Source organism: Sceloporus occidentalis, unplaced genomic scaffold (assembly GCF_023333645.1).
Source record: "Sceloporus occidentalis isolate IW3139 unplaced genomic scaffold, rSceOcc1.0.p SCAF_1, whole genome shotgun sequence".
NCBI classification, from domain to species: Eukaryota; Metazoa; Chordata; class Lepidosauria; order Squamata; family Phrynosomatidae; genus Sceloporus; species Sceloporus occidentalis.
This window is the reverse complement of record NW_028316981.1, coordinates 89,120,456-89,258,519: the sequence shown is the minus strand read 5'-3', so window position 1 is coordinate 89,258,519 and position 138,064 is coordinate 89,120,456. Positions and strand designations below refer to the sequence as shown.

The 138,064-nt window shown below is 42.4% G+C and overlaps 2 protein-coding genes, 1 long non-coding RNA gene and 1 other non-coding gene across 17 annotated transcripts; 2 read left to right on the top strand and 2 right to left on the bottom strand.

Moving 5' to 3' along the window:
* Positions 1-36,088: 36,088 nt before the first annotated feature.
* GPX3 (glutathione peroxidase 3) lies at positions 36,089-49,528 on the top strand. Of its 2 annotated transcripts, none has more exons than XM_089528438.1 (5): positions 36,089-36,285; positions 43,833-43,986; positions 44,661-44,778; positions 46,688-46,787; positions 48,094-49,528. In XM_089528438.1, exons 1-5 carry the CDS (start codon positions 36,199-36,201, stop codon positions 48,304-48,306), a joined length of 672 nt encoding a protein of 223 aa, XP_089384564.1. In that variant the 5' UTR covers positions 36,089-36,198; the 3' UTR covers positions 48,307-49,528. The 2 variants fall into 2 exon arrangements, with proteins under 2 accessions (XP_089384564.1, XP_089384558.1); XM_089528432.1 differs by lacking the exon at positions 36,089-36,285 and adding an exon at positions 42,079-43,413.
* Positions 49,529-50,270: 742 nt separating this feature from the next.
* TNIP1 (TNFAIP3 interacting protein 1) lies at positions 50,271-133,410 on the bottom strand. Of its 13 annotated transcripts, none has more exons than XM_089528352.1 (18): positions 133,280-133,410; positions 104,630-104,803; positions 101,260-101,382; positions 98,840-98,928; positions 97,030-97,101; positions 79,667-79,879; positions 77,754-77,848; positions 72,987-73,077; positions 72,385-72,474; positions 71,670-71,735; positions 69,987-70,118; positions 65,515-65,643; positions 65,207-65,329; positions 61,457-61,582; positions 58,087-58,167; positions 56,216-56,416; positions 55,625-55,718; positions 50,271-53,869 (listed from the first exon to the last, which is right to left on the bottom strand). In XM_089528352.1, the coding sequence occupies exons 2-18, from the start codon at positions 104,766-104,768 to the stop codon at positions 53,826-53,828; spliced, it is 1,908 nt and encodes a 635-aa protein (XP_089384478.1). In that variant the 5' UTR covers positions 104,769-104,803; positions 133,280-133,410; the 3' UTR covers positions 50,271-53,825. The 13 variants fall into 13 exon arrangements, with proteins under 13 accessions (XP_089384478.1, XP_089384503.1, XP_089384513.1 ...); XM_089528377.1 differs by having other exon boundaries at positions 79,673-79,879; XM_089528387.1 differs by having other exon boundaries at positions 79,688-79,879.
* Positions 93,368-94,984, top strand: LOC149321782 (uncharacterized). Its single transcript, XR_016281606.1, has 3 exons — positions 93,368-93,708; positions 93,934-94,021; positions 94,928-94,984. It is a non-coding gene; the product is annotated as an uncharacterized LOC149321782 (long non-coding RNA).
* Positions 133,411-135,307: 1,897 nt separating the features above from the next.
* Positions 135,308-135,410, bottom strand: LOC149321780 (U6 spliceosomal RNA). The gene has a single exon (XR_016279634.1). It is a non-coding gene; the product is annotated as a U6 spliceosomal RNA (small nuclear RNA).
* Between the last annotated feature and the right edge of the window lie 2,654 nt (positions 135,411-138,064).

Genomic DNA, 138,064 nt, shown 5'->3' with positions numbered 1-138,064 from the left:
GCAACATTCCAGATTGTATTGGATTTCAGCTCCCAGCCTTCATCTGGGTGGCTATTCTAGCTAGAGCTGCTGGAAGTTGCAGTTCAATAGTGACTTGGGGAAGGGTTCCACTTTGCCTGCCTTTGAAATATACGACTTAATGGTCTGACTGTAAGGCAGCTTTCTATGTTGATAGATATGATATAATTATGAAGAATGGACCCCACTTAAGATTGCAGGTAGGAGGTTGTTGATTATTTTAATGCTCCTCTCTCTCTATACACACACACACACACACACACACACACACACACACACACACACACGTACATGTATATATGTATATATATATCCCCTTCAAATAGAAAACCAACATAACCTGAAAAAGAGGCAAAAACCTGGGCTAGAACATTGTTGCCTGATCTGTCATTTTGTTATTTTTAGGTTTTATTGGGGAGAAGTATTAATCTTGTACCTCCACTTCACTTTCAACTGTTCATCACCCCAGTGGTGTCTTAGAGGAAGTCCAGAGACAGGATATAAATCTAATAGTAAATTAAATAAAGATGGAAGCAAGCAAGGTGCATGCCAGAGAAAACTACCCCTCCAAGTTTTTTTCAGGAAGAGGACAGAACCTAAATGAAGTGGATTTTAGCCCTGGAGGTATTAACTACTTCCACTGAGGCCTGTGAGCAATGTCGTGACTAGGGCTGGTGTCACCGGGTGGAGTAACTCATGCTATTCCCCCTCATTGACCTCCTCCCATACCACACCATACAGTATCCTTAGTAATATTTTTTTCTACTAATGTTACTCATAAATTGTAATTCCTATATATCACTGAATGTAATAGTAATGGTTGTGACATAAACAACTAGCAAAATTAAAATTATACCTTTAAATTACAATATCATACACACAGCCTAAATATATTTACATATACATAGTTTTGTGTGGTTAAAGTGAAATTTAGGTACGATGTGGGTTTTTTAAAGAAAAATTTAAAAGAATAATAAAAAATGGAAAAAAATTACATTAGAAAGTAAAATTTATTTTTTATAAAAAAAAGAAGTGGGGCCCCTCCTTTCTCCTACCCACTGATCCTTGCCGAACTCACACCATCTCTTCAGCATTTTAAAGGGATGTAGGTGAATGCCAAAAGGCAGATGTTAGGGGAGGAGTGGTATCACACCCCCCCCCCCCGTTTGGATGTCACCTGGTGCGGGTTGTACCCACACACACTCTGAGTGACGCCCTTGTATGTGATGCTTTCTTGGAGATTTTGATGGTTCTGCTTTACTCATTAAGCCTTCTTGTCAAGATCACAGGGCCAGTCCCTTTTGCTGCCTGAGGCAGAGCAAATTATGGTATCCCCTTCTCTATAATCATGATACATAGTCCCCAAGTTAACCAAGTTATTCTGGCACCTGAGGAAGAATAACCTACAAACACCTCTCTCTGACTCAGTGATAAAATCACAATGCTGATGATTAGAAAAACCAGTAACTAACAATTTCTGGACTTTAGATGATACCCCAACCCTATTGCATCAGTATGCCCAATGGTAGGGCTCACCCTGCTAGGTTAGGCCATGAAAGGAAAGGACAGAGATGGAACTGCTTATAAAAATGCTTGGGACGTATCCAAGATCTGCAAATTTTGCATAATTCTTCACTATTTTACTTTGGTGGACATATGTTTACATATCTACAGTATACCAGTGAACTGCTTTGTCTTCATCCTTGCCATAACTACATAGCTAAATGACAAAACGTTGTTGAATATAATTTTAGCTATTCTTTAATAAGCATATCCAAATTAAATACTGAGATGAAATATTCTCATAGACATTTGTCCATGTTTCAAAGAGGGCACTTTTACAAAGGCTAGTATTTTGTTTAAACAGCGAGGACAGGGAGAACTACTGCAGAATGATCCAAACCTCCAACAGAGAAAATACTTCAGAAAAATGTAAAGGGGCAGCAGGAAGGTTCAGGCAGTGATCCCCTTGCATAAGAGCAGTGTGAAATGTTATATGGCTTATCCCAGTCATTCCCCTTCCAAATCCACATATTTTTCACTTTAGTGTTGCATAATGAAATTTCAGCTCAAAGAACTGCCAGTTCTAAGGAAGAAGTCATATGCTTACATAACAAAGCAGTCATTGGCCACAAGAGTCAAATATATTCCCAAACATTGGCTGACTAGCTGGCCCACTCTCAGATGACCAGAGGGATGGCACATGATTGTTGTCTAGAACTATGTGCATTTATTCATTTTTATTTTTCTTACACTGTTTTTCAAGAATACCCTTTTGAGATTGATTGGAAGAGAGGCTATAATTTCAGGACTTTTAACACTGAACAATCTGGAAGGATTTTTTTTCTGTTTGCTACAGTCTTTAATATTGTACCATCCTTCCCCCATCCCACCCCCAAGAAAGGAAGAAAAGGAGAAACTAAAGAGAAGAGCACAGAATACTCCACAGGGGAAAAACAGATTCAGTACAAACAATAAACTTCAGAAATTACTACCCTGCAGTGATAAAAGTGAAGAAAATTTTGAAGACATTGGAGGTGTTTGGGATTGGGACATGGTTCTTGGCTAAAGAGCCAGAAATCTAAATAAGCTCAAGGACTGGGGAGGGAATAAAGTGTGGTAGGGAAGTAAAGCACATTTGCTTTCCATTTGTACCAGTAAAAGGCAGGTGGAGATTCTTGACAATTTTTTCAGCATTCCAAGGCTGGTACTTTCCACTTCGGTGACAAATTTGTTGTTATTATGTGCCTTCAAGCTGACTCTGGCCTATTTTGACCCTATCCAAGGGTTTTCTTGGCAAGATTTTTTTCAGACATGGTTTGCTATTGCGTTCCTCTAATTGTTCTTGCTTAGGTCATCCAACAGGTTTCTACAACCAAGTGGGGGTTTGAACCCTGGTCTCACAGGATCCTAATCCAACATTCAAACCACTATACCACACTGATCCTGTGGATGGTATGCTAACAAATACAAGCTTTAAAAGCTATTAAACAAACAATGGAAATGTCACACAGGCAGTGGAAAAACTTATTTTTCCATGGCTGACAAGAAAATAAATCTCCCTCTCGAGAGTTGCAAAGAGGCCCGAGGAAAGGCAAGTGATCCCAGCAATTCTTCTTGCTTTCAGCTGAAAGATATATAGAAAACTGCTTGCAATTCCTGTGTGTGTGTTTTTGTTCTTCTGCATAGTATTAAAGAAATAACTAGAGCAGCCTGTAGAGTGTAGAATTCACACTGGGCTGCCACACACACAATTAGTCACACTCAGTGAAGCAATGAAAATTAAAACAATAGAAACCAAACATATATTTGAGGTATAGCTTATAGTCTTAGTTGCTGAATTAAATAAAATGTTGCCAGCACCTGTATGGTAGCATTTTATTTTAAACATGAAAGAACAATGAAAAGGAGGTAGAGTGGGAAATTCAGCCTGTGGCCCTCAGATGCTGTTGCTACAGTTCCCATCATCCCTCACCATTGTCTGTACTGGCTATGGCTGATAGGAAATGGGGTTCAAGAACATCTAGAGCACTACAAGTTGTCCACCCTTGGACAGAGTACAGAAATACAACTGAGTGTTCTGGAAAACAGTTAAAACATGTGCCTATGCTAATGGAACTGTAAATTTGGGTTTTCACTGACAGCAAATATCTGTGCACTCTCTGAACACATGGGTCCCATTCCAAATATCTTCTTTGATTTGCAAATGGACATTAAATTTCCTTGACTTTGAAAATTTCCCAGTGACCGTATGGCCAAAGGGGGAGGTGCCAGCCTGCAGATAGCCCTCCCTACCACCTGAACTAAGACCAGATACAGAAAATGCAGGCCTAGGACTAATATCTTCAATTTTTTTCTCCTGTTTGCCTGATAAAGAAGCCAGTGTGACTTCGAAAGTTTGTAACATGTAATTGTGCATTTTGGTTGGTCCCATAAAGGTATCATTGTTTGAATGTTATTGAATTTGCTATATGGCCAACACAGCTACCCCTAGGTGTTATTTCGATATAGAGTTTAGGCACCAAAAAAAGGCACACAAAATTACCAAGGGAATGGTAAGAGATACAAGTTCCCAAGTCCCAAGGGAATACTAAATGTTCTAGGTATGAACAATTTTCAGTCTCTGAAATGCTAGAAATTTGCTGCCTCAAGGAAAATTTCAGTTGGAGGGGGGGCAGAATTCTCACCGGAAGGGCAATGCTTTCATTTTGACACTCCCCCATAAATATACCCCTCCAGGTTTTGAAATAGCCATCTGATAGGCAAGATGTGCAAAATCTGTCTTTGGGTAGCATCATAGTATAACATCTGACCTAGGCTGCCACCTAATGGATATTCTGTTTATAAGCACCAGAAAAAAGAGACTTTCCACAAAATCAAAACACCGAGGTCCAATCAAATATGATCAACTTTTATAATATTCCTGTACTCTAAATTTCAGTATCATCCCTATATCAGACCTTGGAAAGGTTACTTGTTTGAACTTGGTTAAAAAAGTAATATTTCATACTTCTGTAACCGGACCACCCAAATTTCATCTACTGGACACTTATCTTGCAGCAAGGGATAGGTGTAGGGTTGCCAGATCTCAAGGCCTGAGCCTTCTTCTCCGTAAATCAAAGGTATATACAGTGCACCCACGGAAGGTTAAGCTGCTGGGAATATAATGGTGCGTGTGCCATGGCACACATAGGAATGCTCCCCCATTAAAACAAATGCGGTTTGAGCATACACGTTTTTCTCCATACGCGGAGGAGGGGGAACGGATCTCCCGTGTATGAGGAGGTCCCACTGTATATCTATATATTCTTCTCTGGTCTGTGTTCTTTAGACTAGAAAGCTGGGCCAAAGTTAACAAAATGAAATTCAACACGGAGAAATGTAAGGTAGCTTGAGGCCTGCCATCAACACAGAACAATACACATGCAAATCACTCCTGCATTCCCAGGCTCACAAAGTATATATAAACCCACTTTTTCCAGGCAAGCATTATCTGAAGATGCCAGCCACAGATGCTGGCGAAACGTCAGGTAGAAAATCTTCTAGAACATGGCCACATAGCCCGAAAAACCCACAAAAAACCAATTACAACCCAGTTAGTCTGACATCAATACCAGGAAAGATTCTAGAGCAGATAATTAAACAGAGTCTGTGAACATTTAGAAGGGAATGCCATAATCACAGAAAGCCAACATGGATTGCCAAGAAGCAAGTCATGTCAGACTAATCTGATCTCTTTTTCTGATAAAATTTGCAGCTTGGTAGATGAAAGGAATGCATATCTTGATTTCAGTAAAGCCTTTGACAAGGTCCCCCATGATAAGTATACCCACAATTCTGTCATCCAAGTCATTGATAAAGATGTTGAACAGCACTGGGCCCAGGACAGAGCCCTGTGGGACCCCACTGGTCATTTCTCTCCAGGATGAAAAGGAGCCATTGTTGAGCACCCTTTGGGTTCGGTCAGTCAAGCGATTACAAATCCATGTAACAGTTACATTGTCTAGCCCACATTTCACTAGCTTGTTTGCAAGAATGTCATGGGGAAACCTGTGAAAAACCTTACTGAAATCAAGATACACTATATCCACAGTATTCCCTTCATCTAACAAGCTGGTAATTATATATATATATATATATATATATATATATATATATATGAGAATAGATTTGTCTGACATGACTTCTTTCTATGAAAACCATGTTGACGTTTTGTGATTATGGCATTGTTTTCTAGATGTTCACAGACTCTCTGTTTAATGATCTTCTCTAGAATCTTTCCTGGTATTGATGTCAGACTAACTGGATGATAATTGTTGGGATCCTCTTTTCCCCCCTTTTTGAAGACAGGGACAACGTTTGCCCTCCTCCAGTCTGCTGGCACTTCTCCTGTTCTCCAGGAGTTCTCAAAGATTATTGCCAATGGCTCCGATATTACATTTCCCAGTTCTTTTAATACCCTTGGATGTAGTTTGTCTGGTCCTGGAGATTTATATTCGTTTAGATTAACCAGATATGATTAGAAAGCTGGGCTAGAACTAACAAAATGAATATCAACATGGAGAAATGTAAGGTACTGCACTTAGGCAGAAAAAATGAAATGCATAGTTATAGGATGAGAGACACTCGGCTTAACAAGACTACATGTGAAAGGTATCTAGGAGTCCTAGTAGACCACAAATTGAACATGAGCCAACAGTGTGATGCGGCATAGTGTGGTGGTTTCTTGTTCTTTGGAGGTCTTTAAACAGAAACTGGGTGGCCATCTGCCAGGGGTGGTTTGGTTGTGCTTTCCTGCATGGCAGGGGTTAAACTGGATGACCCTTGTGGTCTCTTCCAACTCTATGATTCTATGATTCATCCATGGAAACCCAGTGGGTGATTGACCATGGGCACGTCACACAGGCGCAGTCCAGACTGCCCCTTTGGGGAGGCCTGAACGCACTCCTTTTCGCTCTGGATTGGGGCCAGGGCAGCCTCACCGGCAGCCCTGCACCCCAATCCAAAGTTTCTCCAGGCCACAGAGAAGTGGCAAAATGCCACTTCTCCCTGGTGCAGAAAAGGGTGTCCTTGGGGATACATGACCCTGGACACCTGGACAGCCAGAGCCATGGGAGATACCCCCTTCTCCTTGGCATTGTTCCCGTGGCCGTTTGGTTGCCACGGGAATGATACGCACAGTGAAAAGGACCTACGTTTTGGAGCTCCTTTCTGCACTGCAGCCAGGCCACCCATAAGCGGCCTGGGGCAGCGTGGAGACATCACACTGTTTGAACGCGCCGCATGTTTGACATAGTCATCATGCACCCCATGTGGAAGGTGCCATGTAATGACCGCACCATCCACACGAAATAAGATTAGGGAGCGTGTGATTGCCGTGCACTCCCTAACCCTAGAATTGGCAAAGGTATACCGCTTAATGGCAGTCTGTACCATGCTACACTCTCTCTGCCTAAGAAGTAAGCAATGGCAAACCCCCTCTGAACAAATCTTCTCAAGAAACCCTCATGGATTGGTCACCATAAGTCAGAAATGACATGAGGGCAGACAACAAACATGCCGCTAACAGGATGTCAACCTCTGTATACATATGTTTCCACTTTTGGTATTATGAAAAAAAAGATCTGTGTTGCTTAGAAAAGCCTGAATTGTTATACTGTACAAGAGCCACTGGTTTTCTTCCTCCCTTTCATCAGGCAATAAGAGGAAGAAACAAAAAGATTTTTCTGTTACTACTGATAACCTTCAGATATGAGATAAGAACAGTAGCCAGTGGCCCTTAACCCATCAGGGCTGTTAGGTTTGTACCTCTGGTCACGTAACTAGAACAGAAGGTTGGAGGTTAAATGGATAAAAATTGCCAGTTTCACATTGTTCCCTGAGTGATGTTCTCCTACGTTCTGCTGTTTTACTTTTCCTTCGTTTTAGCAAGGTCATAAAGTCAAAATGCCAGTTTCTGTTATAACGACCCAGTTCTCCCCCAATACACACCCCTCCACCCACACACCATAGATATATGAAAATTAATAGTAAGACCCATCTTCAAAGGGGCCTCCATATAGGCTCTAACTCACCTATATTTTATGGCACTTAGGAAGCATGCTACTAGAAATGGAAAGAATATTTGAAAATATTCAAAGAATGGTTAAAAAACACCCCGTGTTTTCAAGTGTCAGAAACCCTAATAAGAAGAATCCTGGACTGATGACAATCTGCACCTCACAACTTATTCTGAGCAAAATTCACACACAGTTGTTTTGTATAGAAAATTGCCTGTTTTTGCACAAGAACCAGACTTTTCTGCACAGAAAATAATATTTCTGCATGGAAACATTACTTTCTACATGGAAAAAGCTATTTCCTGAACAGAAAATGCAGAATAGCCATATGTTAATTTTGTAAAGAGTAAGTCCCAAATTGTGAATAAAACATTACAGATGCCTGATGGATCAACCAAATAAGTGGGGAGGCCCCAGAGCAAAGACTACTCATAAAGGTATCATGAAACACATCTTGAAATCAGTGGGTATAGGGTGAATTCACACTTTATGGAGTAAGCAGAGCTGCAGATGCATTGGTTCTGTACTATCATCCACAGTCCTGCCACTGCTCAGCAGCCAAGGCAGCAAGGGTGTGTTGGGAATAGCCATTCTCTCTCCCTTCCACCCCTTAACAACAACACCCCCATTTTTCTCCCTCCAGTGGAGGGAATGTACTATTCCAGCTCTTGAGGCTTGTATAGATTTTCTTTCTGTTTGGTGCCATGTTGGGGAAACAGGAACTTAGAAACCTACTGACCATTGGCTGCTTTCACTCACAATTTTGCCCATTTTGGCTCTTTTGCCAACTGACCACTGTTACTGGAACAGCCACAGGGACAGATTTTCCCAATCTTATAAATGGAGGCCTCTTTGTGGGCAGATCTCCTTCACCTTAGCCAGCAACATTGGTAAGACTGGATTCCTCCCTTCATACAATTCTACATATTTCATTTTTCTTGTCTTTACAGATACAAGCTGACATTCAGAATAAAGATAGGGCATATTTTCTGTAGCTAGATGTTTTTCTGTGCAGCTGTTTCTAACACATGAAGAATCAGGCTGTCATTCAGTGTTAAGAGCTGCTGGCCTTGAAAATCTGAGCTGTGCAGACAGACCTTAAGTATAAAGGCAGATTCAGCTGTGTCTGTGACACTTCCATGCACATACACTTCAGAATCTTTAAAAAGCACAGACTTTTAAAATGCCAAAGCTGCAACATACTTGGAGAGGGACAGAGAAATTAGGTTTAAGGAGGAATGTTAGCTTAAGTAGATTATATTTATCAATATTTACTTTAAAAGCAGGCCCTGTTACTCCAATTGAGACAAATCAGCTCTGGTGTTTGCTTTTCCCTGGGATGGGCCTCCCCTCATCTGATGTCATTGACACATGATAGCAGGGACTGGAAGGATTTTATGCAAAGAGACCTGGTATTTTTCATAACAAAAAAGGAATGACATATTGCCTTGGCTTTTTTGCTTTTATAGTCTGAGAAAGACAACTCTATAGGATTATCTGATGTTATTCCTCTTTGACATTTTCCTAAACAGACTGACATAGGTTCTGCTTGGTTGAAGATACTATAATACTAGCTTGAGCATTTCAGCAGTCTCTAGATCACTGTCGACTCGGGTTTTTTTCCATCTCCAAGAGCCTCTTTGCTCTGATCCCACCAAGTACGCAAATCTGTCCTTCGGAAGCTTCTAGTAGATTAGATACCATTTTGTTTCAACAACAACAACAATAATAGATTAACATTTGTGGTTTTGCTGGGAGAAGATGGCATGACCCATGGAGGGGGGGTCCAAAGCAGGCGAAAGTGGACACCTGACAGTCCAAAGTTGCTCATGCCTGCCTTAAAGAGTAAAAGTACAGCCTGTTGTTAGCCAGAGCATTTATAGAAATTGGCCTCTGGAGACTCCAGATTTCTGCTTTGCAGTGATTTGAGCAACTTGCAGTTTTAGCACTGCTGTCGGCGTCATGTATGTTTCAGATAAGTTTAAAACGCGTTCCAAAAAAGATCAGGTTTAGGTCTCTGCAAGAGCAATCTGTCCTTTCCCTAGTTTGCTGTTAGATGGGAAAAAGAAAAAGTCAATGGTGGGGGGTGGGGGAGCAGAGAAAGAAATATGTGGGGATGATGAGAAAAGGGAAGGGCTTGCCTATTTTTGGTTCTGGCTCAATCTTCTACTAATATGCATTTCTTGAAAGATTATTTCAGAGGGAATGTGACCCATAAAAAATAAGGGTTATCTACTCCATCTTCCAGCCTGCTGCCTTTGAGTGCAAATGATTTAAAATTAATGGAAAACTTAACAGCCTGGCTGAAGAAGATCTGCGTTCTTTTAGGTCAATGATTTTGAGTGGTTTTTTAATGGAGAGCAAATATCTGAAAGAAATATCTTCTGCACTTCACCCGCTCTGCTATGGAACATGATAATTCAGTTTGTAAATAAGTAAATAGATTCATAGAGTTGGAAGACTTATTTTACACTGTTATAAGAGGGATGTACACTGGATTTGACACTGAACAATCCAGACTCTTCACACCTGACTCAGGGACTGGGTACTGCATCATTCAGACTTCCCACCCTGAGGATTAGGGAAGACCAGTTTATTTGGTCTGTGCAGACAGTGCCTTGGGTGATTTGGAATTCTGGATGCATCTTTAGGGTGCAAGAGCCCCTAGAAAGCTAAGTGGGAGGGGGGACTAGTTAATGCTCTGATTTTCAACTTATGATCAGCTTGTAAATATGAATAATTAAATTATCTATTAGAGCCAGTTGAGTGTTGGATTAGGACTTCAGGAGACCAGGGTTCGAATTCCCACTCAGCCATGGAAAGCCACAGGGTGACCTTGGGCAAGTCACACTCTCTCAGGCTCAGAGGAAGGAAATGGCAAATCTCCTCTGAATAAATCTTGCCAAGAATATCCCTTGCAGATTTGCCTTAGGGTCATCATACATTGAAATGACTTGAAGGTAAACAACACCACAAAATTATGCACCACAAATATACTATTGGCTTCCAAAAACCTAATTCCAGGGTAACAAAACCCAGGCTAACGCTTGCCTTCTTGTCAGTGCTTGAACTGGAACATGAAGACACAATACTTTCTTCTCTCAGAGGCAACACTGTAGGTGAGTATGCCTTTTGCTTCTGTTGTTATTTAATACTTCATCTTACTGCCTATAATGAAATGGACATTCATGCTTTTTTCTCTTTGTTTTATTTTAAATAGTTTGGCACTGCTGCTTCAAGGCCCAAGATCACTTAAAATTGAAGATCATAAGTCACCTTAAAATATAGATTCTTAAAACCTATGAACCCCCCCCCCCAAAAAAAACCTTTTAAAAAAACCTAGGGGGGGGGGAACAAGCTCAAAATAAACCCAAGGCAATAAGCCCTTTCTCAAATGAAAACAGCCAGTAGTTTTACTCTTGTTGTTAAACATCCTTTAAACAATTCACAGTCTCTCAGCTTCTGCTTTCTTGAGAAGAATGGTTATATGACCATCTGTAGTCATCCTTTCAACAGAATTTGCTGCTTAAAATGGGATAAGATATGCACTTGTCTGAATGTGTAATATCAATAACTGCTCCCACTCTGGGCTGACTCATTTGGTTTCGGTATAGTTTGTAAGCTTGGAGCCCACAGATTTGAAGAGAAGTTACACAATGGCAGTAATTGGAGTTCACATCCAGTAAACAGCTCACTCTCTGTCTGAAAAAGAAATTAAATTTCCCAGTGCAGCTGTTGAAACTGTTGAAACTTCACAGAACATATTGTCCATGTATTTCTTTCTAAACTAAAGTCATAAACACAAAAGGAAGGAGCTGTGTCCATATCTCAACTTGAGGGCAGAAGTTTAATTTGGTGTACTTCATGTGGAGCTCTAGATTAATTACCACCTTCAGGTCTCCCAGCTTTACCCCTGCTGTGTTGTTTTCTGGTAATACATTCCATTTGGGTTCATTAACACATGCCACTTTCAAACATAAGACATCTAAAACAAAACACTAATAAAAGTGTACAGTTAGGTTTATCGGAGATGACTGCAATCCTCTGTGTATATACTTGGGAGTAAACATCATTTAATTCTATAGTACTTATCTCAAACTGCATTGATTCAACTTGTACAAAACACTCTGAGATTTAAGAAAAGAAGATCTTGCACATAGAAAGAAAACATGACATCCAGAATAGCAAGATATTCATTCATTTCTGCGTCATGCTCACCGCCATCAAACATCTCCATCACTGTTGTGCAACACTGCATCAAGTTCTCTATAAGCATGCATATTAACACAAACATCTGCTCCAGGTGCAGGTGAGGGTCCATGATTGTAGGTAAGAAAAGCACTACTGGCAAAAGAAAGAGGGACTGGAAATTGGAGGACTCTTAAAAGCTTGGGCGCTTATGACACATAAGCGCTTAAGCGCCTTCTCATTGGTCCGTTTTTAAAAAAGCGCCAAATAAAAAACGAATTAAAAACGGTCAATAAATGGAAACACAGGAAAAAGTTAAACCGGTGTATGTTACTCCGGTTTATTGTGACGTTATGATGATGTCGTTTTGATTGACAGCCGAAAAAAGTGAATGTGAACAAAAAAACGTTAAAACCAGTTTAAATATACACCAATTCATTCATGAATAGAAACGAAAGCGGATCATTTACAGTGAATCAATTTGATAAATGAGAACAAAAAAAAGTGATTTGGAACACGGGATAACACCCTGTGTATTTTGAGTCGGTTTAACCGAAACCGGTGTATTTTAAAACGTTGTAAATCGCAAGTGAGAACACTCCTTCAGATATAACTTTTAGCTCCCCCAAAGGGGTGATTGCCTTTGGTGTCACCCTTTCAGCAGTGGGTGCGCCATCCAGGCAGGCAAACTCATAACTCAGTACAGGATGCCAGCCCATGTAAACATGATAATAATATGTCACAAATATGGTACTGATTATACAGCAGAAAGGGGAAGCCACCTGTAGTCAGACATGCATTCTAGGCTTTAAGAAAGCTGATTTCTGCACACTTCAGGAATACTAGTAGAGAAGGGAGGGGGGGTCATAAGGGATGGGAGTTTTTTTTTTTAATTTTATTTATTACAAATAAAGTACACATACATAACATGTAACATATAACATATAACATAAACCAATAACATTCATCTCTATCGTCCCCTTCCCTCCCCCCTCCCCCTCCCCTAGACTTAAAATTCCTTCCATACTCCTCTTCATACATTCCCTAGACTAGACAACACAAAACTGACTTCCTTGGTCTGAACCCTTACCGTTTATTTTATTGACTCTAATTGTCTATCTTTTTGTTAGTAGTAACTGATTTTGTTAAGGGATGGGAGTTTCTTGAAAGTGAGGTAGTGAAGACACAATTTCAAATAGTTCCAACAAGGAAGAAAAACTGCAGATATCTAAAAAACTGGGATGGATGTCTAAAGATCTTTCAACTGACCTAAGTTTTAAATGGGACATATATAAGAAATGGAAAAAGGGGGAAATCATCAAAGAAGAATTTAAAGGAAAAGCTAGCTCATGTAGGGAGCCAGAAAAGCTAAAGGACAGAAGGAGCTCAGAGTTACTAGAGACGCTAACAATAAAAATAGCTTTTTTGATTATGTCCTTAGCAAAAGGAAGAACAAGGAAATGGTAGGGCTCCTGTATGGAGAAGATAGTGAAATGCAGGAAACAGAGAAAAGGATGAACTACTCAACACTTTCTTTGCCTTGGTCTTCTCTGAAAAGGAGAACAGGGCTCAACCTGGGGGAAATGGAGCAGATGATGCAGTAGGGGAAAATGCAGTACAGAATAAAGAAATAGTACAATGTGACTGTTAGCCGGATTTGTAATTGGTTGACTGACCAAATCCTAAGGGTACCCAGCAATGGCTCCTCCTCATCCTGGAGAGAAGTAACTAGTGAGGTGCCACAGGGTTCTGTCCTTGCTATTTAACATCTTTTAGGGCATGTTTATCAAATTTGCAGATTACACCAAATTATAAACTAATACCCCAGAGGACAGGATCAAATTTTAAAATATTCTTAACAGATTAGAAAGCTGGGCCAGAACTAACAAAATAAATTTCATCATGGAGAAATGGAAAATACAGACAATCCTCCATATCTACATATTTTTTAATAAATGAATTCAAGCATCCACAGTTTCAAAATATTTTTAAAATATTTACATTTCAAAAAAGAAACCTTTATTTTGCAATTTTATGTAATGGACACCATTTTACTATGCCATTGTATTTAATAAGACTTGATCATCCACCGATTTTGATATCCATTGGGTCCTGGAACCAAATCCCAGTGGATACTAAGAGCCCACTGTACTACACTTGGGAGGTAAAAATGAAAGGCACAGATATAGGATGGGTGATACCTGGCTTGACAGCATTACATACAAAAGGGATCTAAGAATCTTAGTGGATCACAATCTGAACATGAATCAGCAATGTGATGCGGCAGCTAAGAAAGTCTATGTATTTTTAGGCTGCATCAATAGACTTATAGTGTTTAGATCAAGGAATGTACTGTATATATTCAACCATAAGTCAACCTCATGTATAAGTCAAGGGCAGGTTTTGAGGCCAAAATTATGGATTTTATGCAGCCCAGATCCCAGCCGTGCTTATTCAGTGCCCTTTCAAAAATGGCAAAATCTTGTTTTTGAAAAGCTGCTGGATAAGCGTGGCTGGGATCCGGGCTGCATATGGATTGCATTAACCTGGCTACTGGTGAGTGCAATAACACCCAATTTTAAAATTAAACGCATCTTTATCCCATCGGGGATAAGCGCTTTAAAAGCAATGCAATAATCTCCCAAAATGGTAAAGGGTCTGGAAACCATGCCATATGAGGAGTGGATTATGGGACTGGGTATGTTTAGCCTAGAAAAGGAAACGTTAAGCGAGAAAAGGTTTTTAAAAAATGTAAATTTTAAATGTTTAACATTCTTTTAAAAATTTCTTTAAAATATCACATTTTAACCAAATCTTCACTATGTATATGCAAATACATTTAGGTTGTGCATATGATATTGTAATCTGAAGGTATACTTTTAATTTTGCTAGTTGTTTATGTCACAACTATTAGCATTACATTCAGTGGTATATGGGAATTACAATTTTTTTGAGTAACATTACTGCAAAAAAGCATTACTAAGGATTCTGTATGGTGTGAATTGGGAGGAGGTCAATGGGGGGTGACACCATGAGTTACCACACTGGCTGAGATGCCACTGCAGGGTTGGTTTGATTGTGAAGTCCTACATAGCAGAGGATTGGACTGGATGTCCCTTGTGGTCTCTTCCAGTTCTATGATTCTATGATCCTTGTGAAAAAAATCCTGGTCTAACATATCAAATAATTTTTGAAACACTTTTTACTTTATTCTTCTTTTATCTTGCCTGTTTTGGTACCTTAAATTATTACAGCAAACAAATTCTCCTCCCTTAGAGGGCACCATTTTACATTTTAGATCGATAGATCTTAGATATAACCTACAGCATTAGAAGAAAAACCCTTATAATTGACTGTAACAGCTCTGCATTTCTCTGTAGTTCTTTGTACTTTTAAAAAAAGGTTTCCAAAGGGAATAAAATCCAGCTTCTCCCCTGGGCCTCAAACACAGTTTTACAGAAGAGTTTATTTAATTCGTTTATGGCAGGGGTTGGCAACTTCCCTATCCACCCACTTTTGCCTCCCTTCCCACTTACTCATCCCTTTCTCAGATTCCTAGATCCCCTTGTTGTTATTGTTGTTGTTGTTGTTGTTGTTGTGTGTCTTCAAGTCCTTTCTGCCTCCTGGCCACCCTCTCATGGGATTTCCTTGGCAAGGTTTGTTCAGAGGAGGCTCACCATGGCCTTCCTCTGAGGCTGAGAGAGTGTGATGCCTTCACCCAGTGGGTTTTCATAGCCGAGCTGGAATTTGAACCCAGAGTCATAGTTCAGTGCTCAAACAACTAGTCCACACTGGCTCCAACAATCCACTTTAAAAGCTTGGTCTTCTTCCCAGATGTCTTCACCACAAAGGAAGGCACCACAAAATGGAAGACATTCAAGAAAAAGGGAGGAAAAGGCTCAAGAAAAGCTCCAAACACTCCTAGAAATGTAAATGCATGCTTCTTAGTCATGCTCAAAATGGAGGATGTTTTAGAAAACCTCCTGAACAGAAGGTTGGAATGGAGGACATGTCCTGGAAGAGGAGGAGGTCTGCCCTGCCCTGAGGCAAACCTAGCATGGAGTTTTCTTGGCAATATAAGTTCAGAGAAGCTTTGCCACGGCCTTCCTCTGAGGCTGAGAGAGTGTGGCTTGCTCACTCTTGGTGTTGTTGTTGTTATTATTATTATTATTATTATTATAGTTTATTTCTAAAGTGCTGTAAATGGTGTGCCTACTATGTGTCTTTTCTTTCTCGCCCTGGAGCCATTCCCATCCTTGTTTCATAGGCTGCATCTACACTGCAGAAATAATGCAATTTGACACCACTTTAACTGCCCTGGCTCCATGCTATGGAATCCTGGGATTTGGATTTTTGGAGGAGAATTCACCTTCTCAGTCAGAGAGCAGTGGAGCCACAACAAACTACAAATCCCAGAGCTCCATAGCATGAAACCCGCAGGATGACCAGATGTCCTCTTTTTCCGGGTTATATCTTATATTTCAGTCTTCGGTCCAGGAGGAATTCCAAAAATGTCCTCCTTTTTGAGCATCACTAAGATGCATTAATTTATATTTATATGAGGGGTTTTAGCTTTTACTTAGTCATGTCCTCCATTTTACTTGAAAGACCTACATTTTGTAGTGCCTTGTCCTCCTTTGCAGTTAGGACAACCGGTCACTGTGGGAGCCAAGGGCAGCTAAAGGGGTGTCAAACTGCATTAATTCTTCTTATGACATCCTTTTCTGCCCCTTGGGTGAAGATTTTTAGCTTTTAGGGGTCATAGATAGACCACTACTACCCCACAAATTCATGGGGATGGGATCCAGATTTTTCCACAATATTAGAAGGAATTATGCTTTCAGCTTGCAAAAGGAATATGTGTGCATTAATCTCCATTCCAAATATCTCAGCAATAAAAAAGTCTTTAACCTGTAAAAAACCAATTGGCTTTTTGACTCAATACTCAATACTGTGACGAGAGATTGGAACCTAAGTTTTATGTCATGTTTAGCTTTAACAAACGAAACAGCGGAAATCAAGGGGTGAAAATAATTATGACAGGCAACAGGGGTGCCAAAATATTTCTCGCCTAGGGTGGCAAAACACCTAGAGCCGGCCCTGTTGCCAGGCTTCCCTTATCTCTCCTCCAGATAAAATTCTCAGTTATAATAAACAGGATAAAGACCCTGCTTTTTCATCAGTCTTTCACATAGATTAAATTATTTTTTATAACCATATCATACAATATTCTCAGTGGCTTTGGCAGCTTTAAGGTTTGCTTCTAGCAACAATAATCAATTTTTCAGCTGTCAGTAAAGGAATTCAACCACAGAGGCAATTTACTGTACATACTCAAGTATAAGTCAGCCTCATGTATAAGTCTAAGACAGGTTCGGAGGCCAAAATTATGGATTTTGATATGACCCATGGATACATCAAGGGTAAAACTTTGGGGCTCAGCATGGGGCTCCTTTTGTCAGTCTACTCAGAGAAGGGGGTGGTTCCTTTTTTAAATATAAAAACTAAGGTACAGCATCAATTCAAGTCAAATTCCCTTCTCTGCATAGAGTGGCAAAAGGTGAGAACTCAGTTTAATTTCAAGTAATATTTTTGTCATCACAACTAAGATAGTAATAAGGTACCTAGAACCCTCCAGGGCTATCCTGCCTAGTTGCTTCAATGCCTCATTCTGATGAAGGGTATTATGCTACAAGATAAAGCCCTTGCCTTGGAGCAAGGATGGAGAAAGTGGGGTCCATAAGGCCATTTTTGTGACATTCAATGCTTCATAATTTAATCCCGAAAATGTCCCTGGGCAGGATGGGGGATAATTTTGCTATATTTATGCCACTGGTCTATTTTATACTCAAGAGTCTATCCTTAGTCTGTGATGCCCCAGAGAGGGCCAAACACATAAATATCATATTATACTGTTATAGCACTATTATTTCACATTTATTCCAGGATTCCTCTGGAATCCTGGGACTTTCATTTTAGGGAGGGCCATTTACAGGGTGGCCAGATATCATAACAGTAAAGGAGGACAAGACACTGCAAAATGTAAGATAGTCAAGAGAAATGTGGGACAGTATAAAATAAAAGCTGAAAACAATAATATAAAAAAGTAGATCCATACTTCTTGACATCTTGAACTATCCTTAGAATAGGAGTGAAAATTGTGAGATCCTCCAGAGGTTGTTGGACTGCAGTTCCTAGCAGCAAGCCAGCATAGCTCATGGCAGGGCTGCAGGGAGTTACATTCCAACAACCTTTAAAGGGTAACATGATTTCCACATCCACTTTGGATGGTGGTTGTCTTTTGAGAGTGTCCTATTGGATATGCCTTTGGCTGTTCTAATTACATGGCTGCTTATTACATAGTTTGGAATTCATTTTAATGGTGAGGCTACCAATTCCACTATATGTACGATCATTCTTCAGTCAATAGTCTTTAAAGGAAGGCAATAGTGAAATGTTATTGTGAAAATTCCATCATTTCCTCTCATTCCAGTCTGAGAGCCTCCTTCTTTTCCATCCTGCCAACACTGCAGATGCCAGATTTGTATAATCCTAGTTCCTCAACAGGAGTTATTGAGGAGAAAAAGGATTAGAAGAGCAAGCCTACTTATACAACACAGCTGCCTTAATTATGCCAACAGTACCTGCCAAGAACACAGCTAGACTCCTTCACCTGGTGCCATTCTGATTAGATTCCACTTTGGGAAATTACATGTTCTGGGAGGCCAGCTTGCTTTTGTTATCATGGTGGAAGATTTGTGTTGGCGCATTAGATTACCTCAAAAAGCTGCTTAGAGTCTGATTCAGAACTCATCACAGAACAGGACTTGTTATCCCATTTGTATCTGAATTGGTTAAAACTTGCTGGCATTGACATAAAGATTATTTTCTTATACTTTCAAGTGATAGCGTAGACTAGCCTCACTCATTTCTGTAATCCAAAGGGAAATTTTATTTAATAGTACAAATTTGTTGACATGCTTCAGCAACAAAGCATGATTCATATGCATGTACTACAGAAAGGTTTGCTATTTTACCTTGAAGAAAATGTGGCCATAAAAGATCAAGTACATCTGTAGCGGGTATTTTTTTCAGGGGGGGGGTGTCATTTGCCACATTTATGCAAGATATCCCTCTAACTAGTTGCATATGTGAAATCATTTAAATATTAAATTCTTCATTGAATCTCTGAGCTAAAATGTCTAGGCTTTTGGACATTTCTCATACATTGGATCCTCATAAATTGAAGCTGACTAGACAGCAAATAACAAGAAGCTGAAATGAGGGTAGCTATCTTTGATGGGTCCTTGAATAAATCAAGCCTGAAATCTCCCAGGAAATTACAGCCCGGTATACATGGGTGGGAAGCAGTGTGCTGGTGCCGATTCTGGGGTTCGGGAGCGTACAGCAACTGCATGCTCCTGAACCCTAGCACTTAACAGCAGTGCCATCTTTACACAGTACTGTCTAATGGCACATGCACCAATGATGTTGCACATGCACTGTGTCCAAATGGGGCACACGTGATGTCGCCACAACACCCCAGGGCACTAATGGCACTTTGGCAGTGTCGCTGAAAGGAGCTGCCTTTCCCTCTATTAGGGAGGTCACAGATATGAATTTTGAGGACCTGAAGCAAAGGGAAAAAATGCAGCAGGCATTACAGTTTGTGCTCACATTAAAGGCTGAATGGAAAATGGGGGGGAGGGGTAGTGCTTCCAGGACAAATTATGCCTGTGATGGTGAACCTTCTAGGGGCCAAGTGCCCAAACTAAAAGATCTTCCGGCACTGGGTGTTACCTGGTGCCAGGGGCAGGACTCCCACCCTCTGGAGGTAGTACTTCTGGGACAGAACTTCTCCCCCCTGCTCAGGCCTTCAGCTGCCTCCCAAGAGGTAACTGGAGGCTGGGAGGGTCAGGAAGGAGGAAGAAGAGGTGCATGTCCCTCCTCCCCCCATGCTGTCCATGGCCTTCAGCTGCTTCCTGAGAGGCAACTGCAGGCTGGGGATGGTCAGGAAGGAGGAACAGGTGCGTACCTCTTCCTACCTCTGCCACATGCCAGGGGAAATGGTGTCATGTGCCAGCTCTGGCATGCGTTCCATAGGTTTGCCATCACGGGATTACACTTATGTCTTTCACCAAGGGATGGTGCCGCCCCCTTGTTTTTTTTAAAAAAGTACAGTATTTACTGTATTTTCTGGTGTATAAGACTACTTTTTAACCCAGGAAAATCTTCTCAAAAGTCGGAGGTCGTCTTATACACCGGGTGTCATCTTATAGGGCAGGTGCTGAAACTTCCAAGCCAGACTGGAGAATCTGCAATCGTCGCATATGTAACTGAAGGGCGGAGCAAGCTGCAGGCGTCTGGGACGCCCGGGGTATGAAAAAAAGAGCTGCGTTTGCACTACCACTCTGATAGTCTTGGAGACAGGGAGGGCTGGGCAGGCAGAGAGAGCTGACCAATCCAAGCAGGCTTTGTATACAACAAGTTTTCCTGCTAAGTACCTGCATGTCATAAGCATTTGAATTAAAATTACCATATTGAAATCAAATCTGTTGTTTTTTAAATTTTTATTTGGTGTGCGTTGGAAGAGGGGTAGTCTTATACGGCGAGTATATCCCAAACTCTATATTTTAACTGGAAAAGTTGGGGGTCGTCTTATTTGCCCAGTTGTTTTATACGCCAGAAAATACAGGGACATTGACCCATGGATAAGTCAACTCGGGTTTTTTGGGTCAAATTTTTGACATAATTTTTTAGACTTATACATGAGTATCTACAGTAATTTGAAATAATGCTAATCGTACTTTGACTGTGAAGTGAGGATGAATATGTGTGACAAACCTTGTCCTGGGTTGTTTTTTAAACCCTTGTTTACTTTTGCATTTAGATTCAGCGTACCCTTTGTTCAAACATCTGGACTCAGCTGAAAGGAGCTGGGTGGTCTGTGTTGATATTCCAGCAATTGCTGTAATGGTCAGCATTAGAGCATTGAGTCATCTGACTGTCTTGCTGGCTTACTTTGATTCCCTGACAGCCTTTTATCTATCTAACATCCCCTCTGGAAATCCCCACATTATCTTGGGATTCATACATTTCCACACCATCTCATTATCACTTGCCTGTGGTCTCTAGATATGAACAGAAGGAGATATACAAACAGACACACTTTCTCCTCCCTGAAGATTCTCCAAAGCATTCCTCTTTTTCTTTCAGCAGCCAGCAGGCCTTTGTCCTGTGTATCTCAGCAGTTTAGTTTGAGCTAGATGTGCAGTTTCATGAATTCTTTCTCTTGCACTGCTGTTCATAAGGCCAGTTTTATCTCTTTGATTTTGCAATTTGGCTCTTGGGCAAGATAAAGGGTTTGCATCACCTTCAGGCTCAGAACCCTGGGAGTGGAAGCATGTTCAGTCCATGGCTGGATGAAGAGTAATGAGTCCCCAAGGCCACTTGGCAAAAATGGTTGACTATTTTGTTTGTGTTGCCTGCTTACCTGGCCTGCCAAATATGATTTAAGACAAAATTATTTGCAGTACAGTAGAACATGCAGTGCAGTGAAACACACAGACTGTAACATTGCCTTTAACAAATAATTGCAGGACTTTAGAATGTGGTAGAACCATGTTCTGCTTCTTGCTTTCCTTCCATTGCTATCAATAATCTTTATCTGCAAAACTTGAAACCTTACTTATTTAGATTACAACTCCCAAAATCCCCCATACAACCTGGGCAGTGGCTATGTTGACCAAAAATTCTAAGAGCTGTTATCCAAAAGATGAAATGTTTCCAAACTTGGATTCATCTCCCTCTATTCCAATTGTGATTCCTTCTAATAGTGTACTATAAGAAGGTGAGGGCTGACAAAAACTTACTCTCCAACATTTCAGAGATGAAATCTGGTACACATGTGGCCAAGCAACATCAGAATGTGGTGAAAATGGCAAAAGTTATTCATAAATTGAAGCTGACTAGACAGCAAAGAGAGGCTTCAACAGTATGATTTTGCATGAATCTAATAGGAACTTAGCATGGAGCAACAGAAGTAAGACATGGGCAAAGGAGGAAAGTGAGAAGAGGAGAACGAAACAGGGACATTTTAAAGGTAGCTGAATAGTGGACAGCAGAGGAATAATCAGGGATGCCACTGCAAAATGGGGAGAGTTGGAACTAAGGTGTGCAATACCCATCCACCCATAGTGCCCCCCTGGAAACAAGATTTGAGTTGAATCAACCTGCTTGATGGAACTCTGAATTTGCAGAAGTACAAAGGGGAAAAACTACAGATGCTGGTGAAACATCAAGAATAAACTCTTCTCGAACATGGCCACATAGCCCGAAAAATCCATGGATGATGGCCATGAAAGCCTTTGACTTCATACAGAATAATTCCTAAAAGGACACAATGACCACTGTTCTTGGGGTGCTTAATAGAGTGGTCATCCTAATGACTGATGACAGATGGAGAAGAAAAGCACAAAGCAGGAGTGCAGTGATGGGGAGGGTGAAGGAAGAGAAAGAGAGTGGAGCACCAAAGTGTCTCGAACCCTGAGCAGATGTACTCTTGTTAAGTAGGGAAGATTCACTGCAACATGTAATTTCAATGTTCTACATGGGTGATAGGTAACTGTGGCAAGAAAGGAGGGTGATTTTCATCCTGTCCCAACCTGTGCCCCTTGCATCATTTGTGCATTTTTGCACATTGGCCAAAAATGTGACTTGGAAATGACTGGAAATCTCTTCTCTTTTGCTGAGAGTTCACTGAGATTCAGATAGCACTGAATCCACATTCCATAATAAGAAACCTACTAGAGATTGCTTTGCTAAATCCAAGGCCTGGGAACATAAGTCTTTTGGCTCCAACGAACAGAATACCCCAGCTAGTATGGCAAATACTCATACTGATTTGTGGTTAGTTTGGGAGCTATTTTCCAAAAAGTAACTTTCAAACCTCTGTGTATATCAGGCTAAGAATGTCTCTCTCCTCCCCTCTCTTTCTAGTCCAGTGCTCTGCCTTCCAGATGCCTAAAGTTCATAAGGAGGCCTAGTGAATGTAAATGTCTTCTCCCCACAGTGACATACACAGTAGAAATCTGCTACACAAGGTCTTACATAAGAATGATGAGGATTCGGGTGCAGTTAATGGTTATAAATATATCTTGCATGCTGGTACCATCTACATCTGGCCATGTGGCTACTGGGAGACTCTCAAAGTTCAGGAAGTGTGCTGTTTAAATGATGTGTGCGTCCAAAGAGGCTGAAAGGCATGCCAAAACCACACTCCAGTTCTAAGGACTGGAGCACAGCTTTGGCGTAGCTTCTGGCCTCTAAAGATTTTCATTACACCTCCACCTGTTCCCCTCTGCTCTTGTTACACCTGCGGGAGAAAGCACGCCAACTCTCTCCCTCAAAGAACAAAGAAGTTGTGTAAACAGGCTTCCAAACCTCCACCTGTTCCCTCTTTGCTCTTGGTTCCAAACTTTTTGTTACAACTGCGGGAAGAAGCACGCCAACTTCCTCCCTCAAAGAACAAAGAAGTTGTGTAAACAGGCTTCCAAACCTCCACCTGTTCCCTCTTTGCCCCTTGTTCCCAGCAAGGGCGTCCCCTTGCAGCAAGTCTCAAGATCCATCCCCCCAGCTATGAGAGTCCCCAGAAAGAAAGAGTCTCACCATGCCCTAGGATCCCACTTCTGACACCAATTATGTTATGCCCAAGATTGTAAGGGCAACCTGTTTATCCTGAGAGCATGTAATGAAAACCGAGGCGAGGAAAGTCTGAAAACTTGGAAGCTGAAGCGGGGTGCCGTCCAGGTGTGACGAACTATGACCTGGAAGAACCTTATCTCCTGAGTCGCTATGATGAGGAACTGACAGGACAATGGAGGACTTTGAACAGAACGAGTTGCTTTGAACACGGACTGATCTGAACAACCTGTCTGTCCTCCCAAAAGAAGAAGTTGAGTAATGGGCTGCAATATTGCAAGACTTCAGCAGCCAAAAGTCAGAGAGAAGAAAAAGTATAAAGACCCTGGACTTTCACCTCCATTTTGTGTCATCCCCAGCCATCGAGAACAACTGATCAATGTTCGGCGGAAGGAAAGTGTGTGTGAGTATTGTATGAATGTGTGAGTGAAAGAGCTCTTGATAATCAATGGTTGTATTACTTTGTGATTCAATAAATGTTACATGCATGGTGTTTAAAACCAAATTTGGTGTCTCAGTGTCTGTGGCAGCCCTACTGTGAATAAGTTCACGGAGAGGAAGATTCTCATTACACGCTCTCAGGATAAACAGGTTGCCCTTACAATCTTGGGCATAACAACCTCACCAAAGCCTTCGACACTGTGAGTAGAAAAGGTCTGTGGCAGATCCTGGAACGACTAGGATGCCCCCCCCCCCCAATTCCTTAGGATGAAGGACCATCGCCTCCCACAAATAGTATTCTACGGTGAACTCGCCACTGTTCAGCGTAAGAGGGGCGCCCCAAAGAAGAGATACAAGGACTCCCTTAAACAACATCTCAGGCTTGGCCAAATTGATCACCAACAATGGTCTGCCCTGGCCTCGCATCGGGAGGCATGGAGATGCACTGTTCACCATGCTGCAGCCTTTTTCGAAAGCTCACGGCGAACAAGTCTCGAAGAGAAACAACAACACAGAAAGAACCACAACCCGGAAACATCACCCAAGGAGACTTTCCGCTGTGCATTCTGCAACTGGACCTGTTTGTCCCGGATTGGCCTTTTTAGTCACCAACGTGCTTGTACAAAGCACGGGATGCGTCCTTCCTGAATCTTCGTTCACGAAGCAAAGCCAGAGAAAGAGAGTATGTAAATGTACTGAGGCCATGTGTATGATAGTGTAAAAGGTCTAATTTTTTATTATTCTTTATTGAAATTATGTACAAATTAAAAAACACATGATTTCTTCTTAGTCATACAATTCCAGCTTATTGTAAAAGGTCTAATTTTAATTGTGCTAGTTGCTTTATGTGACAGCTCCTGTCATGATATTCAGTGAGATGGAGGAATTAGGATTTACAAGTAATATTAGTACAAAAAACATGAGTAAGGATTCTGTATGGTGTGGAATGGAAGGAGGTCAATGTGGAGGTGACACCATGAGTTACTGCACTAGGTGATGCCACTGGGTCTTCATTTTCTTGGTCTTTTGTTCAACATTAACAAAGCTGGATTTCACATTTTTACAAAAGCTATATTGCCACTAGAGAGTCAGTGTGTTATATTGATTGAACATTGGACTATGACTCTAGAGACCAGGGTTTGAATCCCTGCTTGGCCATGGTGATCTTGGGTGAGTCACACACTCTCGGCTCCAGAAAACCCAGTGACAGGTTCGCTTTAGGATTGCCATAAGTTGGAACTGACTTGAGGCAATAACAGCAGCATATTACCACTTCCTCAGCAGTTGCTGTGGTTTGAATCAAGAAAATCTAGAGGTGGTGGGAAGGAAAACAATATGTCATTCTCTGTAATGTGATCTACATGGCACTGGTGCAAATGGATGTGCACCTGCTAGTATGTTTCTTAAGTAGCACATCTCACCAGTTTTCCAGCAGACAACTGTACCTATTTGTCATATGTTCGGTGGGCATAATCACTTCACAGTGGGCTACTGTGTCTGCAAATTTGATCCAGGTGACAATCAGGAAAAACAAGTTATAGCCTTTGGTTGATTTCCAATGCTAGTTCTTGGAAGTACAAAGCTTTGGACATCTAAACTGACATTTGGATTCGAAACTAAATTGAACTGGGTGGCCTGCCACTCAGTATGAGCTGAATTGGACTATTTTCTGAATTAACAAACAGGAGCCTGACTTGAATCTTGTTATCAGTGTACAATCCTCATAATTAAACCATTTATCCTTTCAGTTCTCTCTAGATTTATAGAATTAAACATTTGTTCCTAGGATTTGATTTCAGAACCCCAGGGGAATGTTTCCTGTCAGGTCCAGTGGAATGTAGCCAAGTACAGTGGGTACTTAAGATAAGATTATGTTTGCGTTTATATGGAAAGCTGATAATTGTGTAGGACTTGCTACCTGATAACATATGAGATAAGAACAATGAATTTTACAATTGTTTTTAAGGGGGAAACAATCAATATCTTAGGTGTGTTACAGACCGCCGCTTTGCGGCGGTCTGCTGGTGCTGCTGTTTGCTCTGCGAGGGAGCCGCAGCAGCCAAACCGCGCGACTCCCACGCGGAGCAAAAAAGAAGCTCCAAAATGGAGCTTCTTCCTGCGGTGCAGTTATGACGCCTCGAGGTGCCAATGGCGCACTCGTGACGTCATAAGCGCCACACGATGTGCGGACACACAGCGTCCGCTACGTCAATATGGCAGCGGCCGAGTGGAACGGCCACTGCCATATTGTACGTATTCACTATGTACTAGGGTTAGGGGGGTGCGGAAGCACCGCCCCTTCCTAACCCTAATACGTAGTGAATACGTACAAAATGGTGGTTTGTAACCCGCCTTACTTTTCCATGCACTCCATCCAATACATAATTTTCCTCTTAAAAGAAGACACTTTGACGTTTTCATTAAAAACTGTGGTAGTTTTACCTTGCAGTGATAAATTCGTGTTCATTTTGCTAAAACTATCGGCCAAATACACCTGTTTGCACACTCAGTATTCATCATTTAAAACCATCACCAATGGAGTATTATGGTCCATCAAAAATGCTGCTACCTCTGCATACAGTTCCATCAAATGTGTCAGCACTTTTCCTTGAGACAACCACCTTACTGGAGGGACTGATGGTGACTTCCCATATCTTCACACATTCGTTGGAAGCGCCTACTTTTAAAAGGTCACAATTTTATATAATTTAATATTTTTATGGTATCATTCAACACTGTCATAAGCTCAGAAGGCATTTGTCTTGAGACTAGCATGGGTCTATGAAGAATGCAATGGCGGCTGCTACAGTTCTTTGATTTTTCTTTCATTTTGGCAATGGCTCCAGCATTGTGACCCATCATTGCCTTTGGACCATCAGTGCATACATCTACACAGTTTTCCCATGGTATTTCATTTGATGAGAAGAAATCATCCAAAAGATTAAATATTTCACCCCTTGATGTGTTGGTTTGTAGTGGTCTGCAAAGAAGAAGGTCCTTCTTGATAGCTTTGTAAGCAAATATAATGAACAAATACTGTTAAAACCTCCAACCCTGTGATGTCAATCGATTCATCCATTTGCAGTATGAATTTGGTACACTTGATGTGACTGATAAGTGTCTCTTTCACATCATCAGCCGTATTGCTGATTTTTCAAACGTAACATCTTTGTTCTTCAAAGTACCTGTTTTAAGCCAGCAATCCATGCCTTAAAAAAATCAGACAGGAACATGAGAATAACCGACTTTTATCTTTTATAAACCCGAATACAAAATAAAGAAAATAAAGGGTTTTTAGATAAAAATGAGCTTTTCTTCATTAAAATGAGCTCTTTTTCATTTAACAATGAGCTCTTAGTTAAAAAAAAATTAACTATATCTTATTAAAATATATTAAAATTATATTAAATGTTATTACAAATATTAACTTAAAACTTAACTATAATATTATTACAAATTTTAAATTTTTTAACTACCAGCTTGCTTAAATCATCAAGAAATAATTGATGAATGTGCAGTTCAAAGAAATCACTATGACACTCATTTCCAGGAAGTGATTGTGGCAGGCCAGCATGGCACCCCACTCCAAAGTGGAGTTGAAGGCCCTTCATCAAAAAACAAAAAAAGGTTTTATACAGTATTATAAAACTATGTTGGGGAAAAAAATTGTGTGTTTCAATGCACGTACACACGTTTTTTTAAATGCATAAAAAAGTGGTTGGTAACTAATCCTGGGTGGAAAGTAACAATGAATGCATGCTATTTTTTAAAAAGGGTCAGTGCTAGTACTGATCCTGAGCTTTCTCATCACTTAACACGGACCTCTAGGCTGGCATAGTATATTATGAATGCATCTGAAGTACCTTGAGTCTGTCTCTTCAGCAATACCTCAACCTTCCTCAACAATGTCCAAATGATAGTACAGCTCAAAAGGTCCTTCACCCCTGAATGTGTTTCATCACACTATGCATTTGTTTTCCATCTATGGCAGACATAGTGAAAGCAGAATGTGTTTCAGGTACAGAGTGTATATTTCTAAGAGTACAGTCAGCTTAAACCCACAGCTATCCTGGCTTATGAAGTGTTTTGGGGAAACAGGTTAAAGATTTTAAGTTTATCAGCCTCCTAGTTTCTTGTTTTTAAAGTTTTGAAAGATTGCTATGGCACAATATAATCCAAAACACCACCTTCCCAGATATACAATGGTACATAAAGTAACATTTAGTTTTAAAGTACATAATTATAATATAAACATTAAAAATGTCTCAAGTCTTTCTTCCCACCTTTAAGTCCAACAGCTTCCCATATATTCAATAAAGCAATTCAAAATAATTGCAAAATTTCTTTCTTTCTTTCTTTCAGCCATTTGAAAATAGTTCTTGTTACCAGACTTCTTGCTTTGGGAATTTAACCCATGGTCTACTTTGTTTTCATTTGATCCATGTTAAGCAGTGGTGGGGAAAGTGTTCCCCCAAAGCTTCCCCCCATATTTAAAATGTACAGATTTTTAGTATTTCTTTTGGCCCAAAGCCACCAAAACTGGCTGTAAATGTGGTGGCATGGGTCTCTAATCACAAACCCTTCAACTCCCCCAAATATTTGGGGACATATCCATGCTAGTCTGGAATATCAGTATGGAAAGAGGTCTTGTAGCACCTTTGAGATTAACTGGGTGAATGTTGTCCACTAATTACTTAGTTCAAAATCCAGGCTTCAGTAGCAAAATTCAGAAAAGCTTCTTTTAAGCAGCCAAAGGTGTACAGTCTCCCCTTGAAACTCGTGGGGGATCCGTTCTGGACACCCCCCCCCCATGAGTTCCAAATCTCACGCATATTCAAGCCCCATAGGCTTGAATGGGGTGCATGCATGCGGGGCATGTGCCGTGGGCACGTGCCTCATTAAGTTTAATGACAGTCGCCCATCTGTGGATTTTCAAGTCCGTGGATTTTAAGTCTGCGGACATGGAGAGGCAACTGTACACGAGATGTTTGTGGTCACAATGAACCAACAACCATTAGGAAGGCATAATTAAGGCATATACCATTTTGAACCCTTGGTGGACTAGTTGCTCATCCGTTACAAAAACAAAACATTTTTTACTCTCTCTTTCCTCATGGAGCCTTCCTCTTGTTCACAAGAGAATGACTTTCGTATCTTTCTGAGGCAGTGTCAGTAACCTTCCATTTGCTTCTTAACTACAATGCAATGTGGTCAGCTGTTTTCTAGCAAATAACACGTCATTGTATATCCAATCACTTCCCGCAGTATGGTGTTACACACTAGTACCAGCAAATATCAAGCAAGTAAAACTAGATTCTCTTAGGTTAACATTTTACACCATGGCAGGCAGGCTGGACGACTTAGCTCCTGACACTGAAACATGTTGTAGCTTAAACTTTTGTAGACTTGGAGGCAAAACAGATGGCCCCAAAGGAGCAGCTTCTGGCCACCCCTTTGCTCACCAGGTTGGGGCTGCGGCAACCACACACCACACCCCCAACCGGGCCTTTTCCTGGCACAAAAAGGAGCAGCAGAAAACTGCTCCTTTTTGCGTTGGGGAAAGGGCGCATTTGCCACAGAGGCGGCATTTCTTCAGTGTTTCTTCAGCACAGTGAGTGTAAACAATGTGCTGCTGAAACAATGTAGACCCTCTGCATGCGTGGTCAGCCATAAAGCTTCCTGGTGGACTGGGGGCATACTGCTATCTGAATGCCATGCCCCCAGTCTGCTGGGAAGCCAGCTCTTTTTGACCGCCTGTTTTGCCTGTTAGTCTGCTTCCTCAAAAGCATGGAGTCACCCGAGGAAGTAAACCAAATCTACAAAAGCTTATGCTACAATGTCTTTCACTCAGTTAGCTTCAAAGGTGTTACAAGATCCCTTTGCATACTGACACCCTAAAATATGAACAGGAAAAACACATTCCAAAATTAGCCAAGATGATGGTTGAATGTGATGTCACTTCACTTCCGGTGTATCTGAAAATGATGGCATGGCATGTGAGGGGAGAGGGCAGCACAGGGCCAAAATCCCCCCCCCCCCATATGCATTTGCCATCCCTGATCTAAGGCAATTCAGCTCTTAACTGAAGTTTCTTAAATTTGGACCATTATGAAAAGACATCTTTTTTCTAGAACTAAGCAGAAATTTATTTTCATAAAATAAATAACCAAAGTCCTATTGTTAATATTAACTAGAGGAGATGCACTGAATCAATGGTAAGTTGGTAAATCAGTATTTTTATATCAAAGTTCCTTTGATTCAATGAATCTAATGTAGTTGGGGTTAACAGAAAGTTTCAGGTTTTTATTTACATGCACCAAAATTCTGTTGGTGACATACACAGGTATGGGTAACCAGGAGTATGTTGCTTTTGATATGTTGTGGAAGGAGGCATTCAGTGCCTCCTTTTGCAATTTCCCCTTGAAGGCAATGCCTCAGTGCTGGAATGTCCTTCCACAGTCATTTAACGGTCAGAAGAAGGTAGGGTTACTAACAGCATCTGGCTGAAGTCCTAAAGTTGGGAGAAAAAGAAAGACATCACAAGGGAGAGCCAGTGGCATCCCTAAGATGGGTGTCACCCAGTGTGTGTGTGTGTGGGGGAAACTGCCTGCTTCCCCGCCCCCCACTTGGCTAGACCACTGCAGGCTCCCCCCCTTCAGAGTCTCACTTGGCTCTTCCTTTGCAGGACTCTGAAGGCTCCTCTACCACCACCACCCCAAAGCCTTCAGGGTCTCACATGGCCCTCTGGAGTGTCACCTGGTGTGGTCCTCACCCCTGCACCTGCCTTATGATGCCAATGGGGAGAGCAGATGTCACCCAGTAGGCAACATTTGCTCTCTTCTCCCAGCTGTAGAATCTCTGGTAAGTGATGCCTTCTTGTCAATAACTTTTTCATTGTGGCCAAATTGCAATTGGATGCTGTCTGGGCACCCTACTCCCACCCTAACTACTAAATCCTTTGGTGGTACAGTGAGAAAAAGACACAGAATGCTCGCAGAATAATGCTTGTGGGAATTGCACTCTCTGAGCATAATGTACAATTATAATGTGCTGCCGGGCGGCTCTCTCTGGGGTGTCGGAGGTGCGCATCTGCGCACCGCCCCAGGGAGGCCGCCCACGGACTGTTTGGAGGACTCCTCTGTGCTTTCGGCTGCGGCTCCGAGGCGGCTCCGGAGGACCAGACTCGGGACACCTGGGGGGAAGGTGGAGCGAGGGGCGTGTCGGTGGCAGCGACACGTTGAAAACCACCTCCTTGGACTCCTCCTCACCACGCCTCCCTCTCCTCCTGGACTTTGGGCCAGGGGCCAAGCTGCTGCTGCCGGGCGGCTCTCTCTGGGGTGTCGGAGGTGCGCATCTGCGCACCGCCCCAGGGAGGCCGCCCACGGACTGTTTGGAGGACTCCTCTGTGCTTTCGGCTGCGGCTCCGAGGCGGCTCCGGAGGACCAGACTCGGGACACCTGGGGGGAAGGTGGAGCGAGGGGCGTGTCGGTGGCAGCGACACGTTGAAAACCACCTCCTTGGACTCCTCCTCACCACGCCTCCCTCTCCTCCCGGACTTTGGGCCAGGGGCCAAGCTACTGCTGCCGGGCGGCTCTCTCTGGGGTGTCGGAGGTGCGCATCTGCGCACCGCCCCAGGGAGGCCGCCCACGGACTGTTTGGAGGACTCCTCTGTGCTTTCGGCTGCGGCTCCGAGGCGGCTCCGGAGGACCAGACTCGGGACACCTGGGGGGAAGGTGGAGCGAGGGGCGTGTCGGTGGCAGCGACACGTTGAAAACCACCTCCTTGGACTCCTCCTCACCACGCCTCCCTCTCCTCCCGGACTTTGGGCCAGGGGCCAAGCTGCTGCTGCCGGGCGGCTCTCTCTGGGGTGTCGGAGGTGCGCATCTGCGCACCGCCCCAGGGAGGCCGCCCACGAACTGTTTGGAGGACTCCAGCTGCGCAATTGTGCAGCGGTGCAGTTTTAGCGGCGCAAGAGCCAGAAGAGGCTGTGCGGATGTCAGCCTTAGAGCAGGGGATGCCTGAAGTGGCTAACCTCTGCTCTCTTTATTGCTGGGTAAGGGGGGGGGAGGAGGTTATGGACGCGGGGGATGTGCGGGCTGGGGAGGAGGGGGATAACATCGGCATGAGCGGAGCTCCTATTGAGGTAGTGCTGGGCAAGGGGAGATATGGCGGTGGGAGAAGGGACTTGCGTTGCAGAGGAAGGCGGGATCGATGCGTCATATCTATCTCTCCTTCCTGTCCCCCTCCCAACCAAAGGGACCTGAGGGTCACTCCAACCGTGCCACAAACCCTGTCGTTGCTCCTGTGCAACGCCAGGTCGATTAATAACAAGACCCACATCCTCCACGATTTGTTGGAGGACACAAATTGCGACCTGGCTTGCATTACCGAGACCTGGTTTGGGCCTGAGGGTGACGCTGTGTGGGCACAGGCCCTTCCTGCTGGGTTCTCGGTGAAGGGCCAGCCAAGGTTAGGTGGGCGGGGGTGTGTGTGGCCTTGATACATAGGAACACCTTGTCTCTCACCAGGAACCACATCCGGCAGACGTCCTTTATCGAGTGCATTTACCTGACCCTAAAGGCTAAGGACAGTCTAGGGATTCTGTTGGTGTACCGACCACCCCGTGCACTAGCGGACTCCCTTAACGAGCTGACACAGCTGGTCGCGGAGCTGATGCTGGAGACGCCCAGGCTCTTAGCCCTGGGCGACTTCAACATCGCCCTCACGGCCAGCTATGTTCCACCCGGTGCGGCTCGGGAATTCATGGATACCATGACAGCCATGGGCCTGTCCCAGCTGATTGCGGGTCCAACGCATTTCGCGGGTAATACACTTGATATGGTCTTCTGCTCGGATGTGGAAAATCCGTGGGCGGAAATAACTAATATTTCCCCCCTGTCATGGACGGATCATTTCCTCGTGGAGGCAAAAATCAAGGCCACTACCCAGATCCCCTCCGGGGGTGGTGGACCTATTAGGATGGTCCACCCTCGAAGGCTGATGGAACCCAATAGGTTCCAGGAAGCCTTAGAGGGATACATGGTTGGAAGTGACGGCGACTCTGTTGATGCCCTGACTGGTATCTGGAATACCAGTCTCTCTAGGGCTATACACAGTATCGCTCCCAAGCGCCCTCTCAGACCCGCTTCCAAGCGTAAGCCCTGGTATACGGAAGATCTCCGGGCAAGGAAGCGGGTTCTGCGACGGCTAGAGCACCGCTGGCAGAAACACCTACGCTTAGCCGACAAGACTCTCCTAGACCGCCTTTTGGAGGACTACGGAGAGGCGATACGAGCAGCTAAGAATTCGTTCTATGCTGCTCGTGTCGCGTCCGCGGAGTCGCGTCCAGCAGAGTTGTTCAGGGTGGTCAGGGAGCTAACTCAGCTCCCTCCCGCCCCGAACCAGATCCTTGAACCTTCTAAGGCCTGCTGTGACCAATTTAACAACTTCTTCGCGGATAAAATCTCTCGGATAAGCGAAGGTCTTAACGCTGGCATTGGAGCAGAACCTAGGGTAGAGGCATCCAGAGCCTCCGTGGACTCCATTAAACTGGATCAGTTTGAGTTGGTCAGTACCGATGATGTGGACAAGATCCTCGGAAGTGTTCGGAAGACAACCTGCTCTCTCGATCCCTGTCCCTCATGGCTAGCAGCGCAGGGGGGACCGGCAGTAACTTTGTTACTGCGACGGATTATTAACACATCTCTGAGGGAAGGGCAATTTCCATCTGAGTTAAAATTGGCCATTGTAAAACCTTTATTAAAAAAGCCCTCCCTCGACCCCCTGGTGTATAACAATTATCGGCCAGTTTCGCTGCTGCCATTTTTGGGGAAGGTGATCGAGAGGGCGGTTGCAATCCAGCTTCAGTCGGTCTTGGATGAAACGGATTATCTGGCCCCATTTCAAACTGGCTTTCGGGCGGGTTACGGGGTTGAGACGGCCATGGTCGCCTTGGTCAATGATCTCCGTCTGGGCATCGACAGGGGAAGCGTGTCCCTGTTGGTGCTCTTGGACATCTCAGCGGCTTTCGATACCATAGACCATGGTATCCTTCTGGAACGCCTGGCAGAGGTGGGAATCGGGGGCACTGCGCTCCAGTGGTTCCGGTCCTACCTCTCTGGGAGGTTCCAGATGGTGTAGCTGGGAGACGAGTGCTCCGATAAGAGGGCCCTCACAACTGGGGTCCCTCAAGGAGCCATTCTGTCTCCCATGCTATTTAACATTTACATGAAACCGCTGGGAGAGATCATCCGGAGACATGGGGCGCGGGGTTATCAGTACGCTGATGACACCCAGATAGTTTTCTCTATGTCTCCGACTGATGCAGTGACCGAGGATGGCGTCTCTCCTCTCGTGGCATGCCTGGAGTCCGTAATGGGCTGGATGAGGAAAAACCGACTCAGCCTGAATCCAGAGAAAACGGAGGTACTCGTGATAGGTTCCCCTGGTCCAGGAATGGCGGTGGTTCCACCTGTCTTGAACGGGATCACGCTTCCTGTGAAGGACTCCGTACGCAGTCTGGGGGTGCTTCTTGATTCGTCGCTTCACCTAACATCTCAGGTGAATGCGACAGTCAGGAACACCTGTTATCAGCTTCAGCTCATTCGCCAGCTGCGCCCATACCTGGCCCAGAGGGACCTTGAAATGGTGGTACATGCTCTGGTAACCTCTAGATTGGATTTCTGCAATGCGCTCTACATGGGGCAACCCTTGTATCACACTCGGAAGCTACAGTTGGTACAGAATATGGCGGCCAGGCTGGTCACTGGTACTTCCAGGACCAGCCATATTACACCAGTGCTTAAAGAGCTGCACTGGCTGCCTATTCGCTTCCGGGCACAGTACAAGGTGTTGGTGATTACCTATAAAGCCCTACATGGCTTGGGCCCAGGATACCTGAAGGACCGCCTCTCCCCATACATTCTGCCCCGCACCCTCAGAACTTCTGGGCGGCAATTACTTAGGGTCCCTGGGACTAAACTCTCCTCTACTATGAGGAGGACATACTCCATTGTTGCCCTGACCCTTTGGAACACGCTGCCCACAGAGCTCCGCTCGGCCACCTCCCTGGCCCAGTTTAGAAGGGATCTAAAAACCCTTCTATTTCAAACTGCATTCCCCGAGTGAAGTCCTAGATGGCCTCCCTCTCTCCACTGACGGCAAGATGGACGGCTGACCGGGGATTTTTATATTGTTTTTAATTTGTCGTATGTATGTATGTATGTATTGTTTTTCACCATGTTGTTCACCGCCCTGATCAATGGAAGGGTGGTATACAAATAAAAGTTTTATTATTATTTTATTTATGTCACATGAAAGTCAATGAAGCCAAACATTTACAGCTCAGAGCTCAAAAACATTTTTAATACAATTTGTCATCAAGAGGAGCTTCAAACATTCCTTTGATAGTTTAGAAAATGATGATTTCCCTGAAAAATAGGTTTGAGCTTACTCAAACATTTTAAAAATTGCCCTGAACAATGTATCCTGCAGCATCCTTAACATCTAAAAAAATCAGTATAGTATAAACTTCCACAGGGTACAGTCTACTGTCAAATGTGTACAATATGTTAGAATGTGATAGATGCATGAGATTATGCAGAACAGTCTGTTCTTTGGCCCTTTGACAAGGTGCACAGATTTTAAGGGCTATTAGAGAAATCTAAGACTGTGTCCTAAAATCATGGCTTTGATGTTATTGCAAAGGTATGATTCCGCCCTTCTCCTCCTACTAATGAGAAGTTAAACTAAATCTAATTATAAACAATGACATTTTTAAACATGTTTTTTGAGAGAGTTATACAGTCCTATTTGTTCACACAGAAAGAGTTCAGTGAGACTTATTCTCAGGTAAGTGGATATGAGATTGATTTGGAGCCCAAGCTTGGGAATATGACTTACCTGTTGAGATGATATATGCTAAAATCATAGTCTGGGAGAGTCTGTGTGACAACTGGGGACGTGTTATGTTTTCATATCTTCCCTCCAGTCCAAATTTCTGCCCTTGGTTTTATCTCTGAGAAGAATTTTAGAGGAACATCAAGGTAGTGCAATCTGTGAGCAATGCTTGAGCCAGAGCTCACATAGTTAACATCTACAGGATCAGCCCTGAAGCTCTTTCTGCTTTACGATTGGCTACAGGCACTTGGCTTCTGTGTTTTTATTTATCAAGCTGGTAGCCTGTTCACAGTGAAAGAAGAGGGAGAGAGAGAGAGACCTACTACTGCAAGCTAGCTCTCCATAGAGGCAAGGGCAGGGTGCTTGCACCCCTGTCCCTCCTGCTGCCACCACCATGAGGGGCAGACTTAAGGGTCCATGGATTTTCCCCTTACTCTTAGCTGGCTTAATTCAGCCAAATTTGGGACAGGAACGACAGAAGGTAAGACATTCCAGAACTGTCCAAGGAGGGGAGAGTGTTTTAGGAAGATATTCTAGAACATGACAGCTTTTATACTCTGAATTTGCACCATACAGTACTTAACAGCAGAGATCTGTGAGGATGAGCAACAGACACCAAGTAGTTTGTAATATTTGTGACACAATGCTCAGATACTGAACAGCACAATCCAACTGCCATTATGACTCTGTACCCTGTGGCTGCCAATCTAATCTGGCTGAGAGGGGACAGGACTTCTCTCATGCCACCCTCACAGCCACAAATTTTAAGTAGAATGCCTAATGCCAGATTTTTACTTATGTCTAAGCTCCTCATCACCCTCCCCTGTCAAATTCTTTGTTCATATGTATGTAGCTATATCATGTTGCATGCATCAAGTAAAAAGAACAAGGGTTTGTTTTGTTTTTTCCTAAAATATAATAGCTGCCTGCTTCTTATCAACCAGTGGAAGGAACTGAGGAAGTTTGCTTATCAGGCTGCCCTGTGACCTGTTCATTCCTGGCATTGTAGCTGGCAGTTTGGTCATCAGCCTTCCTAAGAGGAAGCCAACTGTGGGCTCAACTTAATTTATTGACCAGAAACAGGGACACAAGCACATTTCCTAGGATTATTAATTTCTCAAGGACTGTGAATTTGTCATGGGTTATTCACCCCCTTGTGTAGCTGTGTAATCACCAGGTAAACTTTGGTTATAAATTCTAACTTGTCTTACATAAAACTCAAAACAAATATGTTCTGCCTCTTAGGACCTGATAAACTGAAGGTAAATGAGATTACTACACATCAGAAAGAACACATTAAAAATGGTAACAATTATATGTTTTTAAAATGTAGCGGTATCTCCCCCAAATGCCATCTTTTTCTATCTCACACACACACCTCTGTGGCAGCTTGTTGGGGGTCTGATCTTGGTTTCAGTCTCAACGTTAAAGTAGCTATCCAAGGTGCTTGGTATGGTTGAGGGAAGTAGGAAAAGTGGAAGAGACCGCATAGAAGATGGATAGACTCAGTCAGAGAAGCCATGGTCTTGAGTTTGCAAGACCTGAGCAGGGCTCTTGATGATCTGTTACTTGGAGGACTATTATTTATAGGGTTGCATAAGTCAAAGTTGACTGGAAGGCAATAATCCAAAATGCTGAACGCTGGCCCAAAATACATTCAGCACTTTGAGTGGCTTCTTTAACGTGCAGATGAAAACTCAAGCAGATTCGCTTTTCCACTGACATGGAGACGGCCATCAACCAATTCTTCCTTCTTATTGCAGGATCTAGCAGGGAAAACAGTCAGGATATACAGTATGTAGGAGAAAACCCAAGAATGATAACACTCCAGACCAAGTGGATTGGGTTGTCCTATTGCACAGAAGATTAATCAAGGGAAAAGAAAATTATAAACCAGGATTGCAATACACTAGGACAAACAAGGAGAAACAGATTTAACTCTTCTGTATACAAATATTATCAGTCCACGGGACAAGGTTAGCCAAATTAAGATAGGACGCAGGCCACTTGTTTACTCCAGTGGGCTGTCTATCTTGCTTTGGCAAACAATGTGCCTGACACTGTGATGCCAGAAAAATATCTGACCTTTTTACTGAGAAAACCACATGGAACTATGAAAGGGGGAAATCCCAATTGCCATTGGGTTGCTGGTTTATTGAAGCCTTTTCATACTTTTTTAGGGAGTCAATAGGAATATAGACTCTGGAACATCTCAGTAGCAGGCAGGCAAAAGTGTTACCATAACAAAGGTATGAAGAAATGTGATAATATTTAGCCACTGTTCTGTTTTCACCAGGAAAACAGTGCACACACAGTAAGGGATGTCTGATAGAGATGGCTCCAAACTTGTCTAGAAAATACATCTTAGGAAAAACATTGAAGTAAGCCTATTTAGGATCATACTGCTGAAACAGAACTTGATAACATGTATCTGAGGAAGTAGACTTTAGTATAGGAAAGCTCATACTGCCAATGTCTTTCTTTCAGTTAGTCTCAAAGGTGCTACAAGATTTCTCTACATATTGGTAACATGTGGTTTATCAATTTCCAGTTTATTTCTGGTCTGTTCCTCTCCTGCCCCTTTGCCACTTCTTGCTTCATAGTGGGCAGCTGTGGAAACAAACCAAGAATAAGTCAGAGTTTGTATGCCTATAACAAACCATGGACTCCTATTGTGGCTAATTAACACACCATGGATTGTTAGCAGAAGCAGTCTCACAGAACATAACAAGACAGATTTCAACAAACCACACCACAGCTTGTCAGGTCATACACAAGTGGTCAATTTGTACCTTTGGGGACAACCTTAAGTAAGGAAGATTGCCTGTGTAACAATTGCTCTTTAAACATGTCATCTTGATTTAATGGGCTAAAATAATGTTGGGGTTGGTTCATTGTTTAGTTTAGAGAAACACAACATAAACTTGGGTGACTCTTATTTTTGCTGTAATATTGCTTTGCCATTTTGAATATAAATCAGACTTACAGGTACACATTTTCGACACCAGCCTGAGGGGGAAAAGACAGCCAACTGGTTCATCTCCTTCCTAATCCAAATCTTACCACATTCCAAACAGATCCAGCATCTAATCTGAACAACCTATTGTAAACCTGTACACCTTTTAATATTATTATGGCGGGATAGCTGAAATGGTATGTTCTTGGCTGAAATCTCTTTGGGGCTGGGGGCAGGCTTAGTCATGTAATCCAAACTAATGGACATGGGGCTGTCTGCACTAGAAGAAAGGAAGAGTCCATCCAGGAAAGCAGCTGGAGATTGAGAGATTCAAACCCTTTGCTATGAATCCTTTTACCCTGGTGATCCTTGCTGGTGTGTGTGTGTGTGTGTGTGTGTGTGTGGTAAAATTCTTCTACTTCCAGCGTATGTATTTTTCCACCACAAAAAACAGCTGCAGATCTAACCACCACCCACCCTCTGACATTTGGCAGTATGGTTCCAAGTCATCAAAAAATGCAGCTGCCTCTCTCTAAAATTAGAAGTGGGCTGAAATTTGAATGGAGAAAAAATTCCAAAGAGAAAACCATAAGAAAGATTTTTTTCTTTGTAATGACTTAATTCAGATTACTTCTAACTCTCATTTTTATTCGATCTGAAATAAATACCAACAGAACATGACAGGACAGTGTTCTGTTTCCATTTATTTTTCCTTTGGATTAGCTGGATAAGGATCCCTAATAGATACCTCAAATATTCACAATGCAGTTGAAGGATCTCCTGCACAGAAGTCACACTGCTGACAGCATTTTGAGCGCAATGCTAGCAGATTTCCATTTTGTCAACTAGCTTCTGGTTTTGGCCTTTCTGTTAGCAACTCTACTAGAGGACCAGTGTCTATTTATTTGTTTGTTTTCTTAAATGATAAACATCTAGTGAATTGAAGTTGCAATTTGGTGAATGGGTTTATCTTTTCTCCTTTAATTCTTTGGATCATTTAGTTGTATTTTAACAATATCATTTCCATGTTTTTAATTACGTCATTGTAACACTCTGTACCCCAATGACCACATGCAGGGAGATTTTGTAGCACCTTTGAGACTAACTAAAAGAAAGAAGATGGTAGCATGAGTCAGATGCATTTGGAGGAAGTAGACTTAAGTCTATGAAAGCTCATGCTGCCAACTTCTTTCTTTCAGTTAGTCTCAACGGTGCTACAAAATCTCTCTACATACTGATTCTACAGACTAACATGGCTATATTGAATGCTACCCAATTATCATAGTTAAAATTGAACTTGCCACCTCATCTCCATACCCACAAGATTTTGAATTTGAATTGACATTCTCTCACACAACCTCTGGATTCTCCATTCCAAACATGCATTTGAGGAAGTAGGCTCAAGTCTACAAAAGCTCACACTACCAGCTTTTTTTCTCAAAAGTACTACAAGATCCCTTTGCCTACAGAACTGAAACTTGTATAACTTGTATAATTGGGAGTTTGTACTTATGACGTACAATACACTTTACCTGGCTCTGTCATCTTTGTAGAATTCCCAGAATCCCAATAGTGTAAAGTCAGGGTCTTGAATATGCCAGGACAATCCCCTCTGAGTCCAGCACCCTTCTCCAACTGTCATAAATAAATGCCTGGTCAGAGAGCCAGTATGATGTAGTGGTTTGACAGTAGAACTAGGACACTGAGAGAACAGGGTTCAAATCCTTGTCAGCCATGGAAACACACTTGTATAACTTGTCACATTCGCTCAGCCTCAAAGGAAGGCGAGGTCCCTCTGAACAAATTCTGCTAAGAAAACCCTTTGATAGATTTGCCTTAGGATCATCATGAGTCAGAAACAACCTGGAGGTATACACCAACATTTCTACCTTAGAATAATTCTGCATCTTTCTGAGCATGTGTGTGAACTTCCTTGGTTGGATTCCTTTAGAAAGAATGACGATACACTCAGAATTAACATTTACCATCTCCTCATCAATGTAATCCATGAATAAACGTAAATGTCATATTTAATGAGAACAACTTCTCCCTGTGTTTGTTGATTCATTTGTTTCTTTAATTACAGGATGTTTTCTTTTGAAGTTAAAACTCGAGGGGGGGTTTCAGGCTGGGTGAGAACAATGACCTCTTTAAGGACAAAACAACTTCTTCTGGAGGATTCTAACCACTTTTTGGCCACTCTTTTTTTGACAGTGTGGCACAGAGGTCATGGGGATCATAATGGCAATCTTGTGGAGCTTTTGCCCAAGCTTGCTCTGAGCTACAGTTCAACACTTTAGTCTTGAGTAAAGGTACTTGATGCTGCTGCTGATTGTCATAAATATGACCTTGTAGGTTGCTTTTTTTCTTCTGGAGGACTTTTTGCCCACTCTGGACTCCTGGCCTGTCCCATAATCCTGAATGATACACAAGTATGCTTTTATCTTCCTGATAGGTAGTGCTTGATTCTGGGCCCAGCATTTTCTTCTGACGCAAATAGGTTTGAACTTGGAGTTCACTGTGGTGGTGAGGCACAGTGAATGATTAAATGTTCCCATCAGATCCTAGTAACCGTTCGTTTCTAGGTGACTGCAAAGAACAGGGTGATGAGGGCAGCTCCTTAGAAACTAAATGGAAGCTGTTACAGATATACCACAGGAAGCTACTTTACACTGAGGATGTCTCACTGAGAAACCAGTTAAATATAATTTATACTGGGGCAGCTGTAAGGCTGCTTACAGCTACTTTGAGCTGTAAGGCTTCTGGGATCTACTTTTAAATTTATTTTCAAAGCCCAGCACTGGGGGTCTTGTGGTCCTCCAGATGTGACTAGTCTGAAGTTCCTATCACCTGGCAAAAAATGAGGAAGCATGAGAGTTATAGTCCAACATCTGGAAGGCCACTGTTCCCCCAGCATTGTTCTAGAACCTCAAGAGCCCACAGCTGGTAATTGCTCAGGAGAGGTAGAGAGATACCTTTATCTCTTTATCTTTAATTTAGGGATTTTTAAAGAGTGTTTTAATATGGTTTTAAAATGTTTTATCTTTATATTGTTTTAACTGGTTTATATTTGTTCATTGCCTCAGAACCCTTGTAGGCTGGGAGGTGATAATGCAGTATATACATACATACATGGTTCAGTATATATGTATAAACAGAGGTCAAAATCTTTTCAACTAAAAAGCAAAGTAAAGCAAAATAAAACCAGCTCCTGATACTTTGCCTGAGCATTCGTTATTTCATCAGCTCAATTTAGAAATTTAAGCCATTGCAAAATTACAGAAAATCAGTCCAAGGTTCTTGCAATGAATCCTAATCTATCTGTTCCTCATCCTTTCTGTACAGTGAGCAGCTCTCCAAGATTTCAGCCCTACCTCAAGGCCAAAGATTGAACCTGGATCCTCCATTGCAGGGCAAACACGTAGTAGTAATAGTTGTTGTCATGTACATGTCATTATTGACTTATGGCAACCCTTTTCTTGGCAAGATTAGTTCAGAGTGGGTTTGCCTCTGCCTTCTGCTGAGGATGAGAAAATGTCACTTACTCAGGGTTACCCAGTGGGTTTCCATGGCCGAGTGGGGACTTGAACCCTGGCCTCCTGGTGTCCTAGTCCAACACTGAAACCACTACACCACACTGGCTTTTAGCAAACATATACTCTACCCCTAAGCTATGGGTGTTTCCTTCCCTGCCACCCACGCCTAAATATATTCTCAGTACCCAGTAGGTACACAGTAAAGTATTTATTTAATCTGTGACACACTCATCTTCCCTAAATATATACAAGCGTTTTTCAGTTCCTGGGCCTCTGCACCTTCTAACACAAGGGAGTCATTCAGTAGATGTGGCTTCTTTCTATTACTACATTAGAAGTGTCCAGATGTTGCTCATATGCTAAAGGGGGACACAGAGTACAGTAGGTCCTTGATATCTGCTGGGGTTTGGTTCCAGGACTCTCTGTGGATACCAAAATCTGTGGATGTGCAAGTGCCATTGAATGTAAGGGTTTAGTAGAATGGTCTCCCTTATGTAAAATGGCAAAATCAAGGTTTGCTCTTCGGAATTTATATTTTTAAAAATATTTTCAAGTCATGGATGCTTGTCTTTAGGACATGCTATGTAACAACTGTGCTTTTGTTGAACAGAGCCTAAGGGCTAGAATCATCAGATGACGTTGGACTCAGTTCCCAGTATTTCTCACCATTGGTTATACTGGTAGGGCTGCTGGGGATTGCAGTATAACAACTTCCAGGAGATCTGTCTGCTTCCCATCTGAGACCTAGAACTTATCTGTGCTGGAGGGAGCTTTCACATTCAACATCACTGCCCTAGAACTGCAACTGAAGGCTGAGTTCCTTCTGTTTGTAATATTGTAGAAATTAAGCTGGAAGTGTGTCCATTACAGTGAAATGCTAATGAAACACACAGAACATCCAGTGTTCTCAGTACTAGTCTAATCCCTTTTTGTTCTTGGAGCCACAGGGTGTCTGCAAGATGCTGATAAAGTCTAGCCACATGCTAGCATGCTCAGACCCTGTCCTTCATCACTTATTAAATCTAGCAAGGAGGAGATGAAGACCAACCCAACTATTAGGCACAGTACCATTCAACACAGGCAAAAGAGTTTATACATCATGAAAGAGAAACAAATTGTGAGCTATTTTGTTTTTTCATTCCATTTGGACTGTCAGGGAAGAGAAGAGGTGTTTATTGGATTTTCTGCTTTAGGAGTCAAAGTAGTTTGGCTAGCTTTGGATATTGAGCCTGAACTTAGGTACATATTGCATACAGCATGCTTCACTGCTCTGCATCAGGCAGCAGAATGTTTTGAACCATTCCTGTTCCTACTGGAAATGCTTTATTGAGGCGTGAGGGAAGGGCAACCACAGATAACTTTCTATTATGCGGTCATATACAACTGTACAGAATAAGTATCTTCCCATGATGTGTGTGGGAAAGAGCACGTGTGGAAAGGTGAGACGTCAGAGTCCCTCTTTTCTACATTTGCATACCTATTTGCCCTTTGTATGTTCTCTCTTCTTTGAATGGTGTATCTCTTGCTGTCTTCCAGGTGGACTGCTATGACTCAATACAAGGGACAGTGTATAACTACGGGGCTCTCTCCATACATGGTGATGAGTACATCCCCTTCCAGAAGTATGCAGGGAAGTTGCTTCTCTTTGTCAATGTGGCCACTTACTGAGGACTCACAATGCAATACCTTGGTAAGAGTTCTAACTTCCGAAGAGCTGTACTTTTCTAGTTCATTTCTACAGTGAGAAGTATTGGACTTCCAGGAAATACCAAAACTGTAGGAAGCATCTCTCTGTTAACTCTTGGAGTATTGGGACCGTCTGTAATTTTCTGGTAGTGGTGGAGTTGCTCAAACACGCCCCCCCCCCCATTGCTGTGTCTATAGAATCATAGAGTTGGAAGAGACCACAAGGACCATCCAGTCCAACCCCTTGCTATGAAGGATTTCACAATCAAAGAGTGCAGGGATGAAATGTTGCATCACGTATATTTGGGATACCACCCTGGGATATTCCATTGGTTTTACTAATTTAACCATCCCTTTGCTGATTTAGCCATTTCTACCCAAGGACTCCTGGAAACGTTGTAAGGCAAGCTACAGTACCTTTCAACCCTCTAGGAGAATGCTATGCCAATACAATTAGTTCAGTAAGCCAATAAAAGCCTGAAGCATGAACACGTCCCAAAAGAGCATCAGTCCCCCAACCCATTGTCAGTAACACAAATGGAATTGGCCTTATAGAAGAACCTTTTAGTAAGTGTGAAACAAATTGTTCAGTATTAGTTCTTGTCACCTTTAGGTTGGTTTCATCAGTTTTTTAAAAAAAACTTGAAGCAGCTGCTGATATCTGTCTGTTTCTTGTAGAACTGAATGCACTACAAGCAGAACTGGGACGCTACGGATTAGTCATCCTTGGCTTCCCCTGCAATCAATTTGGAAAACAAGAACCGGGTGAAAACTCGGAAATCCTTCCAGGCCTGAGGTAAGCACACCCGCAAAGCAAATATCCAGTTATGCCACGTGGCATGAAAAGTTGTTTCAGCTCTTCACAGCACAACAGGGCCGAGTTGGGTAAAGTCCTTATTTTCTTGAGCACAAGTATTACCAGAGTACCCCAGCCAGCATGGCCAGAGCTGGGTCATTGTTAGCTGACATCACATTAATGATTAACATATGCATAAGTTCCCCTATAAAAGCAGTTGGGCATTTCTATCCAATGCAAAAAGTCCATGATCAGCTGAAGGTTGTGATAGTCTTGCATTGCCATTTCATGTGCGCAGCTATTGTAGTTGTAGCTGTGGTTGCATTCTGAAATCATGCACATTCCATTATGCAGTGTTGGAATTCACAAATGCATAAATGTCATATTGACATTGCTGAGTTACACTCAGTTCATCTCCATGATGTAGGATCTCAGCCATTACCTAAATATATATTTTATAGAATCATAGAATCATAGAGTTGGAAGAGACCACAAGGGCCATCCAATCCAACCCCCTGCCATGCAGGAAATCTAAATCAAAGCATCCCCGACAGATGGCCATCCAGCCTCTGCTTAAAGACCTCCAAGGAGGGAGACTCCATTACACTCCAAGGGAGTTTGTTCCACTGTCAAACAGCCCTTACTGTCAGGAAGTTCCTCCTAATGTTGAGGTGGAATATCTTTTCCTGGAGCTTGCATCCATTGCTCTGGGTCCGAGTCTCTGGAGCAGCAGAAAACAAGCTAGCTTCCTCCGCAATATGATGTCCTTTCAAGTATTTCAGCAGGGCTACCATATCACCTCTTAACCTTCTTTTCTCTGGGCTAAACATCCCCAGCTCCCTAAGTCGTTCCTTATAGGGCATGGTTTTCAGACCCTTCACCATTTTAGTCGCCCTCCTTTGGACACGCTCCAGTTTTTCAACATCCTTTTCAAATTGTGGTGCCCAGAACTGGACATAATATTCCAGGTGGGGCCTGACCAGAGTAGAATAGAGTGGGACTATTACTTCCTTTGATCTAGACACCATATTTCTGTTGATGCAGACTAAAATCGCATTGGCCTTGTTAGCTGCTGCATCACACTGTTGACTCATGTTCAATTTGTGGTCCACTTGGACTTCCAGATCCCTTTCACTCGTAGTTTCATTCAGCCAGGTGACACCCATCCTATATCTGTTCATTTCATTTTTCTGCCCTAAGTGCAGTACCTTATATTTCTCTGTGTTGAAATTCATTTTGTTAGCCTTGGCCCAGCTTTCCAATCTATCAAGCTTTGCAGAAATACAAACTAGTCTCTGTCCTGCCAGCCTTGTAAGTGTCTGTGTACAGGGTCAACAGCGCCTTTTTTGTAAGTCTGTCATTCATTCCCAGTCTTCTCTTTCACCAAGAGGAGATAAAAAGATGGAATGTTTGTAAAGCTGAAATGAAAAGCAAGTGTGGCTTAGTGGTTAGTATCAGCTTGGGGTTGGAAATCCAGGTTTGGGTCCTCACTGAAGCATGGAGCTGACAAGTTGACCTTTAGTCAATCACTGCCTCTTGGCCTGAGCTATCTCATTGGGCTGGTGTGAAGACAGAGCAGGGAAACCACATAGGCAGCAGGCCACTTTGAACTCAGAGAAAATGTGGCATACAAGTGTTAACTAAACTTGGATTGATGCATATCTTGCCAATATGCTCCTCCTGCTCCCTCTGGCGAGAAAGTGAGCCTATGTAGCCTTTAACCTCTGGGGGAATCTTACCTGTACTTGCTTGGAAATAATGACATGAGGGGGTAGCATAAAATGAAGTAGCAGAGTCATGCGTAGGCTCTGGGTGGAAAGCCGTAAGCTGGGGCTAGGACCATGTTTTCTGAACAGAAGGGACTTCCTGCTACAACATCTCTGTGAAAACAACTTTTTTCTTGTTCCAGGTATGTCAGACCTGGAGGAGGTTTCACTCCAAATTTCCAGCTCTTTCAGAAAGGAGATGTGAATGGGGAGAAGGAACAGAGAATTTACACCTTTTTGAAGGTCAGTATCAGCAGCTAATTTGATTTCTTAACCTCTCTTTCCTGGCTTATGAAATAAAGAATTGGGTAGATGGATAATAATTTGCACCTCAAATTCTCGTGACCAGAATTCTTCCCATGAGATGCTTCTAGTGGCTCAAAGTCTGAAGGGCAGAGAGGCAATTTTCATGTTTTCTTTCTGCACTGCTTGAAAAGCTGCTTTGGAACACTGGGGAAACCTAAATTGCATGGGTGGTTGCAGTGACGTCACTAGGGTTGGCACCACCTCGTGCAGTAACTCATGGTGTCACCTCCCCATTAACTTTTTCTCACACCACCTATACAGAATCCTTAGTAATATTTTTGTAATAATGTTACTCATAAATTATAATTCCAACAGTTTACTGAATGTAATGGAATAGTTGTGACATAAACAATTAGCAAAATTAAAATGATACCTTTAAATTACAATATCATACACACAGCCTAAATGTATTTACATGTACCGGTACATAGTTTCATGTGATCAAAGTGAAAATTTGGTAGAAAATCTATCAAGCTTTGCAGAAACAATTTAAAAAAACCTGGGGCCTTTTTTTCTCATCTCACTGAGCCTTGCCTCACTCACATCATCTCTTGCACTGAGCTCCAATACTTGAAAGGGATGCAGGTGAATGTCGCAGCCTGTTTTTGTGGGGAACAGTGGTGTCAAACCCTTTAGGGTGTCACTTGGTGCATTCTGAACTCCCTGCACCCCCTAGTGACACCCATGGGTGGTTGTGCTGCAGACTTTTGCTGTTAGTAAAAGACTTGTCTTCCCATCTTCCTTTCTTCTAGATGAAGTTTCCAACTTCTCTTCCTGGAAAAGTAGACCATAGTTAAAGCCAATGTGCTTTAGTTATGTAAAACAAAGATTGGAAAGGGGTGGGGGAGCTGGACTGCCCTAAAGTTAGAAGTTACTAGATAGGTAAACTTCACTGTGGAACACTGAAGGAAAGCAGTGTGGAGTAGGAACAATTCTGGGCAAAAAAAATAGATGTTGAGAGAAAGGTCCAGTGCCACCTTCCCACAGGAGACTGATACTCAAGACAGAATATAAAAAATATGATACATATTAGCATGTCACAGCTTGTCTTTTCATAGGCTTGAAGGTCACTGGTGTGAAATGTCTGACCAGTTTCTCATGGGTCCTGTTCCCAGTTGTCTGGCGTTTCCCTGTGATGACGGAAAAAGATGAAAACCCTTACATTTAGCTTTTAGGAGCTTCTCCCTGATTGACTTTGAATTCCAGCAACTCAAGACTAAAACCTGTTTTTTTTCCTTGGTAGAACTCCTGCCCTCCTGTTGTCGAAAACTTTGGTGAGCCCAGTAAACTTTTCTGGTCACCTATGAAGATCCATGATATCAAGTGGAACTTTGAGAAGTTTTTGGTTGGAACAGATGGGAAGCCTGTGATGAGATGGTACCACAGAGCAAACGTTGCTACTGTGAAGAATGATATCCTAAGATATATGAGGAAGCAGAACTTGTTGTACGGATAGAGTGCATACAGATGTAGAGAAATGAGATGGAGGCAAGGGAAGGAGCCTGTTCCTATATCTAGAATTATACCTTTTCTGATAAAAATGAACAAGGATCTGAACTTCTGTTGATCAAAGCCAACAAAATTGTAAGCGCAACTGTTTTTTTAAAAATTCACACATGTTCATGCTGTGTTGTTGTGTGTAACCTACCAAACACACTGAACACACACAAAAATGTTGACTTCTGCTTTGATCATCCAGAACTGTAGTTTTAACTTCCATCTTTTACATGCAAGATCTACCCCCACTATACTCACTGAGATTTTGTTTTACTAATCCATTGCATCTAGAGGCCATCAGTAAAACAGGATTTTGTTGCTAACTGTTCTCAAGTCAGCCCTGACTCATGGCGACCCTATGGATAAGACATCTCCACGCCTCCCATCTTCCATTGCTCTGGTTAAATCCTATAGATTCAGGCCAATGAACTCCTTGACTCTAGCCATCTGTTGCACTAGTTAAAATTTCTTCCGTGGCTTCCCAAAGGATATTTTTGATAATAAAGTCATGGCAGACTATGGTCGCTTCATTAATACATTTAAGAAAAAAATGTATTCAGCAACATTTAGCCATTGAACATTGTAAAGCAACTCACAGTCACATTTAGCTGTATTAAGATGTTAACTTGTGACATCATAAAGACTAGATTTGTTGTGACATAAGCTACCTTGGACTCCTTCCTGGAAAATAGCCCACATCACAAATACTTCCCCTAATTTTGCCCACTAGCCTTTGTTTACAAACCATTGCTAATAATCTAGCTATGCCGCTTCTGAAGGAAACATAAATCCCTCAGTAATAAATGGAATCAACATTTCAGGTATTTCTGGATAAGGCACAGCCTACCTTCTATCTGAACAACAGAATGGATCCTCCCACGTAGAGAGTGTATGGACAAGGTTTCTTGAAACTGTTATGCCTCCTCTGAAAGTGGGTGAGAAGAAAAAGAGTTCTGGGGGCAAGGAAGATGCATCAGTGTGATGGTTAGGTCTGAAAGCTTCCAAAAAGAGTGGACCTGGCCTGAGGCTGCAAGATCATGGGGTAGCCTTTCAGTGCATTCAGGCTGCTTCACAATTTTGCAGAGATACATTTCTTCGTATCAGCCCCCAAGCTCCTTTGGCTTCTGTGCCCATCCTGTGTATAAAAACTGCCTAATAAAAACAGGAAACACTCAATGCAACATTATTGTGAGAGACTTTTCTTTCATGCAGGGTGTTGATATGACAGCAGGGCAATGAATGTGTCCTCCCATATTTTGATGTGGTAGCAACTTTAAATTTTTCCATGGTCTTTGTCAACAGTCACCTACATCTGTGCTGAGATCCTTAAAGAGCTTGGGACTCAGACAACCAGATGTAGAGCCTTTCCCTCAAAAGAACTTGTAAAACATTACCTCCAAGTTCTGACAATCATATAAATGAGATCTGTCTGTGTTACTAAACCTACATTAAAAGGCTGGGCTATAAACGAAGATAATAGCTTACTCAATGCCTTAAAGGGTTTGCTTCTTAGAATGAATTAAGGATATCTAAATTTACAGGTCACACTCTGGTTCTAGTGTATCCTGCAGAACAAATTCAGCAAAGCAGCAGGTACAATTTTTTTCACTGCAGTGTAGAGACTGCAATGGATGACTTAAAATATGACACCTTGAACACATTCCTCATCTACTTCCTCTAGTTCAATGAATGCAATTTGTGGGTAGCTGTTTCTTTCCCTGGATTTCACTTCATGTAAGTTCAGATTTAAAGAGAAATCTGTTTGGATATCCCCTTCTTCCTGCACTGCAGAATATGGGTTCACAGAAGTGATGAGAAACGTCTCCCACTGTGTATTGCTGTTTACCACTTTTTTCTTTTATGGCAATCTGAAAGGCATCTAATAAACATGCAAGTTATCACAAAAACATTTTTATGAAGAGATTCACAGTGAAACTCATACTTTATTGAGAATAAAATAAATGAATATTTATAGTTAAGATCATCTTGTACAAACAAAATGTCTAAACATTTACAAAATAGGAATATTGGCTAGAAAAAAAAAAACCAGTCTTGTCTAAACACAGTGGCAACATATCCTTTGTAATTGCTTTTGTCCTTGCACAGGAAACAATTTGGATTTTTTTGTTGTTGTTGTTGGAAGAGAAGAAAAAGAAATAAGTATTCTGCAGTTATTGCCTAAAGGAAGTGATGTCTCTAAAGGGTATGATGAAGATCAATTTGTGAAGATCAATTCTAGTTTTTTAAAAAAACACCAGACTTTAATTTTTAAACATTCAGTTTTTTGGAGCGACAGGTAACTAGCATCAACATACACTTATCCAAAATGCTTAGGACTAGAAGTGATCTGGATTTATTTATTTTTTCAGATTTTGGAATATTTGCATGTACATGATGAGGTATCTTGAAGAAGGGATCTAAATCTAAATACAAAATCTTTACACAAAATGTTCAACAATATTAAATACTGGATTTAACCAACTGCAGACTGAAAATGAAGTAATATTTGGTGAGTGATGGCCCTGGCTGCTAGGCACACATTCTTTGGCCTCCCTAGCCTCCAGAGAGCCTGCCAGCTGCTCACTTTCACCTTGTGAACAAACCAGAGGGAGCACTGCAGTTACAGCCTCAAAGAGGGAACTGGATGGTTGGTGGGCTCCCTAGAAGTTGGGGAGCCCAAAGAATTTCCACCTGGCAGTAAGGGCTCCCCCCAATGCTTTCCCACACCATTTTATATATAAAGAGTTCCGCATCTGTGACCCATCACATGAGGGCAGGTGTAGAATTTTTCACTTGTGGTGCCATACAGGCTCTCAAAAAATTTAGGATTTTGGGTTTTTTTGGATTAGGGATGCACAATCTGTACTTCAAGATGTTTCTATCAACTAGGTTGGTTAGGCTAGCATTTAAAAATATTGATCTTTTGGAGAAATTTATGTTTTAAGAAGTACAGTCATCCCTCAATATCCACAGATTCTTTAACAATGGATTTAACTATCCATAGCTTGAAAATATTTTTAAAAAACATACGAATTCCAAAAAGCAAATCTTGATATCACCATTTTATATAAGGGATACCATTTTACTTGGCCATTATATTTAATGGGACTTGAGCATTCACGGATTTAGTTATCGATGAGGGGCCTGGAACAAAACCCCTGCAGATACCCAGGACTCACCGGAACCCAGTTTTATGTGAAAATAAAGGAAAGCAGTGTGTCTTAAGTGACACAGATAATAAAATAAGAAACATACAGAAAACATACTGACCAAGTGTTTGGCAAAATCCACTCAGTTTAAGAGTATTATCCACCCATCATCTCTATCCACTGTTTTTCCCCCCATTCCTGTGCAGCTTACACTGAGAAAACAAGATCCATGCTGGAGAAGATCAAATACTATACCAAATACTGCCATCCATTACATCTTATGGTATTGAACTCCACTGGTTGAATGTGTGGAGATTGATTTACTTTTATCTGCTCTGAATACCTCACCATACAGCTTCACTGGATGAGCCTGGGTTCTGCTATCCACTGTCCATTTTCTTCACACAATGCATAATTTTGCATATCTCTTTTCATGTGTCTTCCTTATATTTTTTCTGATTAAAAACTCCCAAACATTAAGCCCCCTGCTGGGGATTTCTACCTAATCACTTTATGCTTGTTGCCTTATCCACCTTCCATATTAACTACTGGCACACCACCACCATGATCCTGTATTTCTTCTTTTCACTCACACATATACAATAAGACATCTCCTTTTTTTACACAAAGGCCTTTACTTTGCCATCACAGCATCCTGCTGCTTTGCTGAAATAGCCAACCTCTAAGGTAAATAGATAAGCAAAGAGTGTCTATGAAAATCTGAGTGCCATTTCATGCCCACCAATAACCTGAAGGCCAACATGGTTGATCCTGGTTCAGGTAAGCCATGGTAACCCCAAATATATTGATTCTGACCTATGGGACTAGTGATGCTAAGAAAACAATTGATTCACCTTACTCATATGACCACATCAGTAACACTACCTGTAGCAAGGTTTCTAATATTTTGATTTTATACATCAGTTTTACAAAGAGCTTTGCTGATCACTATTCCAGCCTGCCAACCATCACCATCACTGAAAAATTCCATTACTACAAATCTACTACTGGTACATTTGACTGTATGAGAACACGGGCCAGTCTCATGAATATGGTTATCCTATTGGAGAATATAAGGAATGACTTGTTAGCTGAAACAGCTACTCCAGCAAGTTGTTTCCAAGATTGGGCAGCTAGATGACTTGGCTCTCAAACACACTGGAGAAATAATCTAGTTTAGGATCGCTTTAACTGCCCTGCTAGGGAATCATCGGAATTATAGTTTAATGTGGCACCAGAGCTCTCTGTCAGAGATGGCTAAATGTCTCACAAAACTACAGTTCCCAGAATTCCCTAGCATTGAGCCAGGGCAGTTAAAGCAGTCTCAAACTGGATTATTTCTGCAGTGCGTTTTGGACCAGAGAGAAACTGTAAATTAAAACCTGTTATGTTATTTGCCAACATAAGATTTAGACAAAGAAGTGCAATTTCACTGTGCTCTATGCTGGGAGATCAATAAGAGACTGGATAGAGTTTTAGCAAATGAAAACTTTACATGTTCCAAGTTAAGGGTATTTAAAATATATGAATAAAGAGAGTGCTTAGAGCAAGACATGAATATACATTAAGTTTAAGCCATGTTATACAGCACTGTTCAGTGGAGAATCAAATACACATTTCCTTTGGCTCAACCACTGAACTAGACTTGTAAATTCTAAAAATATATATATTCATAATAGGAAAGGTATCTTTCACTTTTATTCCTATACACTATAGACATTCATAAGCAGAAACCAAAAAGGACAAAAGGATGCAGTTTCACTTTCTTTTCTTTCTTTTTCCTTGCAATACTGCATAGCATGGGCATTGGCCACAATAAGACAGCAGTTGCCCTCCAAAAGGCATTTTGCTCACAGAATGCTCCTGCTGCCCAAAAAATGAGAAAATGTCATGCATCAACAGAAAGCTGTCATATAGCAAGGTAATTAATGAAATGTAGGTCTGATTGATGCAGGAGACATGTGTGTCCTGGAACAGCAACAACCACAAAATGTGCTTGCTCCTGAAGTCTTTGTGCTAGTCCTTTGCAACTGAGTCCTTGACATCAGGTGGAGAAAAATACTGAGAGAACGAGAAACTCAGGTAAATTTCTCAATGGGAGGCTTTCCAGAAGCAACAGGCCACTCATCACTCTTTGGCAGCCCATGCTATACATCTTCAGAAAAACCTGCTAAAGCCACTGTCTTTGTAAGTGTCCGAGTTATACATCCCATATATACACAAGTAAGTGTGAACAGTGTCCAAGAAGTGCAAGGTAGTTATCTGTACACGAAGGTTCACCTGAATTCTGCAACTGCACTTTTGATGCTTACATACTGTACCAGACAGACTAAGCAGGACGTTGGTTTTTTGGTAATCCAAGATCTGTAGGGTCTGAAAGGCAAAAACACATGTATTACATAAATTGCATACACTATTGCACCTTGATTTACCACAGGCCAAATATCCCTAGACAAGCACCACACACTTTCAGCTGTAAAGGAATTAATGGAGGTGCAATGAACCTGCTTCTCTAATCCTCAAGATCATGTGCTGACAGGTTTTTTTTTAATGCCACTCAACACTTAAATGTTTTCTAATATGCAATGACTGACATTTAGTAAAATCCAACACCTTAAAAAAAATACTGACAGTTAAAAAGGGGTTATTAAATTCCTCTTGCAACTGTAGAAAGCAGGAAATGGTGCACATTTAACATTTTAATGGAGATACAAGCCAGGACTCTCTCAAATCCAAATGGAAATTAGGATACCCTAAAATCCAACCAAGGAAAGGCATTCCAAGCAGTACTGCACAGAGAAAATGTTACCTTGAACAACTACCACCCCATAAGAAGGACAAATTATGTTGTTTTTGTAGGGTAATTTAAGTTTCTGAAGGCTTCAGCCTTTGTAAAGGAAACAAAAACATTTAAATATCAAAAATTAACAGGCTTGGGTCTAGCTTTAAAATTAGCAGAGTAGCAGAAATGTGCCTTTGTCTAACTATGCTTCCCTAAGAACTGAGACAGACTCAAACAACAAATGCGTAGTTTTTAGTTTAAAACAAAAGTTTCTAATGGCTTTAATCTATATATACGTAAAAGGCTATATCATAATCTAGCTAGTGAATAGTTCAGGTAAAAAGAAATCTTTATCTCACAATTTTTCCAAAGAAAGTTGAGAGAGGAGGAAGATGGAAAGCCAAACAGTTCAGTAGAAAATCTTGAGAGAATGTCTCTTGGTCCCAAAGGGGATGTGACCTAAATCACATGGTTAGTCTGAATGAGTGTGTGTGTGTGTGTGTGTGTGTGTGTGTGTGAGAGAGAGAGAGAGAGAGAGAGAGAGAGAGAGAGGGATGGGGGGAGTTTGCATGCAGGAAATCCCTATCTAAGGAAGGAGAAAGAGAATGCAAAAATCTTCCAAGAGTTTTCATTTCTCACAGAAAGTTCTTGCATCTTACCATTGTGGGACTGAATCAAGGTAGATGCCTTGATTTAATGAAGGGGGGGCTGTCCTTCTCACTGTCCTTTGCATTGCACTGGAGAGGACTGTGTAATGACAATGGAAAGAATGGGCATGGAAGTCTTCTTTTTAATTGTTCACAATTTTGCATCCAGCTGATGGAAATGCAAAAACTACAGGTGGACGGTGGTGAAGAGAATGCTCAAAGACTTTGTCTCTTTTGAATGCTGAGGCTACATATCTGAATTTACATATTAGGTAAATCTCTGCAAATTCTGTATATCAGACATTGTATGGCAGTGTAGACATAAGGAAGAGAGACATCTTTAGTTAGCCCATCCCCTTCTTGCTGTTTGTTCTGGGCAAACTTTCTGAAAGTATGAGAAAGCTCTTTGAAATAATCTCTGTGTGGTGCCTTTGCCACATCATAGCTGTAACACATCTTCCCAGTTGTATGGAAAATTGACAATATATGGTAGTGGTGGCAGTGCATGTTCTCCATGCAATGGAAAGGATCCTCCTGGTGGAATTTGTACAAAAGCTACATTTATCCCTTAGGGTAGCCAGTGATGCTGTGTGACTATTACAGCATGTAAGTGAACCCTTAAAGGATAGCACAAGGAAAAATTAACATTCAAAATGAGCCTCAGCAACTTCATCAAAGGAGCTGGAACTCTTTCCTTACCTGATTCCTTGGGGAGTTGTTTAACACCATCCACTGCTTGTAAATTCTGATTTTGTGACAGAACACAGGGTGGTTGGTACCAACCATATTCTGGCTATAGGGAGAAAAGGGGGGGGGGAGGAACCTTAAACATCAAATTGGAGAGAACCCACATGCTTCCAAATAACAGCATTGAATGAACAAGAGAAAACATTGTCAGTGGTCTAAGTGGGACTCATTGTTTTAAAGATCTTGTTCCCTAAAAAAGTGTGCAGAATACTTGGTTGTTGTTGTGTGCCTTCAAAACAATTCCAACTTATGACTAACTCTAAGGTGAACCTATCATGGTCTTTTCTGGGGTTAAGAGCGTGTGATTTACCCAAGGTCACACACTGAGTTTTCATAGCTGAGTGGGGGATCAAAGCCTGATCTCCAGACTTGTAGTCCAACACTCAAACCACTACATTACATTGGCTAGAGTACCTGGCCCCATCCTAAAATCTCTGCTGGGAGGGAGGATGTGTGTATTTTAAGGGATGGATTTTCCATGATTTCCTTTACTTTCCAGAGAGCTTCCCTCAACCCCAGTACCATAGCATTGAGTTAACTCACAGGAGGGAAACGGTAATAATTCTGAACTGGAGGTTGTTCATTTGCCAAGGCTGAAGGTGGATATCTGATCTGCTGCCAATCCTCGTAACCACGATATAGGTGTGGTTGGGCTGGAGGGCTGCACGGGAACTGGTAGATGGGACAGACTGGGGCCACCGGCCCTGGCTGCGTTGAATCTGGGTGGAGTTTGTCACCAGAATGCTGCAAGTGAAAAAGCAGGAAGCTAAAATGGATGCAAGCACATATGCCCTCTAAGACTGAAAAGATAATAACCCACACAGAGTATCATGGCACAAGAAGGAAGCTTATGATTTTGCTGGCTTGCACTCTTGCACTCTTCATCCACTCTTAGAATTGAATGAAGGAACACTATGCTACCCTTCACAGTATTTCAATCTCATGCCAAGACCAAAGAGGAAAAATAAGGAAGAAACGAGTTCTGTTCTAGTGCCTTATCAAAAAAGGCATCACACCCCCTCTGGCACTAAATGGAGCTCTAGTTTCAGTCACTCCACAGGTCAAAGGACAAACTGAGGTTTTGAAGCAGGCTTCCCCCTCCCGAGTTGCTTCAGTTGTTTGTGACTACAATTCCCATCATCTCTGAATATTGACCATACTAGTTGGGCTGATGAGTGTTGGAAGGATCTAAAATACCTGAAGGGACCCAGGTTGATGGAAAACCCCTGCCAGAGATTTATGAGATGCCAGGTTTAAAAAAAAAAGTGCTTCTTAGGGGCTTCAGTTGAATATAGAACTAGGTTGCAGGTTCAGCAAAGGTCTGTTGTTGCACTGCACTGTTAATAGTATTTAAACAGGACTATAGTACGAAACCTTCTTCTCTCAGCACGTCAGAGTGCCATGCCTCTTGAGCAGAGGTGCAGTAAATTCCAAAGTGAAACAGCAGTGGCTTCCTTCTAAACTGTCCTTCAGCAAAAACCACAAGATGTATTCATAAATGGATGAAATCCTGAGAAATGGTGTCCTCAAGAAAGCATAGCATAGTCTTGAATTTTTTTATTATATAATGAAGAAGCTGTGTGGTCTGTGGCTGAGATACATGGCCACTGGCATTGAGGGATGTATCCCCTCCATTGCTGGCCCAAGACTTTTTTTTTCCTGCTTGAGCTGGGGCAGCAAATAATCAAAGTGGACAGTGCCTAAAACCAGCCAATTTATTTTGGCACATAAGGCAGGAAATCCATCAAGCATTTTCCCCCATTCTGGCAGTAGAAATACAAGAATTTAAATAGCTACTAATCTGATGCTTTTTCATGGCACTCCAAATCTGCTGCCTAAGCTATCCAATTTACTTTCTTCTCTGATTTCCTCACACAACAAAATAGTAACTTTAGTGGGTGAATATTAATATTACTGAATGTTTAGTAGGGCAGGTTTTCCTTCAGTGTTTCACTTCACAGCACAGTTCCTGGAAACTATCTCACCATCAGGAACATTTTTATGGTACACACTTCTGAATGGCACTGCACAGGGACTAATCCCATTTTACAAACAGAATACCAGGATGCTGCCAACTGACATGATGTGGCCTTCATCATTTTTAAAGGGCATTTAGAAATGCACACTTCAATGCAAGTTCTCATACTGATTAATGTAGAAACAGGACAGAATGACTATTGTGAGGAACACATGCAGAAGTGACTTGAATTAGAAAATAGATTGTTTGCTCATCCCTAGCATGATCTGACCCAAAGTAAGCCATTCAATGTAATACAAGGAGTCTGAGCTGCAAGCTGTCATCATTACTTTCAATGCTAAATTTACTAGGCCATGCCATAAGCCAGGTATGATCAAGCCATACTGGTCTAGCCCTTTAGCACTGTTAAAATAGCTAGTGCACCATCATTCAGTACCTGTTTATGCTGTTTCAGCAGTTTCTTGTACTTGTCTTTCTCCTCTTTCTCTTTATGGTATTCATCTTTAACAGTCCTCAGCTGCCATGGAGACATCAGGATGAAAGAAAATAAAATTTGGAACTTCACCAAGGTAGATAAGTATTTGGCAGATAACCTGATATTATTTGATATTTAATATTATTAGAGACAGAAGATTAAAATATACCGGAGAAAGGAAAGTAGAAGCTTGGAATTTGGCTTGGGAAATCCTGCTTGAGAAGGTTGAAGGGAATACACAGTACAACAAAATCAATAATGTAGTTAAATCCAACATATTGAATGTTAGGTATTAATTGTATACAGTGTATTGATTCCAAACTCTATCAAGCCAGGGGGGAGGGGGGAAGAGGGAATGGGGCATATGCAACATTGTATATATGTTAAAATAAATAAATAAATATTTAAAAAATAAAATAAAAAATAGGAAAAAATAAGGTCTGGAAAGAAATTAAAAGAGACATAGAAAAATGGGAAAAATTAAATTTATCGCTTTTGGGTAGAATTGCAGTAATAAAAGCAAATATTTTGCCAACATTTTTACTTCTCTCTCATTCCCTATGACAGCGGTTCCCAACCTTTGTTGGGCCGCAACCCCCATTGCGAGCGAAAGTCCTGACTGCGGCCTCCCTCATTGGTTGGGAGGCCAGGAAGGGGCGGGACTTTCGACCGCCTACAAGCCTCAGCGGCCTTTGCGGCCAGAAGTCCCGGCCCTTCCTGGCCTCCCAACCAATCAGGGAGGCCACCAGCGAAGAAGGGGCAGGACTTCTGGCCACAAAGGCCACTGGGGCTTGCGGAGACAGCCCCAGCCCTTTCCCCTTCTCCTCGTGGGTGCCTTCACTGGCGCCTGCGAGGAGAAGGGAAGAGGAGGAGGCGGCCCTGTGCCTGGCCCCTCCTCCTTGCGGGTGCCGGCGCTAGTGGAGAAAAGGGGAGGAGGGGGTGCAGGGGGGAATCCCAACCTGGTGACCCCCAAGAAAGGGTCGAGCAACCCCCAAAGGAGTTGCGCCCCCCTGCCCTATTAAAAGAAATGAAATATCTTTTGTGCAAAGGCAGAAAAAAAGATTTCTAGATTTGTCCAGCAGGCAAAGAAACCCAGAATAAAATTTAAAACACTACACAATGCTAAGGAAAGGGGCATCTTGGGAATCCCTAGTCTTAAATTGTATTATGAGGGCTTTCGTTTTGTATGGTTGAAGGAATGGATAATATTTAGACATGTGAGACTCTTGGAACCTGAAGGCCATAATTTAAGATTTGATTGGGATGGTTATCTTTGGTATGATAAATATAAGGTGCATACTAAATTTAAAAATCATTGTATTAGAAAGGCTCACCTATGTGTTTGTTGTAAGTATAAACAGAGACTTTCCCCTAAGATTATATTAGGTACCTAACTAGATGAAGCCTTTTTTTTAAAGGAAAGAATGGGTTAAAATTGGAGATGGTTGTGCTATGATGATCTTTTGAATTTTGAACGAGAGAGCTGGAAGCTTAAATCAAGATATGATTCTTAATGAAAGCAAATATCTTAATTGGTTTACTTATACAGTACAGTAGGTCTTCCATATCCGCAGACTTGCCATCCATGGATTCCAGCATCTGCAGATGGCAAGCCTGTAGGGGTGGGATGAAAGAGGAGGAAGGGGAAGGGGAGGAAGAAAGAAGCAGCAGCAGTGGAGGCAGAGGTGGGGAAGGAGGAGGAGGAAGGCAGAGGTGGGCCCTGGCGGTGAGAGAAGCAGAGGGGGAGGAGGAAAAGGAGGAAGGCAGTGGTGGTGGTGGGGGAAGCAGAGAAGAAGGAAAGGAGGAAGGCAGCGGTGGGTGGTGACAGCGGTGGAAGAGGAGGAGGAAAAGGAAAGAGGGAACAGGTGGCAGCAGGACGAGGAGGAACAGGAGGCAGCCCCCTGCCGACTGCCACAGTGAGAGTGACGAGGTGGGCTTTGGGCAGCCGGGGCTGCAAAGTACCATTGTCCCCAATGGGACAATGGCACTTGAACATCCATGGGTTTTGGCATCCACAGGGGAGGGGGTCTGGAACAGATCCCCTGTAGATCCCAAGGGCTGACTGTATGCAATTTAAGGACAGATGGAAGTGGTTTGGGCACCGGACTACAACTCTGAAGATCAGGGTTGATTCTCTGCTCAGCCATGGAAATCCACTGGTTGATCTTGGACAAGTCACACACACTCAAACCCAGAGCTCTCCCACTTTAGGGTCACCATAAGTCAGAAATGATTTGAAGGCACAAGAAGTAACAGAAAATGAGTTTTATTTAGAGTTGTGTAAAGATAATTACCATATAATTTTAAAATTAGAAATATATCAATGGCTTCTGAAACTAGAGATAGAATAGGAGCCTGATAAGGTGGTTCCAAAAGTTCAGGAATATGGACACTTGGGGGGAAATGTGGCCCAAAGCTATAAAATTTACTTTGTGCAGTAATTTAAAAGGATGGCTGTATAAGCTGATATACAGATGGTATCTAACCCTAAATAAGCAGTTGAAAATGGCCCATTTTCAAATCACTCTTGGGGATGTCTAGATAAGGAGAACTCTTTTTTTCATATGTGGTGGACTTGTAAAAAGGCAAACAGTTACTAGATTTTGTAATGTTACCAGTTACTAAAGTTATGTTGGGCATTATGGATAAAGAACTGGACAGCAAATATTCTTCTTCAACATATGGCAAGAGCAGCAAGAATATTGTTTGCAGAAAACTGGAGATGGGCTGATGCACCAATGATGAAAGAATGGATTGTTAAGGAACTGAGTTAGCCCAAATGGTCAAATTAACATGGGTTCTAAAGGATAAGTCAACTGAAGACTTTTTGAAAGACTGGAAACTGTTTATGTACCATAGTTTTTTGTGAGTTTTTCAGGCTATGTGGCCATGTTCTAGAAGAGTTTATTCCTGATGTTTCGCCAGCATCTGTGGCTGGCATGGAAGTGAGCGGGATATATATCTATTGTGTGACCCTAGGTTGGGATTGAGCCCTAGGCTGGATCCTAGTGGGGGTCACCTAAGGTCACACAATAGATATATATCCCCCTCTCCCCCATACCTAGCCGAATAGCCAAACACACCAAGGTGAAAGGGGACTTGTGGAATATGAGCTGGGTCTACTTTCTAATCAACTTGAAAAAATGTGACACTTGAAAGGAGCAAGAAATGGTGTGTAACACACCATGAGAGAAAGAAACAATGGTGACTCAGAAAATTATGGGTCTGCTATCTGAAAGGTTTTCAGCAAAGAGCCTAAATTTCATTCTCCTTTAAGGGGGGGTGTCTCAGCAGAATGCTTTGACATCCGCATACCTTTTGGGGTTCCTACCTGGTTGCTGGTAAGCATAAACTGCTTCTGAAGCTTCTCCAACTGCTTCTTGAGCTCTTCCTTCTCCTCATTCATCCTCTCCCTGTCACTCCGTTCTCGCTGGAAGTCCTCTTCAAATATCGTCACCTGGCAAAAAGAGAAGAGACACTGAAGTCTTAGGATCACACCAACAAGCTCTGAGGTATATCATGTTTTAATGTTCATATATATAAGAAAAAGGCACATTTATATAAGTCTAACATCAAAATCCTTACCTGTTCTGAGGCAAGGGACTCTCTAAGTCAGTCTCTTCATAACACCACGGACGATCCCACGCTCTCCAATTATTCTGAGTTTACAATGACCATCTGGGTCTCCTCAAAAATTAGTTCAGCCATAGTTGTCAAGCCTCCTCTCAGAACTACAGTGGGCCCTTCCCTTATGCAGGGGATCCATTCCGGATCCCCTGCGTAAGGGAAAAATACATATGCTCAAGCCCCATTAAAAACAATGGAGCTTGTGCATGTGGCGCAGTATAGCACGCGTGCTATTGTTTCCTCCCGGCCGAGGCTTCAGTGTAAGCCGAAAGCCGCATATGGCATGGGCACACTGTATTTGCCCAGAATAAAAATTTCTGACATGAAAAAAGGCAATCAATGGCCTGTAATTAATTTTATTGATTTCTAATATAACTAGGTAAAGGTAAATTTATCTATCAGTATAAGTCCTCTTAATGGTGGCTTCCAACAAATCAAAAAATCAAAATATAGTATTCAACATTCAAACGTTTAAAACAACATGCATGGGTTTATCCAAACCTAGGCAAGAGTGCACAACCATTCTGAGCCTGAGGGTCACAAGTGATACAGCATACGATGAAAGCCATGCCGAAATAGCCCATTGCGTGCCCTGGAAGAAGTAATGGGGTACATGCCCATGGCGCACGTGTGCCACTGCACTGCCGCATGTGCAAGCCCCATTACTTCCAATAGGGCTCCAGCACACATGGAATTCCCTTTACACGAAGGGACCCAGAACAGATCCCCACGTAAGGGGAGGGCGCACTGTATATCACATACACACAGACAAATACACCATGCTCTTTCAGATCCCTTGGCCGGAGATGATACCTTGGATTCTCCAAGGGCTTGAACACTACCTTCCCTAGGACAGTCCTTCCCTATAGGGGAAGTTAGGCAAGGAGGATGGGTGAGAAGGGATGTGCTACAGGACTTTCATTGGAAATGGTTCAGAGAAGTGACAATGGTCACACACAAATGGCAGAAAAGCCCAGAGGTGTTCACTCTTGTTATAACCAGACCAAGGGGCCGTTCAGACTACCTTTTACCCTGTTTCCCAAACTGGATTCAAAGTGGGATGTTCCCACTAGCTCCGGTTTATGCACACCCAGACTGGGGTTTTGCACACCCGATCTGGGGAAAATCCCCCTCAGTGTGAGTTTTCTGAAAGAAGAGTATTCCTTGTTTCTTTTTGTAAAATCTGGTGCAAGCGAATGTGAACATGGGCCCCGATCATGATCAGGTCAAGTTCAGGGGGAGGGATAAAGGTCAGAGGGTGGGCAGTGGGCAGAACATGCTTCCCCTCTCACACCGGTGGGGGGGGCATTCCCATCCCCTCTCCCTCAGCAGCACCATTTTTGTGCTCTCTACCAAAGCCTGTGAAAGGAATGTGTTTGGTCCCCCCCCCCTTTTTTTTTTCCTTTTGACAGAATATGCGATTCTGAGAGTATTGTTGGCTGGATACAAATAAAGAAAGGTGATGTGTGTATGTGTCTCTCTCTCTCTCTCGCCTGCCTAGGGTGAGCATGTGGATGTGAGCAAACTCTGAGGGTGCGTGTGCCCATGTCCAGGGAGGAGAGAGGTTCTCAGCAGAGGAGGCTGGGATCCTTTCCTCTGTTCTGTATGCGGCTGCTGTGAATGAGATAAAGGGGGGTGAACTCTTTTGAGGATCAGAGCAGGTTTCAGTTCCAGCCTGAATCTTCTGGCTGCTCATTTTTGGCACTGTGTGTGCTTTTCACTTTTTTCCTGCTTGTGCTGAAAGCTGGGCGTTTGGAAACTTTTTTTTTCCTGTTCTGCTTCTTGCTCAATTTCTGGGGAAAGGAAGAGATGTTGCCAATGGCAACAAATGGGTCTCAAGCCTTCATAGCAGTGGACAATTTGTTGCCAGGCAACTGATTGCCTGTCGCTTTGATCTGGTCTATCAGCTGGCCATGGCCTTCTTCTCTTTACCTGGAAAGGGGGCTGAGTGGGTTTTGTATTTAAAGGGACCAGATATTTTTTCCTTCCCTTTCACATCCACTGTGGGCTATTGGAGTTGGCCAGAGATGCCTGGGGCCAGTGTGTGTGTGTGTGTGTGTGTGTGTGTGTGTGTGTGTGTGTGTATGACAAATTAATAGAATATGCGAACATTGCCACTAGATTTTTTTTTTAAAAAAGGAGGAAAGCACCCATGCCATTGACAAATGGCTGCAGCAGATACATGACACGTCACCATTGATAACAGCAAAAGTGAATATGCAAATCCTTTGATCGACAACAAGGAGGGTTGAAGTGTGAACATCAGCGGGGTAAATTGCAACGGGGAGGTTTGATTGGGGTAAAGGTAGTGGGAACATCATTCCGGACAGATTTGGTATGGAGATTACTGGATCTGCCCAGATCTACCCAGGGCAAAAGGGCTGGTGTGAAAGGGGCCCATGGTGTCAGAATGAGGAGGAAGAGCCACAACAGCCTTTCTATTTTCTTTTGCCTCTTCCAGCAACAAATAAAACAAAGATGGTTACGGAGCCTTTTTCCACTAGAATTAATGTACTTGTTATTTGCTATCAAGTTGACTTCAACTTATGGCAACCCTATAAATCAAAGACTTCCAAAGGCCCAGCTCAGAACTTACCAGGGGCTCTGGCTTCCTTGATAGAATCAATCCACCTGTAGTGTGGTCTCCCTCTTTTCCTACTGTCTTTCACTTTACCAAGCATTCATTCTTTTCCAATGAATCATATTATTTCAGCATATCTTCAAAGTACAACAGCCTCAGTTTAGAGACAATGACAGCAGCAAAATTGATTTCAGTGGTTTTACTCTAAGCATGGCTAAATCTGGACTTATCTCCTATTATTATTATTTTTTACCTGAGATACAAAAATAAATCCAGTCAAAATGTCTCAAGACCATTTTAAAAAAAGACCAAGAAATAACCACTGGTAAAACCTTTCATACAGTTAGTAACACAATAAAACTGTCATTAATGAAGACAGGCTATAGAAGAGGAAACAATTATTCAAGGATAGGAATGTTTGCACTACAAAATTTGAAAACCCAGCAGAGGGCATGCAGAATTTTAAATCCGAAGACCCAAACAGAAACATAATCACCACAGCTAGAAGTGTACTGTCTGGCTTTAGACAAGTTTTGGTTTCGCCATCAGTTGCCCGTCTATAAAATGGAAATAGACAGGACCTACTTCTAGAGTTGTTATGAGAAAGAATACAGTAAAATCTGTATTCACTTCACATTTTGCAACTGTAAAGTGAAACATTTCACAATCCACAATAAACAGGGTGGATAGGAGAAACCCAGAACCAAATACTTGGCTGTTGTCTCTGAATTCAAAATCAAAATAGAGCACAGTTCATTACTGAGAATGAGTAAAATCAAAAGGAACACCGAACTAAAGGTTTTGTCTTTTTTGCATGGTTTATAAGTAGGCTCAAACTGAGAATGTTCCTAGTTTTATGGAAATGTTCCATACCTGTTGTTTCAGGAGCTCATTTTGGGTTATCACTTCTTGCTGTCGGATATTTATAGCAGGGTCAGTGGGACTGTTGAAAGCAGAAGGAGCAGAGGCCTGAATGTTCAGGGCCTCTTCTAAGGCCTGGAAATGTCAAAGGAGTCTTGGATCAGATAAACAGCAACAACAACAAATAATGCACACATACATATATCTGCAGCAATCGACATTATATTGTCCAGAGAAGCCCAAAACCCATGAGGATATAATATAACATCACTACAGAGTAGCTGAGTCTGGATGGTACAAATTTTCCAGAGAATAACTACCTTATTGAGCCGAAGAATCTCCTTCTCTTGGTATTCTCTTTGTCTGATGACTGGAGTCAACTGATCCTGAAGCAACTTCACTCTCTGTTTTAGGTCCTTTACCTCTACATTAAGTCTCTCCTTTTCTGCCTAAGAGACACATAAAAGTCAAAACAGTGTTACAAATGCACATAGGGATCTGAGTACATCCACCTTACTGTGGCCCTTAGAGTGGTTACAAAAACCCTCTAATAAGCCTAGGGCCCTTCCTATCAATCCCATGTGACATGATTGTCCCTGAAGTTGGTTCCTACCCTTGCACTACTATTATTGGTTCTGGATCTATAGCATTCTTAGTCCAAAAACAGAGGTGGAAAAGTTACTTTTCTGAGAATTTCCAAAACACCCCCCAGCCACACACCCCCCTCAAGACAGCATGCCCTCTCCTCCTCTCTCTCAAAACATCTAGATTTCCATTGTCAAAGATCCCATCCATTCACAAGGCAAGTTAAGTGTGCCATCTACACTCTGACCTTTCATAGGTTCTACCATATGGAGAGACTGACCCTCACCCAAGCAGACAGGGCATTTCAGTTACCCTGAGTCACGCAATTAATTGAAGAATTCACTTGGAACTAGAGCTACAAGGTAGGCATTTTATGACATTGTGATCTGAAGCATTTTAAAAAGTCTTAAGTTTCTGCTATTTGTCACATTTTTTAAAAACAGACAAAAAGGTCCCAAATGCTTTAATAAAAAGCTATGTTTTGACTTTTTCTGGAATGTGTAGGTGCCAATCTGAAGGCAGACATTCCACAACTGGGGTGTCACAGCATCTGCTCTCCCATATCCCTCCCCTGCCCCACAATGTACTTCTGTCACTGGTGGGACACAGAGGAGGGCCCTTCCAACAGACTTTATTTCTTGGGCAGGCATATTTAAGAGAGAGTTCTCCCTCAGGAATCGAGATACTAAGCTATTTAGGGTTTTAAATATTATCACACCCACACTTTGAATTCAGAGTGAAGTATACTGGCAGCCAGTTCAACATTTTAAAAAGTGATATGATTTAGTTTCTGCGTATGGTATTTCAGGAGAGCCAGTATGGCATAGTGGTTTGCATGTAAGATTATGAATCTGGAGACCAGGGGTCGATTCCCAGCTCAGATACAAAACCCACTGGGTGACCTTGGGCAAATCACATGCTGTCAGCTTCAAGGGAAGGCAAAGGCAAAAGCCCCTCTGAACAAATCTAGCCCAGAAAATCCTGTGATGGGTTCACCTTAGGGTCACCATAAGTCAGAAATGACTTGAAGGCACAAAACAAGAACAATGGTGTTTCAGTCAGCAGTCTACTTACTACACTTTGCACTAGCTGCAGTTTCTTGAGTCAACCTCAAGGCCAGCTCCACACAGAATGCACTGTAATAGTCTAATTGAGAGACTAAGGCGCGTTACAGACCGCCCCTTTGGGGCGGCCTGTAGGCGCACCTTTCCCCGCCAGATTGGGGCCTCAGTGTCCAGAGCGGCAGCTGCTGAGGCCCCGATCCGCCGCTTTCCAGGCTGCGGGGAAGCGGCAAAAGGCCCCTTCCCCGCAGCTTGGAAAGGGGTGTCCTTGGGGCTTCAAGCCCCAAGGACACCCCGCGGCGGGGAGGGGGGGAGAGAAGGAGAAAGGGGCCGTTTGGCCCCTTTCTCCTTTGGTCCGCTGGACGCAGCCGTCTGAAGGCTGCGCCCAGCGGACCAAACCAGGAAGGAGCTCCGAAACGGAGCTCCTTCCGGGGTCGCGGAAAGGGCGCCCTAGGCGCCCTGCCACGACCCCAATACGTCACAACCACGCAGCCTCATTTGGAGGCGGCGCGGTCGTTATGTATCGATGGCGGCGGCCGTGTGGAACGGCCACCACCATTTTGTGCGCGCACAGCGCGCACTAGGGTTAGGGCGGTGCGGAAGCACGCCCCATCTTAACCCTAGTACGCGCTCTGCGCATACTTTTTAGCCCGTCTGTAACGGGCCTAACACAGCATGGGCTACTGTGGCTAAATCATCCCAAGCATTCCAGGCCAAGGAGACTATCTTATGACATACAGTAGATGGATCCAAGAGTACTCCTTTAGGGAAAGTGCAACCCCATCTAGGACACCTGTCCCAATTTATCCAGTTTCTGGTCTCAAGAACTATCAGTTCACACTCAATCTTATCAGGATTCAGTTTCAGTTTACTGGCCTTCATCCAGTCCATTACAGCATCCAGGCACTACTACAGCACCCACACAGCCCCATCTGACTTCAGCAACAAGCAGAAGTACAGCAGAGTATCATCAGCATACTGAAGACACCCTCCCACTCACATCTGATGGAACCTGTCCAGGATAATGCCATGATTAAAGTTATCAAAAGCCACCGAAATGTCTAGGAAGATCACATCACCTGTCTTTCCCCCAGAGTAAGTCATCAGTGAAGGCAACCAAGGGTGTCACTGCACCATACCAGGGTGGCCTGAAATCTGACTGAAATGGGCCCAGATAATCTGTTTCCGCCTAGGACATCTGAAGCTGCCCAACCATCACATGCTAAAGCATCTTGCCCAAACAGCACCAAGCATATGGGCATCATCAGGCTGCAATAACTGAAATCGATCCCAAGAAAATTAGCCAGAGGGCACACTGGACAACTTCCTGTCATAACAGTTGTGTCCAGTTCTGAAACAACATGAATGACTTTCTGTTCAAAGTGCCCAGCAAATGTATCATAGCAGGCAACTGAGGCTTTCAAATCCTGGCCTCTCTGAGCCTAATCCCAAGGGGCTCCTCACTAGCTGCAATGGTCCTGCTGGACTGCATACTGAAGACAGTCTTTGATAGCTTTCTTGTCAAATGTAAGAACAACAAAGGGTCCTTGCTACAGCCACAGTCATCTGCTCTGTGGCCTATGCTACCTACAGCCTACGCTTTCATCTGGCCTGGCTCATTGTCTGTAATAAACTACAGTTGGCCCTTGGAACTCGTGGAGCATCTGTTCCGGACCTCCCCCCCTTGCGGGAGTTCCAAAACCATAGTCAAGCCCCATAGGCTTGAATGGGGCACATGCATGTGGGGCACACGTCCCATTGGTATTAATGGCTGTCGCTCTTCCGTGGATTTTCAAATCTGTGGATCTCAAGTCCACGGAGTTGGAGGGACGACTATAAAGTGGGGTTTCACAGCACTAGCTGGATGCTTACAGGAGCCCTGATGGCGCAGTGGTTAAAAGCCTGTACTGTAACCACAAGGTTGTGAATTCAATCCCAGGGGCTCCAAGGCCCATTCAGCCTTCTGTAGATTGTGTGAGTATCCAGCTTGTTGTGGGCAATTAGCTTACACATTGTAAACTGCTCAGGGAATGTTAGTTCACTGATAAGCGGTATAGAAATGTACTTGCTATTGCTATTAGGGGCAATTCAACAATGGCCTTTTTTCATCCCACTTATTCTATAATGAGACCCAGGCCTTGATCGAATTGCTAGCCCTATCTGGCAGACAAACCCTCCAAGCATTCAGGAATCTCTGAGAATCCATATATCATATCTCCAGGGGTGAACCATCTTCGTAAGTTCCCCATCCTTGCAGGGAAAGTCCACTATCAACAAATCAAACTTTGCAAGTAAGTGAACTGAACACAACAGGGCTGTTGTGCACGCCCCGAAACAAGATCATCTTTCATCAACCCAGTAACAAAAAACAAGGTATCTCTTGCCATATGTGTTGAGCCAACGACGTATTGAGACAGCCCCATGGTTGTCTTGATAGCTATGAAGTCCTAAGCAGGCTTCATTAGGACAGAAATTTTGTTTTAACTGTTTTTGTTTTTAAACTGCCTGGATGTGGGTTAAGTAAGAAACTTTAGTTGTCCAGCCTAGGAAGGCTTACTGAAAACTCTTCAAAAGTATACAAACCAAGATGACAACATTTAGAAATCAACTACAAGAGCAAAGAAGCAAGATGGAGTTAATATTTAACAGCATTTTGCTTTTCTGTATTATAAGTATCTCCACATCTCCACTAGGAGGAGTAGGACTGTCTCTGTTATAGCACCTTCCTTGTGTACAACTCTCCTTTAAAAGGCCCATTACTGGGCTATGTCTAAGTTCATCTTTAGAAAACAGAAGATAAGGGGTGATTCCACCTCCCCGACACTCTCAATAATATCCTGCTGTTGTTAATTTGTACTATTTCTCTTGTACAACAATATTTCTAAAGATTTAAAATGTAATCGTTATTGATTATTACCTATCAATGTGAGACCGCCAAGCATGTTTAAAAAGCAAAAATGGAAGCCAGAATTAACTGCCTGTCAGAATAGTTTAGACTTAGACCTCATTTTTTTGCTTTAGACCATTTTTTGCTTTAGACCAGTCTTGCTTCAGCTCCCACAATTACATGGCCAGCAATATGAAAAAAGAGAAGATGCTGATGTGTTCCGTGGCAGAATTTTAATCCTCTTATCAAAGAGACTCACCTCCTCCTCTTCAATCTTGGATTTTGCCAGGAGAAGTTTACGGTCAAAATCCCTCTGCTTCTGCTCTCGCTCAGCCTCCATTTCACCCAGGGCCTTCTGGGAGTCTGCAAGTTTTTGCCGTAGATCTGTTATCTGCCAGGAGAATAAAATAATGCAAGAATTTGAAAACTGCTATGCTCTCTCCATGTACAAAATGCTCCCTCAAGTACAAAAAGAAGTGAATGATGAAGCACCACCTAAAGAGGATCCCGTCAGAACAGGTACACGGAATTACTTGGTGAGGCTTCTCTGCCTATAAAAATCAGGGTATTAAGCAAAGGCAGAGTGGTAAGAAAGTTTTCAAGCCCTACCTAAATGCTACGGTAGAATGCGCAAGGTGTATGTCTATTGCAAGAGTTGGCAAGCTACAGTGGTCTGGGATGTAATTTCTAGTCCTTAGGATTTCCATACCAATCCCAGCCATTCCAACCCTCCCCCCCCCCCCACCAATTTGGAAGTTGCCAGAAGGCCATTTTCAGTTTTGTAGATCTCCCCTTTGGGCATTCTAGGGTCAAAATAAGGTGCAGGGGAGCTCTTTCCTGTTGAAAAGCAAAATCACAGCTTCTTCTACAGAAAAGAGTATTTTTGGCCCAGGACAGATGGTCCCAAAGCGGCATGCCACCGCCAATTCTAGGGTTAGGGATCACGCACCAACCGCACAGTCCCTAACCCTAGCATGGCACAGCGGTGGCCTAATGGCGATGTCCTGTCTACAAGGGCAGCGCCATCTTGACCTAAGTGATGTACAGCATATAGACATTGCTGCGCGTTGCTTACGTCACAAGTATGCCATTGGCGCACTCATGACGTGTGTCCAGTGACCCAAAAAGAACCCGTTTTTTCCAGGTTCTTTTTGGGGTGGAGGAACGCCAGGCAGTTTGGCTGCTGTGGCGTCCCTCCGAAGGGAAACAGGCCACCACCAACATGCTCTTTTGGGGTGGTCTGTCCCGGGCCCATATTAGGTTTTGACAGAGAGGTTTGGATGTGTGCCTGGGAGGGGCCCGCATATTGTATGTAGTTGACAGGCAGCAGGATTCCCACCATAGTCTACTGGAAAAGACTCAGTGCCAGCACAAGAAGTTCTTGCATATAACATTCCTACCCTTAACAGCAGGAACTTAAGAGAGAGCGCTAAGATAGATCCTACAGTTGTTTACAGACAGGGTTGTATAGGTGGAAGTGGTCCTTCAAATAACCTTTAAGACTTTTGATAGCTTGGGACTAGTTAAGCAAGTCATTCTGGATCATGCCCATGAAAACATAAAACACAGTGCAACCTAGAGAACAGAATTCATTTTAAGAAGGTCTAAATAAATATGGTGATATCTCTTGTGCAAAGATATTAAAATACTGTTGTCCTATCTATCCTAAGATATGCAGATTTTATTGAATTAAATATTAAAGAGATGTTTACCATCACCACTAACATCTTTTTTTCCATAATGAAAATGTTTTTGTGTGATGTAATATATATATAGACTCAGGTAGGAAAAGGAAAAAAAAAAACAGGGCTATAGAAGATAGTGGATTTTTCCTTTAACAACAGGCCCACTGACATGCTTTCTTTCCCACAATAATGATGAGACAACATTTTCCTAACGTTTCTATAAAATTATCTTTCTCATAATACTTGGAATCCATTACCTTCTGCTCATACTGTTGCTTCATTGATCTGAAATGATGATCCCATTGCTTATTCACCTCCAGCAGCTAGAAAGAATTTACATAGTTACCCTGAGATTCATAGCCTTAATTCTCCACTGATGCAGTCCCTTGAGGCAAAATCATATCAATGCTGTCAGATATTTGGGGTTTCAAATTCGATAACTGCTCACCACTGGCCATGGTGAGTGGGATTTGGGGGCAATTAAGCCCAAAACATCTAGGGGACTAAAGCTTTGCCACCTCTGACTATCAGCTCTGTGTCTTTTATAACCCTATTTGAGCTTTGAACACATTGATAACTGGACAGCAGTGACTTGGTCCACTCTTGAGCAAGGACAGAAAATGTAGCTCAGTGGTAGAGCAAACCAGATGATCCACGATTCAGTCCCTGGCATTTCCAGTTAAAAAGCTCAAGCAACAGATGACTAGAAAGGCTTGAGACTCTGTAATACCATTGCTGGTTGATAACTGTGAGCCAAATGGAGAAGTCTGATCCAATAAAGCAAGGGAATCTGTACCCACTAGATGTTTATGGACTCTTGTAATGCCTGGCCATTGGCTACACTGGTGGAAGCTGATGGGAGGTGAAATATAAAACATCTGGAGTAATGGAGGATCCTCTCTTCTATGGTAAAGGTAGTAGCCTCTCTGCCTAACACAGGCCATCATATAACAGGCAAGATGTTTAGCTTACCTCATTGCGCTGATGCTCAAGTATCTTCACTTTCTTCTCACTCGTCCCCAACATGCTTTTCCCTGTCACTTTCTCCTCTGCTGCTCCCTTCTGAAAAGCAGACACAGAAAATGGTCCTTAAACATGCTTCCAGAAGCCAGTTTCCTACTCACTCAATGCACTCATGCCACTCCTGGCCAAACCTAGCATCTAAAGCCCTTCCCCAGCCTTCCCCAATATGATGTTTTCCAGCTAGATTTGACTACAATTCCCATTATTTCAGGTGCATGCTAGAAGGAATGGTATATGCAAACCAGACCATCAGGGGCATGCTGGGTTGCAGAAAACTGCACTTCATGACATATTACACATAGCTGGGGAGAATGAAAAATCCCAATGGCCAATTAATAAAAATAATAGGGCCACAGATGATTGTCCCGCCCACTGTGAGGTGTTCTGAAACTTTTCAGGGACTGATGCATGGAGTAAACAAGTAGAAATGACCAGCGCATTACTGCACTCTGCTCTGAAACATTCATTCTGTAGAATCTGTAACAGGAAAGCAGATCAAGATCTTGACTCAAGACAGATGGGCCATCCAATCTATCACAAAAGCTTCCTACCTGTTGCTGTCCTGCACATTCAACACCTTCTGCTTTCATTCCTTCTTTGCTGCCCATCATCACCATCTTCCTGAGTTCCAGATTCTCACACCTACAATGGGAAACGATAATAGATCAAACTGAGCATTATGCCTTCTAACTTGCAGCATGATGTGTAGTTTCATTCAGCCAGGTGTCACCCATCCTATATCTGTGCATTTCATTTTTCTGCCCTAAGTGCAGTATCTTACATCTCTCTGTGTTGAATTTCATTTTGTTAGCTTTGGCCCAGCTTTCTAGTCTCTCAGGTCATTTTGAATTTTGGTCCTGTCCTCTGTTTATTAGCTACTCCTCCTAATTTGGTGTCATCTGCAAATTTGATAAGTATGCCCCCCAATTTTGTCATCCAAGTCATTGATAAAGATATTGAATAGCACTGGGCCCAGGACAGACCCCTGTGGGACCCCTCTGGTCATTTCTCTCCAGGATGAAGAGGAGCCATTGTTGAGCACACTTTGGGTTCGGCCGGTCAGCCAATTACAAATCCATGTAACAGTTACCTTGTCTAGCCCACATTTTACAAGCTGGTTTGCAAGAATGTCATGGGGAACTTTCTCAAAGGCCTTACTGAAATCAAGATATACTATATCCACAGCATTCCCTTCATCTACCAAGCAAGTAATTGTATCAAAGAAAGAGATTAGATTTGTCTGGCATGACTTATTTTTCTGAAACCCGTGCTGACTTTTGGTGATTATGGCATTGCTTTCTAGATGTTGACAGACTCTCTGTTTAATGATCTGCTCTAGAATCTTTCCTTTGTATTGATGTCAGACTAACTGGACGATAATTGTTGGGATCCTCTTTTCCCCCCTTTTTAAGATGGGGACAACATTTGCCCGCCTCCAGTCTGCTGGGACTTCTGTTCTCCGTGAGTTCTCAAAGATTATTGCCAATGATCAAATTCTTGAGACTATTGGCAAAAACGTTTCTGCCAAGTGGCGTGAGATGCAACCCATCCCTTGCCAGAAGTCCTTCCTCATGGAACCTCAGTCCATGATCCAAGAATCCAAACTGTTCTTAGCAGCACCACCTACAGAGCCAGTTGTTTACATCCGCTATTTTCTTCTCCCTTCCTGGATCATGCCCTTCAACTGGGAGAAGAAATGAGATGACAACCTGTGCATCCATCTCTTTCAACTTCCTACCCAAAGCCTCATAATCCCTTATGATATTCTGAAGGCTGAACCAAAAGAAAGGGATAATGGTCAGTAGTCTTGACAAGTCTTGTCAACCTCTCTGTCACATCATGGATCTTTGCCCCAGGGAGACAGCACACCCGAGACATCTTGTCAGGCCCGCAAACCACTGGATCACTGCCTCTCAGCAAGGAGTCCCCCACAACCACCACATGCCTCCTCCGAGGCTTAGCAGCGACTGCTCCCTTTCGTGGTACTCCCAGGGTCCCCTGCTCTGTCCCCGAAGTCTGTCCGTGCTGCTCTTCCTCATCATCTCTGATAACAAAGAGAGATTCAAATTGATTCTGTAGCTACAAACTCCCAGAACGTTCCCTGGGTTCCCTACTTCTGTGTGTGACTTTCCTCCAAACATCTACTTCTGTAGTATGTGAAGTGACCTCCTCCTCCCCAGCAACTTCCTCTATGTGTTTCCCGTTCAGGACCATCTGGTCCATTCTGGTCAGGAAAACCTCTTGCTCCCTATGATGCTGAAGTGTAGCTACCTGGGCCTCCAGCTGCTGTACTTTCGCTTCTAAGAGGGCCACCAACTTGCACTTAGCGCAGGTGAAGTTCCCCACATCTCTAGGCAAGAATACAAACATTCCAGAAGTGTTGCAGGTGACTGCAGCAGGGCCTTCAGTGTCTATACTGAAAAGTCTTAAGGAGGCACTGAACAAGATTGTGGGCTTCCCCTGTTAAACACCAGTGTAGAGAACCCCTGTGGACCTGGCCTTTGTCCCCAAACTCTGTTAAATAGCTCAATCAACTGGGACTCTAGTTATGTACAGCGCTCCTGGATACTAGCTAGTTCCAGAGGCAAGTCTCTGACTCACTTCCTCTGAGCAAAAGTTCCCACAAGCCCCTTAAGGAAAAAAAGGGAAAAGAAAATGTGGAAAATTAAAGGAGAACCCCTCCAACGATGTAGCAGGGAAGGGTCTTTTGCTGGTCATTCTGCTGAGATAAAAAAAGCAAATGAGTAACCTCAACAGATGTGATGTGAAAAAGAGACAGTCACCAGGATAAACTTTGGAGACATTCTTTTTAGAATCCTTACAGGCTGATTTTAAAGTTGTAATCCCCTGAAGAAGACCATAAGAATACGTCTAGGCTGAAACGTGTTTGGCTATTTTTAAGAATACAATCATCTCTTTTTTTCAACTTTGTCTCTTTTCCACATCACATTCTCTGTTCAGATAACTGATGAACTGAATGCCTTTAAGCATTCTGCACTAAAAGAAAATGACATGTCTTAATTAACACTAGAGAGAGCCTCAAAACAGCTGGATTTTGTATTTCTAAAGGGAAATCTGTCTAAAATTGCCTTTGTTCTTTGAAATTTTCTGCACTACATATGGTTTTCACTTAATTAGTCTGTAACTGCCTTCTCCATGAGAAGCTTATGGAATACTCTTTACTGTGTCCCAGAAAATTTTTCTTTGGTTTTAATTTTTTTGTTCTAAACAGTCAGTCTGAGGAAATGTCCTGCAAAATACAAAGGCTTTCAAACTGCATTGTGAACTTAGCTTGCTCCAAAGAAAGGTACATATTTATTTATTAACCTTTTGAACATTTGCTCCAAAATGGACCAACACTGCTCATTACCTGTTTTGATCTAAAGACAGAGCTAGAACAGGTATGCTCATTTATGCCCAAAATGTTGTGCATATTTTACAATCTCAGCAGAATTCAGTTCAGAACAAAAGATCCACACTGTCTATTTCTTGAGGCCAGCCTACATTTGCAACCTGAGGCCACATCAGTGGCTGCTCAGAGAATATGCAACTCACAATGTCTCTAGATGGCAGCATGTCTCAGTAATTAGAGTGAAGTGATCCCTTAAATTAAATCCAAAATACAAACTACACATTGTGTTGGTACCTTTATTAGTCCAACCAGAAAGTACAAATCTTTTAAAATAATAATTACACTAGCTTTCAAGGCACACTACAAAGTCAGTAAAAGAAGAAAACAAGTGTTCTTTTCTCCATTTGCAGTCACAAAATATCTCCCCTTGAGATCTGGATCTGTCTTTGTCCTTTATGTGACCACAAATCCCTATGTTGGAAGAGTGCAGTAATCATCTTGGGAGGATCCTGACTCATTCCAATTCAAACTACTGATGAGTAAAATTTTCATTTTGGTTCATGTTTTAAATCAGAATTTACCAGTTTTGCCGAGGAAGCAAAACTGACTGATTTGCCAGTTTCTAACGATGGTCAAAACTTTAATTTCAGTTCATTTTTTAATCAGAATTTACCAGAATTCATACACGGGAGAAGCCATACTGTGAAATCTGGCCATTCCTATTTCTGATTATGAGTCTAGACAGATGAATGCAAGCATAACTTGGTAAGGTTTTGACTGGACTAATCAAAAACCTAGAATGTAATCTAGTTTAAGAAGCTTGACATTTCCCTGCAAAAGTCATCAAGACATGGATGATCTTAATGTAACTAGGGGGCCATTGTTTGTGAACTTGAAAACCAAAGGTCAAAGGTCTTCATGTGCTCCAAACTGCTTGTTTCAACAGCAAGCAAGACACATGCTGCTGTCTTAGCAGTTTTGCTAAGTATAAAGAAAATCTTGAAACTGGATCTCTAGTGAGAATAACTAAAAGGCAGGAAATGAAAAGCTAAAGTTTCTAAATAGATCTCACAGAGCACATTAAATACAGACAGGCAGGTCTTTTATTTATTTTGGCAGGGTCAGTATCTGGGCATATCCATCAAGCACCATAAAAAAACCAAAAAATAATTTCTTACTACACACAACAAGATTTTTATGTCTCCCTCTCAAAAAGGACTTGGTTTCAGACAAGGGGAAGCTTGAAAGCATTACTCACTGAGCAATAAGATCCTAAAGCCAACCACCAGCATCTTTTTTTGAGGCTCAAGATATTTAGATGTCTCATCAGGATAGCTTTTTGCCAAGTAAGGTAGAGGTCAAAATTTAATTTACTTGCAATGGTCTTCTGAAAGTTCTGTCTAACAAGAACTTTCGCGTTCTTTTTTGTTTTACATTCTTTTTAGTAGGAACTCTGGCCCTGCACTGGGCCTCACCCAGTGTCATCCAATGTGTGGAAATTCCCTTAATCTGGGGATTCCCACCATTGTTGCTACTTTTCATGGAATAGCTCCACCTCTTCTGTTCCTTATACAAGGCAGAATGGATTGCCAGATTTCTCTTCAAGAGAGATGACTTGTACTATTTCTTCCAGATCATTGAAATTATAGGTGGTGGTTCAGGGTGATGCTAAAGCTACAAGGGTTTTAAGGGCATCCATCTTGGGGTAGGATGATCTTCCACCATGTGCCAGATTTCTAGCATTAGCTTTAGTGGCACCACACAACAAATCAGAGCTCAGAAAAGTTATTTTTATGTAGGATCAATGGGCACGATAACTGGAAGGTTTTTGAGACCTGCATTCCAAAAAGTAACTTTTACCAGGTGTGTGAAAGATATACATTGGAAAACCCTCAACAGCACTTTCGCCTACTGCTCAGCAAACTCACTTGCCCATGGACTCCTTTCACACCTGACATGCACTTACCTCAGTTTCTCAGAGATCTGATTCCTTTGCTCCAGTTCCTTCTCCAACTTCGTTCTCAGCTCTTCATTCTCATTCCGCAATTGCTCACATAATGCCTATTTTTTTAAAAAAGGCACCAGCAATGGTAAATGCTCAGTCTTGTTTGTCAAAGGCCATCAGACCAACATGTTTCTAGCAAGAGATCACCTAGTGCTTTCACTAAATAACCCTGTTTTAGTTGAATCACCCAATCTGAATATCCTAACCCCTCATGACCACTTTCTCCAGTCTTTGATAGGAGTACCAAAACTGGATTCCTTCTTCCTTGATCTTAATGTATGTCCCACTTTTTCTCTAGAGAGTCCAAAATACATGCTCACACAGCTTTGAGTTTGAGTGATGATTCTAGTTTGACAGTAGCAATTATCCCACACTGGCTTTCTCTAATGCAAAAGTGGGAATTGTGCAGCCCTCTAGATGACATTGAACCACTCCAAGAATAACAGTTCATGGTGTGTGAGGCAGGGTGTTACAATTCAACTTCTGGAGGGCTGCACAATTCCAAGAAAATTCTTGGCGGTGAGGGAGGAGGAATGAGCATCCTTCTAAGAATATTACTTTCATGGAGTCTTTAGTTCAGTTTCCTGACAGAAAGCATGCATCCCTCTTAGAGAAAATTACACAATAACTTGCCCAGGGGAAAAGTCTTCCTCCTTACCCAAATATTTTAGTGATTAGTATACGTCCTGAAGGGGAAAAGTATTTCTAACACTTTAAAAATTTGCCTCACTGGTGAGTATGTGTCATACCTCCTGAAAGTTCCACATCCTTGTTGGAAATAAGGGATACGTGAATAAGAAGAAAAGAGAGGCTTCAGATTACAAATGGTGCTTGTTTGCATGGACAATAGCTCTTCTAAAGCTAATCTAGTACTAGTGCAGAACTTTTATCAACAGCTGATATAGGTAAGAATTTTGTTTCAGTTTGTTCTGCATATATTTCCCATATCTGTGATGGAAAGAACTAGAGATTTTAAAATATCTTATTGCGAGAGAAGCAAAAACTGATTCTTCCATCCAGCTCCAGAGCTATGAGTGCTCATCTTTCATAACTTTCTAATCCATGTGTATTCTTTCAAGTTATCCCTAAATTAGGAGTGTATCCTCTTTTGTTAAAAAAGGTCCTCATCTTTAACTTACCACAGGGTAGGCAGATACAACATAAGCCTCTCCATGCTGAGAATGACTGTACCAATTGAATTCATTGCTCCAAATGTACAAGAATTGTATCTGGTTTTCATTAGTTTGCTGCTTCTTTTTTTAAAGAACTGGCCAACATTCACAAATGTCTTCTTATTTGGGATGGAAAAAAAATTGGGGCTTCAAAAATTTGAGTGCTGGAAAATATTCCCATCCCTTTCTATTCATGGCTTCAGCAAACACTGACACTGGTGATGGCATGATGGGGAAATCCGTATGTCAACAAGTTTTAGTTACTGTTAACCAGTGCTGCTGGGATGACAGATCCAAGGAGGACATGTAAACCAGCTTAACACCTTAATACATTTAAGTCACAATGGGGCACATAGGTAGGAATAACTAAGTCAAAGCATTGGTCCATCTAGGTGTCAACTCGCAAAAGCAGCAATGGGCTTGCTGGTTTTTAGCCAGGATTCCTTTCTGTGAGATGCCTGGTGGTCTCCCATTCAGTTACTTAACAGGCCTCATTTAGCTTCCAAATCAGTTAAGGTTAAGCATGCAGGGTAGTATGATAGTTATATGAAACATTTATATGAAATATTTCCCATGGAAAGTATTTTACTCATTTCCCACTACACACTTGTTTGGGCCACTGGGTAGGATTTGGAGGGAAAGAAAATAGTTGAGACAAAATAAAAAGCACTCAGGAAAACTGGGAGCAAATGAACTATGTACATCTACCAGAAGCCTTCGGACCTGAAGAATAGATGTCCTCTGTTCATTCTTGTGCACTTTGGAGGCCAGGCGGTTGAATTCCAAAGCCATGCGCCCCAAGTGGGCAAAGAGCTGTGTTTTATCCGACTCCTCAGCAAAGAGGCTAAGGGTGGTTTCCAAGCGTTGAAGGTGCAATGTAAGGTTGGTGTCCTCATTGGAAAGTGACTCTATGCCCTGCCAAAGACACCAAACAGTCAGACTAATGGAAAGCAGGGACAAGGAAAAACATCAGATAGCTTTGATTTGACGGTAGCTTGACACCCTTTCCTTCAACCACAACATCAAAAGTAAATTAAATAGACACCCTGAGGCCTTGTCATTCAACAATAGAACAATATACAGATCAGCATGTACATCGCTTCCCTCAACCAACAGTATATATACCCCACTCTCTTCCATGCCAGCATTCTCTGAAGATGCCAACTCTTCTAGAACACAGCTTCATAGCCCCAAAACCCCACAAAACCTATAAAAACAACAGTGAATTTTATTTCTTTCCACCTCCCCTCAAGGCTCTAGGTGGGGTACAGCATGTTAAAATATAAAACACATTTAAAAATACATTAAAATATATTTGTGTGTGTGTGTGTGTGTGTGTGCGCGCGTGCGTGCGTGTCTAGCCTAGGCTTAATATATAGTACAACTTCCTGGCTTGCTAAATAAATAAATGCTGTTTAGGGATAATCCAGGTTAGGTTGAACTATGATCTTTTGTTCTTTTCAGGGAGAGGAAATCTCTAAAATATTCTGAAGATAAATTTGCTGTAACCAGAAAGGCAGAGGGTGAGGAACAGAAGAGGCTGATCACTTTATGCCTACCACTCCCCTGCCCTCACTCTTTTATAGAACAACCCATGTCCTCCACATTAAGGATAATTTTATACTGATATGCCTCCTCTCCCACCTGCCTTAGTGGTCTTTTCCTTCTGAAATACAAAGCTCCAAATACTTTGGCCTTCCCTCACGGGGAACATAATTCAATCCCTCTGCTTTTTGGCTGCATTTTTCTGTAGTTCGTCTCTGTATATGGTGCCGTTTTTGAGATGGAATGACCAGAACTGTGTATGAAACAAACTGTTCTCTTTTAGACAGCCCAAACATCAAATTCACTTAGAAAGCTATTTAAATATATCTTAAATGGAACTTAAAACAGTGCTTCAAAATCAAGGTCAGCATTTATTTTACATTTCCCAGAAAGATGTATACTCTGAAGGATTCTGAGTTTTTCTGGGACTTTCCCAACCCAGCACTGGTGTGTTGAACTACAAGGCCCATCATCCCCCAGCCAGTATGACCAGTAGAGATGATGGGAGTTGAAGTCTAACATTTATGGATGGTGCTAAGTAGGAGAAGGCAGCCATAAGTGTTCTGTGATTATTTAACCCAGTGTTACACGTGTCCAACAGAAACAACTAAAAACATATTTTATTCCCCATCTTATTCTCTCCTTATTTAAAAACATTTTATACCTCTTCGCTATTAAGAAAACAAAGTGGTCCACAACACTAAAGAATACCCTACTATAAAACAAGAACTTCAACAATCAGACTAAATACACACTCCTACACACATATTTGTGTGTGTGTGTCCATCTGTCAAAAAAATATTAAATGGTAATGATAAATTGTTTCTTTTTAAATATTTTAAAGTAATCTCTAGGACCACTTTAATGTTGGCAGATTATGGGGGGGGGGGGTGTTCATGAAGTAGGGCCACCACAGAGGAAGACAGTTTGCATGCTGACATCAGATAAGACTCCCATTTAATCCCGAGTCCATACAAATACAAGTTACATTTGTTTGTTTGTTTTGTGCTTTCAAGTTGTTTCCGACTTATGGTGGTCCTAAGCCAAACCTATCACAAGGTTTTCTTGGCAAGTCTCTTAAGAGGGGGGTTGCCATTGCCATCCTCTGAGGCTGAGAGAGTGTGGCTTGTCCAAGGTTATCTAGTGGGTTACTTTAGCTAAACTTGGTAAGAAGGACCGGCAGAATAAGTTACACACCCAAACTTCTGATATTACTTGAAGAAGTACAACACAGCAGGGTAAATTTGGTTTTCACATCCTTAACAACAACTTAAATAGTCAATTTTGGATAGCTGAGTTTATAAAAATATATATATATATTTTGGTGATGCTTCAATATACAATGGCCAGGATATATTAAGCAATTCAGGATTCATCTAGGTTGGGTAATTCTCTGCTACTATTCAGGATTTTGCAAATACACAGGGTGTCATCCATGACTGGGCCCTCAATGATTCAATCCCAGAATCTATTTTTCGGTACCAGTGTCAAATACAAACTATAAACAGTAAACAAACCAATATGCCTCTGACTGTGTGTGTGCAGTGTGTCTTTCCTTTGTCACTGTGCAGCTGCACCTGGGCCCCATCCATCTTTCACTGAGGACACTGGTTTCCTGAGCAGCGTGTTAGTTTGAACCATGAATGGCTTCTTTTAGAAATTAAGCCCAGGTGCATTGTCCTGGAAAGCAACAATTGCCCTTCTTACCCACCTCAGTGTTCTGCAAAACAAACAAATAAAGCTTGATCTGCACTTTCCACTTTCTAGCATGTGAGAATAACATCTCCATGATTCGCGTCTTCTCTCTCTCTCTCTCTCTCTGTTACACCAATGGAAATTATTTCCACAATCTGGGAACAAACCAATCCCCATTTTCCTTTTCATATTTGATATTCCCTTTCCACCTTCTCTGACAGAGCTCTCATCCCCAAGTTTCCAACATTTACCTCTGGAGCTGCAGTGGTCCCTTTCATCCCAAAATGCTGGTGTAGATAGGTGACTTCTTGTCAGGAACTCTGCAGCTACCACATATTGCCTTTATACCTGTCCAGGAATCCCTGGTGCTTGGCACACAGAGCCATTTGGAGTCACACCCTCCTACTTACGTGTGCATTGCTAAGCCTTCGTGGTTGAGCCACTCTGATCTGGACCGTAATGGTTTGTTAATTGCTTGGTTGTCTGGGAGACATAAGCCACCATCCTGAGGCAAATGTTCCAAACAGGTAAGAACTACCTGCCCTGCCTAACCATGAACGTGGCAAGATCAGGCCTCATGTCACCATGTGCGCAGCCCCTAGAAAAGGAATCTGAATGTGACAGGAGGGGAAATGCCACATTTCACCCAAGGCTTACTTGCTGACTCATTACCTCTTCCCAGTCATCATCCGCCCCAATAAACTGTGTCCAGAGAGACAAAAAAGATAACAAAAATCCCAGTCTTGCGAGAAACCTGATCCATCTCTCTCGTTGCTGATTCATAGAGGAAATATACAAAAAAAATCATGATATTTACAATCATATTCACTTCTAGAAACTTTATTGTCTCATCTGTTTTTAGTCCCACTGCATGTCATTTTGGGGGGGAAATAGGAGCAAGCATGGTATAGTGCTTTGAGTGCTGGACTATGGCTCTGGAAATCAGGGTTCAAATCCCAGCTCAGCCATGTAAACCCTTTTTGGGAGAAAGGTGGCATAAAAATGAAATAAATAAATGGCAAACTTCCTCTGAAGAAACTTGTCAAGAAAACCCCATGATAGGATTGACTTAGGATCACCCTAGATTGGAAATGACTTGATGGCACACAACAACAATGTCAGGGATGATGGGAGTTGTAGCTCTTCACCTCTGGCTCAAACTCACCACCTTGTTACGCACCGGCGCTGACCAGTTTTGGCCAGTGGTTAAAGCTTTGCTCTAGAGCAGCAGAGTTACAGAGAATAGGCTGAAGACCCTGACAAACTCTCCAAGCCTTCTCACTCTTGCTTCCACAGAAGTCTTCCCACTTCTTCAGGATCCAGCTGGCTCTTGTATCTTCACCCAAAACACCAGACAACTCAGTAGTCTTATATAAAAGATCTACTTTATTCTACTATATACAGCTCCAAAACTATCCAACACAACTCCAATACTCCTCAACTATCCACTACTACTACCCACACAATACATTGGGATTCATAGCCATTATTATAGCCCTTGGAAAACACCACCCACTCTTGTCAGTTTCCACCCAGTGGGCGTGTACAACCATTTTCATTGGTTCTCTTGTTTCATCCCATAATTAATGATTTCATCATTTCACCTTGTCCACTTAACAATTCTCAGGTGTGTTAAATTATCCACTTTGCATTCCTGTCCTTGGCATTTAGGACTTGTTAATTACATTACCTTTTACACCTGTGTGGCTTCTAATTGCTTTTGCTGAGTCATCCTGACTCTCACATACATGTTTTATTTCAGTCACTGTATATCCCATGTTGCTTTTTCCTTAACAAAACAGTATGCCACACAGGTTCTAGCTTGTTTTCCTAAAGCCGCCTTCTCAACCAGACACCCTCTAGATGTGCTGGACTCCAACTCCCACAATCCTCTGCATGCATTCTGTGGTAAAAACATGTCCTGGCCATTCCAAATAGGAAATGGCACTATTAAGAAAAAATGCTATTATGGCACTACACTTTGCAAATGGAAATACTGGGATCCCCCTGCCTTTTCTTTCTAGAAACAGTTGGAACTATAGGAGATAGCGATCAATATGGCCTTGTCCATATGGTGAGTGTTAGAATACTTCAAATAGCACAGGCTGACTTCTGGCTGACCCTCCTACTCTCATAATTTGGGATTCCTTTTGAATCACAATATAGTCAGATATTTAGAATATTTGAAAATAATTAAAAAGAAAGTAACTGTCTAAAACTAGCACACACTCTCCATCATTTAGATGCATGCACGTACACAAACACACACGTATACAAAATCTGACATATCTGAAACAACATTTGAAAGGTTGTTTTTTAAAAAACAAGACAATCATTAAAATGAAAAAAGTTAAAACTGCACATGTGGATACACGTACACACAAAGTACAACACTGTGAAGCCTCAGGTGGACCTTTTAAGGGTTATCAGAAAATTAATAATGCTCTATGGTGTACCAGAATGTATTCATTATTGCCACACTGAAGTACTGCTGCCTCTGGTGTGCACAGGACTCACAGTCATCTCAACTCAAGAATCATCATAGTTGAGAACACAGGAATCGTATTCATGGGCATAATGCAGATATGTCTGAGGGAAAGGTGGAAGACCCTTCACCTGCTTCAACTCCAGCAAGCTGTTTCTACAAGCAAATGATAGCCTGCCAAGTACTTGACAGTGCAACACCCTCCATTGTGAGCCTAACATATGCATGGCTATGTGCCCCACCTGCTTCCTCAAACAGACACTCTGCCTGTTCCACACCTTCCACAAATCTCAAAAAGTAGGTATGTTTTATTTTTATGTAACAAATGGCTGTTTTCTTTAGACTTCTGTTTCTCCAGCCTCACCCATGTTGGCTCAATAGCCATGCATGAAGAGACATGTTCTGCTACTGTGTGAGAACTGGGTTAGGATTCCCCCTTTCCCTGTGGGAAGAGAGTGGCAATGCCAAGTAGGTAGGTTTTGGCTCTCAGAAAAAAAAATATTGGATAGGATAGAATAGGAAGGCATAGCCATGTGAACCTTGAAGTTCCCCAAAGCCCCAGAACTTTCCCCGTTTTTTAAAAACTCAGGTGATTTTTTTTTTGCCCCCACCCCCAAATGGCTTGAACCTGCAGCAACACCCAGCAGTTTGCTCGTGTAATACCCACAAGACTTTCATACTCTTTAAAAAACCTTGAGAAACTAAAAACAACCACAAAATAGCTTTAAAAAGACTATAAGTGAACACTGAGTTGATATGATGTCACTTTCAGTCATGCCACACATGCTGGCACAGTCCTTTGGTGGTGTGCGCCTCTCATCACCACCTGTAGTTGCCAACCACTGCTAGGTAAAGGGCCTCTGTGAAGGTGAGTCTCACTCACTCAACTATTCTTTTTTCCATGGCAGCACAATGGGTCTTTTTACCCCACCGCTGCCACCACTTATGTGCCGGCTACCTCCCTAGCTGCCACCAAATTGCATGACAAGACCCTCAAACTCAGATACCTCACTTGAGTGCCTCCCATACTTTTCTTTTACCTCTAGGACACTCTGTAGGAAGACAGGGCACTCACTATTTTGAGCGTTCTGAGCAATAACAGTATTATTAATCCCTGATAGCATTTGGTTTATAGTTTCTTAAAATACCACAAGCAACCACACACTGAACCAAAACAAAACTTTATTTACAAGATAGTTGGTTACAGTATCTCTCTTCTGGTTGATATTCAGAGATGATATGGTGTCTATGTGTTTAAACAGTTACAAAGATTTACAGTATCTGTTACTATATGAGGTGGTCTCTGGGTTACAGTTTCACATACAACTTTTGACTAGACTCTGAACTTTAAAACTCTGTTGCTACTTTATGACTTTTCCACACCAATTTAATTTTCACACTTGACCTCTTTTTAGGCAAGCTTGGGTATTCCAAATCCCTTCCAAGTGTCCTTTCAGCCGTGTATCTCAGCCACCTTGGCCATTAAAACCCGTCAAAATCTAATAAACCTTTAATTCTAACTCAGAGCTCAATCCCTAATCTGCCTTTTCTCCACAGTCTTCTTTCCCCATGTGACAATCACGTAAGTCTCATCTGAACATCTTGTTCTCTTCATGTTCTGAAACTGCCAAAGTCCACTTCTGAGCTGGACTGTGACAGAGTATGGGGAACTTACTGATATAAATTAACATGAATGTATTGGAACATGTGCAGGCAATGCCAACATATCCAGGGGCCAATCTTCAGAACTATCAAAACTTCCTGTTCTGCCATAGTAAGCAAGTAATCTCTGTGGACTCTCTGTCCTTGACAGCCTTCTTAGGGGCCCCATAGCAGCCAAGTGTGGTCGTTGTGCCATTTTGAAAGCCCAGGGCCCCACACCCCAAACATTTTTCCAAAGGATTTTTTTTGTAAGTTCTCCCATGCTTGCTAAGGTCGATGAGAGGCAGTTTTGCCAAACATATGGCAACTACGGGTCATTTCAGGACCTGCAGAGACTTAAAACAACAACAACTGAAGTGAACAAGAAGTTGATTTGTGGCTTCCAGGATTTCTGGGTCATTGTTTTTTTTAAAACGTTGGCTTCAAAAGGCTGGGGTGGGGAGAGGTCATGACAAAACTGCATCCCATATTATCTATGGGTCATGGGGATCCTTTTTCATAAATATCCAAAAATGGTCAATATTTTCAAAGATTGGGGTATGGAGGGCATGGCAACAGAAGATGGCACTCTGAGGTTTCATTAATATATGCAGCCCCAATTCCATTGCTCACCTCTGTCACAGATCCCATGCCTACCCTGAAAAGAAGACATTTTCTTAGAATCCAGCATGGAAACATATTCCTTGAATTACAAATGGACATTAAATTCTCTTGACTTTGAAAATCTCCCAGTGACCGCATGGCCAAAGGGGGAGGTGCCAGTCCGCAAACAGCCCTTTCTATAATCCAAACATAGACCAGATACAGAAAATGCAGGCCTATGACTAACATCTTCACTTTTTTTTCTTCTTTGCCTGATGAAGCCAGTGTGACTTCAAAAGCTTGCAACGTGCAATTGTGCATTTTGGTTGGCCCAATAAAGATATCATTGTTTGGATGTTATTGGATTAGCTATATGGCCAACATGGCTATCCCTATATGTTTTTGTACAATGTAAACATGTTAAAGAAAGTCAGTGTGGCATAGTGTTTTGAGCGTTGGACTATGACTCTGGAGACCTGGGTTCAGTTCCCGCTCAGCCATGAAATCCAATGGGTGACCTCTCAGCCTCAGGGGAAGGCAACAATAAACCTCCTCTGAACAAATGTTGCCAAGAAAACACCATGATAGCTTCACCTTAGGGGCGCCATACATTGGAAACGACTTGAAGGCACACAACACACACATGAACATGTTAAAACATATTCCTAATTTCAACTAAAAGCCAATAATGGGTTAATAATCTTTATGTTTCTCACACTTAATCAAATGATTATTCTAAATCTAATGAACATTCTGACTTCTAACCTCTTCCAAATATATCACTCTACAGATAAGACTTGTTATTTTCCAGTTACAACATAGGTGCCAACCAACTTAATACCTTAAAATCCTTGAACTCCTTTGCTATCTCTCTAATTTACCACATTTTAAAACCCTCTCTTAGCATTTAATATTTTGAGCAGCATCCTTGTGTACTAATTTATTTTTGACAGATTATACACCTAGCATCAGATAATAAAAGACTATGTACATTATTTCAAAACCAAACAAGTCCCAGCCTTTATGTTATTTTTTATACTTATACTTTTTCTTTTGGAATTTCAGCAATTGCACTAGTTGAGCATAATTCTCCCAAATCAAAAAAAACTGTGATATATGTACTGTGCCATTAATCTGAGGCACTATATCTCTTTCCATGTTCTTCCTGGGCCTGCTGCCCTCAGTCATCAATCTTCTGCCCTTTTGCAATTCCTCTGATCTCCAAAGTCAATCTTCTCTACTGTAGAAGTCATTGCTTTCAATAGGTTTAATCAGCACCTTGTTCTTCCATCCAATGTTGACTTTCCATCTCAAAAACATTTCTCAAGTCCCTTTTCAAACTGTATTATGATTCTTCTTCTCTTCTCTCTTATCTGTAGATGAACAGCTACATCCCATCACCATCCTTTTCAGAGACAGTGTTTTCAGGTTGATCTTCTACATGTTTATTTATCTTACACACTCCAGCAATATCCATCTCCATTTCCTAAAAATGCTAATCTATTTCCCTTTTTGTTGATCTCTGGGTTAGCTCTTCCTTGCATGATCTCACAGACTCAAATAACTCTAAACTGTTTCTCCCAAGCCTTTCAGGGTGACAGGGGCCACAGAAAGGGAGCACTCCTTTCCCTTGAGTCCCTGCTGCCCTGAAATGCTGCAGGGACCTTTCTCCCAAGCCTTTCAGGGTGGCAGGGGCCAGAGGAAGGGAGTGATTCTTTCGCCTGAGTTCCTGCCACCCTTGAGGGATGCTTTCCAGGGTGGCAGAGGTGGAGGAAAGGAGCATTCCTATTCCCTCACCCCTCCCACCCTGGAAATGACTGACATGTGGGGGGAGGATTATTCACGGTTTTTCCACATTTGCAGGGGTCTTGACCCCCTAACCCCTGTGAATGTGGAAAGAAGACTGTAGTCAAAAACTATACTCCAGCAGCAATTCTGCCTTTGCCAAACAGCCAGTCTTATCTGTTATTTCGTTGGGAAAAGGACAATGTGTCTGTTTGCCAAAACAATGTCCAACCCCACAAGAAGTCTTAATCTTTTAAAAGTTATCTAAGATATTTCTTCCAAGAATAAAAAAGGGGGAGAAATCCACTTTTGAACGTTAAACCCTTTGTCTATTCAAATGGTTACATTACCATCTAGTTAAACACTTTGCGTGCTCAGTAACAATTTATGAAGTGTATAAAATGATCATTCCGTTCATTCTTCTTGATAGAAAAACGACTCTACTCACAGAGGTAATACTGTCACTGAAGAATCAAAGATGTTTTAAATGTACCATATGTAAATTCTAGATGTTAGATGTAAATGCCAATTACAGAAAGTGTGGTGGCAGTTTTGCTTTTGGCAGCATGAGCTTCAAGGTAGCCCTTACACACACACACACACACACACACACACACACACACACACACACACACCAATTGCACTTGGCTGCTTGAATTTTTGAGGTCAGTGCAGGAACTGTGTAGGTAATCTTCCATTTTCCCCTTAATCCAGATAGAATTTCACCAGTCAGAATTCATTTCCGAACCAGGAATAACACCATCAAAGTCTCTTCTCAAACAAAGCCCTATGGAAATATGTTAGTTAACCATGCCAACAAGTATAAACATTGGCTTACCTGGTGAGATGTTTGTTTTAAGCGATGGAGACGAAGGCATCCTTGATGTATGGGTTAGACCCTGTGGCTCGCTCTAGGTCAGGCAGGAAGTAGACAAAACTTTAGAGGCGTGTCCACAGGATAGGACTAACCCCCAAAGCAAGTTTCAGTTAATGTAACAGCCTAGAGAAGGAAAGTTTCTAAGAACTCTCAAACAACTAAGAACCAAATTTTAGGGCATCTGAAAAAGACCCAGTAACCAAAAAACTGTAAACGTCCAATGTGACGAGAAAAAACACTAATGGTTGACCTCAAAAACTGGGTGCCAGGAGATCAAGACCAATCAGAGGGAGGGGAGGATGCCTTCGTCTCCATCGCTTAAAACAAACATCTCACCAGGTAAGCCAATGTTTATTTTTCCAGCGATGGAGAGAAGGCATCCTTGATGTATGGGATATGGCATAGCTCCCCAAAAATAAGGGTGGGTAGAAGGAGATTGAGTTAATGAGGTACTACAGCCTGTAGTACCCTTCTTCCAAAAGCCGCCTCAGATGACTGGAAGGAGTCCAGGCGGTAATGTCGGACAAAGGTAGATGTCGAGGACCATGTAGCTGCCCTGCAGATCTCTTCTAGAGAGACATTAGTGGAGAGTGCCGCCGAGGTTGAAGCACTACGTGTAGAATGAGCGAAAACAGTTCCAGGAAGAGGCTTTGTAGAATCTGTATAACACATGGATATGCAGGACCTGATCCATCGAGAAAGTGTAGAAACGGACACCTTTTTTCCCATGGAATTTTTGTGGAACGAGATAAAAAGGCTGTCAGTCAAACGGAACCTTTTAGTTCTATTAATATAAGTGCGGAGAGCCCTCCGAACATCCAGTGTATGCCAGGTCTTTTCCAAGTCTTTTTTGAGTTGAGGGCAAAAAGAAGGTAGGATGATATCTTGGGACCTGTGGAATGTAGAGTTTATCTTGGTTATAAACGTTGGATCTAGTCTTAGCAACACAGAGTCTTCTCTGAACACGCAGAGCTCTTTGCGTATGGACAGGGCGCCAAGTTCTGAGACTCTCTTGGCCGAGGTGATGGCTGTGAGGAATAGAACCTTCCAGGTAAGGAATTTTAAGTCTATGTCTTTTAGTGGTTCAAACGGAGCTTTGGTAAGAGCCGAAAGTACCTTGTGTAGGTCCCAGTTAGGGTATCTGTGTACTGTGGGAGGTCGGATGAGAGTGGCTGCTCGAAGAAACCTTCTGACATAGTAGTTGTTGGACAGTTTGTTAGCGTGTTTTTGAGGAAAAGCAGACGTGATGGCAGAGACCTGTCTTTTGAGAGTGTTGGGCTTAAGACCTTTATCAAGTCCTTCTTGGAGGTAAGAAAGTAGAGAGCTCACAGATGCCTTGAGTGGGTAAAGTTTGTTTAGCTTACACCAACGGGCAAATGATCTGAAAGAATATTCGTATATTCGTCTGGTGGAAGGTCGTCTAGCATTGATGATGGTGTCTATCACCCTAGACGTGAGCCCTTGTTTTATCATATTCTGGCGTTCAACCTCCAAGCGTGAAGGTTGAGCCAGGCTGGATCTGGATGGTGAAACTGACCCTGGGATAGAAGGTCTGGGCGAAGCGGGAGCTTGAGAGACTCTTGAGCCATTGTCAGGATCTCTGAGAACCATGGTCTTCTTGGCCAGTATGGGGCTATTAGAATTATTGTCGCTCTTTCTTTTCTTGCCTTTTTTAGGCACTTGTTGATCATGGACGTTGGAGGGAAGGCATATAGAATCCCGTCTGGCCATGGGGCATGTAGAGCGTCCATTTGTTCCGCTCCTTGAGTTAGGAACCGAGAGAAGAAGCGTGGCAGTTGATTGTTTATGGGCGATGCGAAGAGATCTACCAGGGGCGTTCCGAGCTTGTGTGTCACCATGTGAAAGACTTGGGGATGTAGCTGCCACTCTGACTGGTCTATGTCCTGTCTGCTGAGCCAGTCGGCTCTCGTATTTAGAGTCCCCTTGATGTGTTGTGATCTTATCGAGAGGAGATTTGTTTGTGACCACTTGAAAAGAAGCTCTGTCTCGCTCATTAGAGACTTTGATCTTGTGCCTCCTTGTCGATTTATGTGGGCTTTTGTTGACATGTTGTCTGTCCGAATCAACACTGGTTGTCCTTTGACCAGGGATGAGAATTGTAGAAGAGCCAGGCGCACCACTCTGAGTTCTAGGAGATTTATGTTGTGGCTTTGTTCTTGGACGGACCATCTTCCCTGTGTATAGGAGTTGTTGAGTGTGGCTCCCCAGCCCCGCAGACTGGCATCTGTCGTCAGTTGTAGTTCTTGAGGAGGCCAGAGTGGCCGACCTGTTTTGAGATTGGGAGAAGTCCACCAAAGGAGGGAGTGTCTGACTCTGTGAGGAAGTATCAGTCGTTTGTAGACCTTTGAGGATATGTGTTTTTGGTGAGGAAGGAAAAACCACTGAAGAGGCCTTGAGTGAAATCGGGCCCAGGGTGTGCAGTCTATCGTTGATATCATTAAGCCTTGTAATCTCGCCAGGAGTAAAAGGTTTGTCGAGTGAGAGCGGGACACGAGGTTGATGGTCTGACGAAGTTTGTTTATTCTTTCTGGTGAGAGGTATACCTTGCCGTGTAGGGTATCGATGATCGCCCCGAGGTGGAGAATATGTTGGCAAGGCTCTAGGTGGCTCTTCCCACGATTGACCAGAAAACCATGTCTTGTCAATGAGGATAGGACCAGATGGACATCCTGACGGCCTTGTTGGAGTGATGGTGAGCGAATTAAGATGTCGTCCAAATAAGGATGGACGTGGATTCCCTGTAGTCTCCAATGGGCCACCAGCGATATCATGATCTTTGTAAAAACCCGAGGAGCTGATGAGAGGCCAAATGGAAGGGCCTTGTATTGGTAATGGTTGTGGTGGTAGGAGAATCTCAGAAATCGGCGGAGAGGGTGAACAGGAACATGAAGGTAGGCTTGAGTTAAATCTAGAAAACAAAGAAAGTCGTGAGGTCTGATGGCCTCTAGGATGGTCTTTAGAGTTTCCATACGGAAACGACGTTTTCTGACAAATTTGTTGACCCATTTTAGGTCCAGTACAGCCCTCCATGACCCGTCCTTTTTTGGTACAATGAACAAAATAGAGTAGCAACCTTTGTATATTTCTGAAGATGGAACTTGTTCTATCGCTCCAATTTGTAGTAAGTGATCTATGGCTTGTAACATCAACTTGTGTTTTTTGTGACATTGAGACATCGGTGATGGAACAAAGTGGTCGTGAGGAAGGTTGTAAAAGTCTATCAGATAACCGTGTCTCAGTGTGGTGAGAACCCATTTGTCTGCAGTTGAGGCTTCCCAAATGTGGGCGAAGTGTAGAAGTCTGCCGCCTACTAGGTGTGGCGGCCAGACATTCTCTGGGGGAATTACGGTTTTGTTTGGAGATAGATGGCCCCTGTTGTTGGTTGGAAGAGTTGTTAGGCCTTCCGAATCCTCGGGAGTGGTATTGTTGTCGGCCATATGGCTTTCGGTCAGACCACTGATTTTTGTTGGACCTAGGGTCTCTGGAACGAAAGGAAGATTGATCGTTTTTGTATGAGCGAAAGGAACCCTGTCCCTGGCGAAAGGATCGCTTTTCATCTCTTTTGGGTAGTGAAGGTAAGGCTTTTTTATTGTCCTTGGTTTCTATGAGGACGGGTTCGAGTGCGTCTCCAAATAGTTTTTGTCCGCTGAAGGGGGCCATGGTGAGGTTTTGTTTGGACTTGGCATCAACCGTCCAATTTTTTAGCCAAATCTGTCTCCTTACTGGGACAGATGCTGCTAGAGCCCTGGCACTTAGTTGCATGATGTCAAGAGAAGCATCAGAAGAAAAAGCCAACACCTTGAGAAGTTTATTGATGCCCTGGCGTAATTTAATGTTGCCCTTAGGTACTTCTTGGATAAGGTCTCTAGCCCAAGTAAAAGCGGCCCTGGAGAGAATGGAGACAGTAGATGCAGCCCTGATGGCTGTGGAGGAGGCATCAAATGATTTTCTTAAGGCCGAATCGGCTCTTTTGTCTTCGTGGTTTTTTAGGGCATCGTCTCCATCTTTGCAGTAGACCGCGGACGTGGTCAAAGCTGCAACGGGAGCATCAACCAAGGGGACTTGGAGCTTTGACATGACCGATTGGGGAAGGTTATAAATTTTTTTGAATGATTGAGGATTTGGTCTGGCTGTGGCTGGCTTAGACCACTCTTCCCTAATAACCTTCATAAAATCTGAAGTAAAGGGGACCTCGATAGAAGGGGGCCCAGGTTGTGGGAAGGAGTCGCCCTTTCCCTGGGGAAGGTCTGTGTCTTGAGTTTGAGGGATGGTGGCATTTATAGGCAACTCAAGAGTTTTTATTGCTTTTTTCAACAGGATTTGAAAGTCCTCTTGGGGGAAAAGTCTGCTGGAGGAGGGTGTGGGATCTTCTCCATCATCATCATCAACAGATAATTCGTCAAGGGTGAGTAAGCCCTCTTCACTGTGAGATAATTTGTTTGAAAGGTCCTCTGCATCATCCTCATCATCAGAAGAATGCAGAATAATGGAGGCTTTGGGCTTTTTTGACTTGTGTTGTTGGCCAGTAGTTGGCGCTGGTCGCTTAGTTTTTGTCTTAGCAGAAGCTGCAGAGGAGCCCGGGAGACTTTTCCCGCCCTTTTTGTGAGGCTTAATGGCAGTTTCCCTGGGGGTGAATTTTCCCCTTTCAGAGGGAGGGATGGAATCCAGGGAAGAGTGTGCAACTGGAGAGGAGGAAGAGGAAGACCTTGTCCTGGTTGGGGCTCTCTGGGCAGAGGCAGGGATGCACTGGACTGGAGCTGGCTGAGAGGTAGGGAGGGAAGGCTGTCTCCGGTGGTCTGAAATGGTGCCAGTCATCCCCAGAGAGAGGGGAAGGGCTGCAGGACAGGGCTGTTGGCCAGATAAAGCTGCAGCTTGGAAAGAGATGAGGGAAGCAATTATGGAGGAGAGCTCCGGTGGCAATGCTTGCAGCGGGGGGGCCAGTCGGGTGGGGGTAGTACTCACACCCTGTTCTGAGTCCTCCAATGTGGCCTGGGTCCGGTCCTTTTGCTGGAGGGTGCAGTGGGGCCCCTGTAGGTTCGGAGACGAGGGTTCTCCCTCCTCCGACCTGGCCCTGGCCGTCCTAGCAGCAGGCTCTTTGTCTTCATAGGGGCTGAGAGAGTGACTGGGTTGCTCTCTAGCCAAGTTCAGGGAATCACAGGACATGCCTGGGCTGTCCTCCTGATCCCCAGCCCCTGACATCGTTGTTGGTCCCCTGGCAGTCCAAAGAGACAGGAGAGGGGACAGATAGGAGGCAGAGGCAAAAGGAACAGGAGAGAAATAAAGTTGTTGTTGTTGTTTTTGTTGTTGAAAGAAATAGAGGAGGAAAAGCAGCAGAGCTGATCTGAAAGCGTCTGACCAGAGCAGAGGCAGAAGCGAAACTGAAACTTGCTTTGGGGGTTAGTCCTATCCTGTGGACACGCCTCTAAAGTTTTGTCTACTTCCTGCCTGACCTAGAGCGAGCCACAGGGTCTAACCCATACATCAAGGATGCCTTCTCTCCATCGCTGGAAAACCATGCGGTTGTTTCTCTACTGAAAGACAGCTAGTGCACCTCACTAGAACATGCCTACAGCCGCTCGCTTGGTGCATTTGCCACAGCAGAGAGAAGGAAGCAAGGCCCTCTGTAGTGGTGACAAAAGCTATTCTAGTGGTGGGATTAATGGTTGGGATTCAATGTCCTTCACACTACATGATATGAGACAGGAGTCTCAACCTAATAGAAAGGTATGTCCTGGATGGGACTGAAATCTTGCTAACAGGAGGGTGAGGGGGGCCAGTTTGGCTGATTTTGTGATTTAATACAGCCCCTCCTCACTTCCAAAGGATTTTCAGGTTGCCAGGGAAAGCAGAACATAATGTGAGAACTGCCTCCTCACTTTCTACTGGGAGTGTTTGTAAGAAGGAAACTCCTCAGGAAGGGTGGCACATACCCACTGGTGTGAATAAACAGGATACTTTTGGATATCAATTAAGATAAGTAAGTTTTGTTCAGTTTAGTACTCTCCAAATAGGATAGGGTGTCAATGGGCGATGGGAGCTATAGGCCAAAAGACTTGGAGTGCACCTGGTTGTGGAAGACTGAGATTCAATAGGTTCAAGAAGTGAACAGAATAGCAGATCTCATACTCATTCATGATATGAAAAAACTCTGAAAACTTAGTACTTGAGGCAACTGCTGAAAACACACAATACTTCAGGCATAGAGCAACATCCCATTTTAAGAATTCTGGACAATTACTTCACAAAGGGTTTTCCCCGCCCCTATCCTGAGAAGTGTCAATGAGTCCTATCTGACACATACAGTAAGTATTCTGTGCTATTCTGCTGGCTCACTGCCCAGGCAGAGATAGCTTGGGACAAAGTAGTAGCTAGCCAGCATGCAGCTTTGCATAAAAGAACATGAAGAAATTTTAAAAGGTGGAGGGGGGAGCCCTCCTGACTCTCACATTTTCCATTTAGTCTTCTCACATTTTCTGTTACCTAGTTCCCATTAGCCTGTTACAGGAAAGAGGCCAAGTGAAAAAAAAAATCTTACAGCACATGCAACAATTGTGTGGTTATAGCATCTCTGGGTGGCAGCTCACCACTGACAAAGTTGACTCAGCTGGTGGTCCAGCTAAAGACCTAGAGACCATTCCAATTCAAATGGCAGTTCTCAACCCCCCTGAGAACGGCACAGACCCCTTTGAGAACTTTACACAGGCTATGGGCCCTCTGCACAGAACATGGAGAAAATGACGACTGTGCTTATTTATTTGTTTGGTTTGTATGCTGCCTTCCTTCAGAAAGGGACCCATGGCAGCTCTGTAAAGTAGCATCCCAGGCCAAACTAGATGAGTGTTGAGAATGAAAGTTGACCGAACAAAATATTTCCCATCCACCTAACCATCCACCCACAAAGACAATTTTCACTGTAAGAGGGAAAAAACAGAAGTGGGGAGGGGATCAATTTTTTATGTCTGATTCATTAACTTCCCTGCAGCCGATTCATGGACTAAGATAAAGAAAAGCCATTCAACTTATGGAGATGTTTTCCCCATTTTATAAACAACAACAACAGTGGAATGTATCAATCTGGAGGAGCAGATTTGGTCCTTGATTCAGTAAACTGGCTTGAGTCCCATTCTTGGGGAGAAAGCAAGATAAAAATAGAAGTGATTGATTGATTGCCTCGATCACTGCTGAATATTAGACTGCAAGACCTCCAGGGCAGCAGCCTATCCTTTGCTTATGCAATACCAATTAAGTCTGCTGGTTTATTCAGCTTTCTCCCTCTGGATGGTTCCCTGCCTACTTGTCCTCATTCTCATCTGTAAAATCACAAAACACTGCATAAAACTGAGCACATAACATTTCTTTTTTCTTTTTGTATGTTAACATAAAGGATATATACATTTTAAAAGATTAACTTACAGATTTCCTGCTGCTGTCCTGGGAAGACCTCTTATCATCAGCTCCCACAATTTCAAACTCAGATGAAGAGCCCTATAGATGTGTTTTAAAAAACAAAAGAAAAAGACTCAAATATCCTAAATACTGCTGGTTTTCCTCCAAACAAAACTAGTGGGAACTATAATTAATTAATTTGTTTTACTTAGTTTAACCTAAACACTTTTGTTTTATTTAGGCTACATGTGCTGGGGATCAAATTGAAGAGAAACAGGTGAAGAAAATATAAACTGCAAAAATATGTTGGAGTAAATCACCACCTCCTTTTTTCAGTCAGTCATGTCTTCCCTCAATAAGACTATAAGACAGGGATGGATATCATATGGCCCACAACATGTATATAGCTCCTAAAGCCATTTTTGCATTCCAAAAGCATTCCCCTCACATTTTCCCAATAAACTGAAAAAAATGACTCTTGTGACTCATCCTAATGGATGACGTCTCTAGTGGGCACAATTCTCTTCTAGACTAAGAAACAACCTCCCTCAACATCTTGTTTTAGCACTATCTTCTATTAATGTTATGTGCCTTCAAGCTGTTTCTGACTTATATTTGATCCTAAGATGAATCTATCATAGGGTTTTCTTGGCAAGATTTGTTCAGTGGGAGTTTGCTTTTGCCTTCCTCCAAGGCTGAGAAAGTGTGAATTGCCAAAGGTCACCCAGTGGGTTTTCATGGCTGAGTGGCAATTCAAATCCTAGTCTCCAGTGTCATAGTCAACGCACAAACCATGACAACACACTGGATCTGCCTTGGGGGAAATAAGCTTATTTTTTTAAAAGAACAGGAATTGCCTCCTAGTTACTTCTGATTTTGTGGGATGGTTTTAGTGCCTGTATAGAAAATGGCCCCCATACTGTTCAAAGTTTCTCACTCCAAGTATAAACTGTAAGAAGAATAAGCTGCTTATGTAATCTGTCTCACATTTCCTCATCCTGGTTTTTCCATATTTTTTCCACAACTGACAATTCAAATAGCATATCACACCGAGGCCATCCAATCCTCACTAAGCTATTTTCTTTTAAAGGATGTGCTTTGTGTACTACTTCAAACCTTAGAATTTCCCAAAGATATGACAATACCTCTCCTTATTTTTGAACAGCTCAGTTTTGGTTCCAAACCTTTCAATGCAGAGCATTGAGTCCAGTCTTAGAGAAAGGAATTTTATCCTTCATTAGACTGAACTGAAGTTTTAAGCTGTTGCATGGAAAGCTACTATTTGGCAATATAAGGCAGATCTTCACTGTTTTCTTTGAGCTGGTGCCTACTTTAGAGATCTAAAAAGATCCAGTGGGCAATATTGCAACATTTTAGCCACTCAAAGAGAACAGTGAAGATCTGCCTTATATTGCCAAATAGTAGCTTTCCATGCTACGAAGTAAGATGGAGCTCCAGTGTTATTAAATAATATCTAAAATCAAAGAGCCAGTTTATTATTTGTTAAAACAAAATGATGGGCAAAGAGTCATTCCCCTTGTGACAAATGCCATCTAATGGAGCATGGCAATACAGGGACAACATATCAGATCCTTTAGCATATCACAGATCTGTACGATTTTAGCAAATGCAGTATGGATGATGAGGGAAAGACATAGTCTGTAACTTCAGTGTTACCACTGAATGGCTCTAGTCAAGTCATTTTTTGACCTCAGTTTTGCACCTGTAAAATGATATCCATAAATGATCCACATCTCAGAATAGTTGGATGGGGAAAGATGGGGAAATTAGCTGGTCATTAAGACTTCTAGAGCCGCTTGTAGCAAATATTTCTTACACTGGAAGATGGCTTCTGTGTGGCTTTTTCCATTTCCTTCTTATCTTCATCCGGAACGTCTGAGGAAGAACAAAGTTCTGGGATCTCTCCTGTAAAGGAAGTGCTTTCAGTGAACATTTTAAGTGCATGCCCCACCTTCCTGTGTTTTCACACACTTTCTTCTCATCTCAAAGAAGTGATTTTTGCAGCAAAAAGATAAAGGCAGAAGACCTTTGTAGTGAAAATAACCTGATATAGAAGAAATCCATATGCACTGCCTTAAGCTCACCAGAGGAAAGACAGGGTGAGGGGAAAACTATAACAAATAAACAAATAAATACATGGAAAAGAAATGGACAGCAAAGAGAAGGTAAATAATAGATGGTGCAGCAGGATTTGAGTTCTAATCACCTACATTACAGGAAATAGATTCTGGGATGTTTCTAGCAGAAAACTCAACCTTCAGATAACCACTATTAGCTTCTTGTACTCAACTGACATGACTAAAAAAAATTCAATATTTTAATTTGTATTAAAACAAACTAATACATCAAAAAGTCTAAAACAGTGGTTCCCAAACTGTCCCATAAGCCTCAGCCATGTTGGCCAATAGTCTGGGATTCTGGGAGCTGACGTCCAAAATCCCTTACAACAAAAATGAGAATAGTACTATATTAGAATAATCAAGAAAACAGACACACAAAAATTAAGAAAGCTGTTGTAGTTAAAGATTCCAGGAACATGAAAGACTGCATGCAGTCTATACTATGCACACTTACTTGGGAGTACACTACACTGAACACATGGAGGGGACACACTGTACTTATAAGAGTCTTGACACTGAAGGATGACTAAATGATAATAGAAAGAAGGATTTGCCCTCCCATTGACTGTGATCTCAAGTATAAGATAGTGATCAACTGACTGGAGAAACCTGATCAAAGAAGGAAGTGGAATATCCTCTGCTCAATGTCCTAGGGAAACATCTAATCTTATTTTCAGTGTTGTCTCACTGAGCTAAAGATGGGATTACCTCCTGGTGATGGAAAATGGGACAGGGGAGCTTGCAGCAATGGTGATTTGGTGAAACCTCTAATCCATGTTGAGCACTTGCTGTAAGGTATGTATTAAATGTACAAATCAAGTGTGCCCTCCAGATATTGTTAGAATGCAACTCCTATCAGTACTAGCTAGCATAGTCAACAGTAAGGAAGACTGGGATTTGCTGTCCAACAACATCTGTTTCATATTTCTGGCACTGACTGATTGCTGGTTTTTTTCCTTCTTCTTACAAGTGAAACTAAATACACACATACACTATGGTTAAAACTTCAGTAGGGACTTCAGAGAGCCAGCATAGAGTAGTGGTTTGGGCAAAAAGTTCAAGGTTCAAATCGGGCCATGAAAATCCACTGGGTGACCCTGGGCAAGTCACACTCCCTCAGCCTGAGAGGAAGGCAAAGTCAAACTCCTTCTGAACAAATCTTACCAAGAAAACCTATGACAGGTTTGTCTTAAGATTTCCATAAAACAGAAACAACTTGAAGGCACACAAATAAAGCTGCTTTGAGGGGTTTAGGCCACAGAAAGCTGCCTTTTATCAATTCAGACTACTCATCCCTCTACAATGCAGTATCTCTATTCTGGCTGGCACAGCTTTCTAGGAGAGGCATTTCCCATCATAAATCATCACCTGCTGCCTGAAATCCTTTTAACTGGAGAGGTAAAAGATTAAACCCAGGACCTCTGTACGTAAAACATATATTCTACAGATTACCTATAGTCCTTATCTCAACTGAGAAGATGTGAACTCCACGGAAAACCTCTTAAATTAGAACTAGCTTTGCTCATTCTAAGCAGAGCTCAGAAAAGTTGCTTTTCTCATAATATCCCCCAACCAGCATAACCACTGAAACTGTAATCCAAGCACATAATGTTTTCAAGCTCTACTTAGAACAAATAAAACTAAGATTGTACTCTAGGTTTACACGTTTTTCAATAATGATTTACTCTTTTTCATGTAGACACAGTGTGTCTATTTTAAAAAATTAACGCAGCATGGCATATCTGTGACAGACATTGTTGCCCATACAGATGCCTCCCTTCACACAATTTCAATTCTTCTTTTTCCCAAATACAGTCACCCCTTTGTATCCATGGATACTGCAGATTCAACCACCCACATCTTGAAATGTATGCATGCAGTTAGTCTCAAAGGTGTGACAAAATCCCCTTACAGATATTCCAGACTAACATGGCTATGTCTCTAAATTCTACCATTATACTATGCCACTGTGTACAATGGGATTTGAGCATCCACTGATTTTGGTACCCAGAAAGGATTCTAGAAACAAACTCCACTGTATAACTCTCCCCAACCTCACCTTGCAAAGAAATACACATTGCCAAAATACTAGCGGATGTGCACTAGTTGTGCATACCTGCTAATTCAGTAAGTTTTTCAAGAGAGGAGGTTGACCTGAGAATTTCATTGTCCTTCACTAGATTCTCCACCTTCTGTCGTAATCTGGATGCTTCTAACTGAGATTCTTCCAACAGCTCCCCTGGAAAACAACAAGGGCATGACTTAACATACCTTTCTTTCCATCAATACAACTGTCAGATCCATCAACAGCTTAACATCCTATCTTTAACTTCTCAGAATGTCATTTCCAATGACTGCATTATATGTTATTGGCCCTTTTCCTATCTCCTCATAAAGAAAAAGAATGTGTGCATCAGTTTTCCTCAGCAGTGAAAGGGAAGGCTGTAAATGCACTGGACTACCATCTTCTCCCACCAACAAGGGTAGTCCAACATACCTGGAGGGACTTTTGCTACATACTGCTGTGTATGAAGCACAGTAGTCAAATGAACTTATGCACCAGTGTTCAGAGCAGACAAATAAGACACAAAGGGATCTTAGTGCCGCAGCACAATTTTACTTTACATGCCTAATTCAGATTTAACACCAACCTTTTTTCTTTTCTTTCTTGGCTTGCTAAGCTATAAATCACTATAAAAATTTTTAAAGGAAACCACTCACACAGAATTAAGCTCCAAACCATTAAACTAACTGGACACAGTCCAACTCATTTAGTAGTTAATATGCATTGATAAAAGCTTTGGGAGACACAAAGAAAATGCAGCCTTAGGCCAGACAATATGAATAATTATCTACTTTTTAAAAAGCTTTAATAAAAGTAAAGTAATTGATTTGAGTGTTGGACTGTGATTCTGGAGACCAGAGTTTGAAAATTCTTGCTCAGCCATGTAAACCTACTGGACAAGTCACAATCTCTCAGCCTCAGAGGATGGCAATGGTAAACCCTCTCTGAAGAAACTTGCCAAAAACAAAACAAAACCTCATGTCACCTTAGAGTCACCATAGGTCAGAAATTGCTTGAAGGTATACAACAACAACAACATTAATAACAACTAATAATGTGCCTCTCATCTTAAATACAATTGATCCAAAACATAAGCACAGAAGCTGGAAGAAACACTGTTGAGACAAACATTGCTGAGATGGAATAAGCTATTAAGGAGTATCTCACAGTTTAAGAAGGCTTATGCATAGATTTCTGGAAGCAATAAATGATTCATCATGTCATACTACAACTTTGTGGCTCAGTCTAGCTGTGCTGTTTGGAGAATTTTGGAAGTTAAAAAGTTCAAAAAAGTAGTTTTTTCAAGCTATGAAAATCCAGCACTTTATATGAGCAGCACTGTTGAAAAGTCCTTATCTCTATTGATGTTAATAGCTGCCATAACATAGACAAAAGTTCCCATCCAATGAACACCCAACAGGTATGCAAGAGTCTATGTATCTGGGCTGGAAGATTTTGGGGTTCGAGGGATCTACTTTGTAGGATAGCATGTACATTTCTATACCACTTATCAAGGAACTCAACACCAATCTGTAAGCTAATTGACCCCAACAAGCTGAGGTACTTCGTCAACCTACAAAAGGATGGCTGAGTCAACCTTGGAGCTCCATGGGATCGAATTCACAATCTTGTGGCTGCAGTACAATCATTTTAACCACTACACCACCAGGGCTCTTTGTGTGTATCTTTTTGCAAAAACTCCGAAATCCACTAATCAAGAGACCATTAAAAATTTGTGGCTGGAGTGGGAGAAATGGAGTGAGTTACCTACTGCTCATTACAAGCCATCATACATTGTCTTCAAAAATGCCAACCAACACCAGAAATTCCCCTGAATCAGGAATTCCAACAGAAAGCTTTTAATTTGGTCAGTACAGCAGTAAAGATGTGAGCAACTACATCCATTTAATACTTCCATTTTTACTGGTGAGGCCCCTGTAATTTGTAGAATATCCAAGTTTATTTACAAAAACAAACTAAACAAAAAAACAAATACAACACAGAATTATTTAATTATAAAAACCATAATTTCACTTTGGCTTTCTATTATTACAAATCCTTTGTCAATCTACTCCTAATCAACCTGAACTATCTTCTCCCTTCACCTGATGGGAACATACACTGGAGACAACCTTTTGAGACCCCAGGAAACAGCAGTATCATGACGCATCAGCACAGAGCAGGGCTTTTTACTGAAGCAATAGAGGAAGCAGCCCTTAGGCAGCTTTCATGGAAATGCTTAGATCAGCAATTCTCAACCTGTGGATCGCGACCCCTTTGGAGGTCGAACAGCCTTTCATAGGGGTCGCCTAAGACCATTGGAAAACAGTAGCAAAATTACTGTTATGAAGTAGCAACAAAAATAGTGTTATGGTTGGGGGTCACCCAAACATGAGGAACTGTATTACAGGGTCGCAGCATTAAAAAGGCTGAGAACCACTAGCTTAGATGCAATTAATCCTCTAGCTCAGGGGTTTCCAACATGTGTTCTGAGGAGCCCTTAGGGCTTTGCATGCACTTCCCAGGTGCTCCACAGCCACGCCAGGAAAATGAAAGAAATAAAAATTGAATGAAATTAAAGAAGAGGAATATGTTCTTATAAATACTCCTAAACACCATTAACTTGTAAGACGTAGGGTAGGCCTCTTAGGGGCTCCACCACAGAAATAAGGGCTCTGCACGTCAAAAAGGTTGGGAACCCCTGCTCTAACTATTCATGCAATGGACCCTGGGATGGTTGGTTCTGCCCCCGCACACACACACCTGTGGATGGGAAAATTTGGATAGTCATACCTATATTATTCAGTGGGCAGTAACATGTCCCTGTCCACACATGCACATGTCCACACATTTGTGTGCATGTACCACCACTGAATAATATGGGGTGTGGCAATCCATGGGCAGTCAATTATCTGAATTGCCAGCCTGCCAGTAAGGTGAACCAAAATATTAACACTTTTAATCTTCAGCCGGCCCTTCTTATACACAGATTTTTTATACACGGATTCAAGCATCCACGGTTTGAAAATGTTCGAAAAAAGTATAAATTTAAAATATCAAACCTTGATTTTCCATTTTTTATAAGGGACACCATTTTGCTACAGTATGTCATTATATTTAATGGGACTTGAGAATCCATGGATTTTGTTATACACGGGGGATCCTGGAACCAAACCCCAGCATATAACAAGGGTCCACTGTACAAGTATCTGGCCTGACCACTACAGAAACAGCTTGTTCCATAGGGAAGAACATCTGCTGTAATAAATGAGCTTTCAAGGTATGCCTGATATTGGTGGATTTAACGCTAAAGAATTTAAAAAGCAAGTTTCTTGCAATTTGTCACAAAGGCTAGAATTTCACAGATGCCCACAACCACCAAGAGACAATTGGTAATATTCCACTTTCATCTTGTCCTCACCGTTACCTAGAGATTTAATCCCCTGCATCTTCTCTTTCAGCTTGGTATTTTCTTCTACCAGATGCTTAAAGGCAGCAGATTCTTCTTCGTAGGTCCGCCCACCAGGGTCATAGATACGATAAGGCCCCTTGCCTTCCATGGTTGTTTAATTACCCAATTTCCAGATACCCGCACCTGAAACAAAAGGTCAAAAGGTTAGCCTTTCCAGAGCAAGCCACATAAATTGGTGAGAACAACTAGACATCTGACAAAAATGAGGCAAACATCCTCATCTACATCTCGTATTTTAGTGTTTCTTTTCAAGCATACAGAGACCACAGTTTCCAGAACTATTTTTTTTAATTTTTATTGGTTTACAGATATGATATAGTTTCCAGAACTATTAACCATAAACCAGTGTATACTTAAATGTTTTTAATTTCTTAATTAACATCTTAGGAATACACAGAACAATCATGTACACTGTGATCACCTTGTTTTGCAAGCTCCCTGAATTGGACATTTGACATTTCTCCTGGACATTTGACTGCCCTCTGTACAAGATAAATGCCTGAATCATATTTTGATGCACATTCAAATTCAACTGCATAGGAAGCTACCTTATAATGAACTAAAGCATTGGTCCATCTAGTCCAGCAGGAGTGGCTTTCCCGGGCTCTAAGCAGGATTTTCTTCCTAGCCCTATATGAAGATTCCTGGTATTAATCAATGGTTTCCTATCCAAGTTATTATCTTGGCATGCCCCTACTTCGCCTGCAAAATCAGACAAGGCCAGGTGTGTCTGGAATGGTATGGTGTTCAAAGAGTTGGTTTAAGGCTTTAGAGTGAGGGCAATCTGCACTCATACGCAGCCAGGGAGGACAACTGTGCAAGGGGGATGGTGACCAATTTTTGCTTTTGCAACCCCTTCCCAAAGGCCCCATCTATGCTTCCTGACACAATGGACATGGTGCCATGTCACTCTGGACTGATTTGGTGCCAAATAGGCAAGTTATGGGGAGAAGACAAACCACTACACTGGTACATGGTTTCAGTGTTTGGTTGAGAAAGATGCCTGAAAATTGTGTTAAGTTTTTTTCTTTTTAATGGGGAACCCAAGAAACCATGGGGGCTGCAAAAATGGGATATGGGGGCTTCATGTAGCCCATGCACCACACTTTCTCTATCCTTGATGTACTCAAAACTAATTGGTTCTGTTACTACACATCCCCTCCTTATGATCCCTAACTGATTAGGATCAGAAGGACAGAGAAGCTACTCTTTAGAAACTGCTGTGGAGCAGTAGCAGATTATGGAAGCAAAGGCAGCAAAATAGAGACAATTACTTTTTGGATTCTAAATTCCAAGTTTTGCTCCAGTAGATAAACAAACAAAAATTCACACTCAGAAAGAAAAGGAAGATAAGCTTTTTCTTGCTTTGCTTTTTGCCCCCCTTGAAATCATACTTTCAAAAAACAATAATTAACTGCAGCTCTGCACAACTTTCCAGGCCTAGGAAAACAGTAGATTTCAAAAAGGTAGCATGATTAACATGTTATCACACCAGATGTTTTATTACACTTGAACAGTAGCAAGAGGTCACAGCTTTTTAGGTTCACACTGAGCCTGCAGCATCAGGAAAATAAGGCAGGAGCTATTCAAAAGATAATCAAGGTGTTTCATTTTTATAAAGCTAGATAGTGGCACATGATAATCCTTGTTCTCAGCAACCTTGGCAGTAGGACTAACGTCTCCTGGGGAGAATGTCTCTGCCTCCCTACTGAGGTTTTCCCATGCACTGGGAACCATAGTTGTACAGAATACAAATGTGAGCATTCCCACATCTGGTGTAGCTCCAGTTTTCTCACAACACTTTCAGACTGTGTTGTGAGACTTTCACAACACCATAAAGCAGATATTCATGTAGTCATCCAGGTGCAATGCCCAGCATCTCTGGCTAATGGTTATGAATTCTGAGAACTGAAGTTTCACAAGATCCAGAGGGCTGCACAATTTTCAACCTTGCTGAAAAACAATGGTAGTTAACTCCCTTATGCTTGTGATTAATTCAGTGGTAGCATGAAGAAAGCTTCACTGCAGAGGACGAGACCTGTGTGCTCCATTTTCTTAATGTTTACAGCCCAGTCCTTTACAATCTGACTGTGACATTAGAACAGATCAATTGATGGTCATGTCAACTTCATCCCTGAAGAGGGAGCATGTAGTAGCAAGAGAAAAATCTAGCAATGCTTTTTTTTTTTTAAAAGTACAGTCGGCCCTTCTTATACATGGATTTTTTATACACAGATTCAAGCATCCAGTATTAATTTCAAATATCAAACCTTTATTTTCCATTTTTTATAAGGGATACCATTTTGTTATGTCATTATATTTAATGGGACTTGAGCATACACAGATTTTTTTTATACACGGGGGATCTTAGAACCAAACCCCAGCTTATAACAAGGGTCCACTGTATACGAGAAAAAGATTTACAGAGAGCAAGTCTTAACATTAAAAGCGGGGGAAGGGGGAGAACAGCTTGCTGTGATCTCTTGATGAGAAACAAGAAATACCCTCATATTTTATTTTATTTTCTCCTCCCTTTTATTTTCAAAGAGCTACATGTGTTTTGTGTAGATGTACAAATAAGCAGCTATGCTGTCACACAAAGAGGAAAAGTACAATATACAAAACAAGTACCGTGGGCCCTTGCTATCCACTGGGGTTTGGTTCCAGGACTCCCGGTGAATAACAATATCTATGGTTGCTCAAGTCTCATTCAATCCAATGGCATAACAAAATGGTGTCTCTTATACAAAATGGAAAATTAAAGTTTGTTCTTTGGAATTTATGCTTTTTCAATATTTTCAAGCTAGGGATGCTTGAATCCACAGATAAAAAAATCTGTGGATAAGGAGGGACGACTGTACTAAACTGCTTAAGATATATGAATAGGGAAGTGTATTTATTTATTTAATCTAAGCAATTCAGGATGTTCAAACAGTTCCACTAAGAGGTGGACGTTTCTACTGATGTAGCATTATTTGTTAATTGGCTTTGTCTTCTTTCTGGCTATTGTAAGGACTGGAACTTTAAGAAAAGTGGGAAGAAGATAGAAATAAAGATATGTACTGAAAGCATTAACAATGCCACAGTGCAATGCTTTAAGAACAATCTTGAAAGGTCTTTCAGAAATGCATTAAATGCAGGATAGGCAATGTGTAGCTTTCCATGGTTCTTGGAACACAACTTCCATTATCCTTCTCCAATGGTTATGCTGGCTCAGCCTGATGGGAACTCTAGTCCAATAGCATATGAAGGACAGCAAGTTGCCCACACCCTACATATGGTGTAGGTAATGTGGGCTGAGGAATTGTCCACCAGTTGTACCTCACATGATGAAGTAGAACATGGAAAGGTTCCTTTTTTGGACCAAAACCTCAAGAATTTCCCAGATAGCAAGCTGTGAGATGAATAATTTATTAATTGCACTACTAACAACTTTTTTCCTAGCCAACAAGTTCCCAAGCTTTGCTAATGAGAACTACTTTGCAACAGACACACTGTAGCACAAAGCCAAACTTTATTCTTGGATGCTGCATAAGGCATTCGCTCATCTCAGAAGTGCAAATAAGGCAGGGCTAGGAGCAAAATTAGAAAACATTGTGAATGGAATTCCTGCTGCCACTTGCTTCTAGGGAAAAATCCATTGCCAAATCCCAGTTGGAACACAGACTTGTTTTTCGTTTATGCAATCTTATATCATAAAACATTTTCATAGTTCAAACAACCAGTTCTGGTTCATCACTCAACAGCTACAGATAGCTGAGACTGTAGTTTTGGGTTCATGCATGTATGTTTTAAGGGCCATCTGAAGAGCACCTTCCCAGGCTCTGTTTTTGGGATTTTGGCAATCAATCAAATTATTCTTCTAGAGGATAGGGATATGACACTGGGAAAGGCTGAAGGCACCGAATGATACCTCTGGACAGCAAGAACTGGAACCTCAACAAATGTACAGTGCATAGGTGCTCTAAGAGAGACTAAGTTGGCAACACAGAAGATCTCCTCAGGATAAAGGGAGAAATGATACAAAAAAACATTAAAGTGTTTGTCTCAGGAAGTATGAGAGGAGAGGCAATCAAAAGATACATCTTCAGAAGCCTACTCCAGTGGTCCCCAAACTTTTTCAGGTTACCACCCACTTCCCTCTTGGGCAACAACCCTAGTGTTTACTCCTCGATATTAGGTTAACTGTTCTACTGCAAACTCACAACAATCAATCATGGTTGCTGCTCCCATTGCACATGGTCACTTTGGGTGCAGCAACTGAGCAGCTAGCTGACCAGCAACCAAAAAGCCTCTGGCATGTGCTAGTGTCATGGCAAAAGTCTGTGAAGGTGAGAGGCTTTTTGGGTGCTGCTCAGCTGACTGCTCAGTCGCTGTTCCCTTTGCACCCTGTCATCCTGCGAGCAGTAGGCAAGAAGCTTTTTGCCCATGCCAGCCTTATGGCAAAAAATGTCATGGGAAAGAGGCTTCTCAGTTAACGCTCAACCTGCTACTCAGTTGCTTCTCCTAAGTTGACCAGGTGCAAAGGGAGAAGTTTCTCCCTGGTAAGAAACAATTCTCGATCCTCCTTCGCTGGGGCAGAAAGAGGTGCGTTGAGCTTCCCACTTTTCTCCCCAGTGAGGAAGGACTCTCAATTTGACAGAGATGAAGGACTCTTTCAAATAATCAATCCTGGATAATCCTCCCCCCTTCCCCAGAGACATGCCTTTCCCACACAGCTTCAAGTTGTGTTCACACTGCAGGCAAACTTTGCCGCGCAGCTCAAGCACTTCCCAGTTTGCACAACCTGCCTGTTTCAGGATTCAGGAATGCTGGGGATTTTCCGGCTCAGAGTTGAAACTAGGTTGGATCCATGAACAGATCATTAATTAGATTTCTGGGGGTTAGGACAGAGGGGGAATTTCCCCCTTACAAAGAAAAAATTAAGATCAACTAGCCAAAGAGGCATTCTTTAAACATGGTTATTCTGCTGTTCGGGGAGATCTATCCCTAGAGACTGGCTTTTTACATTTTTACTGTGATTATCTTTTCATGGTTTTATTAACAGTGTTTCATTTTACAATTTTTAGATCTATTGTTCTGATGGCTTTTTGGCAAGAAGGGTGGTGGTACAGGTCCAGTTATGTTTGGCAGAATACTGAAGACATACAGCTTTTTCATAATATTGCTATGTTTACAAATATATCAAGGACAGATGTTAGAAGGGGAAAGATGAAGGCAGCAACCAGTCAGCTAGATGGTGAGGGATATTTGATCTTCCAAACATTAGCTGCCACAATCCCTTATTACTGCCTATGATGGATGGGGCTGATGGGAGATGTAGTCCCCCCATCTCTATAGCTGGAGGGTCCCCTATTCCTGTATTAGCTTTTAAGGTTATTAATTCTCCCAGCATTCCCTTATGACACCTCCTCTGTTTTCATTGGCTATGTGTCAGTTTCCAAAATGTTCTTCTCTAGCACCCTTCCCCCAAGCAGGAAATGTATGATCAGCATACTCATGTAAGATAATATCAATAATTCATTAAGAATGAGTCATTGTCTTTATCTGTTAGCTGTACAGAACATAAATATATATTAGGTATGGATCCATATTTTCTTCTTTCAGTGTCAAAGGGGAAAGAGCAACACAGGAAAGAAGGTGTACAGACTGCCACTTTGTGCCAGCTTGGACCTTCAGTGAGGGCTGAGCATTTACACGCTCAAAGCCCTTGTGCCGGCACCCGGGTGCCATCTCAGTGCACACCCGAGCAGACGGCGGGCGCCATGATGATGTCGCTCATGCACAGCACCCAAACAGCACTGTACACAAGGGGCTCCTTTGTACCAGGTTGGGGGTGTGTCCCCAATCCAGCGCTTCAAAGGGCGGCATAGAGCTGCCCCTTACAGGCTGTTTGTATAGCCCCAAAGTTGACAGAAAATCAACTCATCTGAAATGTGCTACAGAAGACTTCTATGAATACCATGAACAACTGAAAAAATAAATGAATGGATCTTAGAGCAAATCAATCCTGAGCTCTAAACTGAAGCCAAGATGACTTAACTGAGGCCGTTGTACTTTGGACATATCATGAGAAGACATGACTTCCTAGAAAAGACAATAATTGTTGGAAGGCCATAGGAAAATAGGAAAACTTATCAATAAGTGGACTGATAAAGGAAACATGGCCCTGAGACTACAAAACCCAAGCAGGGTAGTTGATTCCCATTGTACCCTGAAAATAAAACATTCTTCCAGTTACCAGAATTTAAGAGTACATCAGTTAATTGAGCTAAGAAATCTGAGCTCTCAAAGGTCTCTCATTTATAGGGTAGGCTTAAGTCAAGGTTGACTTCATGGCAAATGATAATAAACCCTTAAAGTACAAGAGCCCTGCACCAAGAAAACAATCAACACACACTGGAGATAAATTACCTCAGGCTGCTCTTATGTCTTGGGTTTCCCGATTTCTCATTTGGCGTAATTTAATGTAGGGAGTTTCCCTTCAAGGAAACCACCACATTTTTTAATAAGAAAGACTTCTAAGGGAATGATTTGAAAAGAACTGGAAGAGAAGAGCCCTTCCAATGTTCTCCTCAATATGGTGGCCACTTAGAATCACCTCTAAAAGATAAAAAATGCATCACACATGTGAGGGTGAAGGAAGACACATATTTATGTAAGATTTACATTAGTACACATAAGCAAACTGAGAAATTTGCGTGCGCACACACACACAAGCATATTTCAAAAGTTTATACACATGGAGAGATACATAGATACATACGCACAAGCACATTTTGAAAGAATGACTACTATTCACACACAAAAAAAAGTTCTGATTATAGTGGAAAAGACTATGTGCAAGCAAACTATATGCCCATCTGCTCAGTTTGTTGTTCAGTGTGGATGGGCAAACCCAAGATCCCTGCTCTCCCTTTGTATGATCCTTAATCTCAAAAGAAGAGTTAGACTGGCCAGTCCTTTAACTAGAAGACCAACCTCTTTTCCCTGGCTGTTAAATTTGTTAAATGCACTTTGAAGGACAGCCTTCATAGTGGCTTGAAGTGGAAAGAAGAGATTATGCAAAATGTGCACATCCTTTTCTTCCTCATTAGGGAAATGGTAGAGGGCAGCAGACTGGGCCTCAGGAAATCCCAAATTAACAGGAAAGGACTGCTTCAGGCAAGATCTGGTACCCATCAAGCTCATAGAATCATAGAGTAGGAAGAGACCACAAGGGCCATCCAGTCCAACCCCCTGTCATGCAGGAAATTTCAATCAAAGCATCCCCAACAGATGGCCATCCAGCCTCTGCTTAAAGACCTCTAAGGAAGGAGATTCCACTACACTCCGAGGGAGTGTGTTCCACTGTCGAACAGCCCTTACTGTCAGGACGTTCTTCCTAATGTTGAGGTGGAATTGCTTTTCTTGGAGCTTGCATCCACTGCTCCGGGTCCTGGTCTCTGGAGAAGCAGAAAACAAGCTAGCTCCCTCCTCAATATGACATCCCTTCAAATATTTAAACAGGGCTATCATATCACCTCTTAACCTTCTCTTCTCCAGGTTAAACATCCCCAGCCCCCTAAGTCTTTCCTCATAGGGCATGGTTTCCAGACCCTTCACCATTTTAGTCGCCCTGCTTTGGACACACTCCAGTTTCTACACATCCTTTTTAAATTGTGGGGCCCAGAACTGGACACAATATTCCAGGTGAGGCCTGACCAAAGAAGAATACAGTGGCACTATTACTTCTCTTGATCTAGACACTATACTTTTATTGACGCAGCCTAAAATCGCATTGGCCTTGTTAGCTGCTGCATCGCACTGTTCAATTTGTGGTCTACTTGGACTCCCAGATCCCTTTCACATGTAGTCTCGTTCAGCCAGGTGACACCCATCCTATATCGGTGCATTTCATTTTTCCACCCTAAGTGCAGTACCTTACATTTCTCTGTGTTGAAATTCATTTCGCTAGCTTTGCCCCAGCTTTCTAATCTATTAAGGTCATTTTGAATTTTGATCCTGTCCTCTGGGGTATTAGCTACTCCTCCTAATTTGGTATCATCTGCAAATTTGATAAGTATGCCCCCAATTCTGTCATCCAAGTCATTGATAAAGACAGGACAGAACCCTGTGGGACCCCACTGGTCACTTCTCTCCAGGATGAAAAGGAGCCATTGTTGAGCACCCTTTGGGTTCGGTCGGTCAACCAATTACAAATCCATGTAACAGTTACTTTGTCTAGCCCACATTTCACTAGCTTGTTTGCAAGAATGTCATGGGGAACCCTATCAAAGCCCTTACTGAAATCAAGATACACTATATCCACAGCATTCCCTTCATCTAACAAGCTGGTAATTTTACCAAAAAAGAGATTTAAAAAAGAGCTCAATATAACACACCAGAGCACCACACTCTTGATCACTCCCCTGCTTCGGCTTTTTGCAGAAAGGCAAAAGCAGGCTATGGTCAGATGTGCATGCCTCAAAGGGTAACAGGTAACTTTTCCTAGCTGTGATAAGGACCACAACTTCCAAGAGGTCCACTCAGGATGAAGAAGGCTCTTCTATTGTATCTAGGCCACTCAAACCAAAGACAACACATCTTTTGTGGGGTAAGTACAGTATTTCTTACTTTTAATCACTACAGGATTACTACCTCATTTTCATCTATTTCATCTCTATCTTATGAGGATGATTAAGCAGAGAAAAACAATGCAAATTTGAGAGAAAAGTGCTGGGCAACCATACTATCAGGAGGTTTCCAGAAGAGTGTTGTTATATTCATTTTCTTTTTCTGTCTTATTTTAACCAGTACTAACCTTCATAGGTCACGTTTACACACTCACTGCTGTAGGGAATTTAAGGCCTCCAAAGTACTAAACCAGGGAAGATAGTCCATCACAGAATTATAAATCTTCCCTCCTCTTCCGCAACTTAACTGAAGACTCATTTGTTTGCCCAAGTATTTTCCCAATCACAAACCCAGGCAGTTGCCCCTCATAATTTTAATGAAATACTACACTGTTTCATAATAGTTACATAATTTTATTAATTGGTTTTATTGTATTTTGTATGCTTTCAAGATTTCAAAGTGTTTTCCAATCTTTTATTAAAAAAGAAAAGCTACGTGAAACTGTTCTCCAATATAATAAATATATAAACTACCAAGGTAGTTTATATGACAGTAAACTACCAGCCTGAATGTATTCCTAAGGACCTTGAGACAAGCTGGTGGTTCCATCAAACCAGGTTTTCTCATATTCTACAACAAATGCTATTTGAAGGGCTAGACATTAAACTCCTGTTTAGTTTTGCATGTTTCTTGCTGTATCCTGGCTTACAGGCACTCACTCAAAAGCCTCCTCTGTTAGATATTTTGCATGATTTAGAAAATGGCAATGATAATGACAGGGATGTGAAAGAACCCATTTCTCACTCTATCTACATTTATATTCTTGGCATGTGATTTATTTATTTGGGTAATGTTCTTACTCTGCATATTACACACCACAAGGAACAGATCAAAGAGGGGGTTGCACATTCAGGCTCAGCTGACCATGAAGCAGAAAGCTTATCAAACTGCTGAGGCAGAGTCACAGGTGACACATGAATAAAGCAGCTATTTCTGGAGAATGCCAGCAGCTGACAGGAAGCTGATCGAGAAATGTAGCCCGTGTGTGTTCGCACTCACATGTGCGACCTTTGAGCATGTTAATCCCACAGCCATTGACCATACCCCCAGTAGTAGGAAACATTCATTTTTGCTGTATCTGAGTCCAGAGTGGAGATTATGTGGCTCCCTCTACACCAGGGTTACTCAACCAGAACTCTAGGGTTCCATGAGAGGTTGCTATAGATTCTGAAAGAGTGCATGAGTAAAACTGGGGGAGAGAAAGCTGTAGATATCATCATTTTTATTCAGGGGCTCACTGAGGCGTTTATCAAACGGGGTTTTTCCAGCTCAGATCCAGGGTGATTGTGAATCGAGTGATACGAATTCACGTTATAACGTTAATGTATTTTCACACCTGGTTCCTTTCAATGGGAGCTTCTCCCGTGGGGCTTCCGCGGTGCTTCCGGACTGAATCCTTAATGGCTCCTCATTTGGGAGAGTTTGCTAAACAAGTGAGTTGAGAGAATTCGCATTGAGGCTCGCTTCGAATTCACTGCAAATTGGTCTGGTGTGGAATGACACTTTGCTTGTGTTCCGGAACACCACTGCAAAACCCTTGGGTTGCAAATTTCCCATGATGCCATGCTGCAATTTTGCCCCATTTGCTTCCAGTGCTCCCCCCCTGAATGAATGCATTCACATTTTAACGTGGACAGGAGACATGCTGGCGAGGAGGGGGGAGATGGCTGGGAGAGAGAAAGGGAAAAGAGGGGGCAAAGAGAGAGAGTGGGATTAGTAAAGTTTCTACAGGACTCTTTGGGGGTGGGGGGCAGGACGTTCTCCAAAGTGGGGCCAAGGTAGAGGCAGGATTTACTTCCAAGTAGAACTGCAGTTTCTACACTGATTATTTTGCAGTGAAAGAAATTTATTATTATTAATAATAATAAAAAAAATTATTTCAGTGCAAAATAACAACAACAACAACAACAACAACAACAACTACAATTTTGCCGGTGGGTGATACATTTGGATGAAGCAGAGGGCATTTAGAGATAGGTGACACTCCTTATCATTCATGTGAGGCTAGGGATAGAGGGTAGATCCAGATGACAGATGTGAAGGAAAAGAAACAGGAGGCTGGAGGGAGAGATGGAACTCCCAGAATTCCATAGCCTCAAGCCAAGGACCCCACAACAAACTCTAACTCCCATAATAATAATAATAATAATAATAATAATTTATTTTAATAATAATAATAATAATAATAATAATAATAATTTAAGTTGTTAGTTTGCTGAGGCACCAGAGCTCTCTGGCAGAGAAGGCTCAATGTCTCAGGAAACTACAGTTCCCAGAATTCCATAGCACTGAGCCAGGACAGTGAAAGTGGAGTTAAACCAGATTATCTCCCCAGGGTGGATGCAACCTAAGAGAAGGCAACTGTTACAAAGTGAAGGAGAGATGAAGATGAAATAGATGAAGAGAATGACTAGAGGATAGATGTTGATGTGGCTGAAATGGATGAGGGCTCTGACACGGAGGACCCCTTTGAATTTGGCTGCCAGGGATGGGAAACTAGAAGGGAGGAAAAAAGGTGAAGCTGTCATTCCCGTGAAAGTGGAACCAGGCTCCCTTCTTCACCCCAGAAGTGCAAAGGTTCAGGATGCGTCCAGAGCCCCACTGAGCATGTGCAAGGGTCCCAATTCGAATAGTTGAATCCGCATGGTATGCACCGGTGTGGTAATACAATTTGCACTCACTCCGCTTTGCCTAGATCCACATCACGTGACTTGCCTTGGATTTGATTCCCCCTTGATTTGGAAGGGCAACGGAAGGGCAACCAGGTGTGATAAAACACTCACATTATAACGTCAATTCGCATCGTTCGACCCACAGTCACCCCGATCTTAGCTCCAATAACCTCAGTGTGATAAACACCTGAGACTTGAAGATCATTCCAAGAGTTCCTCAAGGGTTAAAAGTTTGTGAAAGGCTGCTCTAGACATTATTGAAGCACAACCCCCATAATTTTATTGGCTCTGCTGGCTTTGGCTAATGAAAACTGGAATCCATGTACACCTGAAAAAGCACAATATCCTCACCCCATAAAGCAGCTAGAGCTTGGAAAAGTTACTCTTTTGGACCATAACTCCATACTGGCTGTGGGATTGTGAGATCTGCTGTCCAAAAATGGAACCTCTCCAGCTCTGAATGGAGCCAGCAAAAGAAAAGTCAATGGAAGCAAGAAAATGGTGGTGGAATAACCAACTGTAAATTTCAACACATAAAACACAGCATCTCATGCACAGAAACATACCACAGTATGCCCTCTGTGTCCAAGAATTCTGCTTCCAGATTCCACCATCAATGGCTTGAAAATATTTGTGAATTCCATCAACATCTAGCTGTTGCAAAAGGTCTTTGGAATATGGAAAGACGACAACAAAACTACAATGAGCCAGAGCTTGGAAAATTATTTTTGAAAAGTAAATTGTTAGGTAAGCTGTGAACAGAAATATATCATCATTAATACTTCAGTTTACTTTTTTTTTAAAAAAAAAAACCTATTCTATTATTTGTTACGCTTGGATTGTTTTTAAAAAAACTACCTCTGCATTGGTAAGTGAATGGAATAGAACATGAAACATTCCATCCAAAACATCTCTATGGCTGCCTAAAAAATTCCTTTGAAACAGTCATTCTTAACCTTTTTGTTACATATGTCATTGAGAACTTGATAAAAGTTGTGGGCTCCCTTCTCAGAAAAAAATCATGTAAACTTCAGTTTCAAAGAACCATGAAGAGAAGGGGGGGCATTTTTGAACCCTAAACACAGGGTACTTGAAGCTTTTCCAAGAACCCTCTCATTCTGAAGAACCTCTGCTTTAACATGGTTAAAAATAACTAGAAAATGTTACTCATTACACGTATGGCAATGCCATTCCCCCTCACTATGTTCCTTTTTGAACAGAACTTTTTTCACATCTTTGTCACCAAAAAGGATTAATCTGTTACAGGTGACTACATTCCTCATAGCTAGTCTTTCCAAGCTCTGCCTTGAACTTTCAAAACCCACGAGAAACTGCAATACTCATATACTAACCAAGGACTAGCCAGGCGCTTTCAACAGATTGCTAGTGCACAGGTCACACTGATTTCTGCTGTATGAGCTCAGCTACCAACTGCTTTTCTGCCACCTAGCATTCTTGCTCTGGATTCCTCTGCTCCTAAATTACTCCTCTCACAGCTATGAACTTTATGTAAGCAAATGGCTAGTTGACAGAGAATGGCTGAGGAAGGCAATAACTAAGGATATGAAACAGAGTTTCTGGTTTTGTAGACCAGTAGAACTTGTTCAAGGTGCTACAAAATAAATGAATTCTCTGCACAGAGACCTGAACCCATCTTCCTTTAAGAAACCACATGTTTGCATGATTTTGCTTTTAGGGTGAGAATGTGCCTAAGCTCCCAGAAGATGAGGCAATAGTTTCCCCTATGATAAGGAGATTAGGGTATGTGCATATCTTTTAGTCAAGACAAACATTCAGATATTATATTAGAGTATGCAGTCAAATTAACTCTGGCAGGCAGAATTCCTCAGACACTACACAACTGGTTTAAGGAAATTCAGGGCAAAATCCAGACAGACTGCATGTTTTTTCCATCTTACGCTCATATTAGACCTCCATAAATAAGAGTTCTAATAGTTGGTGTTGTTATTATTATTATTATTTTCCATAAACACTTTGTTGCTACAGGATAAGAAAGGTTAGACCTCCATAAACAAGAGTTCTAATGATAATAATAATAATAATAATAATAATAATATTTCTTTTCCATAAACACATTGTCGCTGCAGGATAAGAAAGGTGGAGGAACCTCTCTTCTACTGTTTTTTAATGTGATATCCATATTAACAATTAACATTTTAATTATGTCTGATTATTTGGGGGCAAGTGGTCGTTAGGCACCCAAACAGTGCAGCTACTTAATATTGTCATTCTGAGAATGTGTCTTGATTTCAATGAGTGTGTTAAAAAATGTGATTATGAGTCTGACTGCAATTCACATGACTGAAGAACATGTAACCTCAAAAGCCAGTTTTAAAATCAGTGTTAAAGGTCATACAAAATACTATACAATCTTGGTTGTCAGTCAGAAGTTCAACTGGAATGGATCCATCTTGACTTCACTTATGAAGGAATTCCATAGTCCCAAACTTGACATTTTGTGACCATTTTCATGTTCATTCCATCACAATAGCTCAAAGACACACACACACGCAAACACTTGCCCACATCCCCTGGTCAACGCAAAGGGATCTTGAAAGAAAGAAGTTGTAGCATGAATTTTTGTAGACTTGAATCTGCTCCCTCAGGTGCATGGGATGGAGTGGAAAGTCCAAGGACAGACCTATAGAAGCAGACTGTATGTGAGAATGTCCATAGAAATGCAAACCTTTGTGGGTGTGGAGATAAGGTGACAAGTTCATTTGGAGGACAAGGCAGGAGAAAGGATGTTGCCCTGAGCCAAGGTGAAGAGATAATCATATGAATGAGATTTCTGTGGGTTTTTCGGGCTATGTGGCCATGTTCTGGAAGAGTTTATTCCTGACGTTTCACCAGCTCAGAGGATGTTCACATTCTCTGAAGATGCCAGCCAGAGATGCCAGCCACAAACTATGGATGCCGGCCATGAAAGCCTTCAACTTCACATATGAATGAGTATTGGAATGTAGTATGGGAACCAGAAAGGAGATGTGATGAACTGGCCAAAGTTCCCTCACAAGGCTGGACGGTTAATTAGTCTTATTATGTGTGCAGTGTATCAGGAAACCTGATCAATGATGAGACCTCTAACCGTATTCTCCATGTAACCTCAGAAAAGCCAGGGCTAGTTCTACATACTGGAATTTCATAAACAAAAAAAAAAAAATCTCCCACACTAATAAGATACAGGTAAGGGGGAAAGCCAAGATGAACCAGACAGAGTTGAGCAACCATCTGGGTTGCTCAGCTCATTCACAGCATGTGGGGTTGGTGTGGCAGAGTGGAATGGCATTTCAGCCTCTTAGTTGAAAAAAAGGAGCACTTGGTCAACAGGTGCAAGCCACATACTGTCACACACCATTACTTGAAGTAGTTTTCTCCCAATCCAACTACTCTTGTAAAAGTGGACAGTGTTAAAAAAAACAGTTCAAAGCAAAACATGGTGAACAGAAGTAAGGTATGAAGTAAGGGGAGAAGAGTGTTTCACAAAGGAGAGTTAAAACTCCCACCTCTTCCCCAAATTCATCTTTTTTGAATGTGTGAGAAAAGTCACATTTAGGGTTTGTCTTGGTTTTAAAAAGACGAGAGAGAGAGATGAAGAGATACTTCTTTTGAAATATGCTGCAGGAAGGAATACACCTCCTCACACTGAAGTCATGAGACAGTAGTGTCTGTCGACCTGTGAAATGCAAGAAACCACAAGGTAATTCACTGTTGCCCACTCACTGCTCTGCTTCACCCACTGAAATGGCTGTTCCACTAGCACAAATTCATCACAAAAAGTTTCTGTCGGGGGTGGGTGGGTGGGAGGGTGGGAGAACAGAACGTGAAAAAACTGCAGGGAAGAATCATAGAATCCTACAGTTGGAAAGGACCACAGGGTCCTTTCCAATCTAATCTAATTCCCAGACATGCAGGAAGAGGGAGAAGGCACTTTTTAAGTTTCAAAAAAAGGAAAGAAATACCTGGAAAGAAGAAAATCCATTGTAAAACTTCTGAGAGCAGATAAGATCATGGATTTTTTCATCTAAGTTATAAATCAGAAGTGGCAGGAGGCAAATCTATTGCTATATTTATATGCAATTTGCAGTGAATCAGCAAAAGTGTATGATGAATGCCAGCAGCCTAACAACTGCATCAACTGAAAAGGTTTTTCTCTGAAATGTTTGACAAAACAGAATGTTAAGGTGCATAAACAGTAACCAAGAGTAGATGCTTTTAATAAAAGGAGCTGAGATCTCTGGTGTCAGACTGATCCTGAATTCCTAGGCTGAGCGTATGCTGTAGGGCATCCTATTCCTCAATGCTTAGCATGTGTCTCTGACACTATTTTGCACCACACAATAAACCTTTGGGGGGGGGGGGGGAGTACATCACATGATCCTAAGTTCTGCCCTGTTACACCAAGATCCATCCTCTTTTCACCCCCTCCATCTTTTCTGATATTAAGCTGATATTAAAAAGGACTGTCTAAGGCACATAGCTGCAAATGTACCCCAGATCAAGGAAACAGCCATACCATATAAAGAAATTTGGGAACATATTTGGGGATCCAGAAAGCTCAACATGGGGAAGCGCAAGAGCACATAGCTGAGGCAATATCTATCAAGATCAGAAACTGCATTATCCTTTCACTGACGGGTGCTTCCAAGTGAACAGAAACCCAAGAGTACCTTCTTCTGGGAGCCATATTCCTTTGTCCAGGGACATTTGTATTAATAGTCCAATTTCCTTTCCCATTGAGAAGCAGTATACATAGGCTAGATCCATACTTTAAGTTGCCCAAGCCCTCTTGCCACTTTGAACTGAGCTAATAAAATTCCCCCACTGAATATTAATTGTAGGTGTCTACCTAGGACCCTGGCATTTGGGTAGCAGCCCATGCATCTTTTATCTTCATATGAATTGGACAGCATCACTACAGGAATTTGTTGTTAGCTGCCATCAAGTCAACTTCAGCATATGGTGACCCTGTGAATGACACCCCTCCAAGTTATCTCCAACAGCCCTACTCAGGTCTTGCAAAGTCAGAGCCGTGGCTTCCTTGACTGAGTTTATCCATCTGCAATATAGTCTTCGTCTCTTACTACTGTCTTCTCCTTGCCAAGCAGTACTGTCTTTCCCAGTGAGTTATGCCTTCTCATGATATATCCAAAGTATAACAGTCATTTTGCTTGACCCCTTTGCTAACTGGAAAAAGTTCTGTTTTTTCCATATTCTGTCCCAAGTAACGGTTATGCATTAGGGCAATCAAATGTTGTGGTACAACCATTTCAGTAAGAGCAATGCATAGTTTTTCATGATCTACACAATCTATAAAGCACAGGCTGTTTTTATGAATTATTTTATTGTGCCTCATTATCAAACATATGCTTGCAATATGATCCCTCATATCGCATCCTCTTCTGAATCTGGCTTAGGAACCTGCCATGTAAATACATACACACCTTCCCTGAATTGTCACCCATCCAGATTTTATTAATCTTGTCCAGTTGAAGTGTTTGTGCTCACTTGTTTGTACAGTAGACCTTCCCCAAGGTCTCCAGATCCACACATTCCACCAACCATAGATGAATTGTCCCATATCATCCACTTTCATGTAACCACCATTTAATAATATGGGATTGAACATCCACATGTTTTTTATCTGTATGTGGACAAGGAATCAACTTCCCCCCTCTGCCTCCCCATGGATATTCTGTGGCCACTGTACTCACAACCGTGCATTAACCAATACTGGTTAAACAAAAACATTTTAAAAAACAGATGTAGGCTACTTTCGCCAGTGTTCATGGAGTATTACCAAACTCTCTCTCTATCACACACACATTCACAGAGTGACTTAACAACTGACAAACCAAACCAGCTAAAAACCTGTATTCCACTCTCATACTAGGACCAGAGGTGGCTTTTCTTTTTAATGACACTATTGTGTGAGACAAGTTATGGACAGCTTCTTAAACTATGGTTAAAAATAATTGCAAAATGGGGAAAAAGAGCATGCCAACACACCAATCTTTTTGGGATATTCCACTTGAAGATACAAGAATTGCACCCAGGAAATACGCCAGGAAGCCACTGATCAATTCCAGGTCTGCTCTTGCCAGAAATGATCCCCAACTATGACCCAGAATATCTGAATGCAGTTATAATAAACAAACCCATTCAAAGGGAAAATGAAAGAAAGAAAAAAGGAAAACTGTAAATCCCACTGCTATGGGAATGCAAGATAATCACAAGGTTTATGGAAAGATAATAGCAGGCTGTTGCCAGTCATAACTAAGAATATAGGCCTGATGAAAGAGAATATATAACCACAGTTGACAGTGAATATGTATTAAAAGATGGACTCTATAAAAGATGCCAGGGGTATGAATTTGCAGAGAGCTTGCTAGAGCTGTCTGAGACTTTGGAAGAGAGATGGGGACAAGCATGCGCGCACTGCTCTCGCCCCCCCCCCTTTATTTACGAATTTTGACTTTCACAGGAGGTGGAATCTTGTGCCCCTAACCCCCGTGAATGCCAAGGGTCGACTGTACTACCCCTTGGATGTCCTCCCTGGAAAATTATTGTCTGAATTTTACAGCTCCACGTTTCACAGTGTCTATAACATCACTGATGAGTGACATCACTCTTCTCCTGCCCTTATGCCATGTTATGTCCCTGACATCAGAGTGGAAGCTGACTGGTCTTGTTATGAAGTCTGGAGAAGCCACTTGTCAGTTTCATCTTGAGCTAAAATGAGATTATAGATGATGGAAGCTGAAACTGACTCAGACAAGACACAATTAGTCCACCTTTTGCAAGCTAGGAATTCTTCTTCCAGTAAGTAACAGCTTACATTTTGCTTTGGGTTTATCCTGCCAAGTGTAGTACATTCATAAATTCACTTAATAATTCGAAGCCTTTAGTAGCCTGGTCTGTAGGGCATGGACATTAAGATGGACATTAAAGAAAATCTATATCAAAGCATTACAGCAGTTTAATTCTACTTTAACTGTCATGGCCCTGTCTTATGGAATGGTGGGATTTGAAATTTGGGGAATTATTTAGAATTTTCTGCAAGATATTTCTAGTAATGTAGTATAAGAAATGGAACCACAATTCCAAGGATTCTGCAGTATGGGATCATGTCATTTAAAGTAGTATCAAAGTGCTGTAAATCTGTCGTGCAGTTACAGTCTAAGTTTATAGATGTAGTTTATTGTGAGTCCTGCCATATTCAGCATTTGCAATTGTTACAATGCAGATGTTTGTACTCAAATGTACTAAATCACTTATTTATTACACTAGCATGGAATTTCTCCTTCCTGTCCATCATGGGCCATTCTAATGAACAGTTAAATCCTTGTTTGGAGAAGCTCCAGTTTAACCAATCTTGTGAAACTTCGATGATTCCATGATTCTTCAGTTTTGGGTTCAGAATGTTGTATATCCCAAGACTTCCATCTCAAGTGGTCCTCAACCCACTGGGAGTTGTTCAGGAGTCATCCAGGAGACTGCGATTATGCCCTTTTAAGCTTAAAGATATTAAAATCCTGTAAAGCTGAATTGACTATCAGGGACAGTCAGCCATCAGAATTCTTTATCCACAAAGAATAAATGCATTAATTCTCCTTTTATATCTGTTACTATGTGCCCCAAAATACTAACTTTAAAAAACAACAGCAACCTAATCCACAAATCTGTTGCTTCTATTTAGATCTGGAATCATTTCCCAAATCATTGATTTATTTGTTCTAGTATAATCTCCTCAATTTCCTGTAATCCATTTTTCTGTCCCCACAAGACTGAGAGAGAAATCTGACAGTATCTGTCACTGCCAGAATGGCATCTGCTAGCACAGCGATTCCACCTTCCCTTGAATATACACTTAAATCTGCACTGTACAATAAGGAGACTCTAGTCCAGAGCAAATTATACTGATTTCTAGTGGGGTTGCAGAGCAAAGGAAATAGTCAAAAACATCTGTTACAAGTTTGCTTGTGATACAGAGTTTAGAGTTGCAGGACCGTAATTTTGGAGATCCGGGATCAAGTCCTTACTGAGCCAGGAAATGCATTCATCACTCCCTCTTAACCAAGGCTTCAGGGAGTTCTGGGGACACCTTGGAATGGTAGGAAGGAGGGCATGTTCGCTTTCCTCAAACCCCTTCCCAAGGCAAGAGAGCTGTCTTTCTCCAGGCAGCTCCCTGTCCTGGAAAAGGGTGGGGGGTTATTTTCCTCAAACCCCTTCCCAAGGCAAGAGAGCTGCTTGGGGAAAGAGGCACCTCTCAGTCCTGGATTGGTGTGCTCACCCTTTCCAGCTTCTCCCACATGGGCTTTTTCCCTCCCCAGGGGAAAAGCCCGGGAGGGAAGAGGAGGAGGAGTGCATGCACAGCAGCCTTGACCTCGCAAATAATCAAAACCACGAGTGTCAAAGCCGCAAATATCAAGGGACAACTGTACTTCACTAGCTAAAGAAATAATTGCCATTTCCCAACAATGGTAAACAGGTTTTTTTTAGTTGTTGGGACAATATATAACACAAGGAAGGGAGGCAAGACTTGTACCTCATTTGAAACTAATGAACAATTATGCATTAGTTGTTTGATATATGCATGAAAAAGTAGCAGCTAAAGAAAAAATCTTTCTTACCAGTAAAGCCGAGGAGCAGCAACACCAAATATCCCAGTAAAAATTCACATGTGAACCTGCCTGTATTTTACCAAAGCTGTCTTCCTTTCAGAAAACACAATATAACCTGGCAAGTCAGGATATCTCCAACAGAAACTTCTCAGAAGTGAAACTTTCCAAGGTGATCTCATTCTTGAGAGATCTAAAAGTGACTTCAGCCTTGCTTATAGGAAGTAATTGTTATAGAGTAATCATCTAAGTAACCATCCAAGTTATCTTGTGATCAGCTGCAAAAGAGGAATGCAGAAACACTAAATGAATTAAGGGCTGGGCAATTTGGGTAACTGATTGTGCCACCAGAAAGACAATAGCACTAACAAATCTCACAAACCTATAAAGTGGGATTCTTTCTGCACCCAAATGCTATTGCTAATATTACATTATTACTGTTGTCACATTTGGCTATCTGTATAAAAGTGATGACAGTCAATGTATTGTGTGTTCTCAAGTTGCTTATATTGCTGACAGCCTATAGCAGGGGCTGGGAACCTGGGATCTTCCAGATTTTGTTGAATTGTCGGTCCCATTATTCTTAACCAGTGGTGATGCTGGCTAAGGAAAATGGGAACAGAAATCCAACCATATATGGATAACTACAGTTTCTTCATTCCATATCTACAAGAAGAATTCAGAATTCTATTTGAACCATGGGGAACCCAGGAAGCTTCCAAACATGGTAGAAGCTCATTCTCCACAACTCCTAGAGTACATTTGGGGGCATTCTGGAGTAAAAGGGGGGATTCTAGAACAAAATAGATATTTTGACCCCTGTGGGGATCTGGAGGCCACAAAAACATGTGGCCCATAAGCCGCACTTTGCCCACCACTGTTATAAGCAAAGGTAAAGTACAATAAGCAAGAGTACAGCAAAAATAATAAGCAAAATGGGATCTGAACCTATGTAGGAGTATGTTTGGGGCACTGTTTTCGGTACAGTGCAATTATGTATCAGCTTGAGAATGATGAATTAGCTTTTTTTAAAATAGTAGATAAATCAGCAGCTGAACACTTATCTGTACTATCTATGGGGAAATGTGAGAATGTTCATAGAATGCATTCTGTTGAGTTATCACTTCAAGAAATATCCTAGTGGGAATGAATGTGGGAAAGCTTTTGATTTTGGTTTAATATACTTCAGCAGAAAATGAAAAGGGGGAGTAAGCAATGTGGGCAGCTAGTTTTCCATGCCATTTACAAAATTTTTAGGCCAGAAGATTTCACCAAGGGTATATCCAGACTGCAAAAATAAAGCAGTTTGGACATCACTTTAACTGCCATGACCCCATCCTACAGAATCCTTGGATTTGTAGTTTGGTGAGGCACCAGATTTCTCTGACAGACAGACCAGACTGAATATCTCACCAAACTACAAGAAAGCTAACATGGTGCAGCAGCTTGAGCATTGGACTATAACTCTGGAGAACAGGGTTTGAAACCTTATTTGGCCATGAAACCCACTTGGTGACCCTGAGCAATTCACACTTTCTCAGCCTCAGACCTCCAATGGCAATTCCCCTCTGAAGAAACTTGCCAAGCAGACCCCGTTAAAAGTTCGCCTTAGGGTTTCCATAAGTCAGAAATGCTTTGAAGGTCTTGCACAACAATGACAATAATCCTATATGAGCTTTCGTGATCTAAGATTTTCAGAGAAGTCCTTCTTTTGGTCCAACCAAATTCACAGGCACCTCTAGTGAAAACATAGGAAACGCTGCTTTCAGACTTTGTAAGTCCCTCTTCGGGGAAGGCTAGGATGGGTCCCTCCTTTTTGCCCTTCTTCAGCGAGTGAAAACTTTTCTTTCAAACAGGATTTTTAGGAACTGACTGACAGGACTTTTAATACAGGTCGAGTCTCCCTTATCCAGAATCCTGAAATCTAAAATACTCCAAAAACCAAAACATTTTTCATAGGTGACTAAGATTATGACACCTTTATTTTCTGATGGTTCGGTGCTCTGAACCATCAAGCCTTGTTCTATGTACAAAATTATTAAAAATATTGTATAAAATTATCATCACGCTATGTGTATGCGGTGTATAAACACAGCTTTCTCATAAATTCAGATATTCTAAAATCCAAAACGCTTCTGGATGAGGGAGACCCAATCTGCAGTTCTATCAATTTTATACTTTCATCTGTATTTGTTTTATTTCGTGTAAACTACCTTAAGATCCACTTTTTTGGTGAAAAGAGGAATATGAGTAAATGATTAAATAATGATAATAATATTCTTAGAAGGAAAAGTATCAGAAAACCAAAAAAGTTAACCCAAAACCAAGGATGGAGTAATGCAAAGGGTGGATAACATGCAACTCTCTAAAGTCTGTCAGACTGCTACTCTTGGCAGCCTTAACCAGCACAGCCAAAGCTGAGGGATGATGAGTACTGTAGTCTATATGTTCTCCTCATCCCTGGTGTAAGGGAAAGAGTCTTCACACTGTAATGGGGAGAGCTGTGTTCAGCTCCATAATCAGGGGTGGGGTGGGGGTCCTCTTTGGGTAGCTGCTATCTCTTAATCAAACGAACCACATGTGGAAAGAATGGTACATTTTCAGGTTGAACTCCTTACCAAGAAGGATGAATACAAATTAATAGCTAAACCCAACACTACAATTCTAGGCATATTAATTTGCTAGTACATTACACTGCAATCAGTAGAATCACAAGGAACCGGCTGGGCCCTGATGTTCTAAGTATCTAGGCGGGTAGGTCAGCTGCTCCAAAGCCAAAACCAGCAGTTAACACACTGGTATATAATTATCCTCTTATGTGGCATCACAGTCTGGCATGAGCCTTCCATTGCTCAGATCTCATTAAAAATAGATGGCTAACTTTCAGAAGTGCTACTTGACAGGGAGCAGGACTGGATGGCCCTTGTGATCCCTTTCCAACTCTCAGTCTATGATTAACACAAGGAAGTTAACCTTCTTTTAACAAGGCAGGAAAACACCATGTGATCTGGACCAAAATAACCAAAACACTGTCTTTCTGACACTCCCACGCCCTTTGAAAAATTATTATTTTCAATCAACTTTGAAAATAAGATTAAATTCTCAGCAAAAGTCACATATAAATCCAACATCCTTTAGATCATGCCTTTGGGAGCAATGCAATCAATCACTTGGTTTGACAATCATAAACAGATTCAAACCTTTATTATTATTATTATTATTATTATTATTATTAACCTTTATTTATAAAGCGCTGTAAATTTACACAGCGCTGTACATACAATCTTTTTAATTAGACGGTTCCCTGCCCTCAGGCTTACAATCTAAAAAGACATGACATAAAAGGAGAAGGGAAAGGTGGTGAGGCTAGTAGGCTAATACATATAAAGTACATAGCAATACAGGAAATGGTTCGATAAAACAGGCAACAAAAGAACATCAAATAGCAAGCGACAATTATGCAATGCCTGGGAACGCTTCTCTGAACAGGATGGTCTTCAACTCCATTTTGAAGCTGGTTAAAGAAGTGATGGCTCTTGTTCGCGGGGGAAGAAGGTTCCAGGAGTGAGGGGCAGCAAGTGAAAAGGGGCGAATCCGGGATGGGGCAGAGGAAATCCTGGGCTGGGACAGCAGACCTTGACTACCAGAACGGAGGGCCCTGGTGGGAAGGTGAGGAGAAAGAAGGTCTGATAAGTAAGGAGGGGCCAGCCCATGGAGGGCTTTAAACGTCGACAGCAGGAGCTTGTACTGAATACGGAAAGTGACGGGGAGCCAGTGAAGGGATGCCAACACAGGAGAGATGTGGTCAGAGCGGTGGGCAGATGTGATAATGCGTGCAGCTGAATGCTGGACAGAGATTAAAGGACGGAGGTAAGAAAGAGGAAGCCCAGCCAGGAGGACGTTACAGTAATCAAGTTGTGAGACCACTAGGGCATGGACCAGGGTCTTGGCAGTAGAGACGGAGAGATATGGTCGGATTTTAGCAATATTGTACAAAAAGAATCGTCAAGCCTTGGCTGTGGTCTGGATCTGAGGGATACATGACAGAGAAGAATCAAAGATGAAACCAAGACTGCGGGCTTGCTGGACTGGTTGAATAGAAATGTTGTCCACAGAGACAGAAAAGGAGTGTTGAAGGGTGAGCTTAGGGGGAAAGACAAGAAGCTCCGTCTTGGACATGTTGAGCTTCAAACGCCGATGGCGCATGCACTGCGAGACAGCTGTGAGACATGATGAAACTTGCTGTTCAAGCCTTGGAGAAAGGTCAGGGGTGGAAAGATACAGCTGGGTGTCATCGGCATAGAGATGGTAGGAAAAACCAAAAGAGCTGATGAGTTTTCCTAAGGACAGTGTGTAGAGAGAAAACAGAAGGGGACCCAGAACAGAGCCCTGGGGAACTCCAACAGATAAGGGAACAGGAGAAGAAGTCTGACTGCCAGCAACCACTGCAAAAGATCTGCCAGACAAGTAAGATCTAAACCAGTCGAGAACAGAGTCTGAGAACCCAAGGTCAGAAAGTATGGGCCCGTTCACATTACAAAAAAAATCGGTTCTGAAACCGATTCAATCACGTGAAGTTCATACTCACCCCGAATCTCACACAAGCGAATCCGAGGCTTGCACACCCGTTCCGTGGTAAATGGCCCCTAGCGCGGTGTTTTTGAAATCGGCGCAAATACCGTTTCTTTTGGAAAACCCCGGGTCCTGGGAATGAGAACTTGGCACCGATCACGATCGAGGCAAATTGAGGGAGGGATTTAGGTCAGAGGGTGGGCAAAGGACAAGGCATTTCCTCCCCTCATTGGAGGGGAGGGGGAGGAGGAAAGAGCCCTGGGAAGAAGGGAGCAAGGGAAGGCATTCTTTAGGAGCCTCTTTTCCCTGCATCCCCTGCCCAAAGCCCTCTGTCGCTGGGCATTCCTTCCCTTGCAGGAGGAAAAAATTCAGGTCACGAACGGAGCTCACGTCAGGCAACCCCCCCCCCCCTTTTCAAATTAAAACAATTTTTTTAAAGCAAATATGCGCATTGTTTGTATGCCAGAGGCAGATAGAGCCGGGCTTGCACTTTATATCCTTGGATCTCCTTGCTTTCTGCAGAGGGGGAAGCTACAAATGTTGCAAACAATCAATGTTAAATTTTTAACAATTTTTTTTGAGCAAATATGCGCATGGTTTGTCTTCTTGAGCAGATACAGCAAGGGAAGCAAAGGGAAAGCTAATGTTGCTTTTAAAAGCATAAAAAAAATGCATGGCAATCCCATCCTTTGCCTGGGACAGGGGCAGATCTGACCCAAAAGCCCACAGGTTTATAAAAAGAGAGAGAGAGAGAGAGAGGCATCTCTCTCCCTGCTTCAGCCGCTGAAACCCCTGTGCCTGGCTCTTTAAAAAGGGAGGACACTTTCCCCAATGCCCTGCAAACGTCACCATGACGATAGCTTGATTGGCAGCGGCCACCTCGCCAGCAGACACAGAATGCATTCGATTTCTAAATTTGCAGGTCAAAATGCATTCGATTTCAAATTTGTAGTGGGCACTTGCTAACGGAGCGATTCGGGGAGGGGCATCTGGATCAACCCAGTTCCTTCGAGGTCTTTTCGCCAGTATATTAACTAGAAGAGAGTGATCAACAGTGTCAAAGGCTGCAGACAGATCAAGAAGGATGACAACAGAGTAAAGGCCATTTGCCTTGGCCAGTAAAAGATTGTTTGAGATCTTGGTGAGGGCTTTACTTGGTTGATCATATTTTAAAGGACTGTGCCCTTACTCTGAAAATCTAGATTTCCCCAAAATATGAGATAGGCTCCATCTTCCCCTACATAAATCAGAAGAATAAGACTGAAAAGGGCAGCTATAAAAGAACTGGGTTAGATCCTATAAAGATATAACTCTGAACACAACAAGCCATCGTATTCCCCATCATCACTGCTACTGGAACTTTGAAAGCTCGCATCATGTATTTTGTGAATTCTGGTTGGCCCAATATCGCTATCACTGTTTTGTGGATTTAGGATGTTATTGTACTTTGCTATATGGCCAACATGGCCATCACTGGATTTACTTTTACACTCATAAATAAATAGGAATGTTGGTTCTTACCTGCTATACGTCCGTTTCCAGCAGAGAAGATTTGATCCTTAACTTGGGTGACCATATTACACAGGGCTGTGCCCCTACTCTTAAATTTCAAGCTTCCCCAAGACATAAGATAAGATTCAGCTCCCCTAACCAGCACCACTTACACACTGGCACCCCATTAGAGATAATAGCCAGGATCTATGAGGAAACTGAAATAATTCAGAAAGTTCCTGTACCTTGGATCAAACACTGAATGAAATGGAGACTGCAGTCAAGAAATAAGAAGACCAGGAATGGGAAGGCCAGCCATGAGAGAACTGGACAAGATCCTAAAGTTTAAGGATGTACAACTGAACAGTAAAGTCAGAACCATCCAGTCCACTGGATTCCCCACCACCATGTACAGATGTGAGAGTGGGACAATGAAAGAAGAGTAAGAAGAAAGGAGGGAGCAAACTTGTTTTCTGTTGCTCCAGAGAACAGGACCCGGAAGAATGGAAATACAGGAAAAGAGATTCCACCTCAACATTCGGAGGAACTTCCTGACAGTAAGGGCTGTTCGACGGTGGAACACACTCCCTCGGAGTGTAGTGGAGTCTCCTTCCTTGGAGGTCTTTAAGCAGAGGCTGGATGGCCATCTGTCAGGGATGCTTTGATTTGGATTTCCTGCATGGCAGGGGGTTGGACTGGATGGCCCTAGTGGTCTCTTCCAACTCTATGATTCTATGAAAATAAACTCTTCTGAAATAAAATGTGGTGCTGAATAGGGCTGGGGAGTAGGAGTAGAAGTAAGGAGTAAAGGAGTAAGAGGTTTTTACAGGAGTAAGAATAAGGAATAACAATATATATTTGCTGCTCCTTATTCCTGTTATTATATTGTACTTGCAAACACCAATTTTTAAAATTATATTGCACTGGGAAGAGACTGGGAGGCAAAGACACACACGCACCAGCCTTGCAAAGCAACTGGGGCTTTTTCCAAGGGCTGGGGAGTAGGAGTAAACGTGTAAGAGGTTTTACAGGAGTAGGAGAAACATTAAGAAAAATTATCTTACTCTGGAGTACGACAAGGAGTAACCCCAAAATCACCAATACTCCCCAGCCTTGGTGCTGAAGAGTGCTGAGGATATCATGCGCAGCCAAAAAGACAAACAAATGGATCCTTGAACAGATCAAGCTTGAATTCTCCCTGGAAGCCAAGATGATTAAACTGAGACTGTTGTACTCTGGCCACATCATAAGACATTACTCACCAGAACAGATAACAATGCTAGGAAAGACAGAGGATAGTAGAAGACTGCAGGCCAGATGGATAGACTCTATTTGGGTGGTCATGGTATGAACTTGCTGGACCTTAGCAGAGCAGTGGAGGACAGGGAGTCTTGGAGATGCCTCTTCCACAGGATCGTCATGTCTCTGGTCGATGTGAGGGCAGTTAACAACAAGCCCTTACTTTCAAAGAGATATGAAATAGGCTCCATCTTCCCCAACAAGCACCCTTTACACACTTGCACCCAATCAGAGGTAATAACCAGGGGTGTCTCTCTCTTTCTGTGGCAAAATGGCTGAACACCCCAATGCTGCCTGAGCAAGCTTCCCTCGCAGGATGGCCAGGCATCCTCCTTTCTCGGGACTTGCCCTACCTTTCATGCCCCACATTTGCCTTGTATGTCCTCGACTGTGCACTGCCTTGCCCTTGGGATGACCAGGAGTCCCCCTCCTTTTCCAGCACCAGCTCACACTTACACTAGTAAACTATATAAACAAACCACAAATAAGCTAAACAACTGTAGCAATAATAGAGACAACGACAACACCAATTAAACTAAATTCTGAACATATCATCCGTTCTTCAGTCATTTTATTGCTGACCTTAAGCTGTTTCTCTGTATATATATTTCATGGTGATCTGAATTTCTAAACAAGTAATATCTCTTGCCATCTTTGTTTTAGAAGGGTCCTCCTCTTTTCCCAAGACCTGTCCTACCCTTAATGCCCTACATCTTTCTTGAACGTCCTACATTTTGCACTGCCTTGTCCTCAGGGTGACCAGGGCTCCTCCTCCTTTCTGGGACCAGCCCTATCTTTCATGCCCTACATTTTTCTTCAGCGTCCTCCATTTTGCAATACCTTGTCCCCAGGGTGACCCAACACCTCTGCCTTTTCCAAGGCCAGCCCTGCTCTTCGTATGCCCTACATCTTTCCTGAGTGTCCTCCATTTTCCACTGCGTCCTCCTCCTTTTCCAGGACATGCCCTACCTCTCATGCCCCACATTTGTCTGTTATGCCCTCCATTTTGCACTGCCTTGTCCTGAGGGTGACTAGGGGTGTCCTCCTCCGCCAGGACCTTCCCTACCTTTCCACCTTGTGTCCAGGAGGCATTGCCAAACGTCCTCCCTTTGGAGGACAGCTAAGAAGCATGGGGTGCTATGGATGCTGGTGTCCCTTAGCTTCCCTTGCCCTCCATTTGGCAGTCCCCCTGCTCCCTCCATCCAGGGAAGCCCTCCCCTCTGCATTAGGCAAGAAAGGCGCCCTACCTGCGAAGGGGCTCCAGGGGCCCTCTGCTTCTTCTTCTTCTTCTTCTTCCCCTTCTCCCTCTGCCTCCTTCCCCGGGGCTCCAGGCATCTCTTTCTCCCACTTCCTCGCAGGGGCTGCCCAAGAGGAAGCAGGCTCGGCCCCGCCCACCCTGGAATTCCCCTCGCCCAGGATTGATTGACACACCCAGCAGCTAATCAGCGGCAGACTTCCTCTTTCTGAAATGAATGGAGCTGCTGCTGCTAGAGAGAGAGACAAAATGGCGGCGGAGGGGAATTACTTTTCTGAGGGGCTCCTTCTTACTCTGAGGGTGTGTTTGCACCTTAGGAGTTTGGGACTTTAAACAGTGTGAAAATTGCACAACTGACACTACAATGTGGTTAAAATGAGATTAACACAAGACTTTAAAACAGTGTGAAAATTGCACAACTGATATTAAAATGTGGTTGAAATGAGATTAACTCAAGAAGACCCATTATCCTGGGAACAGCCAGGCAATAAACAGTCACAAGTCATTCACAGGACAAATACTAAAAGCAGCTTCATTTATATACTGCTTCATACTGAACTAGCTTTATTATTACAATTGTAAGATCATTGCCCCCAGCAATCTGGGTTATTATATGTAATTTTCTATTTTTATCTCTGTGTGCATTTAATTGGTTGTGATCCCGCCTCGATCTGCAGGGAAAGGGGGCAAATATAAATAAACTATTATTTATTACATGGGAGCATAATAATAATAATAATAATAATAATAAAAAAATACTGGAGACTTGTTTCATATTCAGTAACAGCTGCAAGGTTATTAACGTTTGTTCTTGACTATGGAGTTTATCACACTAGGAAAATCCCATGGGAAAATGGGAGTTAAACAAGATCCGAATTTAAACCAAACTTGCAAATTCAGGGAGTTCATCACGCTAGGGGACTGGAAAATTGGAAAATAGAAAAGATATCTTCAATGGATGAAGGATTACAGAAGTTATGGGAATTATAAGAGAAATGGGTAAATTAACAACCATGGTTAAAAAAAGAAACCAATTCAAAATTCAGAAAGGGAATGGGATCCTGTTGAAAAATACACAAACGTGTTTTGGAATACAAATGTGTGAAATAGATGAAAAAAGTTACAGAGAATGGTGAGACGAAAGGAATGAAATAGGAAAAATATAAGCTTGAAAGGTGCAAAGATACACAAAGAATAGAAAAGATAAGAAGAATGGAAATTAATAAAGATAACGACAATGAGAAAGGATTACAAAGTTTACAAGGAGTATAGAAGAAAGAATACAATACTTATGATAACAGTAAATGTAAATATAATCTTAAAGTAAGGGTGGATAAGGTAACAAGATAATGGCCTGTTACAGACAGCCAAAATAAAGCTGCTTCGAGTCACTTTGGAGGTATGGTATTTCAATGATACATGCGTCCTAAGAGTCCAAAGGCCGCACCAAAGCCACGCTCCAGTCCTAAGGACTGGAGTGCAGCTTTGGTGAAGCTTCCAGACTCTTAGGACTCATGCATCATTGAAATACCATACCACCAAAGTGACTCGAAGCAGCTTTATTTTGGCTGTCTGTAACAGGCCAATGTATACTATATAATTTTGATGGAAAATGAAATAATATGATGTAAACAAAAAAATGTTATAAGATGTATAAGACAAGAATATATGATTTTGATTTGATTTTAAAATTAATAAATAATATTTCTTTCAAAAATAAAATCCCATGAATTATTTGCTGCTGTTTCTTGCCTGGTTATTCATGGATCAGTGACACTTTAATTGTGTTTCACCTAGTCATTTATTTATTTATTTTTATCCCACTTTTCTTCCAAGTTGGGACCCAAGGCGGCTCACAATATATAAAAACCCATTAAAACAACCCATTAAAAACAATTAAAACAGTAAAGTTTTTAAAATTACAACATACAAAATTTAAAACATACAAGGTTAAAAATAAATCTAAACCAACCTCCCATCCCCCAATAAAACCAGGCCTACATGATTTTAAAAAGCTTGCAAAAATATGGAACACGTCATGAATTTGCATGTCATCCTTCCACAGGGGCCATGCTAATCTCTGTATTGTTCAATTTCACACATTGTGTGATAACCATTAGCACAACTGTGTGATAATAACGGTTGGTTTGTGGGATAATACCACTTTGAACACGATGTCGTGTGAAAACCATTAGTGCAATTGAGGGATTATCACAGGTTAATCACTGGTTATATTTCCAGTTGTCCCCTGTGTGATAAACCCCATACTAATAATGCACTTTGACACCACTTTATGTGTTGTAGCGCCATCCTATGGGATGTGTAGTTTTACAAGGTCTTTAGCTTTCCCTGCCAAATTATTTGTTTATTTGTCGGCCTCAGAGGGAGCCATCAGGCAGACCCAGCAACATCAGGGACTGCCTGAAGGAAGAGGCCCCTCCCTCCTCAACTGTCATCTCGGCCTCAGAGGGAGCCATCAGGCAGACCCAGCAACATCAGGGACTGCCTGAAGGAAGAGGCCCCTCCCTCCTCAACTGTCATCTCGGCCTCAGAGGGAGCCATCAGGCAGACCAGCAACATCTTGGACTGCCTGAAGGAAGAGGCCCCTCCCTCCTCAACTGTCATCTCGGCCTCAGAGGGAGCCATCAGGCAGACCCAGCAACATCAGGGACTGCCTGAAGGAAGAGGCCCCTCCCTCTTCAACTGTCATCTCGGCCTCAGAGGGAGCCATCAGGCAGACCAGCAACATCTTGGACTGCCTGAAGGAAGAGGCCCCTCCCTCTTCAACTGTCATCTCGGCCTCAGAGGGAGCCATCAGGCAGACCCAGCAACATCAGGGACTGCCTGAAGGAAGAGGCCCCTCCCTCCTCAACTGTCATCTCGGCCTCAGAGGGAGCCATCAGGCAGACCAGCAACATCTTGGACTGCCTGAAGGAAGAGGCCCCTCCCTCCTCAACTGTCATCTCGGCCTCAGAGGGAGCCATCAGGCAGACCCAGCAACATCTTGGACTGCCTGAAGGAAGAGGCCCCTCCCTCCTCAACTGTCATCTCGGCCTCAGAGGGAGCCATCAGGCAGACCCAGCAACATCTTGGACTGCCTGAAGGAAGAGGCCCCTCCCTCTTCAACTGTCATCTCGGCCTCAGAGGGAGCCATCAGGCAGACCCAGCAACATCAGGGACTGCCTGAAGGAAGAGGCCCCTCCCTCCTCAACTGTCATCTCGGCCTCAGAGGGAGCCATCAGGCAGACCCAGCAACATCTTGGACTGCCTGAAGGAAGAGGCCCCTCCCTCCTCAACTGTCATCTCGGCCTCAGAGGGAGCCATCAGGCAGACCCAGCAACATCTTGGACTGCCTGAAGGAAGAGGCCCCTCCCTCCTCAACTGTCATCTCGGCCTCAGAGGGAGCCAGCAGGCAGACCAGCAACATCTTGGACTGCCTGAAGGAAGAGGCCCCTCCCTCCTCAACTGTCATCTCGGCCTCAGAGGGAGCCAGCAGGCAGACCCAGCAACATCTTGGACTGCCTGAAGGAAGAGGCCCCTCCCTCCTCAACTGTCATCTCGGCCTCAGAGGGAGCCATCAGGCAGACCCAGCAACATCTTGGACTGCCTGAAGGAAGAGGCCCCTCCCTCCTCAACTGTCATCTCGGCCTCAGAGGGAGCCATCAGGCAGACCCAGCAACATCAGGGACTGCCTGAAGGAAGAGGCCCCTCCCTCCTCAACTGTCATCTCGGCCTCAGAGGGAGCCATCAGGCAGACCAGCAACATCAGGGACTGCCTGAAGGAAGAGGCCCCTCCCTCCTCAACTGTCATCTCGGCCTCAGAGGGAGCCATCAGGCAGACCCAGCAACATCAGGGACTGCCTGAAGGAAGAGGCCCCTCCCTCCTCAACTGTCATCTCGGCCTCAGAGGGAGCCATCAGGCAGACCAGCAACATCTTGGACTGCCTGAAGGAAGAGGCCCCTCCCTCCTCAACTGTCATCTCGGCCTCAGAGGGAGCCAGCAGGCAGACCAGCAACATCTTGGACTGCCTGAAGGATGAGACTTCTCCCTCCTTTAACTGTATTTTTATTGGATTAACGATTTTACTGTACACCGCTATGATCATCGCGGAATAGCGGTCTATAAATAAAACATATTATTATTATTATTATTATTATTATTATTTATTTATTTATTTATCTATGGCGGGATATAAACCGCCGCTTTGAGGCGGTCTGCCGCCGCCGCCGTTTGCTCCGTGTGGGAGCCGCAGCAGCCACACCGCGCGGCTCCCGCACGGACCGAAAAAGAAGCTCCAAAATGGAGCTTCTTTAAGCGGCGCCTCTATGACGTCGCGAGGCGCCAGGGGCGGACTTGCGACGTCATAGACGCCGCGACACGTGCGGACACACAGCATCCGATACGTAAACATGGCGGCCCCCATGTGGAAGGGGCGCCACCATGTTGTACGTATGGAATACGTACTAGGGTTAGGGGGGTGCGGAAGCACCGCCCCTTCCTAACCCTAATACATATTCCATACGTATTTTTTGGCGGTTTGTAACCCGCCTCAATGTCCTAATGACAGCAAAGGAGGACGGCTCACCTCAAGATATAGGGGTTTCAAGAAAAATGGAGGGTGTGGCCGAATTATGGCTAAAAACACTCAAAAGGTCTAAAACACACTGCAGAAATAATCCAGTTTGAGACTGTTTTAACTGCCCTGGCTTAATGCTGGAGAATCCTGGGAAATGTAGCTTTGTGAGACATCTCTGTCAGATTCTTCTGGGGCCAGAA

Excerpts from the sequence above, each read along its gene's own strand:
- TNIP1 (XM_089528352.1), bottom strand. The coding sequence starts at position 104,768 with ATGGAAGGCAAGGGGCCTTATCGTATCTATGACCCTGGTGGGCGGACC. Across the intron at positions 71,736-72,384 it reads TTGAGCATCAGCGCAATGAG|CTGCTGGAGGTGAATAAGCA; the intron begins GTAAGCTAAACA and ends AATTCTTTCTAG. Across the intron at positions 65,644-69,986 it reads CCAAGATTGAAGAGGAGGAG|GCAGAAAAGGAGAGACTTAA; the intron begins GTGAGTCTCTTT and ends TGTGTCTCTTAG.